Below are 144,179 nucleotides of genomic sequence, written 5' to 3' on the forward strand. Positions count from 1 at the left end.
CCATCTACAAACAAACACCATAACATGGGTTATTGGGAAACACGAAAGCCCTAATTTTGTAACCCTAAATGCAATATTCAAGTAATGCAAAAATAAACTAATCCATATCAAGTATGAAGTATCAATAGACAACGGTGCATGTCTATAACAAAATCATCAGATCTGGTCATTTCTAGAATATACAAAATATCAACAGTGCATGTGCTCAGAGAGATACAGTGACTGGTGAGTGAGTCGGTGAGTTTCGACAAATTTGTCAAAAATATACTAATATACGAAATTACTCAAATTAGTAACAAAAGTGAAAAGCCCTAATTTCTTGTTACTAATTTCAGAAATTAGCAATAAAAACCCTAATTACGTAACCCTAATTTTAAAAATTAGTAACAAAAGTGAAAAGTCCTAATTTCTTGTTACTAATTTCAGAAATTAGCAAGAAAAACCCTTATTTCGTAATTCTAATTTCAGAAATTCGTAACAATAGTGAAAAATCCTAACTTCTTGTTACTAATTTCAAAAATTAGCAACAAAAGCCCTAATTTCGTAACCCTAATTTCAAAAATTAGTAACAATTAACAAAAACCCTAATTTTATAACCCTAATTTCAGAAATTAGTAACAATTAACAAAAACGTTAATTTCAAAAACCAGGTTAAAATTCTATTTTCAGAAACCCTATTTACAATAGATAAGTGGAGACTGGAGAGGGAAGTGAGAGAGGTACCTGTGCTCAGAGAGATACGGTGACTGGTGAGTGAGTCGGTGAGCTGAGTACCTGAGGTGATGAGAGAGTCGGAGAGATAGACATTGAAAGATTGATGGTCACCGTCGCACCGACTCACCCTTTGAGAATTGAGACTTGCGTTGCCAGAAAGTCGAAAACGGAGAGAGAGAGAGAGAGAGAGAGAGAGAGAGAGAGAGAGAGAGAGAGGTGTCAGGTGAGCAGCGAGACAGAGAGAGTGTGTGTGAGAGTCTGAGTCTCTGAGAGAGTGAGAGAGGTGAATGACTCGGTGAATGAATCCAAAGAAATAAGGCATGCCAGAATCCAAACGTTGAGGCTCGTCGTCAGAGATGAGAGGACAGAGAGACGTTGAGAGAGACAGAGAGACGTTGAGAACTTGAGAGGAGTCTGAGAGAGTGAGAGATTGAGAGATTGGAGAATGATTGAATGAGATGTCTGCTAGGGCAGCATCTCATTCCTTTTATATGATCTTTGTGATCATGTGCATACGATACACCATAATCCATATGCATCAACTTATCGAAAATTCTCGTAGAGTCCTATAAGGCATCACTCGAGGGCCGCTCGAGCTGTTTATTGAAAATTCGAACCGTCTACTTTTTTATGTGGGAGTGACTATATCATTCATGCAAAAAATGAAGCAAATTGGTTATCGTTATATACTACATTGCACATTACAAAAAATTCCTATTAATGAATCTATGTTCCGATGAAAGGGCTTCCAAAACCCGATAGACCCGAAAATTTGCGAGAGTGATTAAAACACCAAAAACAACGAAATGAACGGTATGAATCGTCATACTTATGTCGCAATCGTGTGGCTAGCGTACATTGGACTATAGCGGAATACATTGGTTTAGAACCAAATAAGTTAAATGTATAGATTTAAACGGTAGCTGCAGACTTATTTTTTCAAATATTCGATCTAAACCGTTACGATTTAAGATCTTATCAAATTTATCATCCTTTCCAAAATAGGTGATAATCGGATATCGGAAACCATGTGATCAGGACACGTTTGGTGCTTCCAAAGACGTAAAAGTCCTATAATGCACCACTTTAGGGCCGCCCGAGTTGTTTTTTGAAAATCGGAACCGTCTACCTTTTATGTGGGACTATTTATATCATTTGTGCAAAAAATAAAGTAAATTGGTTATCGTTATATACTTGATCGCACATAAAAAAAAAATTCCCTATCAATAAATCTACGTCCCGATAAAAGGGTTTCAAAAACCCGATAGACCCGAAAATGTGCGAGAGTGATTAAAACACCAAAAATAACGAAATGAACGGTATGGATCGTCATACATGTATTGCAATCGTGTGGCTAGCGTACAAGAAGCCCGTTTTTTAAAAATAGAATTATGTAATATATATTACTTGTTCTAATTATAAGCACAAAAAGATTGATGGCCTTGGTGGTTTGAGATGTGTGTCAATTGTCAAGTCCCCAAGGACTTGAGTTCGAACCCCATAGAGATTATTTTTTTAAAACCAATTTTTTTAAAAAAATTAGTTTTTTTCTTATTTATTTTCTATATATATATATATATATATATATATAAATCTGTATTAGATAAAACGCAATATATATCAATATATGTGTAGTAATTGGTATGTTATCATGTTTGAATTTGATTCAAAAAATTTTAATCATATAAAATATTTTAAAAGCTTATTTTACTTAAATAAGATTAATAAATTATTGGATTATCAAAAAATACACACAAATAAAGTAAACTATAATCTTAAAACTCTTATTTATTTAATAACAATTTTTTTTGGTTTTTCCATGCCTCGTGACTCGTGCCGTGCCCGCAGGGCCCACCCTAAGGTGCAGCCGCTTTAGGCCTTCAAAATTCGGGCGAAAACTGGGCCTCGTTTTTCAAAAGACGAAAATATATTATATATAAGTTATTCCGAATTCTAGCACAAGTAGAGTTCCAGGCTTCCAACATCAGTGGTTTGTCCATATTGCTTAAATCGAGAGATCCTTGTTTCGAGTCCCACGAGGCTCATTTGCTAGATTTTTCTTGTATTAGTTGTGCTTCAGTTATTTTAAATGTTACTCACTCCAAGGGTTCAAATCTTTTGCAAACTACTATAAATGTTTGGACAAGTTTTCTTTTTAATTTAAATTTTTAACTTTTAATATCTAGTTCACAGAAGAAAAAAACAAAAAAACAAACACTTTTGACTATATAAAAGCATAATAATTACTTCGAACTCAACAAAATTTGATAAAAGTTGTTTAAAATAATTAATTCTCTTATTATTAAAAATAACATTCTTACAATTAAAGTTCATAATATAATTAGTCAAAAAAAGACACAATGTATGAGCGATACCGATATGTTTGATTCATTTTTTTCTAATGGTATAAATTGTTTTAAAATTTTATTTTAGTTAAATTATGAAGCTAAAAGTTTAATCTCTTAACCTTATATTAGACACATACTGACATACATTGATTTTTTTTGTTAAAAATATAGGGCCTCATTTTTAAAATTTGCTTTAAGCCTCCAAAATCTCAAGATCGGCCCTGCGTGCCCGTGTCGTGCCGTGCCGTGACTTGTGCCCCATCCCACTTCCGTGCTGTGCCCGTCTAAGACCGTGTCGTGCCATCCCGTGCCAAGCCAACTTCCGTGCCGTGCCCGTGTCGTTCCCCCTCACTTCCGTGCCTGTGCCCGTGCTGTGCCCGTGTCTGGCTAGAACTGTGTCGTGCCGTGTCGTGACTTGTGCCCCATCCCACTTCCGTGCCGTGCCAGTGTCGTGCCCATCTAAGACCGTGTCGTGCCAAGTCAACTTTTCGTGCCCGTGCCGTGTCTGGCTAGAACCATGTCGTGCCGTGTCATGACTCGTGCCCCATCCCACTTTCGTGCCGTGCTAGTGTCGTGCCCGTCTAAGAGCATGTCGTGCCGTGCCGTGCCAAGTCAACTTTCCGTGCCCGTGCCGTGTCGTGCCGTGTCTGGCTAGAACCGTGTCGTGCCGTGTCATGACTCGTGCCCCATCCCACTTCCGTGCCGTGCCAGTGTCGTGCCCGTCTAAGACCGTGCCGTGCCAAGTCAACTTCCGTGTCGTGCCCATGTCGTTCCTGCTCACTTCTGTGCCCGTGTCGTGCCGCGTGCCCACTAAGACCGTGCCGTTCCCGTGCCGTGCCAGGATTATTCCGTGCCCGTGCCCGTGTCGTGCTGCCTTCAAACGTGCCGTGCCGTGCCCGTGCCGACCCGGCCCATTTTACATCTCTAGCTGTGGCTGTGGAGAAGAAAACAATCGTTCTCTAGGGAGAGAAATAATTGGGATGGGTTTTGGACTTTGGCCCCCCAAAATTTCAAGGCTTGCCCTGAATCCATTGGGTGTCCGTGTCTAAAATGCTGCTACTTTTTTTGTTGTATACTCTAAAATGCTGCTACTGATCGTTCTACTTCTATGCATGTGTTCCTATTAGTGGTCCGGACATAGATTCGTACATTTTCGATTTTGTCCATGGATTAATAGTTCGGATAAGGATTCGAAAATTAAAAAATTGTGAGATTGATTGGAATTTCATTTGAAAACTGTGGATTATCCGAATCGGACAACTGTGAGATATTTAAAAAAATATAATGTGTGTGTGTAACATATAGTAAATAATTATAATTTAACACATATTTTTATATACATGGACTGTAATGTAATGACTTGATGTGCCTACCGTAATGTGTTTACTGTAATGTAATGACTTAATGTTTTTTTTTTTCTTTTTTGAGCAATGATGTAATGTATTTAGTTGACTGAGAACTATTGAATTACACGAAAAAAATTGAAAATCCAAGTTTCTTTCTTCTATGGAAGATGGCAGATTGAAATGTTTGAGGAACTTGCAAAAACTAGGGGTGAACATGGTTCGGATTGGTTCGGTTTTGTAGTAAACTAAGAACCAAATCAATATCTACGGATTATAAATTTTGAGAACCAAACCAATCTATAAAATTCATAAAACCTAACCAATCCAGAGCTTTAAGATACGGATCGGTTTCGGTTTTGAACCATGGTTTGCTTGAAGTTAAAATATCAATTTTATACACTATTTAAAGTACTCAAAATGACATAGATAAATAAAACCAAAACTTATATTTAAACTTAAAATTCTATTAAAATCACCAAAACTCGTGAACTAATAAAAATTTAAGACAATTACTATTCGCATTAAAGGAATGTAGCGGTGAAGTGGAGTACTAAATTAGGAAGTTTAATTCACTATGGCCTAGCCTATGTTTATTGGTGTATCTATATTAAACTAAAATATATACTTCCTCCGTCCCCTTTTTAAAGTCAAGTATTCTATTTTGGGTTGTCCCTTAATAAGTGTCCATTTTGTAAAGTTAGTGGGTAAAAGTTGGTACATTTTTCATTTTGCCCCTAAAAGTAGATTTTATTTTGAAAAGTTAGTGAGTAAAAGTATAATGATGATGTTTCCATAGAAGGTAAATAGAGAAAGTCGAGGTAAAAGTTGATGTGAAAGGTATAATGACGATGTTTTCTTAATAAGTTAGAGTTACAAAGCGGGATATTTAAAAAGGGACGGAGGGAGTATAAACTAGTGCTTGCCCGTGCCTACGGCACTACTCACCCCGATTGGATTTGAAATACAATACCCTTAGAATCTTGATAGTAGCTCAAAATATTATTTCGATTTTTAGGTAGCTACAAATTGCTGAAAATTAACCTCTTTTTTTTTTGAATGGCGAAGAAATTTTTTTTTTAATTGATATGAAGTAAGTGAATACGCAAACAGTGTAGTGTAGTGAAGAAATTAGCAACTCACGAAATTATGCAAAACGCCGTTCAAGGGAAGGGGGGGGGGGGGGGGGGGGACCCCACAAAGTCTCTACAGTTTTACGAAACAGAAAAGAACATTTAACAAACACATGGTGGGTAACAGAAAATACTTTTCTAGATTTTGGAGGAAGTGTATACAAAATAGAAAAGAGCATTTTAACAAACACATGGTGGGCAACAAAAAATACCTCTCCCGATTTGATTTCTCCTGAGGGAGTTGACTGTCGAGGAGGAGTGGACAGTGGATGATCCCAGTGCTCGGCAGTCCAAGGGGGGGAACCCCTTCCTCGAAGATAGACAACCTGTAGGGGAGGAAAGGTCTCGTAGAAAGGAAGCAATGAGAATTGTTTTCCCCCCTTCTTTGTTCAGAGAGAGAGAGAGAGAGAGAGAGAGAGAGAGAGAGCTAGCTGTGAAATTTGAATTCCGATTCTTTTTTCCTCTTAGACAATAGATGGTATTTATGTAATATGATGGGCATATGTGGATACTTTCATAAAATGTGAAAAAATGCATCTCAACCCTTGGATCAAATAAATCCGAGCCATTGCAACAATTTGTCTCTACACTCTTCTGTTTTATAATAGAGAGATGTATGTATATATATGGTCCGGATCGGTCTGGAACCGCAACCCTTAATGTAAATCCACAAAGCAAACCATATAACTCGGTTTTGAATTTTTTTTAAACCAAGACCAAACCACACTACTTAAAACCAAACAAAATAATTAGGTTTGGATTGGTTTGGACTGGATTCACGATTTAACGGATTATTTGCTCACCCCTAGCAAAAACTGAAATTTGTATTCTTGCTAAGTGCTTGCTTGGTTGTTGTTTAATGCAATCCGTGGACAAAATCGGGATTGAACCGTGACTCTCTGTTCGGATTAAAACCGAACTGTGAGACTTTTGGTCCAGACATGGATTTCATTTTCAAAAAACCATGACTCACGAATTAGGATTGGATTTATAGAAATCCGATCCGATCTAGACCGTGCACAACCCTAATTCCTAAGCCATTTAATGATGAATCAGATATCCAAACAAAGTTAATCAAACCGATCTGCGACACTTCGGAACCATTGTCAGATGTCTGCGAAATGATCGGAGACATTCGGATTCGAATTCATGGCAACTCATCCACAGTTTTTGTGATCACTTCAAACAACCCAAAAAATTTACCCAAAAATAGTTCATGGAGCATAAGGCCTTATGCCAGGAAAGGAGACAGAATTGCAATGGGGACAGTTCAAGAATTCATAATTAGGTTTGTTGCAACCTCCAACCAAGAAATCCCAACTTGCACCCACAACCACAGTGGTTCCAGGACTTGTTTTTTCCACAAGTGGATACACCGGAAACCTATTTCATGATTTCACAGAGGTTGTGATTCCGTTGTTTCTCACCTCACGAGAATTCGATGGACGAGTGAAGTTTCTTGTGACTAACAAACGGTCATGGTGGATAAGCAAGTATAAAGAAGTTTTGAGAAAATTGTCCAAGGTGGTCGATATTGATAGAGAACCTGGAGTTCATTGCTTTCCAAGAATGGTTGTTGGACTTAAACATCATAAGGAGTTCAGTATTGAACCTTCGAGATCTCCATATTCTATGACAAATTTCAGGGAGTTCTTGGGAGGCGCTTACTCGTTAGAGCAAGAAAGAGCTATTGAAGTAACTAGAGATGGGGGAGGAAAAAGGCCAAGGCTTCTGATCATATCCAGAAAGAGTACCAGGTTATTGATGAATGAAGGTAACGTTGGAAATCTAGTATAAATGTAATTCATCTGAATATTTGGAGTAAGGTTTATTTCATTTACGATTTTCTTTTTTCCGAGTTTGGATTTTCAAGATTTTGAAAATATCTTTGACGACTTTCACAAATAAATCAACACAAACAAGTTTTAAATTCGTCAACCAAATGGGAAATGGCTATCTTAAAATTCGTTGTACAATAGTATCAGTATAGCAGTAGTCAGTTTTCAAAATTGCATAAAGGGAGACAAATATGGTTCTCAAAATGTCATAGGCTAGACTACAGTCATTTTTGCGCTCCCCTTCATTAAACCTAATATGACTCTATTTCTCATATCTACGTGATATTACGAAAGAAATTGCATTCAATTTTTGAACCTCTATTGCTTCAGTTTCTGTATTTGGATATCCATCCTTCATCTCCTCCAAATTGCTACTACAGTGTAAATAGGGATGGAGTTGGTGTTTTCTCTCGTGAAATCTTAAAGGAAACACCCATGGGTTTCTACAGGACCTTATAATTTAACATCGGTGACTAAATCCTCCAACAGGTGAAATAGTTACAATGGCAACAGGCTTGGGATTTGAAGTGGTGGTGACAGAGGCAGACTCAAACTCGGCAAGATTTGCAAACCTGGTGAACTCTTGTGATGTGCTGATGGGAGAACATGGAGCTGGGCTTACAAACATGGTTTTTCTTCCCAAAATGCCACTGTGATCGAAATACTCCCCTTGGGAGGATTGGAATGGCTGGGCAGAACTGACTTTGGTGACCCTGCTAAAGACATGAACCTTAGATTCCTTGAATACTAGATTGGCAAAGAAGAGAGCTCCTGAAGACAAGAATACCCTCCCGACCATCAAGTTTTTAAGGACCCTTATTCGATATTGAAACAGGGCTGGCTGGCTTTTCGGGCAGTGTATTTGGATAAACAAAATGTGACACTTGATGTGGGTAGGTTTCAGGCAACTTCGTTAGAAGCTCTAAACCTTCTGCACTAGAAGAAGATGCATTTTGCAGGAAAGGGAGTTCAGATTGTATCTAGTCATTAATTTTTGCTAAGAAATATACCTTAACGGCCAACTCATTTCACACCTAAACAACCACCATTATTCTTTGCAATCCACTTTCTGAAGAGGTTTCACGTTGCACGCTGCATGAGTTTAAGGGGACAAGTGATTTGACAGTTATAGTGAACATCACAGATAGTAATACAAGTGGTAAGGAGAACTATAAAGCGAAAGACCAGGCTTTTTTTGGGTAAATGAAAGACGAGGCTTTCCCCTTGGTGTGATTTCTTATCTTGAAGAAATAACTAGATTTTCCAGAATATTATGTAGTTGTGCACCCCCCTAATACTAAGAGCTCATGTCAAATGTGCCTACCTTGTCAGGTGAAAAATGGACAAGGTGGACATATAATCTACCACGTCTCCTACTACCGGGCAAGAACACGATCACTGCTTAGTACTACCTACCTTCAAGGGGAAAGCTCCAGCTTGATTTATTTGCTCGAGCATACTTTATGTTTGGTAGTAAGATTCATCAAAACTTAGAACATAGCAAGAAAAAAAACCAAATTTAGAAGCCCATAAAGAGCCATCCAACAGCATCTCCTTTGACTAGCCAGCACAGCTCAAATAGGCAAAAACTTTGTTTCCGCCACATGGTGTACCTAACACCACATAAGCAGTTCCACATTCCAACATTACTGTAATTTCATAGCAATCTTAAAATTGTACACCTGATTCAAGTGGATAGCTTAACATGAATAGGCGATTCCATTTCATGATTTTCACAGCAATCTCCACAAAAAGGAGTAACAAAGAGTGAAACCCTACACTAGCCCTCCAAAGTCTATCAATTTGATGTATTAAAGTTATCAATACTGCCCAAACGGCAGAAACTTTAAGCACTATTCAAGATAAAGAGTTGCACCAAGAAACACTAATGGTGCAATTTACATATATACATTTTGTGAAATACATAGATGACGACTGCAGAAATGCCTGCTATCTTCTAATTCTTCAAGGTAATTTTACCTGAAGTGGTAATGCCGGCTGAAGCTGATCCACGAGCTTAAATAGATACCGCCAACATCAAAACATTGACTTCTGTTTCCACAATTGGGCTTGCTGAAAATCTCTGGTTTCCACTGTTAAATGTCCTCGTCTGCCCCACTTGATGAACAAGAATTCAAAAGCAAGGGACCCATGTTACATCTGATCCACTAGCTCCATTCTATATTCTGGCCCCCAAAACACAAAGCGAAGGAGGAACCGAGGAACTTTTCTTCCTTTGTCAGTAATAACTATTCTATAATGTCAAGGCCATTTTGTTTATCAGCAATAACTACCTCCAGTTAAAAAAACAACTACCTCCACTTTGTAGATTGAACTGGCTGTTTCTTTTTGCTCTTCTTTAAAAGCATCGACATATGGTCAACAGCTTTCTCAGACGATTGAGTTTCGCCCATCAACCATTCGAGAGCCTGAGCCGCTGCATCCTTTTCCGCAAGTTTCTTATTGTTGCAAGACTGACCCACAAAATTCAGCCCATTGAAGATGACAGTGGAACGAAACTTGTTGTTTTTAAGTTGTGTTGTCTTGTATGAGGGTGTTCCATGTCCAGCCCTGGCAAGCAATGTTTGAAGCTGGTTCTTGGAATTATCACCTCCCACACCATCACTACTTTTTGAGCGTGGGCCTGGAAGTAGTGTCTCTTTTGTTGCCTTTTTTGATGGTGTTGGCAACTGCCGACCAAAAACAAATTTACCTTCACTTCTGTCCTCTGATACCAACAGTCTTATTGTCAAAAGCAGCTCATTGTGGTCTTTCAAGTCCAACTTGGGATTCAAAAGCTGCCACGAAAAACAGAAACAGTAAATTTCAAATTGATGATCCTTTCAAACTTGGCAGTTATGCCATGGCAAAAGCAAGGAAGGCCATTCTCAAGACAAATGTGTACAGAAAGTTGGGACAATTTATTCATAACCGGTCTCAGTACTATGACGTGTTGACGTTGAAAACACTACCCAGTCCCCGTTTGCATGGATATCCTGAAATGGACAAATCAGTACGAAATGTGAAATGGACGAACATATGGCCTTGTCGATGTCGAAGGCCAAAGGGATTCGTGGTGGTACATCTTCCGGGTCCCGAGGCAAGCCAAAATCTGAAGAGGTTGACAGTTATGCCATTGCAAAAGCAGAGAAGGCCTTCTCGAGACAAACGTGTACGGAAAGTTGGGATAATTTATTGATAACTGGTCTCAGTAATATGAACGTGTTGACGTCGAAAACATTACCCAGTCGTTTGCATGGATATCCTGAAACAATATAAAGGCTGCGTTGATCCTGGTCAATACACTAAGGCTGCTAAAAAATTCGCAGAGGGGTTACAATGGAGGCAAGTCTGGATGTCTTTGGATCCTGAAATGAGGGTGTCTTTGGCTTGCAGGCCATTAGTGAATGGGTTCAGATTAAGGCAGTTGAATATCAGCAAGGGTTGACAGTTTTAAGGGAGTGTGGATATAATTAACGTCTGTACTAGTATTATGTTTCAGTATCTTTTACAATGTATTGTCATGTGGAATGCCATCTAACATTACGTTACATTCTTTCGTATTTAGGCTATCGATTAGTATCTTTTCTTTTATTTCAGAATGCTATGATGTCTTTGTGAAGGATTTTCGTTTGGACTTGATATTGTCATGTTGTCCAAGTTCAGTTTCTGCAATGACCTAGTAATGTATTCTGTTCTTTTACACTGCTATCGGCTTCTGGGTTTTCCAAAGGAATTCATACTGCTATATGGAGCCCCATATATATTTATGTTATTAGCATGGAATTCAAGTCTTGGGGTGGTATCAATTATAATTTATAGAACAAGGAATTAGAATCTAGATCAGATTAGGTTTGCCTATTTCCATTAGAAGTCTAATCTTAATCTATTCCAAAAAAAAGAACTTTTAACAGATGTCATAATTTCGTAAAGAGAGAGCAACAGTTCACGTTTTCTAGGCCACACTCAGTACGTGATCAGGCATAGAACGGAAAACGGAAGAAGATGCGCTCGTGAATATTCTGCTTCAAATCTTCAGTTCATGATTTAAGAGAAGCCGGAGAGATTTTGGAGGTATGAACCTTATTCCCTTCTTGTAGGGTTGTATAGATCATGGTTTTATTTCTTCTAGTCTCATCTGCATGCACCATCTTTGGATCCTGGGATTCGGTTCCCAACACCAACTAGGAGAATACCCAAAATCCATTACCTATGGAATGCTTCTTAGATCCCAACTCACCCACATCTTCCCATCCATGGTGGCAAAATTTAAAGTACAACAAAATCATTACCTTCTTTTGAATTAGTTCTTCAAGCTCTTTCTTCAATCTTAGATATGTATCTGCTAAGGCAGGATTCATGAAAAATTCCAAGTATCCTCCCAACATTTTCAAGTGTCCATCCTATGAAAAGCAGAAAATGATTGAAGTTAAAATAAGGCCACAATAAAATATCTAAACTATTCTTTTGAAGGAACTGGAATTACTGATAACATGGAGAACCAATGGAATAAGAAACCTACCAGGCCCCCTCTAGAAATGACAGTAAGAAACTTACAATATTGCTGATGACATAGAGAACCAATGGAATTCGAAACTTACCAGGTCCCCTCTAGAAAAGTTTCCTCCGAATAAGAGAACCACAGAATCGGATACAGCTGTTGAATCCCGAAGAAATACAGAATTCACTTTAACCTTCTCATTGAAAACAAGCCAAGGATGTGGAATTTTGAGTTCCTGGCCGTTCACAGAACTCTGTGTGAAAGGAAAAGGAAATGCATTCCACATTAAAGCACAACACATAAACAGAATTCCAAGATGCAATTATAGCTACAATAATATACCCAGCTCCTGAACAAATGCCTCACCAAACACCGTAGCAGCAAAAGATGAGAAACTTACCGAGTACAGAAGTACCTGTCCATCCTCCATTGTTTTCAATGAGATAGACTTCTCTTTGTTCTGTAAATTAAAACTCAATAGTGTTGGTAGATTTTTAACGACCATAGCAAAGAAAAAGACAACTAATATATAATCCCAACATTTGGATGGCACTCTGGAACAAAAAAATTATTCCACCCAAAAGGAATACCAAGTCCCAAGAGTAATAGTAAATTGTTTATGACAGAAATTAAAGGAACTAGGAAGAAATGAAAGATTACAAGGGGTAAAAGAACTGTTCCATGAAAATCGATAGAGTGTTCTACGAATGCCAATAGACATTAAGTAACAAATTGCAGCAAACAGAACAAATAACAAGAATACCATGTCCCCAGAAAGAAAAGCCAACTTATAACTCACCACAACAGAGCATATGCCAGGAAACAGACCCGCACAAATAATGGCGCGGATCAAATGCTCATCATGGCTCCACGTGTTGCAAATTTCTGTGTTGTCCAGAAGACCAGTGTCCTTAAGCAAATAAAAGAATTGCTTCCGAAGGGAATCAATGGCTTTCAGAGTTTGTGCAGACAGGAAATTCTTCCAACAATACTCATAACCCGATTGATGCCTTTCAGCATCTTTCCAACCATCATATGCCCGGACAAGGGCAAGATGGTCGCTGTAATCACGCGAAGAGAACTGGGCCTTTGCAGACTCTGCAAGCTGCAAAAAGTGAACAGATCACCCAAGGCAATTTGAAAAAGTATAATGGATGAGAACCACCAAAAGTTTAGAGGTTCTAAAAAGACTGAGAAGGACAAGGAGAATATTAGATCTAAATCTGGTGAGATTTCAAAAGATTGAGAAGGACAAGGAGAATGAGGTAGGGGATATTTTTTTTATTTTCTATTCTACTTTTGGACAGAAATGAGGTGGTGAGTACAATTTTTTATTAGAAACAAGATGCATGTGGCCAAGGCCCAAAGTTGAATTTCAATGCCACATATACTTCAACCAAGCAGTGCCAACAAAATGCCACCAACAATCACAAAATAGATAAGAAAAACCGACTAGAAACAAGGAGCCATCCACTCTGTCGCTGGTTTGTCAACTTTCTAAAGACACAAATATTTCCTTCCCCAAATTGCTCTATCTTGAGGGCAATAGCACTGGTGTGACATGTGCCTCCAATAAACGTTAGAACTCCATAGATTCTAAAACTGCATCCACATTAAGCATGCTTCTATAGAAAATGACCCATTAGTCATTGCCGCATTGCTGCACGCTGCAAATATAGCACTGAGCTTTGATGCAGTTTCATGTTGCATACCCCACCTTAGGCATGCAATGTTTGACCAATATGCAGGGGAGTGATTGAAGTTTGATGATACTAAATTCACTTGTCCACGTAAGAACAAGAGATAAATCAATGCTCCAACTTACTTAGATCAGAAAAAGCTGATAAAAGGGCGATGATCTCTAAAGTAGAGATAAATAAACTTACAGCCAAAAACCACCAGTAGATACATCAACAACAGACAAATAAACAAAAGCAAAACGTACAAGCAAACTCAATACAGTATGCTTTATCTGCAACTATTAGACAACTTACATCCTTCTTGTCGAATGGCATTAGGAATGGATCTCTGGCACTTAGACCAGCAACAACAGTCATTATTGGATCCAGGCAGTTGAAAATAGCTCCAAACAAGAGCATTTTCCCCAGTTTAGGCTCAACTGGAAGCATTGACAAGTTGCATCCTGTGAATTGAAGAATGTAACTTAGGAGTGCTCCTCAAGGAATACTTCCACAAATATACTTGGAAAGCAGCTGAGAAAGACAACTACATGTGCAGAGAATCAACGAAATGATACATAGCATCATGTACCTAGCACCGTCAGATTTTCATTCGCATCCAAAGCTCCAATGACCATCAAATATTCAATAGCATTTTGAACCTGCAGAGACACGGTTATCCAAAGAAACTACAAAGAGTTTGAAAATAGATGGTGCTAATGAGACGAGGAGAGGCACATTGAACCCAGAATATAAAAAGTACACAGAGTGTAGTACGCATAAATGGGTGGCTGGGATGGGCAGATTGGTTACAAACCTAACCTCTCGCAATTAAATGCACAAAGTGTTTCCCTCGTACTTGAACCCACAACTTTAAGGTTAGATCTCTGAGTTTTAACCACTGAATAAGACTGGAAATTATGAAGTGATCTAATCTAACTCAAAACCCCATATACATGTCTTCTGCTTAGGTTCTAGTAACATGGTCTGAGGATCACATATGCACATAGCATCTGAAACTTACAGATAAAGGCTCCGGTGGTTGCAAAGCCCTTGATAGGAACTCTGAAATACTCCCAAGTTGCAAGCTTTTTATTTGCAAGCATAGAGACTGCAAAGGTGTCCTTAGAAGTTCGGGAAGTTGATAATCAGCAAAAGCATCATATACACATCGCGGATACAGATGGTAACATTCGCCTGGTTGAACACGACCAGCTCTACCTCTTCTCTGCAGAATGGAGGGAATTAGTATTACAAATCCATAAAGCCATATAAGTGGTCTGCATTGACAACTAAAGCATTGTCTCGTTGGTGTTTTCAAAAGTACTTTTGAGAAAAAAAATTTGGAAAAAAAATCATCATTTCACTATCTTACCAATTCTTTTGGAGGAATTGGTTTTCTAGACTTGAACAATATTTTTACTCTCCTAGAAAATGGATTTTTCAAACAGAAAAACTGAAAGTACCAAACAAATTTCCTAAGTGACAACCAATTAACACCGTGGCCTGTCCTCTCTTATGCCTTCCGGCTTTGATTTAGGAGAATGCATAACATCGCTTGAGTTTCTCAATATTTGGACTTTGGAGGTATAGGAGGGCCGTTATTTCAGCGTTAAACTTTCTCAGAGCAGGCATTTTGTGCATATAGTGCCAAAAGTTAGGCGTGTCTCCATTCTTCCCCGTCGCATACCCCCATTTATTGGGAATTACATGGGTACTCCTGTTGTTGTCACACCAATTAATACCATTTAAACAGTCAAAATCCCAACAAAGTATCATCGCATAAGCCATTTCAAAAACATATGCACATCAAAATAAATTACCTCAGGAAACTAACCTTAAACCATTCAGTGGTTTTCCTACCGAAAGATAATCCCATAAGCTATCTATGAAATCAAATCAAATCCAGATCATAAGAATTTACCTGACGAGCAGAAGCCTTGGAGATCCATGAAGGAAGCAAACATGGAGTGTTATTCAGAGCATCATATGATGTCTCTTTGGCCTTTCCACAGTCAACCACAAAGACTACGTCGTTAATCGTGATGCTTGTCTCAGCCATGTTAGTGGCCAGAACTATTTTCCTAACTCCATCTTCTGGTTTATCAAATATTAACCTCTGAAACCAGCAAAAAGAGAGTGAGGACAATAAAAAGCATTAAGAAAGCAGAAATTTAAATTATTTCTTACTATTTATGCCAACAAAATGCCAAGTACATAATGAACAGAAACGAAACCATGGTCATGTTTCTTCCCAGTGATTATCACCAATAATAATAAAACACAAACTTAAACAACAACAATAACAATAACAAAACCCATCAAGTCCCCAATCACTAGGGGTGGGAGAGGATTGGAGATAGACCTAACCTGGGCAATATATGCACAAAATGGCTACTCTCAAAATACCATTGGAACAGTGGCCCCCTATACCTCAAAGAACTGAGGAGTTAAAGGGACGTTTTGCTGCAGAACTATCAACCATGCCCCCAAATCAAAGCTAAAAGGCATCCAAAAGGGCAGGCCTAGAGACCCAAATCAATTTCTGTGCACATTACCATGCTTCCTTCATTCATAGTCCAGAGCAAAATAACCGAAACAAGATCAAAATAATTGAGCGTCTCTAAATTTTAAAGTACAGTTTCACAGCCCCAAAAGTACGAACTTTACAACTTTCTCCTTCAAAATATCTCCCCTTGGTCACGGTTCCTCAGTTATCCTAGTTTTCTCCCTGTGGTCAAACTGGCAAGTTGGGGGCCTAACTTTTTGTTTCTAAGAGATTAATTATATTTGTCGCCACTGGGAAGGGGTTTGATAATTCGTTTGAGCTGCATAATCCAAACTTAAAAAATACCGACCTACTTCATTCCACCCACTAGACACTGTCTCAATGATGTAGTATGTAGTAAGGGTATTTATGTCTTTTTGTATTGGGTCTATATATAAGTGTTGGAGTCCTTTCTTTTGGTAGCTTCTATCATTCTGAACGAATATTATAAAGAGCTAGTCTCTTTTGTATCCCATTTGGAAGTTTCTCTCTCTACATTATCTATGGGTATCTTTGGTTGCATCATTTGGTATCAGTATATAACAAGAGGAGCACCAATAGGATGCAAAGGATCCATAGAAAGATCAAGGGTGCAAAAAGATTTAACGAGAAGATCTTCTCCATGTACAATTGAGAGGATAGTCTACTCTTCAATCTAAGAGTAGGCTGTTCCCGCATTAAAAGCTTCCATTGCATACTACCCAAACCAACCATGTCAAGGAGTAGGAGACCGTATGCAATGGTTTCCACCTTCTCCTCCCACCCATCCCCCCTCTCCACAAAGAAGAAGATACTCTACTCTCTGAGGAAAACCTCACTTCAAACCAAAACCACATAAGAATGAAAAACCACATAGCTTGCGCCCCTCCATGATGGACGAGAAGTTCAGGGACACCCAATCATGCTTGCACATACAAAACCAGTTCACACAAATTTGTCATCTAGGAATCAAAATAACAAAGTGCCGAAATCATCCAATGTCGTCTACACGCAGATACGCACGCACACATATGCGCACAAGCACACGTGCGTGCATATGCCACACGGAGAGAGGGATTTGAAGGATCCTCATGCCACCTATGCTTTTCCAATGGAAAGAAGCTCTCCCTTTGCCCAGCAAAGCCTCAAAGTAAGACCGAACTTCAAGAAACCTAAACTTCAATTTCACCTACCAAATAATTTCTCCCCCATCACAGATTCACAGGTGTATCATGTATGGGACCGCAAGGAGACAACCCAAGATCTCTCTAGACTACCCAATCTCCCAATCGTTCAATCCCCAAGGAAAGCAATATTGCAAAAGATAATATCATCATCCTCCAGAAGATAAAATCCAATTGGTCCACCTGTATTTACCACAAAATGAGGAATTGGGCCGATAAAACACACCTATCTTTTGTTGAATATCCTTTAAGGAGTGCCAACCACTACAAATGCTTTTCTATACTCCCAAACCACGACATAATGGAACCTTTTAAAAGTTCACCTCCCAACTACCTGTATACTTAACAGGCCAAAACAAAAGGGACAGGGCTGAGGTTAAAAGGTAAAGAACTCCATACTACCATATACATTGACAATTATCTGTATAATGAACATCTTTAATCTTCAACCATAATGAGAGAGCGGGGGGGGAGGAGGACCGAATTAGAATGACAGACCAACATGAGACAAGAGGAAGTGCAACAGCACAAATTATTGGTCAGTTCTCTTCAAAGGTAGAATTCCTATTGTCCCAAACACCTAAGCTCTAGCAAAACGCTCTACAGTGTATACAAGCCATCAAACACTCTCCTTAATGTGCAACCCCATATTGCAGGGTAGATATTCAAACATCCATAAATAAAAGGAATCATAATGCAAAGGAGAGAAGTATGATAAAAATGAGGACCATGGTTCTAAAAGTTACTAGGCACTAGTCGGGTCGCCTGGCGCCTAGGCCGACTAGTCGTCAATTAGTCGGCAGCTAGAGATTAGTCAGGCATTTTTTTACAAAAAATTCCCCCCTCCCCAAAGTCTGAGTAAGTAGACCAACATAAGTAAAACAAAACATCAACTATCATCCAAAATGAAAACATCAAACATTCATCCATCTATCCATCCATCAAAACCAAATGTTTTAATGTTTAGTTTCACACCCATAAACTATTTTTCAGTCCTCAACTCTTCATGATCGAACATTTCGTCAAAGTGAACATTCATTTGTTGCGCCACTTCATTCTTTTGAGTCGTAATTTTTACTTTACCAGAGGCTTGCGTTGCTGCGATTTTAAGTTTGTGTTTGTGTTTCTTGCGACTGAGGGATGTTGATTATCGGGAGAACTCAAAAGTCACCACATTTTTGGTAAAATAACAATTGACACCCTATACTTTATTCTATTACATATTTAAACCCCCAATTCAAAAAAATTACAAAATATACCCCCCAACTAGTCCCCACCTAGCCGACTAATCCACCGCCTAATGTAATGCCTAGGACCCTAGTCAAGACGGTCAACCACCGCCTAGACCGACTTCTAGAACACTAATGGGGACAAATGCAAACTGGGAGCCCTAACCGAAGAGCTCCTAGAAACAAGAGCACTGATACCACGTCAGAGCCATAATAAATGAGAAGATAAACAACTCAATTCCAAGATAATTACTTTGATAAAGTTCACCCATTTAGGTGATTGGGTACGGAATATTTTTTTTAATCTTAAATTAAATAAGTGAAATAGAGAAACCTTTATATAGTTCGACTGGATCTTACGGAGCCTGCTCATATACGACATGATTCGGATATGATCAAAGAAAAGATTCTCTTCAAGTGAACCAGCCTATCCTTTGTATGGGATAACCAATTATACCATGTTAGACAATCAATTATGCCAACAAAATTAAGCTCGTAGAAAATGACCCAATGTGTATAAAGCTATCAAACACAAATAACCCTAGGATAGGAAAGATAAGAAGTGCAGCATGCTATCGAAGTGTTGTCCTCAATTGCAGATTGATAGAGTGTTGCACTCCTTGGTGGTTTATGAAAGAAGATAGAATGTGCATAAGCGAAACTAGTTTCTTTACATCAAAATAGGGGTATTTTCCTATTTTAAATCTTAAACACGGTAGGTTCGGGCTGTGAACCTCACTGAACCCCTACCCTGTCGCAAACGCATGTCAAGAGTCGAGATGTATAGCCTGCCCCAACGCTGGTTATTTACTCCCAGACCTTGTCTTATTAGTAATAGTAGGTTGATGGGGTTACCCAATCCATCCCATTGTCCTCACCGAATCTCAACCCATCCCCCACCCTTTCTAAGAGGAAATAATGTTCTTCTCCAACCTTTTGGCAACAAAGAAACAAATAAAGGACAGGGCATACAATAAAAGGCCAAGCTTGATAAAGTAATCTGTTAAAGTCAGACTCCTGCTATGTTTTTTTTTTTAACGCCAGTCTCCTGCTATGTAGAACCAACACAGACACGGCAGACGATATTAACACACTGACAGGATTTCCAAAAAAAATAGAGGACACGACACGTTGGGAGACACGTTAGTGTGTTAATATATCTTTTTGCAGCTATCTATAAGTGTTTTAATAAGACCAATGAAGAAAAACACATGCAGAAAAAAAATATGAAAAACTAAAAGAGGAAAGAAGTTTAATTTTTCGTGACATACAAATTCCACATTTTGACCATTGTTTCACATTACACATTTCCACCATTATATACCACATGCAAAAATTACATCTGTTAACATATTTTCTCGATAAAATAAGAGAATGAAAGAGAGAGAGAGAGAGAGAGAGAGAGAGAGAGAGAGAGAGAGAGAGAGAGAGAGACCTTTTTATGTTTTGGGTGTTCCAATAATTATAGTTTCACCGCGCTTAAAACTTCTGGTTTTTATAATTTCAACCCACTTCAAATGTTTTTATAACATCATTTTTGCCCCAAAAGTGTCGGGAAAGTGTCTTAGCATTTCCTTGAGGCCAATATTCTAAAAATCACTAGGTGCTAGTTGGGCAAAAAAGGGGAGTCGGCCGCCTAGGCGCCGACTATTTGGTTGCCTAATCTAGGGCCTCTAGGCGTTGGACCACCGTCTAACGCCTAGGTGGGGACTAGGCGGCTGACTTTTAGAACACTACTTGCAGCGTCTAAGCATGTTCGGAGGGTGTCAAACTGCAAAAAATTAAAAAAAAAAAAATTCTTTTCTATGAAATTGAGTTAGACACGTGTCCAAAATGTGTCCGGAGTGTCTCTGCATATCAAAAGAATGAACCACTGAAAATAATGCCAAAAAATTGGACACTTAGGGTGTCGGACACATGTCTGAGCATGTTTGTGTCTAGAGTGTCCGACACCGGTACGTTGCCTTCAACGATGTGTTCATGCTACATAGGTCTCTTGCCTTTTGAACCGCCCTGAAGTCTTTCAATAACAATGCCCACATGGCCTTTGCCTTGAAATCTCTCAATTGCAGGTTTACATGTTTCTCAAACATAAGGCAAGCCTTAGTGCAACAATTAACTGGTCAAACTTTCTAATACATACGCATAAAGTGATGCAACCAAATCAAAGGATAGATAGAATAAGAGAGTGAGTCTCAAAATGGGATACAACGAGCAAAGCTCTCTAATACTCTTCCTTTAAAATGATAAAAACTGCCCACTAAGAACTTTGGACACCTATTTATAGACTCAAGGGCCCTACTATCGCTAATGAAACAACTACCCAAAATTCTACTGCATCAGGACTCCCCTTCTAAAGAAAACTACTTGTCCTTAAGGTGGACAACAAGACTCAAACAACTAAATAAAGAAACCATAAAAGCATTTATTATGCAGCTTCGGATTAGGCATGTGGCTGCATTTCCTTGATTATCATCTCCCTCCTGCAACAACCAATCTTCAATATAAGCTTTCTTTTGTATATATCCCCTGCATCCATACTTTTCTATCCAAATAAACCACCCACTTGGCATGCCTCTTCTGTAACAACTTATCATCAAATAGGCCATCACGTTTGTTTCCAACACACACCAGGAAAATTCCAACTTCTCATCATGCCCAATACTTTTTAGAGTAAAGACCAAACCCAACGGTTCTTCATGTTGACCGGAATGGTCTCTACCCTCTTTTGGAAACTTTGGAGCTAGTTAGGTTCCATAGAAACACAAACTCAAACAGCTTTGACCATAGACAATTCAAGAGGCATCTCATGGAAGCAACTATCAAGCTTCGGCCCTATGGAATCCTCTAAAACTAGCGGGACATCAAAAACAACCTATTTCGGCTTTGGTAATGCACCAACTCCATTCTGTTCTTCTTGTGCTTCCTTGATTTCTTGCCTAGCCATAAGGAAGCTTTCCTTGATCATATTAACAAGTCTTCCATCTTCATTGTCAACTCTAAACTTTTCTTCAAACTCGAAACAGATAGGAACATTTTCTAATTCACCACAAGTCTTAAAGACGGGATCGTCTTCAAAGTTAACTTTTAAATATCATCCTTCAGATCTTCACCGATCTCCAAGATGGAGCCACCTTCAAAATCATTTTGCAAGTTCCTCATTTGGGAACTCATCAATGACGGAGAGGCCTTGGAAACCACCATCTTTAAAATTATCTCCAAGCTCTTCACGTGATCAAAGATAGGAATATCATGTGAGAACTCACCAAAATAACATTGCTCCTTGTCCTTCTCAAATGCATACGGATCGAGGCTCGTCTCTTCCTCAAGCACATACGGTTTGAGGTTTTCGTAGGACTCGGAATCATAGTAACCATCACTATTCTTGAATGAAGTGGACAAATTCTTCCAATGTAGCAACTTCTCTTTTCAACAACAATAGTTGCACCATGTCATGCAAGGTAGCAACTTGTCACTCAACTCTTTAATCTCATTCCCTTAGAGATTTGAATTGCTGTTACTCCTAACCGCAGGATTAGCTTGAAACCCTCATCATGGTTTGCCACGAATCATCTACCCCTAGCTCATCTCTTTCTTCTACCTCCATGAACCATTTAAATGGCAAACTCAACCCCAAAACAATCAATTCAACCCATAAAACCAACACCCATCATCTCGGACAGGTCAAAGACCCAGTCAACTCAGTGATTTCAGCCCAATTCCTAATAACTTAGTAAGTTCAGCCCAAACCCGATCACAAAATCAACCAAAAACTACCATTCTTGAACAAATCGAGCCAAAATCAAAGGAATCAAGCAGAAATCGGCCCAACCTAGCAAAATCACCTGAATTTAAGGTTCGCGAAAGGCTGGTTCAAGCTTGAAACTCATAGACGAATGTAGATCTGGCTAGACTGAGCCTCGAAATATGCTCAATCGTGATCGAAATGGTTGAACTGACTTCGAAAAAGACTGAATCGTGTTTGAAATTGCTGAATTGTGTTCGAAATGACTGAATCGAGTTTGTACGATCTTCCAATTAACACAAAATCAGTCATAACAAGTGAAAATCGAAGGAAAATGAAAGGACTAAGGATTTAAAACTGGTTCGAACAGCACTCGAAACACTCTGTAAGGTTTCAAAATTCGGTTTTCAACAAGGGTTTCAAGATCTGGATTGACTGGGGTTCGTATTTCAGAAAACCCAGAAATAAACTCGAAATAGCTCGATGAAAGTTCGAAACAGCAGTTTAGGTTTGAATGACGCTGATCCATGGGTTTAAGGTATGAAATCTGTTGGTTTCGCAAATGCAGCTTAATCTGATCAATTTGAGCTCGGATATTGGTAGAAAAGGGGAACAAGAGCTGGAACAGATCTGAAAGAGTTTTCAGTGAGTCTAGGGTTCTGGTGAGATTTCTCATTTCTGGGCGAAGTTTTGGGTTCCAGCAAAGTCTGTAGGCTTCCGGTGAGATATTTTCGACTACACCTCAACTCTGATACCAAAATGATGCAACCAAATCAAAGGGTAGATTAATTAAGAGAGAAATTCCCAAAATGGGATACAATGAGCAAAGCTGTCAAATATTCTTTCTTTAAAATGAAAAAAAAAAAACTGCATAATGAGGACTCTAGACACCTGTTTATAGACTCAAGGACCCTACTAACACTAATGACACAACTGCACTCAATGCGACAACATCATAAAGCCTCAAGTTGGCTTCTTCAAGCCAAGCCTCATAAGGCTCAAAGGCCTATGAAAACCACCATTACCATTTCAATGCAAGGAAAATAGAAATGAAATGTACATTCTTAGGGCATTCTTCCTTTAACAGTCTCAAAAATGAAACACAGAATAAATAGTTGGTGCTAAGGTTACCTGCTCCGAGCTAGCCATGGAACCATGGCATGCAAGCAGTAAAACTCTGCTTGGATCTCCCAGGAGTGGATGAGCTTGGAGCTGATCTTTTAAAGAATTTATGTCATCCCAACCAGTCATAAATACTAAAACAGCACCAGGTCTCTCCTTTTTGATAATATGGCACAGCATGTGTTCAATAAGATTAAAGCCGATTGAATCAGGATTCCAACAAGATAAAGACTCCCTAGTTCGTGGGCCATAATCCATGAAATCGGCAGCTTCAATTGCATCCTATTCAATGTGTAAGGTTGATTATTAACAGAAAACCAGAACTTTGTAAATAAGGAAAATATTACTTCATAAGATTCTTATACCTCTACAGCTGAAGCAATCTGGCTCTTCCTCTTTCTGAGAGATTGTTTCTGCATTTTCCACATCTTCTCTTGACCATAATTATCAATTTGGTTATACGAAGTTAGCCTATACCCAGTTGTTTCCAAAATGTTCTCCAGAAAAAGACTTCGAACTGGGTATGTAAAGCCCTAAGAAGAATGAAAATATATTTTACACAAGTACTGGACATGGGTTTCATCACTAAGAATCAACACATAAGAGAACATTCGCATACATAGTGTAAATGTGTTTCCCCTTCAATAATAGTCCCCAGATATTTTATCTGTCTTGGGGAAAAATGCATACTAAGGGAAAGAAACAATGACACAAGTCAATGCAGTGGATAAAATTTGGCTTTTGAGCAGAAGAATGCAAGTTCAAAAATAAAAGCAGCTTGATTCCAAAGATTACGACTCTAGTTCACCCCACTTGAGGTCCAGTTTGCATCTTTTTTTTCTTTTTTTCTTTTCTAACGTTGCAGTGCAATGAAAAGCAGGTTTGAGTCTTATACAACCACCTCATGTATTAAATGTAAAACTTAAGTCTAAATGCCCTGCAACCCTCCCAGAGCCCTATTGCTGGAAGCCTCCAACCAACAATGGGTGATGAGCTTTAAGTTTAGGTCAATCCCAAGTTCACCCAATCAAGCATCCTGCATTGCCGAGACCAACGCTATTTGGTTGTCTACCTACTCTAACCAACAGAGTGTTTTGTCATCCTTTCTTGCCAAGAAAATTAATCAAAAGAGAACATCAAATGAAATACTCTATAAGGTCATTCACAGAATCAATCTAAAGAAAATTGTGGAGCACTTTCAGCAAAACTCAGTTTCCATCCAAAGTATATGCACTGCAGCGGGCCAATTGTTAAACGACAAAGAAGCTACATACAACAAGAAGAAGAAGAAGAAGAAGAGAACGCATGTAGTCTACATAGAAAGGCATAAATAGATCAAAAGAAAAGTTCAACAAGATATGACAAATAAGTATCAGAAAACTGCTATATATGCCATAAACCTTCTATTTATGCCACAACATCGTAGGAAAATGTAACCATTATCATAACAGATGTATTTGGTACTATCCCTGTAGGTCGAATATGGTAAATTGTATGCTAAACTTACAGGAATATGGATCATAGGAGCACCACCGAAGTATGAGGAGAAAAGCTCAGCATTCAGGGTTGCGCTCATCAAAATCAACCTCAATTCTGGACGTCGAGGAAGGAGTTCCTTTAGGACAATTAATAGAAAATCTGCCATAAAATGCACTGTCAGCAACTCAGCAATTATACCCACAACACAGAAACAGATGCTTAATCAATTCCAGAATTACCCTCATTCATCCCACGTTCATGAATCTCATCAACAACAACATGAGATACACCTTTCAAGCTTCGGTCAACAAGCAATCTCCTTAACAAAATGCCAGTGGTGCAAAAGAGAAGGCGAGTATCCCTCCCTTTCATTCCCTCCAACCGCACTTTATATCCAACCTTTGAAATGAAAGGAAAAACAAATGCAAACATTATTTCAGCTCCATTTTCAAAGGCAATGTAACTATTGACAGACATAAGGCAGTGCATCAAGTGTTCAATATGCTGAGGCAGAAACATACAGATTCTCCAAGATTTTCACCTCGCTCTGCAGCAACTCTTTCAGCAACTGACATAGCAGATATTCGTCTAGGTTGAGTACAAATAATACTACATGCAGCTCCACGACCGGCTTCAATTTCAGACTCCAAGATATATTGAGGAAGTTGTGTGGTCTTACCACACCCAGTTTCACCCGACACAACCACCACCTGCAAATTCATTACCAATGCAGAGATATTTGACGACAAAACGAAATAGAATATGACTACCACATATACTATTGCCAGAGTCCCAAATAATAGCCAGCTTGTGGGATTATCAAGATCTGCTTGAACATAATTTTATCTCCATTGCACTAGATAGCCAAGAACGGAGCAGCATAAAGATTGAAAAGCGACACCAGTGATTTTCAAAAAAATAAGATGCAGAACATGGCACGCCTATGAGATATGAAAAATTATACTTGCATAAATTCACAATCTAATACATACAATTTTGTTATTCAAACATAACAAAAAATAGAAACATAATACTACTTAAAATTAAAGCTGCTACTCCATCGTTAAGATATTCACGTACCAAATGCATTGCAAAGAATTCATAACAATTGCAGAAGATTGTTATAGATAATGACATTTTCATCATTCAAATGTTAAAAAACATATTTAGGGTGAATATTTGCAGAAATCCTATTGGTACCGACGGTACCATAGGGAAAATGCACCGACGGCCACCGGACGGCCGATCCGAGCGGTCCAAAAATTTTAAAAAATAAAACCGAGTGGGCCTACGCGAGAATCAATGGCATCCGAGGTGTGTAGGGTACTTGATCCGAGCACCCATTTTTCGTGTATATACACGTATATACAAATATACACGAAAAATGGGTGCTCGGATCAAGTACCCTACACACCTCGGATGCCATTGATTCTCGCGCAGGCCCACTCGGTTTTATTTTTTAAAATTTTTGGACGGCTCGGATCGGCCGTCCGGTAGCCGGAGACGGCCGTCGGTGCATTTTCCCTACGGTACCATCGGTACCAATAGCAATACTCGAATATTTGCATCCAAAAAAATGCAGAAGAAGGCAAAGCATTGGACACGCTTTTAGGAATGTCCGGGGGCATCGGTATCTGATATGGGTATGTGGCACAACACACCTCCTGAGTAGAAGTGTCCACGCCTTTTGGGCTTCACATAATAGAAAATAAAAAAATAAAAAATTGGTCTTAGGTCCATTATGTGAATTTCATAATCTCACAAGTCCACCTATTAGTTTTGTAAGGTGTCAAGTGCATTTTAAAAAGTTCATAATAGGGTAGGGTACCCTAGTATTTAGGCACTTTCATAGGGTTTTGAGGTGCACTTTCCTATTATAGGGTAGGGTAACCCTAGGGTTTAGGTACTTTCATGGGGTTTTAGGGTGCACTTTCCTATTATAAGGTTTTAGTGGTTTAGGCACTTTCATAGGGTTTAGGCACTTTCATAGGCCAAATACCTTAGGGTTTAGGTTACGCATGTGGACTTGTGGGCTTACAAAATGTTGGGCTGGACTTATGGGCTTATGAAATCTCTATAGTGGACCTATCACCAAAATCTCCCATAAAAAAAGCTACACTGAAGTTAAGAAAAATCCATATGAGATATATGCTAGTGCACACAGACACTTGCCCAAGGGCCAAAAACAACCAAATCGATTGCATACTAAATAGAGTTTTTTTTCCTTTTTATCCCCTAAACTACCAATTTGATGATTTCATCCCCTCAACTATCAAAACATTATCTACTTAGTCCAACAGATAACAGAAATTAGGAATTTGGACGGAAAATGCCACGTAAGACCCTATAGGGCAGATACTTGATTATGAAAGTCCTAGAGATAAATATTATTATGACCATTTAGGATAAAATGATCAGAAAAATAAGATCTTTTCACCGGTTCAAGTGGATTGAAAATGGGAGCACTTTTTTAAACAATTTTTTTTTTAAAAATAAACCTTCTCAAAAAATTAAGTGCTCCAATTTTCAATCCGTTTGAACTGGTGCGAAGATCTTATTTTTCTGATCATATTATTCTAAAGGGTCAGAATTCATTTTTAATTTTTTATCTCTTGGGCTATCATAATTAAGTATCTTCCTTTTATTTGGAACCCTGTAGAGCATATACTTGATTATGAGAGCTCTGGAAACAAAAATTAACTATGATCCCTTAGGATAAAATGATCAAAAAAATAAGATCTTCGCACCGGTTCAAACAAATTGAAAATTGGAGCACTTAATTTTTTAATCATATTTTTAATATATAAATAGTCTAAATTCTATATAAGGAGCCTAGTCTTTTTTTAAAAATATGTATGTCTCAGTCTCTATAAAATGCCACGTAAGGCCCTGATATATTAATTTTGAGAGCCCTAGAAATAAAAATTAACTATGACCCTTCAGGATAATATGTATGATAAGAAAAATAAGATCTTCGCACTGGTTCAAATGGATTGAAAATTCGAATACTTAAGTAATAAGAGCTCCAATTTTCAATCCGTTTGAACAGGTGCGAAGGTCTTGTTTTTTTGATCATTATATCCTAAAGGGTCATAATTAATTTTTATCTCTAAAGTTCTCATAATCAAGTTTCTGCTCTACAGGGTCCCAAACAAGGTCTTACGTAACATTTTCTGTCCAAATTCCTAATTTCCGTTCTCGATTGGACTAAGTAGGTAACGGTATGATAGTTGCGAGGATGAAATTGTCAAATTGGTAGCTTAGGGACTAAGTAGAAAAAATGAGCATAGTTCAGGGGATACAAAAAAAAAAAAAAAAACTCTACTAAATAATGCTTGCTAATCATGTAGATCCTGCAGGTATTAATACTGAAAGAGAAATCCAAATAAGTTCAATTAAACATTTACAGGCAATAATTACCCCATTAAATTTTAAAAAAAGCCTGCCACTATAATTCCTCATGGTGAACCCAAATTTATAAATATAAATGAAGAAAGTGTAAAATTAGCAACCAAAATGGAGATAGACAAACAAGCAAGTCATAAAGTACCTGATTTTGTGTAATGAAGTTTAATAATGCATCTTTCTCTTTATGCGCCGGGAGACTTCTTCGGAATTCTAGCATCTTTTGGCCTTCTGGAGATTCCTATAAAACAGGCATTCATCAATATAACTCTGGAGGCACTATCTTTAACATATATAACCAAGGGCATTGAATGTAATGCATTGAAATGATTCAAGAGGTACATATGATACAAAACCAAAACCTATGAAAATTAACATAAATTAATAATTCCAATAATAAAAAGATCAGTGGTAGGATTCTGCTTAAATTTCAAGCTTATGAGGGAAAGGAAATGGTATTCCATAATAGAATAGAAGACAACTCCAAACAATATCAAGTTAGACAGCTAGAACTGTAATTCATCAGACATTTTTTTTCCGGTGTAATTCAACAACCAGGTTTCTTTATAATGCAAGATAGCCAAGAATTTCGATACTGCCCATAAACCAAAAAATATTGCTCTCTCTGGGTAAAGAACACAGCAATAAAGCACTAGGAGGAAGTACCAAGAAGGGGGAAAACATATGCATAAAAGCTAAATGACATATGCGACTCAGCAATTTTTAGGGTCGACAACATGGACTCATTACCTCAAATGATCTCTGAGTAAAGTAAGGAATGTATTGATTAGAAACTTCATAGTACTCACTTTCATAAGGTTTGGCTACAATTTTTAGGAGGCAAAGGATATGAAAAGGGAATTTCTGAAATTTCACATATCTCAGCTTTATATAAAATGAGTGGGGTTCTTATTGAAAAAGTAATAATGTTGAAGAAAGTTACTTGTCTCCCTTTTGGAAACCTTATCTCTACAATTTTTTCTCATCAAAATCCCGACACAAATCTACCACAGGCTAGCCAAAGTTTCTTGAAATTGCACTTCATCAATTTTCGTACATTGTCTAACTACCATACCCTCCTTTTGGGGGCTAAAGGAAGGCTAAATAGAAATTAGGGTAATAAGAAAAACCTATGCGAAGTGGAAACCAATACAAAATAAAGAAATCCTTGTGTCCCAATCAGTTGGGGAAGGCTGCATAATCCTTTCTTTCACCCTGCTCTGCCAAGGGCTATACTACCAATTAAGTCTAAAAAGGCAAAAAAGAAGTATTGTTGGATGGATAGCTTCATCCACACTATTGGCCCATATCCTAGTACCAAAGTCTTTATGTTGAATGTTTATTTGACATGGTATCAGAGCTTTGGATATTAAGAGGGGGCCAGTTCCAGGGACACAAGTTTTAACACTCCATCTCAGCCATTTTTCAACTGAGATTAAAACTAAAAGTTGCACACTCCCTCTCTCTTTTCTCCACCTCACCTGATCTCCCCCACCCAACCCCACCTCCCCCCCCCCCCACCTTCACATCCCCTGGTATTCCATCCCACCCTAGCAACTCAATCTCCGGCCCATCTTTCCAGTCATTACTTCTTTTGCCCACTCGACATAGAAAACCTGAATATGAGAAAATTAGAAACTAAGTTAAACAAATAAAAACATATAAACACACTTTAATTTTCCCCAGTTTCACTACAGCCACTTGCAGTAGTGGATGGTTGTGTGTGAGGTCACTAGAAGAACAAAGCACCCTGTTTTTGTTTCCTCTTCCCTCCCTCCCAATGGTTAAAAAGGTAAAACCTTAGTTGGCTTCGTTCAAATCATGTAGATCTGGAAAGGAAAAGACAACGCACAATCAAGTAGTTGGATTTCTCCATCGATTCCCCCGAAACACATCCCAATCTCTCTATTGGCTCTTCCATCGGATTTTCCATCATTTTTTTTTTTTTGAATTCGATTGGCACCTCAAATCAGAATGGGTTTCTTTGGAAGAGATAACAGATTGCTTTGGGGGGATCGGAATGTGTTTCTTTCAAAGAGAGAACAGATTGTTGTCATCGGAGCCGTGGGGCCTGCCATAAGGTTGGGGTTTGGAGAGAGAGAAGAGAGGATCGCTGGAGATGGAGTTGCCGGAGTGGGAGGGAATTCCAGGGGTGTGGCGGTGAGGATAGAGAGAGAAAGAGATCCGGTGAAATGGAGAAAGGAGAGAGGACGTGTGCAACATTAAGTTTTAATCTCAGCCATTCATTTCAATGGCTAAGATGCAGTGTCAAAACTTGTGTTTAAGTTTGTGTCCCCGGAACCGGCTTGTATTCAAGTCCCTCAAACTAAGCAATCTACTCCTCCCCATGTCGGGATGTTTCCATCTGCATATGTAAGATGAGATGGCAAAACTATGTGTTTGTATGCATTCCTGCACTCATTTAGCTTAAGGCATAAGTGGTGTTTAATAGAAATATATGTAATCTCCACATAGGGTGGTTGTTTCACAGAAAGAACAACCAAACATCAAAACCGTATGAATACATATCCGACCAATGCACCAGATCAACATATTCTTGGGAAAAAGTAACCCCTTAGATTGCTAACCACACAACCTATTTTGAGCAAGGTCTCTTAAAGTCCTTTTACCCATCCAGTGATTTTTTAGCAAGGTCTCTTAATCACCACATTACAGTCAATCATTTTACCCATTCAAACAAAACAAAAAACACATTCCGTCAATGATTTTTCATGATTTTAACCCTCAGCATAGTTCTGCTAAAGAGAACCAAGATAAACAAGTTCGGAATAAAAATCATATTGCCAAAAACCTCCAATGCACCCTTTTTGAGGTCTAGAGAAGCCAATAACTTTCTCTTCCAAAGCAGAGTTAAAAATCTGTCTGGTTGTCACGAGCTTTTCAAGTTTTAACAAGATTAATTCTCCCACAAACTTGAGCTTTCTTCCTATCCTCCTCATGCTCAAGATGAGTTTAAAAATAAAAGTAAATAAAGAAGAACAGCGGGGTCTCCTCTGCTGCATTATATAAGCAAGATTTTCAACTTTCAGCTTATAGACTTCGCAACGATCATTGCAAAGAAACGTAACAGCAAGAGATTAACCTATCTTTGTCCTATACAAACCAAGAGAAAAGCCAGACCTTTTCTTCTTCTTTTATTTATTGTCATACACAAGAATATTGGTTTATAATTGACCAAGGCATAGCCATACAGGGAGAGCCATCTTCCCCAAGACATTGACAGTAAGGTAATGCGCTAAAATAGTACTTGATATCATTAGCAAAACAAATCAAGTACTATACTCACCTCTATTACATCCCTGTCTGAATAATGATGACCTCATAACTAAGTTATGTCATGCTATTTGACCAAACTCACAAAGTTTGCCTAAAGGCTTAAAATAAGCTCTGAAAATTCACGTATCAAGCAAGTGAAACTGAACAAGAGCCATATGTCCGCATTACAATGTGACCTGGATTCTACCAAGACAAGCACCAAACGCAAAGCAAGGCTCTGATTAGCAAGACAAAAGAATTCCTCCACAAGATGCTATGCAAAAAGAGTTATCTCTAAAACATTTCAGGCTCAAATAACCTGCCAATCTTGTTGCTTATTGCGAATTTGCAAGCTCTTGCGCTGAAGGATCTTCTCAGCTACAATGCTCTTCCGTATCAAGGGCTCCTCTTGCTCATGAACTCCACCACCAGTATAAATACTGTTGTCACTGCCAGATCTTAAAGAGGTATTATCTGAGAAGTTTTCCTCATTCACAGACTTGATAGAAATGTATCCTTTAAGACGCGCGTCTACTTCTCTTTGCAACCCAAAAGGTAAAATAACCTAAAATATTTGTACAGTACTTGAAATCAGAAGAGATGAACTAGCAAGAGAAATTAGGATTAGAAGGTTTATGAAATAGAATCAAAATTTTCTACAGTCTTTGCAAGCAACACTCATACTCAAGTAGCTCAACTCTTTAAGATAATTATGCTCCGTAGAAACCAAAAACAACTCATCCTTCGTTCAAGGTACTATAACTACAAATCTACAAGTCAAAAAAAGCAAGAAAGTACCTCCCTCTGTGGACGCTTATGATCCAGATCAGACCTGTAATTCGGCAGCGGGGCCTTACTAATAACAACTACTTTTGCATACTGATGGCTGCCAAAGAGAAACGGATCTCAGAACACAAAATGAATCACAAGAAAAGGCGAGACAATGCAAATGTCCTAGTGGGGATAAGTTACCTATATAAACCCATTCGGGTTGCAAGTGCTGAAAGTTGATCAAAATCGCGTCTATCTTTTCTCTCCCGCGACACCACTTCTTGTTCATCTTTGTTGCGCATAAGCATGGTTAACTTCCATTTCCAGTCTTCAATGTTATCAAGTGTTGAAGCACACTGGTGATCACAAGTCAGCAACAGAAAGTACAGCCATGGCATGAACACTTAAAAGAGTAATTTTAGAGGGTTTTGGATTTTTTGGATATGAAGCACGGACACCTTGCCGAAGGTCACCTGCCGGTGTCGGGCACTGACACTCTCTCGACATGTGTCCAATACCCGAGTTTGAAGAGTCCTAATTTTTTCAATTTGTTCACCTGGACACTCTAACAACCACCTCCAACACACAAGGAAACTACCAGGACACTCGTAGGCCCAAATAAAAAATTTAAGGAGAAACGATGATAGATAGAAGAGTATGACAGGTCGAATGATGAAACAGCGTCAGTTCAAACACAATAGTGATTGATGTAAGAACAAATTTAAATGATGCAAAATCAATATTTAATAAAAATAAAGAAATACACCATTTTAGCGTGTCACGTCCTCCATTTTCTCAAAATTTGTGCGTCCGAGTGTTGGTGTAGTGATTGTGTCGTGTTGTGCTTCGCGTATGCGGTAATTAGTATACAGCTATTTTAAATGGGCAGCCCCCAAGTCGCATCTTTTTCAAGTCATTACAATTTTGCTCACATACCAAATACGTACAAAACTAAGATTTTATACATTTCCTTCTATGTACCATGGATACGACATAGACAATGCAAAAAATTCTTAAAGAACAGGAGGTATGTATGAAGAGACATGTATATTGTAGCTTTCAGAATTTCTAGAATTGTATTACGGTAAATCAAGAATGATGAGAACCCAATTAAAGACCTAGGAATCAGTTTAAGAAGTAGTACACAGTATGAAGTATGGATACATGCACACGAGACCTTATGCAAATTAATCCAGATTCGCCAAATCCGACAAATGCTCAAAAAGTAGGATGTTCACCTAATCTCACTAATTTGGATTCCTCTCTAAGAAAACCAAAGTACTAAGTATTGGTTTCATACTCATTTATCTCTCAAAACATTTTACCGTAACACTATGCAAGAAATGTCAGAAAATCAAATTCATGAAACTTGGATACGTGACCTAGAGCTTTCCGAAAGTATCCAATACTTTATAAATTAAACACTTTATAAATTAAAGAAACAAAATTGCATTGAACATCCCAAATTAAGCTGCATCATTGTAGAGAAGAACACAACCCTATAAATTCAAAATGCTGCTATTTTTTTTTAAATACAAAACTCCTTTATCCCCAAACAACAATAGAACACACACATTTACATTATCAAAAAAAAAAAACAATAAACAAACAAACAAACAATAGAACACACTAACATCCTACTGACCAAATTCAAATAGTTGAATTTGAAGACTCACCAATTGGCCGGACTCGACTTCCCTATCGGAATCCTCCTGATCAGAACCATACTCATCGTATGCCAGGCGACCATACCGTGAATTCCGTTGATTTAGAAAAGGGATACTGTCATCCTTAAAACGCAGAGAAGAGAAAAGACCCGCGGAGCTTTTGGCAGCAAAAGCTGATGATCTCCGGTGATAGATGGCAAAGGAATTAAGGGTAGGACAACGAGGGAGTGGCGGGCAGCGTAGGGGTGTACTACTAGGGCGGAAATGGGAGCGGCGACGGAGGTGGAGAGAGGCTGTGGTAGTGGCGGCTAGTGTTGTTCTAGGTTGTCTGAGAGAAGTGGTGAGGTAGTTGTGAATGAAGATTGAAGAGTAAGTCATGGTGGTGGTGGTGGTGGTGGTTAGAGTTGTGGGGGTTTGGTTGGTGTCAGTTCAGACTGAGTACTGAGAGATTGGGCGACATTTTTGGGGGCACGGAAGGAAGGAGGCTAGGAAACTGTGTGTGTACTGTGTAGCGTAGCCTAGCGTAGCGTAGTGTAGGAGTTTGGTTTGGGAGGGGGAAGTGGTGGGTGGCGTTTTTCTGGTGGCTGTTTCCACCTTTCACCGGTGTATTGTATTGTGTGGTGTCAGGAACAACACATTTCAGTAGTACTAGCCTCCGGCGGTGCACGGTCCGGATCGGAACGGATTCTATGAATTCAATCCTAATTTGTATCTCATGATTTTTAGAAAATAGCCATGAAACTGTGAATTCAGTCCAAACCAATCCAAACCAAATAGTTTGGTTTGGTTTTTTTAATGATGTGGTTAGGTGTCGGTTTAAAAAAAATAGAAACCGTGTTAAATGGTTTGGTTTATGGATTTATGTTAATGGTTCTGATTCCAAACCGATTCGAACCGTGTGATATATATATACATATATATATATATATATATAATTTGTTTAGATATACTTAATAAACTTATTTTCTTTATCTATTACTCTATTCCACCACCCTATTCTTTTCTTTCACTTTCAATATTAATTTCCTAAACTTTGTATTTCTACAATTTCATTACGTTAAACATACACAATTTGGGCTCAGTAAAGTGATTTCCTACTCTTTTTTCTTGATAACTTATTTTCTAATATATTTTATTCTTATTTAGTTGGTTGATGTTAGTGACTTTTGATGATTTTAATATATTAATTTCAATATAACTTTTAGTTTAAGTTATCTATGCAATTTTAAGTACTTAAAATAGTTTATAGTGATGATATTTCAATTTTAAGCGAACTGTAGTTCAAAACCGAAACCAAACCGCCTTTGAATGGTTTGGATTGGTTTGGTTTTATGAATTTGATGGGTTGGTTTGGCTCTTTAAATTCATAATCTGTAAATAGTGGTTTGGTTATTGGATTATTATAAAACCAAACCAATCTGGTCTATGCTCACCCTTAGAAAAATGCAATCTAATCTTAATCCAAAAGTCTCAGGGTTCGGTTCGAATTTTGAACCGTGAGTTACGGTTCGGTCCCGATTTTATCCACGAATTTCTTTCCATAAACACTAAAAAATGCAAAATTACTTCAATTACTGTATTACATATTATTCCAAATTTCTAGTTCAAGTGATGAGCAATAAAAGAAACATTACAGTCCAGATTGGCAAATTTTCAGTTCAAGTGACCAGCAATAAGAGAAACATTATATTGCAATAAGCTACAAACTGCAACATTACAGTTATAGCCATTGTGTTACATCATTCCAGTCCAAATTTCAATCCAGGTTTCATTATTCCAGCAACCAGATTCCATCAGTCTTGAATTGGATTAAGAGAAACATTTTGTAGAGCTACAATGATATGAATGAAGCTAAGTTAGATCATAATAAAATGAAACTCTTGCACAAAAATTAACTAAGCTAGTGAAATACAATTAGCACAATAAAATTAAATATTACGTAATTCAAGCTCTTGCATTTCTTCAATGTTCTCTTCCACTACAAAATGGCAATGGAGTAGCACGCAACCAATCTTGCATACAAATTAAGCACTCAATATAAAATTGTTAAAAAAATTTATAACAAGTAGTAGAATTTATAATTATTTATAAATATTACACACACACATATATATTTTTTATTTTTTAAATATCTCATAGTTCAGTTCAGTTCGGTTCGGTTAATCCACGGTTTTGAAATAAAAATTCAATCATAATCTGTATCTTATGGTTTTTTAATTTTCAAATCCGTATCCGAACTATTAATCCACGGACAAAATCCAAAAGGTACGAATCGATTCGGTCCGGACCGGTTTCACGGTTTTCAATTTTTCTTGGATAACCCTAGTACTAGGGTAAAGGCACGTGCTTCGCACGAAATTGTTGTGTCCGTAAGTTAGACCTATTTTAGACCAAATAAAATAGGTCTAATTTTGTTTTTGTTTTTTACTTAGCCTTTTTTTTAAAGTTAAATAAGTTTGTTTCTTTTTATTGGAATTGCATATTTTTCGTTAAATTGAAAGAGTTTAGATGAATTATTGAAATCTTGACAATATGAAAACTAGTCTTATTCTAAAATATAAATCAAGTAAATTAATAATATGTATTTACTATTGAAAAAGATGTTATTATGAAACTGATGGATGACAGAATATTTGAAATGATTGGAACCATAAATTCTTCTGCGAATTAAGTTTACCAATAGGAAACGCAGTTGTAATAGTAGTGTATTAATTATACGTTTGATATTTCATCCCTATAAAGATATAAGGGAAATTGCAATGAAAAGTAAGAAGCAGAAGTATTGGATTGATCCTATTGATCAATTGTGTTTCTGATAGTTCCAGAAGAACTACACTTAACATATATCTTGTTCTTTATTGTCTTTACTTTCTGCAATATTCTTTTGCTATTACCTTAGTTTTATATCAGTAGTACATATTTTTAGTTTGAAGTATGATGGGACTTGTATTCTCTGAATTATAGATTGGAGCTAGGGGTGAGTATGGATCGAATTGGTCTGGTTTTATAGTAAATCAATAACCAACCCACTACCTATTGATTAAGAATTTGAAGAACCAAACCAACCTATAAAATTCATGTAACCAAACCAATTCAAACCATTAAAAGACGGTTTGGTTTCGGTTTTGAACCACGGTTCACTCGAAATGGAGATATCATCCCCATAGCTATTTGAAGTATTTAAAATTGAATACCAAAACTTATATTAAAACTAGCTAGTTATATAAAAATTACCAAAACTCACTAACATCAGATAACTAAGTAAGAGTAGAAGACAAGTAATTAGCGACAGAATAGAGCCATTGTATTAGATTAGAAAATTAGTAGCCAAGCGAAGAGAGTGAGAAATTATTTGACTTAGTCGAACCTATGTTAGTGTATTGAAATTGTGGGAATAGGTTATCGCATATAGAAGTTTAGGGAATTAATTTGGAAGTAAAATAATAGGGTGGTGGAATAGAGAATTAGATTAGAAAAATAATTTTATTTAATGTATCTAAACATACAGTATCATAGTATACATGTGTATTATACGGTTCAGATCGATTTGGAACCAAAACTGTTAACGTAAATTCACAGACCAAACCATTTAACACGGTTTCTAGATTTTTAAAATCAAAACCAAATCACATCACTACAAAACCAAATCAAACTTGTCGGTTTGGATTGGTTTGGACTGGATTCACATTTTAACGGTTATTTTGCTTACCCCTAATTTGAGCAATGATTGCCTAAGAGTAGAGCTTTGACTATAGCATTAGTAATTTACGTAATCAAGCATGCATTTAGTCCTTAAGTAATTTAGTTGAATGTTATCCATCTCCATCCTCTCCTAAATAATAAGAACCGGTTTGAGGGATGCCAATTTTTGGCTAATTTTTCCAATTGTACCCTTCAATTGCAACCCATTCAGTTTCCTTGGTTGCCCATAATTGTAATTTCACCATGAGGGCCACATATGAACCGCATGCTGCCACGTAGCCAGATTATTTCCCCACCCCCTCTCTCTCACACAACTCACCGGAGCGATCGCCGACCACCACCGACCGACCCACCGGAGCGACAACCACCACCACTACCAGTAGCGCCCACCACCACCTCCAGCGATCACCGACGCACCCCTTCCCTTTCGCCCACGTCTCTATTTTTTGCCCCCCCCCCCCCCCCCCCCCACAGCACAGACGAACAGAGGCAGTGAAAGATGAACAGGTTTAGAGATCGAAAGAGGGAGAGGTAGATACGAAATCTTGGCGTCTTTCACTGTATATCTGGAGTTTTCTTTCGCGTAATATCTCTTACTCTCTCAGTCCTTGCTATCTTCTAGGGTTTTGTTTGAAATTTGTTTGTGTTTTCTGAATTGCCGGCTTTCCATGTCTTTGTTATTAGCATGCTTTTTCTGGAGTTTCCCCTATATAATACCTTCCTTTCCCCGTCTCTCTTGCTCTTTTATGGGGTTTCCTTTGAATTTTTTTACTTTTATCTGATTTGCCGGCTCCACAAGTGTTTGTTAGTGCTAATTTCTCGGGGTTGGATGTATGCTGCTGCGATTTTCGCCCAGAATTTGTCTTAGGATGTAAATAGCTGCGTTTTCCGTTCAGAATTTGTCTTTGGATGTATGTACCTGTAATTTTCGTTTGGAATTTGCCTTTGAATAAAGTTTAGATGACTTGAGGGATTTGTAGTTAAAATGTGTTTTCCTTCTTCCCCAGAATTTGCCTTTGAATAAAGCAATAGAATTTGCTTGTTTTGTCAATGTATTGCGATCGATTGTCAATTTTATAAATTGATTACTTGTTCAGAGTTTTATATTCCATATGGAAAATTTTCCATAGTTGTCAGATCATCGAGACTAGGGAAAATTTTCAGAAATAAGATGACTTTATTATCCAATGGCTTATTTGAGAGGGCTGTAGGAACAGAGTATTGGGGGATCCAATATACAAAGCGTTAGTAGGGCTCTATTGCTGAAGGTGATATACTTCTAGCTAACTTTGAGTTTAGGCTCATCAATTTAATCCGGATCATCATCTGTGAACCAGAGGATCCATGGCCGAAAAAAGGCGGCAAGGTATCACATAAAACTCTTGTAGTCTTGTACTTGTTACGATGAAGCAATTCAGAGCAATGAACAAGCTAAAAAAGCTTGCTCTAAAGGTCCGAGTTCTCAGAATTCACAAAATTAGATACCAGCTACTGATGTGGCTGAGCTTGTCCTTGTTTCAATGATATTATGAATTACTTTATGTCACTCATACTGAGGATTGTGATTTCATTGTGGATTTTAATTTGACCTAATCAAGTTTGCATATAGCACAAATCTATGGAACCAATTCTGTTGAAGCCCAAGACATGAGGTTGGCCTATTTTGCATATTTAGGTTGAGTTTATTTATCATGTTGAGTGAAGACTGATAGAAAACAGTTCCCTTTTGATGTCCTAAGATATGGGTTTAGGCAATGAAAAAAGTGATAAAGAAAGGCATGCAACCTACCTTTTTGAGGCCAACAAAGCAAGATTGGACTCACTAGGCATCCTTGGTATAGTAGTATATGTTTTCTATAGCTGACATTTTTGGGTTGCTTGAAGGTTATTGCACAAAATGTTTCAGAAGAAGAAATTAAGGGCTTGAAACAAACGTTCAAAAGCATGGATACCGATGGGAGTGGCTCAATCACATACGATGAACTCAAAGTTGGATTGACTAAGCTGGGCTCAAAGCTTACTAAATCAGAAATAACAGCGCTTATGGATTCTATTACGGATTGACTAGGCTGAGGAGGGAAAGATTTTAACTTTGTTGCGCTTATGGATTAGGAGTGAAAGATTTATCCTGTAAAGGAAGTTAGGCCTCCACAAATCTCTGAGGATCCTAATCCTGTTATTAAGAGTGCAAAAGTCCGATCGCCAACTCATATTATCTCTACAATTTCCGGTGTCAAAGGTATGATATGGACCTTTATATTTGTTTCGTCAAGGTTACTTGAAGGAACCAGACTTGAATTTCACTTTTAACTGGAAATAGGTCTATTATATTTGTCTTTTTCTCTCTATTTGCTGGTGAAAAGTCATGATACACTGGTATCCCTATGCCTTCCATCGTTGAACAGGAGTATGGGGTGGGTGATGTTATTTTCCTGTTGTGTTCAAAACTTCAAACGCAGCCTCCCCCGTTACTGCACAAAGTTTATTGGGAACTAATTTTTCTCCTAATAAAATGTGCTATAAAAAATTCCTTCCAATTTCTTTTTTAATTTTTGAATTAGGTCGTGGGCTTGTAAAAGAGATTTTGTAGACTACTATTTCTCACTCTCGCATGTAACCTTACCAGATCTGCATAATGTCATGTGCCGACCATGGTCCCTGTGTTTGGTGCTCATAACACCATAGTAAGTAACTACAAGGATAGGAAAGGATCTTCTGTCCAGTGGGCCGACCAAGGGATTTTTAGTACCCAAGGCCTAATAAAAAAACTGTGCTCTTTTAGAGTTAATACCTAACAATTTTTACTGCAACAATTACAATACAAGAAAGCCCAACCAATATAAAGTTATACTAATTATTACATACGAACAGAAAATACAAAGTCTCCAAATAGGCAAATACATATTATCTCAAGAATGCATAAGTATCCCTACGTCATGGAAAATCCATTTACGCTCAGCTACCAAGATAAGGTCGTGTTACCTAAAGGCATAAGCAACTGGATCCCGAAACAAAGACACATTTGATTGTTAATTTCAATGTGGCAGATAAATAGAGGCATATATTTCAAGTCCCGGTGACGTTTGGACCTTCCTTGTTACAGTTACGTGGGAAAATTGGTTTTATGGGAAAAGTGATTTTCAATGGCTATGTGCGATCGAAGAGCCCATTATATATGCATAGAGGTTCCACAATCAAGCTGTCCATGAACACTGTCGAGGTATTTTTAAGACATTACTCATAGATGAAAGAGGTTATGGTAGTGAATCATAATAGAACCAAATTTTTCATAGAATTTTTAATGTCAAGTGTTTCCAACAGAACTAAGAAACATAAGTATAATTTAAAAACTCCGTATTCATTTTGGTATAAACCTATTCTGATGGGTTACAAAGAGATTTCATTTGGACTGTTCAGACCAATACAAAATAGGTGCATGGAACGTGTTTGACGAAATGCTGCAAAGGGGAAAAAAGAGTTCCTCCATCAGATGATACAAATTTCCATCTTTGTTGTAATATTGGGTTGAGTAGGATTTCCCATGTACTCTGTTGAAATTTTTCACTTCCCGTTCACCGAAGAACATAAAACTTTAGACCTCCTCTTTTGACCAAGACGGTTTCGATCAAGTATATTCTTATTCAATGTGTTTGTGTGTATTTATTGATTACTACGTGATTTTTAGTTGAGGAACAAATTTTGGCCGGACAGCGGCTGGTCTCTTCATTTCTGGTGCGAACTCTTATGATCTTGGCGTTTAAGATGGTGAAAAATTGATTGTATTGAAGGATTACGAAGGGAACCAGAGTGGGGACATTTGAGAGGTTTGCATAAAGCAATCAAGCCAAGTGAACCAGCTTTAGTTTCCATGTATTCCACGATGACTTGGCCTGGAAAAAATCTGGAGGTAGATTCAATCATTCACTGTATCTATGCCCATTAATAGAAATGTACTCATCACTCTTTTGACATACCTAGCATTATCTCGAATTGTTTGTTATTTCTAGGTTCATGTGTTCCAGTCAAAGGCTTTTTGTGCTGCATTCTGTGCAAACTATGACACCAATTCTGCTGCAAAAATCACCTCTCAGAATACGCAATATGATCTGCCTCGTCGGTCCATCAGAGACTAGGTGTTCTCCCTATTCTCGCGGTAATGTCAGCTGGTCACTTTTTTAGCATTCCTCACATAATGGAAAAAAAGCACTTCCATAGAATATGCTTTACTTTTTTATCCTGATTTAAGAACTTCTTACGAGGCACTAGAAAATCCAAAACTGACATTTAGCAACAATGTGAAGTTGAGAGCTGGAATTAACAAGATTTCTTTGTTTAGCGTTGTTGTTGGTCTTCTTGTTGGTTCTCACTTTCTAACAAAAGTTCGTGTTCTTTGGATGGCAATCATGGTATTGGACTCATTATCATACCATTCATTTTCAGAATGTTGGTGTGCATTATGCGACATAGAATACTCCGGTTCTTGGTCCGGTTACATTGGAGGGTCACAATGACAGGACAAGAGACTTAAGAAATCTAATGTGGTCCAACAAGGTTTGTTTTCACTTTTTATGATATTTTTATGCTCCACCTTTCTTTTGCTAGACTGCATAAGCAATTATGGAACTTACAAAATCTCTTTTGTGTTTCTCGATCTTGGATTTGTGGAATCATTTGTGACCCGAAAAAAACACAACAGACTCTACTTCATTTTCTTTTTCCTATACAGTGAAGACAACCCCCAGTTTTTGCTTTCCCTCCACGAATTCCTTGACAAATCTGATAGTCAAGCCCAACCTCAAGGTAGATTGGCAAAGCCAACAATAGTGAGATATCATAAAGCCTAATATGGAGATATCATAAAGCCTAATATGGAGACATCATAAAGCCAGATAGAAATCGTTTCTAGATGCTGATATTTTATCATTAGATCACATTCTGATGACCAGTTTGTGCGTGTCTGAGCCTTTATTTCTTTCACTTTATATTTTGGCACTTGTTTTGGTTTTCTCCCTTCAGATTTGAAATTTTTTGATATGAGAATTTTATGGTTTGGGTTTGGCATAAAAGACTCTTCTTCTATACACCCATAGAATCTGAGCATTGCCCAACCCAATTGATGTTTTTAGGTTTTCATGGGTTTATATTAAATTCCAATCAAGAAAATGTGAGCTAGAAGAAATGAAACTACCGCTACTTGCTTGACATACTTTTTAGTTTTTTGTGAATGCTTCCTTATTTATGGAATATCAGCATATAAAATTCCTTCCTTTTGAAGTACAAAAAGTTGAACAGTTAATATTCCTGTATGGTACTGGAGTTTATGTTGTTTAATAAATGTTCTTTCCTTATAAGAATGCAAAAGTGATTGGCCTTTTATTTTCTCTTTTCTTTTAAATGCATAGCCGAGCTTTTTATGACAACAGCTTCTCACAAGAGGTTAGCGGAGATGCTCTTGGAGAGGTATGCACTTGCCCTCCTACATCTGTCTGTGAATTATACTCTGAGAATTAATAATTACCTCAAGGCCTTTTCTTTGGTTTAATAGGAGTTTAAGGGCTATGTTTTCAAGATTATGGGAGGATGTGACAAGCAAGGATTCCCCATGAAACAAGGAGTGTTAACAACTTGTCGGCCCTGTCTCTTGCTCCAAAGAGGTGGGATTAATATTCTGTTGAGTGTATCTTCAAGCTGGTCACAGTTGTTTTGGTGCGCTATGATCTTTTTCAAAGGATATTTTGCATTTGCTACAGGATACTAATCTGGAACATCTTACTTTGATTGGACAGGGACTCCATGCTTTCGTGGACATGGAAGGCGCACCGGAGAGAGGAGGAGGAAGTCTGTTCGTGGGTGCATTGTGAGCCCAGACCTTTCTGTTTAGAACTTGGTTATTGTGAAGAAAGGTGAGAGCAAACTTTAACACTAACAAAGCAAAGTTGAGGGGTCCTAAGAGGGCATCAAAAATCTGTAAACTCTTCAACCTCTCCGAGGAAGACGATGTTCGAAACTACGTGAACACGTACCGCTGGACGTTCACGAACAAAGCTGGTAGGTTTTAATGTTTTTTATAATGTTAGAAGTTCGAAGTGATTCATTTGGCAATAGAGTTCGTTTTTCCTCTATTTTCAAGAACCAAACTGTGGTGTTGTGATGTTTTGTTGTTTTTACCCACATTTTTCAGATGCACCTTTACTGTGGTTTTAGACCAGATGGATCAACATGTGCCGTGGGCTAGATTATTTTCTATTTTGCTATGAAAAGTTCTGTTTCCAAGTACTTTTCAATCCAGCAAACTATCTACTCTATATGCAAAGTATCATCACTAATCAGGTTGTGCACTCTGTACTTTTCCTAAGTACTTTTGCTATCTATCACCACTGCAAACTCTACAACTCTTATGCTCCTTCACCATCTATGGATAAAGTACAGACTATGTAGAACGTATGTAAATTATCTAAACTTTTGCTACTTTGATGAATCTATGTAATATATCTTCCTACCTATTTTCATGTTCTATTGCTTCTAGCTCTGAAATTACAAATAGGACATATCTAGCTTATATAAAAACTTGTTCCCTTCAACGGGCTCTGCATTTGTGCTGTGCACGAAGGTGCACCTAGTAATTTCATAAACCCTCGAAGTCGATTGTAACATTTTCTCGCCCGGTTTGCATCAGAATATTAGTAGTAAACAAATTAAATCAATCTAATCAACTGGTTCAAGGTAAATAAGAGGAACTACTAGACAAAGTAGTGGTTCTAGATTTGAATGTGCCTTTGCTACTAACAGAGTTGCATCCTACTTAATCATATCATGACCACTGCATCCTACTTAATCATATGACCAGAATATGTTTTTCTATTGAGTACAACTGTACAATACATGCATATGATGCCCCCCGCGTTAAAACTACTACTTTATCCTAGGGAACTTGAAAAGGAGAATGGGTGCTTACGGGAGTTGAGAAGGAGAATGAGTGTTTACAGGAATCGAACCCTGCTCCTGTGCATGGGAGTATAAGAGAGGCACCAACTGCACTCCACTCCACTTGCCATGCATATGATTAGTAGACATGTGTACTGCATGTCTAATAATTAATTATGACTGTGTTTTTCATTTATAATAATAATCTGTCAACTGCAGTACTGATATATATGATCGCTTTTGGGCTTTATCTAAAGGTCCATTTTGGTCTGTTAGACTTGATAATTGAAATATGCTATGGGAGACATGCAAGGTAGAGGAATAGCACGTTGGCCAGGTAGTAATTGAAGAATGGCCCGGCCACCTCTTTCTTTTCATTGATCACTATCTTATTCTGCTTTACTTGCGCGCACGATTATGATTAATGCTTATTTCTCTTAATTTCTCCCCACTCGTTGGTGCATCATGTTTTCCTGACGTAATACGGTGACACGTACATTATTCCCAAAAAATTAAGTCTCTGTTTCTTAGCAACAAACATGCGAGCTAGGGTTGTGAGGTTACCATAGAAGAAAACACTGTTGGTTGGGTAGGGGCACTGGGGCATGCATCCTTGTGGGTGGGTTGGGTCCCTTCACGAGAAAATTTTGTCTAACTCAACACAATTGAGCGTACGTTCAATTCCACATCGGGGTAGCCTCCACGGCAGGATTACTTCTCGACCATTATGGAAGATGGCTGGCTAGGTGGTTAATTTTCACAGAAACATGCATGCCAACTCGAGTCTTATGGCCCAACTCTCGGCGCTGTGTGATGGCCTTATCCTCCCTAGGGAAGAAAACGTCAAGAAGCGAGAAGCATAAGTCCATACTTTTTTTTTCGACCAACCAGAAAATGCAGTTAATATATATATATATAAGAAAACATTACAATACAAGCGGACACTATCGGTCCGAAAATACAGAGAAAACAAAGAACAAAATACAACAAAATACAAACAAAACAAAACAAAACAAACCAAAAAGCGCTTGAAGCCAAGACGTCAGAGTCGGACCCGTCAATCACACTCGTGAAGGGGGGGTTAGAGTGGCCAAGACTGGAGTGGTTAGGTTTGGACACAGAGCAAACTCTCTTGGATTGACCCGCCGCACCAACTTGAGCTCATTCTCCCGCAGACTAAAGGCTGAAGCCGCTGAAAACGCCGCCACCGTCACCGTTGAATTGGTTCCAAAAAACCATCTAGAATCCTACATTTGGCTCCTGACTCCAAAAATGATGGGGAGAGTGGGAGGTCTGATCTCCCTAAGGAGAGAGTCTTAACCACCTCACAACCATGGGCCTAGAAAGAAAACAGGAGGATATGAGAAGTTTGGAGATGGGGGAACCATCCATTTGGTAATGTTTTGTTTGATTGCAAGTCCCTTATGGAGGAGTTTGAAGCTATGACTATTAAGCATGTCTATCGTGATGCAAATCAGTGTGGGAATGCATTGGCAAATGATGCTCTAATCTCGGTGGAGAATTTATATATAGCCTAAATTTTGAAGCAAAGTTAGATGATTCGTAAACACCCTTCCCGATATCGCATTGAGGTGATTTTTTACAAAGACCCTAAACGAAGTATTTTGAACAAAATGAGCAGCTCCGATCATCTTTGCGAAACCCGAGACAGGCGCAAAATGGTCTGTGTGCGGCTACTGTACACCACCTGCTATACCTGTAGTAGCTTTCATTGTTAATTTACTTTATGCATATTTTGTACAGGCTGCGTACCCCACTCTTAATTTCTTAATGCACCGTTTATTTACAGAGGGGGTAAAAAAAAAAAAAAAAAAAGTACTTTTGGGGGCCAAAAAAAAGCACCTACTATGAGAATACAATCATTTGGACAGAACATGGGGCTGTCTCCAAACTATGATTTTCTTTGGTAAACCACAAATATAGAGTTCTCTCATCTGGTCAAGTCCTTAATCAGAGATTGACAACAAAGATACTAAGACACAATCAGGAGCAGTTAATAAGATATTCCAGCCATCAGTTGGACCGAATTCAATTGATATGGCACTGATACATGCAGATGGACCTAATTTATAGGTGTACTTGATGCATACATATTCTAGAGGCTGGTTCTGTGAGGGCTCCATCTTCATTGCTTGGGAGTAACACCCATAAACTAGTCTAGTAGGGTTTATCCAGTTCCCCGAAACATACAACTTTCATATGGCAGGTTTTAGGTTTGAATCTCAATAGATAGATAGTAGACTGCTAATGAAATTGCATTAAGCCATTAACTTCCCCGAGCTTGCAGGGTCGGCTATGAGATTTTGTGGGCCTAAGACGATCTTAAAAAATAGGCCTTTAATAAATGTATACAAAAAAAAAGAGTCGATAAATGAATTTTTTAAAACTAAATACATGTATTCAACGCGAAAAATCCCACAAAAAATCGCAATATTTCAGAAGCATCATTATCGTTACTTAAACATCACTCTTTTTCTTCTTGGTATTTTTTTTTCCTCTGGCCGGTCTGTTCTTCCTTTCTTGCGTTTGTTCGCAATGGGATAGTGTTTGTGTAAAAGGGGAAAAGATGATGGTAATAATGCACGGTGTACCCACCACACGGTCCACACTGAATAAATTTCAAGGGCCCCAGAGATCAGCAATCCCCGTGATTCCTTTTATTCCAGCTTTTTTTTTTGTTTTGTTTATTCCTCGGTTCCGTGTTCTTTTTAACTGGGCCTTGTTCGCAATAGCCAGTGGGCGAGGAGAACATTGGGCCTTGGGTTTAAAAATAGGCCCTATAACAAACATATACACTTAGGTACTTAAAACAAATGGGAGCCCTAGTTTTTGGGCTTTTTTTGGGGGCTGAAGGCTCAGGCCTCTTGGGCCTTAGCCTAGAGCCGGCACTGCGAGCTTGAAATGTAAGGGACGGATAGTGCATGTACTTGGAAATTAATGGGACCAAGCCAAGGAACCGTCGTTACCCAAAATTAGAAAAAAAAAAAGAAGAGCATATGATATCGGTTTTTATTTTTGGTACATCCTTCATCTGCCATGGAAGATTATCCACGCTTCAACAAAATGCTACGGGCCGAGACGGAAGGACACAAAACCCCGTCCAATGGTTATGGATCCCTCACACGTCGTGTGGAGCCCACATATATCGGAAGCTCCAAACACCTATGTATCTGTATCTGCATCTGTATCCCTACATGTGTTTGTAGAATTACTCACGCTTAAACCTACACTTATCCTTTCCAACAAAAACAAACCCTACATTTACAACCAGTTAATTGAACTTAAGGATGGCAACCCCGCCCGAACCGTTGTTTAACCTTACCGTATGAACCGTTTAGTTGGGTTTTTAACCAAAATTTTACATATCTACCCTACATATATACACCTCTGCATACTGATACCGTTGTTAGGGTTTCTGTCTAAAATAATCCGCCTCACTCTTTCCATCTCTCTCTCTCTCTCTCTCTGGACTCACAGTAGCAGAAGACAACAAACGACTCACAAAATGAAAGAGGTTAATTAGTATCGGTTAAGAGACTGTAGGGCTCGAATTTTATCAAGTGCCAAGAAGCCTTTCATGGTTCCAAAATTTCAACTTATGAATTCGATTTTGTGATTCGAACAGTGAGTCAGAAAATGGTTTGTCGACTAAGAATTTGTGGGCTTTGTTTTTTCATCAAAAGTATATGGTACCTCCAAACACTGAGATGTTTGACTTGTAAATAGATTAGCTGGACCAAACGGAAGGGTATTAGTTAAAAGTGTGAAGTGCTAAATGTGCATTGTTTGCCATTTGAGTCCTGTACTGGTCATCAATTTGAACTGAAAACGCATTCATGGTTGCTAGGTTTCGGTGAAAACAGTACCAAACTGAAAACCGTAATTTTGGTTGTCATTAGATAAAATGAAAACCACCGGTCTTGGTTATGGTTTTAGGTATTTGTTTCGGTTTTGGTTTTGCCAATAACTGGAACCGCACCGTTGCCATCTCTAATTGAACTATGAGTGGTCGTGACCAGCTGTTACGACATTGGCCATCGGCCCCAGTGCTGAGTCGATTCAAGTCATTACAATTAGCCTTCCAGTATTGAGAGGTTACAATTCTAGACTCCACCTCTCGTACATTATGCAAGCCTTGGCACTGGGTTCAGTCATTTTTGTTCAGTGACGAAAGACCCTTGGAAACAACAAAAAAGGGACACATCATGTTTAAGTGTTCTACGAACCCATACAACAGATTAGATTTGCGCAATAAGCTACGACGACAACACCGTGTATCTTTCTTCCACACTGCCCAAAAACAAAAGAACAACATAACAACGACGGCAACAAAACCACGTAACTAAGCTGGCAAAGAGCACGAAACTGAACACCACGACAGAATTTGAGCACCTTCTAACTACTTGCGCTTGAAAGCAATAACAATAGCAGTGCAGTTATCTTTGCACAGGCGCTCCCGGACAGCTTCCCTAACAAGGCGTCGGCTCACAGCTGCAACTGCCAAGCCCTCCTGCCAGACAATTGTAAAGGTTGAGAACTTGAGATAGCTTCTCTTAAAGTTCTTTCAAGTATCATTAAGCAATAAGCATGGCCAACTGCAAAGAGACACCCCTCACATAACCCAACTACATATAGGCAAAACATAGAGTGTCTCCTTTAGGAAACTGAAAAGGGGGGGAGATGAAAACAGAACAGGGGAAGATTTTCCCTCTCCATCTTGTACTTCTAGCAAAATCATTCATTTGCTTAAAACCTCACAAACCGAATCCGATATGGTAAGTGACTGTTTCACACTACAGTGGAGAACAATTAGATGCATTATCGGAATCTTACTAGTCATATTGCTTTTACTCCTCGAAAGCAGAATTTGAAGGACAATGATATCAGTAACTGCATGAATGGGATGACCCACCAGTTATTAACCCAGTAACCTATCAAAGTGGTGGGCCTATGAACATCTGCCCAAAGGCTTCAGTTTAAGTTACTTGGTATACTAGTCTGGTAGTTCAATATCAACACTTAAAAGTCTCATACCCACCCAGTGTGGGATGAAAGGGATATTGCAATCAATGCAGTTGGTCTGACCAAACACCACAATACTCCTATGAGAATGGAAAAAAAGTAGGAAACTCAAAGATGCATTCAAACCTTTAAGACTGATGCATTAAAAAAATGGGAAGATCAAAGATAAATCAAAACCTTTAGCAGCTTGTGAACAAACTCAACAGCATCAGATGGTCCAAATACCTGAAACCCAGAAGCATCAACTTTAAATTAATAATAAAACTTGAAAAATGCCCCGACAGAATAGATTAAGAATTAAGGCAAAAGAGACAGTCAGAGAAGATATACCCCCCACAGGCCATCGCAGCCAAGAATAATGAAGTGGTCTCGCTCTGTAAGGTTAAAAGAATGAATATCTGGTGTTGCGATGACACCCACCTGCAGTTCACTTACTCAGTTCGGCATGAGTGCATCTTAAATTCTGAAGGATTCAAAGATCAAGAACAATGAAGCAACTTGCAGAGACATGGAGCAAAGGCGGTAAGCATAATTCTCATCACCAGAAGAAAAGGGACTCAATGTAGAAAAGTCTGGGTACCTGTGTTATTGTTCTTTCCTTCACGGCCTTTTCCTAAGCAATAAATAAGTGACATTTTCTTCATATCTCATGTTCTTCCACATTTCTTTAACCTTAATTTACTAGATCTCAAGTCATCCCCAGGTTGTTATTTTTTTGTGCACATAACCCCTAATTTTCCAGCCAAATTCCAAATTTGAAATGTTATCCGCTAACAATTTCTATTTGATGACGTATAAGAAAAACGAAGAGGGTTAGGGAGATAAGCCAACTTTCGACACATCTTAAAAGTTCTGAAGTGCTCCAGCCTTTCTAGTAAGAGCAAAGACTGAAGTAACAGATCCGAGCCATCTGAAAGTATAATTTTCTGCAAAGTTATCCTCAAAGCACATCAGGTGGTGATAGTACACTAGATCAATATCAATGAAGGAAATATGAAATAGAAAACAAAGAACGAAAAATGGATGCCATCACTATGCTTACACATTGGAACAAACTACAGGCAAAAATACACATGCGCGCATGCGCGCGCGCACACACAGAGAGACACACATACATACATAGATCAGGAAACCAAAGTACACATTAGGATAGGAATGAAAGGCCAGATTCCATGTTGAGAACTAAAAGATTCGCCTAACAAATATTATTACGAACCTTTTTCTTTTTTTCTCTTTGCCTTCAAAAATTGTCTAAATGCGAGAACAAACATACCTTTTTGAATTGCCGATCACCAAAGGCCCTGGAAACTTCGAGCCGGCCTAGAAGTCGTCCATTAGAACTTACAGAGCCACCAGCCTGAAAATTGAGCGCTTATTAAAATTGAGCACTTATTAACAAAATGTATAATAACGTTCAAGGTAACTGAATTAACGAATTAAAAACTCCATAGAAGAATTACATACGCAAGGAGCGAACAATGACTGCTTCCATAATAGAACTCTTATCTCTGAAGATATTTTGAATTACCAAATGCAATTTTTGGACCTACGCATCATCCTTTTATTTAGTCAACACTGACAACTGACAAGCTTGTCAATATTCTACTTCGACCTTCTATCTATAATAGGAGAGAGAATATCATCTGAAAAGTCTCACTTAGCCACTATGGGGCAGCAACGGGCGTCATTTTATACCGAGGTTTTAAACTAGCTTTGACTTATCACTTAAAATCTCATCGCTAAGGAGCAGGGACCGCCACTTTTTCAGTTAAACAGATCCAGATTTTTAAGCATAAAAAGATTAAAGGTACATGCTCAGCATAAAAAGATTAAAGGTTCATGGTCCATTCCGCATAATATAGGATTTGAGCTTTATTTAAGCATATAAAGAATCAAATGTTTTAAAGTAACTGATATATTAGAATTTTTATGTTTCTCTCTATGTGTCCTTTTTTTTTTCAAACAGAAGTTTTAAGCATCGTTCGAAGCTTTTAGTTACCATTCGAAGTTATGTAAATTATTTTTTCCCATCAAAATTACCCACATCATTGATAACTCAACTGATAGGGTGAACACGTCAAAATGAGCCCTTTATTCAGTTACAAAACGAAATCCACATTTCCTGAAATACTCTGAACATCACACTCCTTATCTTCCTACAATTTCCTTAACTATATGAATGAAACCCCACTGACTGCAATATTCTGAACCTATATGCATACGCAGCCCTCCTCGTTGCATCACATGCGTGCCCTTATCTTTTCTCTACGTCAGAAACAAAAATGTGCAGATATGACATTCTCTCTCTGCTTATTGTCAATTCTGATTATCATAATTTTTTTCTTCATTTCGAAACTCTGGAAGTATGTTTTTTACTTTTTCTTCTCAAAGTAAAAGGACCTGTAGTTGAGGTGGTTGAAATTTGTGTGTGTGCGCGAGTTTAAGAGAGAGGGAGAGGGAGAACATCCTAACAAAGAGAGATTGACAGTAGAAATTTTGTGAATGATAATCAATTTCTTTCAGGTTATGTTTTACCATGAACTAATCCACTGCTTAAAGAGGAAAGAAATGGTGGAAAGGTGAAAAACAAATTTGAGTCTGAGTGTCTGACTCATCGAATCATAGTCTACGAATAATCTACATACGTTAGACTTGATTTTGGGAAAACAATACATTTGACAATTTCCTATAGCAGAAATAGAATATTTGCAAACGTGACATTGTGTTTGTAACAGTAGAGTAAAAAAGCAGCCTCTAGTTTCATATTTTGTTCTTCAATCTTACTGGAACACTCAAAATTTTTATTGTGATTCATCCCCATTTCATGCCACGGCTTTCTTTGTAATTTATTCTATTAAATTGCACAAGGTTCTATACTGCAGTCACTGCAATGATAATCACACTTCACTCGCCTCCTTGGATATTAAGGAAAAATTAATCTCCAGAATCAGTTTCCCTATCAATGTTATTATCATCTGAGAATAACTGCAGAGGCAGACTTGAATTATGAAATTTTAAACAAAAGGCATCTAGGTAGTAATAGTAAACATCTAGTTAGATACAACAACATTCGATATTCGCTTTCTGGAATAAATGCCATCCATCCCAGAGTGCTCAAGAATATTGTAACCTATAAATCTGCAATGGATTTAATAACGTCGGACTCATGGAATACATGACGAGAATGCGTTATGTTGCTCTCCACAATTCCCATTGACATAGACCTTACCTTCTGAATTCGTGCACGTTCCTGTGGGTAGATGGCTTTGTGTTCCCTTGTCAAAACAATAGCCTTCAATGGAGTTACTCCATCTAAAGTATTCTTGAAACCATCAGCAGCAGATGACCGCGCTACAACTGCTTTTGCATCCCCAATATTAGCAACAAACACCTAGAGAACATGGAGCAGAAGAAATATAATAACTTTCCCACGCATCCTTCAAAAAAAGAATATAAGAACACTGCAACAACACACACCAATATTTGCAAAGCAAATTGAAAATTTTGTGCATATATTTGTCCTACATTGACATACCTCAGTTAAAAGTAAGAGAGCGCATATATTTGTCTTAAATTGACATCTCAGTTATCAGTAAGATAGCTCTTTCATTAGCCAAGAGTCAATCACACTTACTAAGTGTTCAGTTTTAGGGTAATCGTAATAGAGAGAAAACCCATTAGGGTTAATTTCATTCAACGTAAAATATATATGTACAAGCTGTATAATAATTACACTACGGTCCTAGATACTTAAACTAATTACATGATAAGACACATAATTACACTAGATACAAATAGATCCATCATCTAACACTCCCCCTCAAGTTGGTGCGAAGATATCAATCAAACCCAACTTGAACACAATAGGATGAAAACTCTTGCTACCCAGCCCTTTTTTGAATATATCAGCTAACTGATCTCCAGATCTCACAAACGGCATACATATCAAACCCTCATTCAACTTTTCCTTGATGAAGTGTCGATCAATCTCTATGTGCTTCGTTCTGTCATGCTGAACGGGATTATGAGCAATGTTAATGGCAGCTTTATTGTCGCAGTAGAGTTTCATCGGAACACTGTCAGCAAACCCCAAATCAAGTAACAAAGTTTGGAGCCACAAGAGCTCGCAAACACCATGAGCCATAGCTCTATATTCAGCTCCTGCGCTAGACCTAGCGACTACCGATTGCTTCTTACTTCGCCAGGTAATCAGATTACCCCCAAGGAAAGTGCAATACCCAGAAGTAGAGCGCCTATCATCCACAGAACCAGCCCAGTCAGCATCAGTGAATGCCTCCAATCGCAAATGGCCATGATTAGAGAATAGAATTCCTTTTCCTAGAGCTGATTTCAGATACCTCAAAATACGATAAACTGCATCTAGATGTGATGTACGAGGATCATGCATAAACTGACTAACAACACCTACTGCATAAGTAATATCGGGTCGAGTGTGGGCCAAGTATATTAGTCGACCCACAAGTCGCTATACCTTTCCTTATCAGTACGCTCCCCCACATCTCCACTAAGATGATGATTCGCCTCAATAGGAGAATCTGCAGGTCTACAGCCCAACATACCTGTTTCTTCCAAAAAATCAAGTATATACTTGCGTTGGGAAATAAAAATACCTCTATCAGACCTCGCTACTTCCATTCCAAGAAAGTATTTCAATGATCCCAAGTCCTTAATCTCGAACTCCTGAGCTAGACGAGACTTAAGGTTATGAATCTCACTCACATCATTGCCTGTCATTATTATGTCATCAACATAAACAATAAGGACAACAATCTTACCATTACTTCGCCGGATGAACATCGTATGATCTGCATGGCTTTGCTTGTAACCAAAACTTAACATAGCTTTACAAAACCTGCCAAACCAAGCTCTACGTGACTGTTTCAGCCCATAAAGTGCCTTCTTCAATCTACACACCTTTCCTTCACTTGCAGGAGAAGAGAAACCTGGTAGAATATCCATATAAACTTCCTCCTCTAAATCACCATGGAGGAATGCATTTTTCACATCAAACTGTTGAAGAGGCCAATTCAAGTGGGCAGCACACGAGAGGAGAGCTCGCACAGAATTCATCTTCGCTACCTGAGCAAACATCTCCTCATAGTCAATACCATAAGTTTGAGTAAAACCTCTGGCAACCAGCCTTGCCTTGTATCTCTCAACTGTACCATCAGCCTTCATAGAATTAAACAACCAGGTCATGGCTAAAGATCGACGAGACTTAAACGTCTTGAGTTCAACATCAGTAGTAGGCTCAGTAACAGGGCCTTCAATGAACTCAGACATCCCTTTAGCTTCAATAGCTAATGTAAAAGTACGAGACCAAAGTAAATAATTTGTGCCATCCAGTTTGATGGGACAAATATCCAGTGAAGAGTTATCTAGAGTCCCTACACGACTCAACTCATCCTTGCCACTAGCGGAAGCCTGTTTTTTCTCTTCTGACATCTTGAAAGCAGAACAATAATGCCAAATAAACAATAAACAATGTTCCCGGCAACTTTAGAACTCCAAAAATAATAAATAAAGGTTCCAAAAGCCTTAGAACCTCAAAAAAATCAACTGAATACCTTCGAATCTGACTGAAACAATGTTGAAACTTCGTGAGAGAAGAAAAAATAATCCGATCGGCGAGAAAAAAAACGGCGACAGTAGCAGATCTAATCGAAGCACTGTTCACGAGCACTGTTCACGCGAGTACTGTTCACGAGCACTGTTCACGCGAGTACTGTTCCCGCGAAGTACTGTTCATGCAGCAACAAGAAGAACGTCGTAGGTCGCCCAGGTTCTATCGCTCTGATACCATGTTCAGTTTTAGGGTAATCGTAATAGAGAGAAAACCCATTAGGGTTAATTTCATTCAACGTAAAATATATATGTACAAGCTGTATAATAATTACACTACAGTCCTAGATACTTAAACTAATTACATGATAAGACACATAATTACACTAGATACAAATAGATCCATCATCTAACACTAAGGGATTCGGTTCAGCACTAGTCCATTGAACATCTAGAGGAGCAACTTATGTCACCACAATTCATGTCCTTTTCAATGCTTTTGTTATCCAAATTTTTTTCTTCTATTGATCCAAGGATATTTATGAATCATGAAATCATGGAGAGAATGAAATTGAAGATAAACAGTAACATCCTGAAGAAATGATTAACTAACCAAGACAAATTCATAACCTTCCACGATTGGAAAATGGGCACACCCAGAAAGGCCACCGGAACATCAGTTCCCAATACCACCAATAAACAACATGCCACATAGAAAATGCAGAACAATGGGGGAAGAATAGAATCAAAGCGGTACAAAAAACCAATAACAAAAAACTTTAGATGCACTCCATCCTAGAGAGAGAAACAGAACGTGTAAAAGGGAAGCAAAGCCAGATCTAGGTTCGGGGGGGGGGGGGGGGGGGGGGTGTGGAGGAGAGGAGGCGGCAGCCCGCCCCCCCCCCCACCAAACAAAATAAGCATCCCTCCAGTCCCCCTCCGTGTGGAAGCCACAGAGCTCCAGTCCTCGGCCGCCGAGCGGCTTCCCTTCCCTCTTCCCACTGCCGGTCGGCTCTCCGATCTACCCCCTCCCCGTCCGATCAGGATTCTTTTTCTTTTTTCCTTTTCTCTGGTCGGATCCCATTCCCCTCTCTGTTATTCCCTTCCCCGTTCGATCCGATCGAGTTTCTTATTTCTGCATACTGTTATATGCATGCTTGTCTGCTGTTGTTTGTTTTGGGGGTTTTCGATGATGCAGGCTTGTTGGGATTGTATCTGCTTTTGCGTTGCTTGCTGCTGACGGATTAGACTTACCACGGTTTTGATTCTCTTGAGATGCATTAGTTTAAGTTTATTATGGTTTATTATAAGTTTTCAGTTGTAATTTTCTGCATTGGGGTGGGTAGGTGAGAATTTGCGGTGGTGGTTTCTTCACTTTTAGTAGTTCATTGTTCAATAATCATGGTTGCGCTTGTTTTTCTGCATTTTCTCCACTAATTTCTGCACTGTAGTTGGTCTATCTGCCATCTAGTTGCATGATGTCTCTTTCCATGCACGCAGTGCTCTCTACCATAAGTGCAAAAAAAATCACTTGGTTGGTATCGGTCAGTCTATGTGGGAAGCCCCCGTCAATTGTGGAACTACTGTGACAGTTGTACATCGACAAGTCGCATGCGCTACTCCGACATTTAGCCATCTCATCAATTTATCGCTGGTTTAACTTCATATGATTTGTATGTGTTATTTGTCTCACTCATTTGTGTTAGGTCTTTTTATCAATTGTATTAGATGCACATGGTAGATTGTAATACTTCATATTAATGAATCTCTTGCCGTTCCATCCTTATACACTTCCAAAAAAAAAAAAAAACTTAAGACAAAGCATGACACTTCTTTATCTAGTGATTGTGCTTGGGGTTCATAGCTAACATTTGCAACTCAAAACTAATTTGGGGACCGCAGGTTTCCTACCTTTTCCTTATTCCGCATCCCCCTCCCACAAGGTCCAACTAATGCGACAGTAAGGGACAAGGCCGAAATATCACCAAAATACAACTTACGTTTAAAGATCCTTACACACTACAATAAAGAGAAAAAGATTCATGATGATTTCGGTTCTCTATCGAGTGAACCTTTGGTGGACTTGGAAAACAAAAATAAAACTCAAAAGAAAAGAAAAAGAAAAAGAAATAACTTTCCAACTGAAGCTCATAGGTAGAAATACACATCGACTGACAAGTAACAGCTGATCATTATCACAACCAAATGATTAACTAGTAACAAAAATTTTGAGCGATGCGTCGGATAGAACCTTGACCATACTTAATCAGACGATACCCTGAGAAAATACCATCTATTGTGAAAATAACTTTGCGATTGGGCAGTAGAAATCGTTAAGTATCACATGAGAATAAAAGTAAACTTACTGTTTGGCCTAATACCCAAACACATACAGCTGTAGCACCTTCCTGCCAACCACCTGAGAAGAATATATAACAATTGTCAGAAAGAAGAAATTCTACTTCACCAGGATCTATCAAATGAATGCAAGATGACATAAAGTACAGAAACCATAGTAGAAAGATGTCTCTGTATATTTAGGCCAGGGATATTTTTTTACTAATTCTGTTCAACAAGGAAGCATCAAGCGATGCGTTTTAGCTTTTAATTTCCTGTAGACAAGTGCACGCCAAGGTTTCGAGGATTAAACTTAGAAGAAGTAAACTTCTGTTATTAACATGTGTAATATAACTTGTCAAAAAAATTTGTGGCGGTTGCATGTGTGCATGTCCAAGACACAAAGATCAAAGCAAAAGGGGAGGGTGCTCCACAGGAGGAGAGCTATTTTTTAAACCCTGAATGCAGTTTTTCTGCATTCTCAAAGCATGTCTAAGTAACACAATGTAAACTCTGATAACGACTATGAAGACCCAACATTCCCTCAAAGTTTCAAACTAAAACAACCATCATCCTGTCCAGAAACAGAAAAAACAACCAAATTTATCCGTCATAGATGGCAACAATGGGCTGGAAAGTAAACAAAAGATGAAGAAACCACGCGAAAAACATTGCATAAGCTAAATGTCTCATGAGGGAGCACGAGAGTGACGAAGAATGTTTTTAACTTCTCAGCAAAGAAGATTAAGGGAAAGGAAAGGAGGCCTTCACCTTCCCTCTGGCCTTGCCATTTCCTTTCTGTCAACATGTGAGTAGAGACAAGGAGAACAAAAGGGTCTCACTTCTTTATTACCCTTTAAACTACACAATTTCCTTAACCTTAAGCTGCGGCGCTGCTATGTGCAAAAGGGTGGGGTCGGTTGTTATCATTGGTTTTTTTGTTCATGAATGACCCGATGGTCGTAATTCGTGGAGTCGCCACTGACCTTAAGGCTGTAATAATAAATTCAAGAACCAACCTGCATCCTTTTCTTCCATGCTCAACCAAAAAACAAGGGGTAAAAAACACAATTTAGTTTCCCTAGAAGAAAGTTCTGCCATCTCCTACCTATGCCTGTACTAAGAGGACCGTGAAAGAGGTCTAAAAGAGAAAACTCATCAGTTATTTGAGATTTCACTCTTATCAAAGATAAGATGAGAAATTCATAACCATTGCACTCCAAATCATAAACTGCTAATGTTTGACACTTTTACCAATACCGGATACAAACATTACCTGGCCAAATTAAAACCCTAAACGACTCAACTCAGTATTAAGCATCCACATCCAAAACTATGAGTTGCAGTGTCTAAATCAAGAAGTAGATCCTCGTACAAAGCACTAAAATCTCTTGCAAAAAGTTATTATTGTCTTAAACATGAAGCTCTACAATCAAGCAACAGAAATAACATCATCTAATCAGTGAACCATTTATTAACACGATCAAAGAGCGTATTTAAGGAAGACAATTTACTGGAATGCTTATTGTGTAGAAAGCAACTTAACAATACCTGCAGCACTTTCTTGAATGAGGGTCTCGTCAGTTCGTCGAAAGCCTTTGTTGTAAAGGAAACAGCAAATTAAATCTCTATTAACGACAAAAAGAAACGTAAACAAAAAACCAAAAGACATTCCACTTATCCACAATGAATAAAGAAGAGCACAAACTAACATACCATCAAGTATAGCTCTCTTGGCCGCTTTTACATCCAACTGCAATTTCATAGAGCATGATGAGTAAAACTTTGATTAGAGAAACCAAAGTAACATGAAGCCATGGAAACAAATTTAAAAGCGTTTCAATTATTATGGATTTGGGAGGATAAAATACATTTAAAAATGAGTCAGAGATTTCTAAGTGCTCACTAATAATTCAAATTCACAAGAAAAAGCAGAGAAACAATGTAGAAATTAACCAACCAACAGAGAGGAAAATCAGAAGAAAACAAAAGAAGAAGAAAGGGGTACTGGTTTTTTAACTACTTCACAATTCTGTGGCGGCGGCAGCGGGGGTGGATTATTTTGGGTGAGAAGAGAGTGTGGAAAGGAGATGGGTGGGTGTGTGCTAATGGGGAAAGGGGCAAAATGGTCTCTCATAATTTAATGAATTCCATGTCATTAAAATTAGTTTGCAGCTCATGATAGTAAAATAAACTATCCAATACCGTTATGGGAGGAGAAATTAATCGGCATCAATGGGCACGAAGTTAAGACTAGCCATCATTAAACAAGTAAAACAATAGTCCGTGACACGTGACATTCCTACGAGCAGGAAAGACATCAGCAATACAGAGTTGCCAAACTTGGGATCAGAAAATCGATCACCCGAAGATGGTGTCAAGTGGAGAGCTAGGCACTGGGCACAAAGAGTGTCCAACCAAAAGAATTGTTGGCACAAAGAGTGCCCAGCCAAAGGGGTAGTCAGCAGAAAGAATAGCCAAGAAGATACGAACCTTCTCGGATAAGCAAGCAAAATGCAAACAAGATACAAGTAGCCACCTGTCAAAGAATGCTCATATCATTTATTATGATTGGGAGCCTCTGACGGCGTCTTGTTTTGCAGGCTCAAGAAGAGGGATGAAGGAAATTAGCATGGTCTCAGGGCTAACCAAAATTTAACTCCAACACTTAGCGTAACAAACATAAGCCCACCACAATATATATTTGAAATTCCCTCAGGATTAGACACACACTGATTGATAAATTCATAAACATGTGTTTGTAAATTATTTATGAATTACAGAGTAATTTTGTACTAGATCCCCAACAGAGTCTGTCGAGCAGATAATAGTTCGCTGAAATTTATGTACTTGATTTTCCTATCGGAAGATCTCTAAGAGAACCGTTGGTACTTTGATAGTTAGCTTGTGCTTCATGTCCATATAAGAACCATACGATTCACAATTTGGTTCACAATTCGATTCATGATTTGAGAAAAAACAACATGAATCTGTAGGTGAATCGAGATTGGGATGAAGTCGGACGTCAGTGATGAACCATACGATTCACAATTCGAGTCAGAATGTACGATCCATTCGATTCTTGAAACTATCCCATCCAACGAATTCGGAGCATTATTTACATCTTTGGTTTTTATTGGAAAAACAGGAGTATAATAACTTAATAGCGTTTAGTTCGGCTATATACAATAGCCATGGAAAATATGTTGATCCTTAGGTGATTTTAGTATTTAGTACGATCCTGTTGCAATATAAGCTTCTACTCTATTAAATTAACTGGTAACCATTAAAAACAACTTTTAATATACATAACCTACCTTTATTACTGGGAATGAATAGATGTCTATTCTATATGCTTTGAAAATTTTAACTGAATCATAAGGATTATTCGGAAAAGGATCAATTTTATTCATGATTTGACAACCTTCACTACAGGGATCTTTGATGGATATTCGACCAAAGGTGAGAATATATTCGAGCTTTTCAAGTCCAAAATAATTTTGTTGGAAGATGGCGCGCTTATGATTGGCTGACTTCACAAAGTCCAAAGGGTAGTGTGTTTAAAGTTCACCAACTAAGCATCTTAATAGCAAATTCCTATGTAAGCGTTCATCGACCAACCATTACTGCAATAATTTACACCATGTAAGCGATTAAGGTCTGTCGACTGAGCAATAACTAAGCAGATCACATAATTTGAGTACACTGACTAAGCAATCATCAAATGAATCATGTGCTTTGAGGGTGCCCAGGGTTTCACCCTAACTAATTACCTTGTATATGTGGAATGAGGGGACTACACTACCCTGGACACCTTAACTAATGACCTTGTATTGGGGAATGAGGGGACTACACTACCTAAGGGGTAAGCCATGATGAAGCTTTGAACACCCACAAAATGCAGGATTACCTCACTTGATCGGTAGACTCAAAATGCAAGATAAACTAAGAATTGCTCAGTCAATGGACCCAAATCGGGAAACATAAGTAGCACCTACATGAAATATGCGCCGTGACGCCGTCGATGGACCCTATCGCGGAACTGGTATAAAGATACTTAAACAGCGAACTTTAAACATGCTACCCATTGAACTTTGCGAGGTGGACAAATCATAAATTCATTATCGCACCAATTTCCAACAAGGTCATTTTGCACTTGAAACCTTCGAAAATCATAAAATCCAAAATTCATTCTTACCATCAAATGTATCAGGTAAATCCATTAGAGATTCATGCAGCCAATATGAGCATGAACCTCCTATCATCTTTTACTGCTCCTTCATTATGAAAATCGAATATGTAAAATGTCGGTATATGAAAATCAAATACGTATAATGTCTGTGAACTCATATCTTCTTGAAGACCAAGATAGGGATTAGCATTAAAATATTCAAAAACTTCACAAATAGAATGTAAATACATACACATAAGATATGGGATCCCATACGTGGCATTTGGAGTACATAAATTTACTATCGTGATCTCACATTCTAGAACTACGAAAACATTAATCAAAACAAAACAATTTCAAGGACATTTAATCCATAAATTTGTGAGACAAATTCCCGTTTTCTCTACCAACAAACCACCACACCTTCCCCTGGCCTATCACTTTCTCTATCTCATCTCACCCAACAAACACCAACCCACGTATTTGTGAGCCCTCTATATTGCATTCATATACTATTTCCTTGTCGTTTGTTTTGTCAACATCAACATATATCTCAACCCCCTCTGTTTTTCCCGGTCCATTTTGTCGGCCACCCACCTCTACAGCTCTACCAGAGTCATGCTAATAGGAAATAATCTGATGAACTAGCCTAGTTGGCCACTCTTGTACCCTATCTACTTAGAGGCCAAGGGATCAAATCTTGCCGAAGGCAAGAATTGATTACTATTGCTCCTATACAGGACAGTTTCATTGTTAGTTTATTTCTTCCCCAGGGCTGTTTCTTGGATTGTTATGTATTGGACTTGACTTAGTTGTTTCGGACCTCACATGATTGATGCATCGTCCCATTATTGCAACTCTTGGAATGTAATTCTCATACCACTTGACAAAAGAAAAAGAAAAAGAGGAATAATCTGATGGAACGAGTCCATGGCAGAAATAAGAGAAATCAGCACAGTTTCTTTAGTTCAGGGTCAAATGACATCCATGACCCACCAAATGCTTAAACATGCACCAAATAAGACCAAGCAAACACACCAACTCACGTGGTAAGCCTGCTGAAAGAACATCTTTATGTAAATGCTTCTGTGCATACTCAGCGGCTAGTCGACCTCCATGCCCATCATAAATTGCATAATGCGCACATCTGTCAGGAAGGACAAAACCGAACAAAGTTGGATCTTGGTTTTCAAGTTTAGACAGTGAATATTTTACAGAAAAACAGAAGCAGGACACCTCTGAGATACGGATGGGGAAGCATGGATCTAGAACTCATATTGTTTGATCAATATAATTTTGAAGAGGACATTATTATGAACGTGATAATGACTTCATATTGAGCAAAGCGATTGATATAATTTTGGTCTTCCCTCCCCCCAGCATTTCCATTAATACTAGTCTTATCAATTGACTTTGTGGTGGCATCTATTGGTCTTCATTGTAAGTGACAGTGACCAAATCACAGTCTATTTTCCCTCAGCTTATCTTAAATTGGTGCTATCCCTACCAAATTCACTAATGTTTTTCATCTTCCCATGCATCAACTGTAACATCGTCATGTCAGCTAGACTCGTAAGTACATTATGTCCCATTAAGCGTGGCTGACTGGTAGATCTGTTTTAACTTTAACCCTTTCAATTTTGTACCGCCCCTCCGCCAGAAGCATGCTGACATGGTTACAAATTCACAACCTCTCCATTCGTGTTGTTACATAACATAAATAACCAAAAGGTTCACTTTGTTTGGAGGGAAGTTTTGTAGCCCAAGCATTAGGGCTCTAATTATAGTCGCACTACGAGTTGTGTATATAGGCACGGAAAATATCAAAATAATAATTAGAAGAAGATGCATTATTCAAAAGGTAACTATGAATAAGTGATGAAACTGAAGCAATTAAAGCAAAGCGAATGTTATAGTTACATGGTTGTTACCTCAGTTTTCCAGGAAAGTCCAAGCTGGCGTCAGGAAGCACAACCCAAGCATCCTCCATGGTGTGTCTCGAACCCTTGTCTTCCGCCGCCTCTGCTTCAATTTGAAAACCCACTTCGTTCACACTTGGATTTTCCTCTTTACGTTCCGACGAACCATGTAAATAACTGTTCCTTTCGGTTCCTTCTTTTGAAGCTTCCGATCCTTGATCTTGTTGGCTGTCAAATGCATCATCAGTTCTCGGCTTCTTAGTGACCGAGCCAGAGTCACCAAACTCGCCCTCTTGCTTATCCTTGGACTCAACGCTCAGGTTCTCGTTGTTTGCAGGTGAATCGGACTCATCAGACATCGTGCCAACTCAAGTGTCTGAAACAATTAACACACCAACTGTTATGGCAAATACACGGTCTCTGTTTGCTAGCTGAGAAAACGGAAGATATAGTTTGACATTTGCGGAGGATTTTACCGAAGTGAAGAAATAGGACGTGTTTTCTTTCTCGTCAAGAGAGCGAGCAAACTGAAGGTCTGAAACCCTAGTGTGTATGATTAATAATCACCCATTTTATTTTTTACTCCCTTTATCTATCACTGGACACTGTTTCAATTTTTTTTTTTTTTTTTTGGGAATTGCATTTTCAGTGGTAGAATGGGCATAAAACTCCCAACTCATCGACCACTTTTTAGAAAATTCATCTGGATATGAAAAAGAAAAAAAAGTAATTTCCAATACATGGAAAGGACCGCGTAAAATTACTATTACACCACTCATGTCCACACTTCCTCCCTCGCTGTCCCCTATAGCCTCCGTCCACCATATTAGTTGTTTCTCCTCGGAACAAAACTCCCCTACCGCTTGAAAACTTGGCCCACACACGCCTCCCCAAATGCCGCCCTACTCAATAGCCCTACGTTGAAACACCATTACCGCTCCTCAACCCCACTGCTGAAACAACCTCCTAAATCCACCTCATAACCCCCCGAAATACCCTAAAAACAGACACCTCAAATAAAAAAAAAACCCCAACAACGACCTAAAATCGAAAACCCCCAACATTGGAACCCCCAACAACCTCCTGAAACACTTTCGACCAAAAAGCCCCCAAGATCGGACTCCCAAACTCTTGTCGCCACAAATTCAACCCCAAACATTCCAGTGCTCCATCGCACACCAAAACATCCCTAGACTCGCACCTTTCTTTCGCCGCACCTAATCACCGGCGTCTATGGCCCCTTTTCGCCTAAGTTGTCCCGTGTATGAACCTAAGTTGCCCTGTGTATGAATCTTAAGTTGTCCCGTGTATGAACCTAAGTTGCTCTCTAAATTCAAGACAAGAGGGGTATTTTTGTCTTCAACACCATGTCTTGGGAATTATTGTTTCCTTTCCCATGAAGGGCTAATTCCGAAAAAGTACTCCATGACTTGGGAATAATTTGCCCCAAGGGCCACTGGACACCAATTATTTTTTACTCTCTTGATCTATCATTGGACACTGTTGCCCCTTTCTTATTACTCCCTTCATGTATCACCACTAGGGCTGTAAATGAATTGAACCATTCGTGAACGGTTCGAGGCTCGGCTCGGTAAAGGCTCATTCGAATTCGACTCGTCTACTAAACGAACTAAACCTGAACCTCAATTTTAAGCTCGTTCCATAAATGAGCCGAACCTGAGCCCAATAGTATTCGACTCGGTTGGGCTCGCGAACTTGAGGTTAAAATGTAATTAATAAGACCTTAGGGGTCTATCTATAAATATTATATATTTTAGGGGTGTATGTATTATCTAATTTAACTTTTACTACTCATACCGTTAATATTTTAGGGGTTTATATAGGAATATTTTTATTTTTATTTTTACTACTCATCGATACAAACAATGAATCCACTTTAAAAACGTAGGGTTCTTACCCACTCACTGCTCTCACCGCCGCTCCTCTACATCGCCTGTCTCTGCCTGCTCCACAGCCTCTCCCCTCCTCCTCCACCGCCTCTCTCTGCCACCTCCTCCTCTCTCTCTCTCTCCCCCCTACCAAGTATTCATTTTGATATTACACTCTCTAATAGTCTTATTGTTTGTTTCCAGTTCATACTCCTCCTCTTCATCTTTGAACTCTATTGGTATGCTTTTATTTTATGCTTATTTCAGATCGATTTTTTGTAAGGAAAGAATTTGAGAAGGGTTTGTATCTATGTTTTTAGGGTGTCTTGATTTCTGTTTGAGCCTGAATTGTATTGGAAAAGGAGTTGTATTCGAGCTTGCATTCAGCTCGGTTCAGCTCGCCTAACGAGCCCTAACAAGTCGAGCCCGAGCTTTGAAAATTTTTAATGAGCTGAACTCAAACTCTTTTTAATGAGCTCGAGCTGAACTCGAGCCTTGCCTGCACCTTAACGAACTGATCCTGAATATCACCAGGTTTGGCTCATTTACAGCCCTAATCACCACTGTGTTTCAATTGAACCCCGAATCTATAAAACGAGACACATTATCGCCTTGATCAAGGACTTCTTGTGAGGGATTGTCCCTAATTCATGGGTCAACGAACAAAAAGGGTGTGATTGAATTATGGTAGGTATTAATAGGTGCGAATAATCCATCATATGAGTTCCTATTATGTTTATATCCATTTTTTGCACTAAACCTTAGGCCAGCGCTGGAGGATAATTCAATTAACTATGGGAAAATGACCGGTCGGTCCTAGTTTTCTGTTTTATGGCTGAGCGGATACTTCTCCAAATAAGTGCATGTCTCACTAGATCTTCCAAAAAATCCTCCACTAGCCCATTTACGTGCATTGGTGGTGTTAGAGCAATAATCCACACCATTAAAAATTTTCCGCTTCGCAATTTGTCTTCCAAAACAACATGGATTCCGCAGTGTCAACCAATCACCTAATAATTGGAGCATCATCATTACCATGGAATATTTTGTCTCCTCTCTCTCCTCTATTCACTTCACATGACTATCATTTACAAAACACACACTCTCTTCTTCGGACTCTCTCTCTCTCTCTCCTCTTCCGCCACACACACACACACACACTCTCTCTCTCTCTCTCTCCTCTCTTCATCTCTCCCCATTTTTATTTTTATTCTTAACTTGTTTATAACTTTTGTTTTACATATCCATTTTTTATGCTTGCACTAACACCTAAATTTAAGCCATATTGGCTCTGATACCAAAGATGAAGCCTTTACTTTAAATAAAATGTTTTATAATCATTTTGTAAAAACTTAAATGTGAGATAGCATTCAAGGTAGTGGGACGTCACCCAAGTCGCGTTCGGATTTGTCCGGCCATGAGGACCCGGGAAGGGTGATTTGGCCTATTGCTCCGGTAAATCGTTGACAGACGTGCTATCAGGAATGTTTCCTTTCATTTAAAAAAAAAAAAAAAGGGGGCTGAATTATGTTATAATGGATTATGTAAGCACTAACACACCCATCTCAATATGAGAAGGCTATTTCGTTCTGACAATGATAGAATTAAAAATTCTGAATTATTAGAATATGCTAATGTGCAAGAACAATTGAATCACTGGACTATTCCTCCAGTTCGTCATTCTGTTATATACCGTCATGGTATGTTTGAATTGAAAAGTAGCATGGCAATTAAAACTGTTGAAAGAACAGAAAGCCTAGAATTGAATGATAAGATAATTAATCTTATGGATCGCACTGATCTGCTTGCACACATGCAAAATTATAAGTATGTTCATATAGGTTTAGTGCAAATTGCCCTTAAACCTTTAACATTGCTAGGAATGGACACCTGTTTACAAGTCACTTTGCGTGATGGAAGGTGTAATAATTGGAGATCCTCAATTATTGGGGCAATTGAGACCAGCTTAAGTCATGGTCCTGTTTATTTTAATGCTTTCCCTGATTTATCTCTATCTCTTACTGATAGGAATATAGGAGAAGCTTTGAATTGTAGAATCCAGACTAGAGGTTATGATTTCTTGCCTGGATCCGAAGTAATTGCTGTAATTTATAGAATTTATTACAAAGTTATGAATACTATGAATCCCAGGGTACGAATGATGCGACCCACAGATAGAACTACCTTAGTTGAATCTAATATGTTAACATCAAATGTTGCAACTAATAGGTTGATTAATTGGGAAGAAATTACCTTCCCTGATAACTGGACTATGCCTAATGCGGTCCCACCTAGACCCATTAGCAATACGATTGAACAAATTGTTCAAGATAATGATGGCACTGTTTTCTTAAATTTTAGAAACTCACAGGCTGGAAGTTATGCGAGAAGTTTGAGTTCTCGAAATAATCAAACTCCTTATAGAGTTAGCATACCAGCTACTAGTCGACATTCGACATCTGAGATTCCAGAATCTCATCATCCCGTGGAGGATGAGAATTTGATTGGGATAAGGTTGTCCCAAAACCAAATACCTCATGGTGTTTATACTCACCAAAATAACACAGTAGAATCACCTACTGCTAGTGAAATGGCGTTTAGTCTTAATAATGAAAATAGGACCTGAGCTCAGAAAAGAAATTAATGCAGAATTTCAACTCCCAAAATATCAAGAGTTTAGGAGTTGGTATTTCAATAAATATAATTCTAGTCAATTACAAAAATTCAAGAGTGAATTTTATGATTGCCTGGAGAGCCAACAAAAAATTATACCTTTCACACGATGGTTTTATGGAAGGTATTGGCTTGAATGTGATAGATCCATAAATGTTATACAGGATTATCATAGGAATTGGAGGTCTATGGCAGGAACTGTGATTCGCGCAGTTCATCCTCCAACTATACCTTTGTCTATTGAAGGCAATTCTGAGTCAGATCCACCTTTGGAAACTGCTGCTTTTGTTAGACCTACTAACACAGATCCAAATGGTAAAATTTATAAGCAGAATAATCATACTAATGCTTGTCTTAATACCATTGGAGACCAATTAGTCAGAATGGAAGAGCAAATAGCTCAAACTAGAGAAGATGTTAGATTGATAAGTCCTAAGACCGGAAATAAAGAGGATGAGATTTCACCATCTAATATCCGGCCACCTTTACCAATAACTGGGTTTAATCTTACAAACCCTAATAAAAATTCTGATTTACTAAAAGAATTACAAACGAGATTTAAAGGTTTAACCCTTAATGCTATCTCGGATGACCACGACCAGGAGATATCTCCTCAGGATGTGGTAGATTTAGAAAATTCTTTTCTCCAGTCTCAACATGAGACTATTAATAAAATTCAATATCCCAAAAACTTTCCTTATGGTGGAGCTGATAGGTACTATTATCCTAGGCCGACTCCACAGGATATGCTTTATGAAGAATCTGGTTTTCAAAAACAGATGTCTTATAGTGGCAGGACTATCTATGAATGGAACATAGATGGTATGACTGAATATCAAATTTTTAGTGTTGCACATCAAATGATGATGTATAGCACAATTTGTACTAATAATAATAATAAAGATAAGGAAGTCGCCGGTTGGATCACAGTTGGATTCACTGGTATGCTTAAAGGTTGGTGGGATAATATTTTAACCACAGACCAAAGACAAGAAATTTTAAATGCTATAAAAACGACTGAGACTGGCGAAATAAAGCAAGATGCTGTTTACACTCTTGTCCAGTCGATAATTTTACATTTTGTTGGTCATTGGGATAACCAACGAGAGAGGAGTAGAGAGCTACTTCAAAATTTAAAATGTCCAACGTTAACTCATTTTCGTTGGTATAAAGATGTGTTTCTAGCTAAAGTTATGCAGAGAATTGATGCTAATAGTGAGCATTGGAAGTCAAAATTTGTTGATGGTTTACCTTATTTCTTTGCGGAGAAAATTAGGAAGAAATTACGGGACCAAAATAATGGTCTACCTATTGATTATAATAGATACACTTATGGCCAGCTTATAGCCATAATTATCCAGGAAGGATTGACTTTATGTAATGACATAAAGTTGCATAATCAATTAAAAAAGCAAAACCTAACAGGTAAACAGGAGTTAGGACAATTTTGTGACCAATTTGGTTATGATCTTCCCCAGTATTCTAAACCTCATAAAAATAAGAGTAGTAATAAGGCTACTCGAAAGTATTCCAAAAAGAAATATGGAAAAAAGAAACATAAGGATAGGGATGAGCCATCAAGCTCAAAAAATCCTAAAAAGGCTGCTAGAAAGCAGAAAAATGAGGGGAAAAAGAAGGTCTCTGCCAAATGTTATAAATGTGGCAAAATGGGTCATTATGCAAACAAATGCAAGACCAAAAAGAAATTAGAAGAACTTCAATTGGATGAAGGGTTAAAGCAGACCCTTTACAAAATTCTAATTGACTCTAGTGATTCTGATTCTGAAGATCAAATTAATGATCTGTCTGAGAATGAAGATACCTCTTCCACTTCAGAAGAGGAGGAAATCACTGATAATTGCAATTGCAATGGTATTGAATGTTCTACTTCTGATGATTATTGGAAGGCTGTAGTAGAAATGAATGGTCTCAGTGTGAATGTTCTAACTGAGAAACAGCAGGGTCTTCTAGAAGTTATCGATCAAATTGATGATCCCCAGCTTAAGATGAAAGTAATAGAAACTTGTATATCTTCAATGAAGGAAGAAGAGGAAGAAAAACCCCAGCTTACTAATGAAAATTATAGTTTAAAAATTATTCTTGATCGTTTAGAACAGGTAGATAATTTTAAACCTGTTACAATTCCTGATCTTAAGAGTGAAATTAATACTCTGAAGGCCGAGATTCGGTCATTAAAAACTTTTCAGAGCAAAGCTGCTCAAGAATTTTATGATATCAAGACAAGATTGGTTGTCTTGGAAAATAAAGGCGAATCAAGCAAGGTTGATGATTTGGCCTATTTAAATACCATAAACAAAGTGGTTTACCAAAAATGGCATATTAAGGTAAATTTGGTAATCCATAAAGAATACACTATCAACAATATTATTGCTTTGGTTGACAGTGGTGCGGATATGAATTGTATCCAAGAAGGGATAATTCCAACCCAATATTTTGAGAAAACTTCTCAAAGTCTCACTAATGCTAGTGGAGAAAAAATGATAATTAAATACAAACTCAATAATGTTTACATTTGTAATAAGGGAGTTTGTTTAGAAACAACTTTTTTATGTATTCGGAATCTTCAACAGGAGTTAATCCTTGGAACTCCTTTTTTATCAATGTTGCTTCCCATGAAGACTAGCACAGCTGGAATATCTGCTCATATAGATGGTCATGAGATATTTTTTAAATTTGTATCTCCACCTGTTTACAAAGAAATCAATGATATAATGAGAAAAATTTCTCATAAAGATAAACAAATAAATTTTCTCAAAAAAGAGATTCAAATAATGAATATTGAAGAGGTTCTTCAAAAACCCTTTTTAAAAGAGAAAATTTCTCAAATAGAAGAGAGTTTTAAAAAAGAAATTTGTAGTGATATCCCAAATGCTTTCTGGGATAGGAAACAGCATGTTGTTTCATTACCTTATGAGAAGGATTTTAATGAAAAAAGAATTCCTACAAAGGCTAGACCTTCTCAAATGAAACAAGAATATTTGAAATTATGTCAAAATGAGATTGACAGTTTATTTCAAAAGCAATTAATTAGAAAAAGCTATTCTCCTTGGAGTTGTACAGCTTTTTACGTTAATAAAAACGCTGAAAAGGAACGAGGTGTTCCTAGATTAGTTATTAATTATAAACCATTAAATGAAGTCTTAATGTGGATTAGGTATCCTATTCCTAATAAAAAAGACTTGCTGGATCGACTGAATAAAGCAGTCATTTTTTCTAAATTTGATTTAAAATCAGGTTATTGGCAGGTTCAAATACAGGAATCTGATCGGTATAAGACTGCATTTGCTGTTCCATTTGGTCATTTCGAATGGAATGTTATGCCTTTTGGTCTGAAGAATGCACCTTCAGAATTTCAAAATATTATGAATGATATTTTTTATCCCCATGCTGATTTTGCAATATGTTACATTGATGATGTTCTAATATTTTCAGAGAACATAGATCAACATGTTAAGCATCTTAGAATTTTTAAAGATGTGATTAAAAGAAATGGTTTGGTAGTTTCTGCTCCTAAGATGAAATTATTCCAGACTAAGGTCAGGTTCTTAGGACACAATATTCACCAGGGAAAAATTATTCCCATTGATAGAAGTATAGAATTCGCTTCTAAATTCCCAGATGAAATTAGGGATAAAACCCAATTGCAAAGATTTTTAGGAAGTCTCAATTATATAGGAGACTATTATAAAGAATTGGCTCAGGATTCTGCACCATTATATGATAGACTAAAGAAGAATCCTCCTCCTTGGTCTGAACAGCATACTAGAGCTGTTCGAAAAATTAAATTAAAAGCAAAGCAATTGCCTTGTCTAGCAATAGCTAATCCTGATTGGAAGAAAATTGTAGAGACAGATGCCTCGAATTTAGGATACGGAGGTATCCTGAAACAATATAATACTAATTCTAATAAAGATGAATTAGTAAGATTTACTTCTGGTTTGTTTAAAAATGCTCAAACCAATTATAATACAATAAAGAAAGAAATTCTTTCTATTGTTAAATGCATAAATAAATTTCAAGATGATTTGCTCAATCAACAATTTTTAATTAGAGTTGATTGCAGTGCTGCTAAACAAGTATTGAAACAGGATATTAAAAATCTTGCTTCAAAGCAAATTTTTGCTCGTTGGCAGTCTGAATTATCTGCCTTTGATTTTGAAATTGAATACATTAAGGGAGAAAATAATTCTCTACCTGATTTTCTTACACGTGAATTTTTGCAGGGATGAATCATAATAATTTTGTTTTACAAAGAACAATATTATTGCAATATCTGAAATTGCAAAGAGCTGTTTTCAACTCCCATGTTGAAATGACAATTTTAAAATGGCCTCATACTCGTAGTAATGTCCTACGATGGGTTCATACCAGAGAGGCATTATTGAGACATTATCAAAAATATGGAACTGATGATGATGAAGACTGGGATACGGAATTTCTCCAGTTGACAATTGACAGGCTTCAATCGGAGCTAATATTATTATCTACTGCTTAATTTTGCAGAATGAACAGACCACCGGATAGAGGGCGTGGTCGAGGAAATTCTCCTCGTGGCAGGGGTCGTCCAAAGGTGACCCAAGCAGAAGTAGAAGCCTACTTGAAGGCTCAGAGATTGCAATATCCATCTCTGCAAGAGGCCAATTTCGCCTCACCATCATCACCTTCAATGGCGGAGGTAGTTCAAACTGAAGAAATCTTCAGAACCTCAGAATTAACTGAGACAATTATGATCCTGGAATCTCAGGATGAGCAATTCAATGATCCTTGGGAAATTAAGTCCCGATACATGGATATAATGGGATATCCAGTTCCTGAAGGGAAATATCGTCCTTGCTATGAACAAATGCTAATTCAAACAGGATCAGTGGAATTTAGCCACACCTTCGAAAAAGTGGATCAAAAGAATGGTCCAATCAGTTATAGCAAAGCCATAATAAAGATGGTTATTCCAGTCCACAGATGGGGAATTCACCCACAAAAGTCAAGAATTCTGACTATGAAAAAGGACAATATAACATCCACAATTCAATATAATTATTGGGATTATATTGAAGCTTGGACCAAAGCTTTTTATTATCAAAATCCCAAGAAGAAACATTCTTGGTTTTTCAAGATATGTCCAAAATCTGTTGGACAAAATGATTTTCCAAATTGGTTCATATCTTGGTGGAATAAATTTGGACCTCATCCGGATTATCTTCCACAAGATTTACAAGAGGAAATAGAGTCCTTCATGAAATTTCAGTCTCAATTATGGGGACCCAATATTCCAAAAGGAAAATTATTCCTTCAAGCTATGGCATGCTGCGGAATTCCATGGATCTGGAGATGGGATATTCAAGTTGCCAAAGACAATTTTGGCTTTCCAATTCTAGAAAGATTCTACCAGCATAAATGGTGGAAAGGGCTCCAAATTGAAGAGCAACTAGCAATAATAAAATTGAAAAATCAAGAGTTAGCCAAGCAGGTTCAGCAGAGGGAAAAACCCTCAATCAAGAATCCGTTCTTGGAAATTTCGGCTCAAATAAGGGCTAAAAATCCATCTCTTTCTGATGAAGAAATTGTAATTAAGACAATGGATTATATGAAAGATCAATTTTTGCAATCGGTCAATCAAGCTTCCGATGATGCATCCATGACATCAGCCACCAGCAATGAGGCTGACAGTAATCCTTTTACTTGTCTTGCTAGCGAATCTCAAGACCCTTATGAAGAAGATCAGCATGAGCCCACATTGGGTGACTTTTGGGACAGCATGGTGGAAATTGTGACCACCCAAACCCGTAAAGGAAAAGAAAAGCGGGACCAATAATGGTTGCTTAGCTTAAAAGCAAATTTTTGCTTTTGTACATTTAACACTTTTAATTGTGAATTTACACCAAAATTAACACTATTTATAGTGAATTCGACGCTAGTAATTGTGGCTTATTAACAACATTAAAATTAATAATTAACATCTAATTATTATGTTGATTATTAATATTTATACAATTAATATTTGAATAAACATTGTTAATTGTTGTATTTAAACTATTAATTATATATTTAGACTGATAATTGTAAATTTAGACAATAAAACTAGGAAAATGATTTTGACACTCCTGTTTTTGTTAACGCCACTCCCCTGCAAGTGTATTTTTGCACCAAAAATACACTTAGGGAAGTTACTTTAACAAAAAAAAGAATGGCAAAATTAGTAGCCTAAAACTAATGTTAAAAACTAAATTTAACTTTTTCATAATTTTATATCCAATATTGCTCTCATTAATTAGATCTCTAAGAGTAGATTCCAAAAATATAAATTTTATAAGTAAATGTGTAAAAAAAAGTTATAAGGTTTATAAGATTTTAAGCTTTAAAATAAGAAGAGAGAGAGAGAGAGAGAGAGAGAGAGAGAGAGAGAGAGAGAGAGAGAGAGAGAGAGAGAGAGAGAGAGAGAGAGAGAGAGAGAGAGCATGTGGTAAAGAAACAAAAGCTTCAACATGTCCACATTATTCGAACCAATTCCATGTCTCAGTAGGATGCACATGGAGTACAGCGAGAGGGGAGACATAAAAGAGAAATAATATGCACACGTGTAATAAATTTTGTGAGAAAACAGTTGTGCACATTTTGTGCGTAATGACCAAATAGGGGTGAGTATGGACCGGATTGGTTCGGTTTTATAGTAAATTAAGAACCAAACCACTGCCTACAGATTATAAATTTAGGGAACCAAACCAACCCACAAAAAGTATAGGACCAAATCAATCCAAACCATTAGTCTATGGTTCGGTTTCTGTTTCAAACCACGGTTTACTTAAAACTTTTTAATGTCATATTTTTTTTCAACAACATTAAAATATCGTCTTCGTAAACTATTTAAAGTACTCAAAATTGCGGAGATAACTAAGAATTGACTTTCATTTATAGAATTAAAATATTGTCTTCGTAAACTATTTAAAGTATTCAAAATTGCGGAGATAACTAAGAATTGACTTTCATATATAGAAATATTGGAAAATTTAGGAATTAATTAAACCGTGGAACCACTATTCACTAAATGAAGCATTATATGTTTATATACTATGTACTTTTGGTGTACCAAAATTATAGGAATAAGTTTTTTTTGGATAACGTCACTGGATTACAACAAGCAAAATTAGGAAAAGTCCTTAATCAAAACTAGGAAAAGTCCTTAATCAAAATAGAATTAAAAGTGGGCGGAATACAACTCGTAAAATGGAGAATTTAATTCTACGAGTAAGTTGTGATATATAGGTGTTGTGAATAGGACGGTGGATTGAATAGATTATTAATTTAGAAAATTAGTTGACTATATATAACTCTTATGTATACATGGTGTATCTAAATTAAATGAGATAGTATATAAATGTACGGTTTGTATCAGTTTGGAACCAAAACCATTAACGTAAACCGCGGTTTTTAATTTTTTTTAAATCGGAATCAAACCATCCTACTAAAAATCCAAACCAAATCATTCGGCTTGGATTGGTTTGGATTGGTTCTCACTCCTACCTAATGGGGTATGATCCGCTCACATAAGACCTGCTAGGAAAATGCCCATTAATTGTTGATTAAATTCAGCCAATATTTATGAGATTCTTGGGCTAAAAATTAATGGGCCACATTAATTTTGTAATTTAGAGCAAAATCCAATTAATCAAAATCAAAGTGGAGCAAGATGCACCGAATAATTCGCCAAGTGAAGTGCCGCGAGATGCACTATACATATATATACATCTATGTGTATATATAGACCATGTTTTGTACAAAAGAAAAATGGTTAGTTTTATTTTTTAGTGGACACACAAATAAAGGACACAGTTCATGGAGAAGCAATTAGCCCATGAACAGTACATGGGAAAAGTAATATCCTTTTTATGGCGCAGAGGAATAGGGGAATTTGGGAATCTAGGCAACCGGCTGTCACCAAAAGTTTTTCTTCGCGGACTTTTGGAAGCCAAGGGAGGAAAAGGCCAAGAGAATCATCTTCGGCACTCAGAGCCAACCGAGTGTTAGGGCGTCGACCTTTTCTTCTGGGCTTTAAGGAGCTCTTTCTAGGCCATCGACTACATGTCATAGTTGTGGTCAGGCGGGCCACTTTCGTGCAAATTGCCAACCAAAAGCTTGTTTTGTGTGTGGCGAGTTTAGCCATCTTGCTAGGAATTGTCCTTGGGGAGGAGGAAGAGGTCGTAGTGAGTTGGGTTTCATGCAGCAGCCAGGGTCAGGGCATGGGTTTGGCCAACAGTCATTTAGGGGTACACAGAGGCAGCAACAAACCGCATTTCCATCAGACCACTATTGTGGGCTATCAAAGCCCGAGGCTAGGTCCCTCGGGTTTTTGTAAAATGGTTTGTCGCTCGAGAAACCTTGGACTTGAAAATGATATTTGAGTTTGAAAAATAAATTAGAGATTTTGAGCTCGGGAGCTGAGTTACGAAAATGAAAGGCTTTTGTTCGGCACCCTTCTCGCCCGATACAGAGATTGGTCTCTACTAAATATTTGTGGGATTTTTAGAAAATGCTTATATTCTTAACCTTTAAAAAAACGTAGCAAGTAATATGTGTGGTGTAGGCATATGCCAAGTGTACAATATATAAAAGAGTAAAATGGAATTGAAAGTTACATGTGACAAATGAAAAGAGAGCAAACTGTCAAAAATTGCAGAAAATGGAGACAACTCCTTTGCTCTGGGGTCCCTATGCCCAGCCAAAGTACTTGTCCCGATCAGTTTCCAAAAGGGTATTTTTTTAAATCCAAACAGTGGATTAATTAGTAAAATGCATGAATAATAGCTTTTTAAGGTATTTCTAGATGAAACAATAAAAAGGCGATATTGAACAACATTGAAAATGAGTAATGAACGCTAATAATAGACGTAAAAGGCCCTGGACCCCACTGATATTTGAAATAATAAGTGAGCCCAGAAGGAGGTGCTCCTCCTAGGGAGTGAATGCCCAGCACAAAGCACTAATCAGTGAGCGTAGGGGGAGGTGCTTTGTGTTGGGGAGTGAATGCCCAATACAAAGCACTCGCAATCACATTTTTTTCCGTAATAAGAGCCCACGATCCTGTTAGCTTTCCCGTATCTCCACTTTAGGTTTCTGGTTTCCTCAGATGAATAGAAACCAGAAAAGTAGGTAGCTTACTACCTTTCGAGTGCTTGATCAAGACTTTGAGCTTCGGTTTGAATGATTTGATGATCATTTTGAGTTGAGAAATGACGAAGGGATTTTTTTTTTTATAGTGGAGTATTGAAGAAATAGAGATTTTTGGGATGGAAGTGGGGTTTTTCTCTTCAAATATAAGACATTTCAGATTTTTCTTCAAGTATATATGAAGAAAACCCAAAATATGTATATTCTAGAGAGAGAAAGGAGCTTTAAACTTGAAAGAGAGTTTCCAGAATGAGGGAGGTGTATTGTGTTGTGTGTCTTCAAAGTTGCTCTAAACGCCTCTATTTATATGGAAAAATGGAGGAGGAACGTCTATGTGGACTTAGAGTCAGCTAGATGCTTTGTAGGGGTTATGATGAGATTCCTGCAGCAGTCAAAGCTGTCAGTGATAGAAAAAGATTCCCAATGCTGGGCAGTTGGTGTCCAGCGCTGGGGAGTCTGTTGGAGTACTGTCTTTTGTTGGGCAGTTGTGTGGGCACACGCCCCGAAAAATCGCTTGCACGACAAGCGGGTGCGCCCCTTTTTAGAGCGCGGCAAAATGCTCAATTCAGAGTCGTCACTTGAGTTTGATAGTCCGCCACCCAAGGAACTGAACTTAAAATGTTTGCTACGTTGTTTGATTTGAAAAAGACTTGTAGACTGGTCCGTCGTCACCTTGATATCTGAGGTTCGGGAGCCAGATTACAAGAGGAGAAGAGTTTTAAGGCACCCCTCTTACCCAATCCGGAGATCGGTCTCTACGCGGTCATTTGTAAAACATTTACAATTCTATCTCATTAATCAATTTTAGCAGTTAGGGCGGGGAACAGTTTATGGGGATTAAAACTGTAACAAGTTTGCAGGATGTGACAGATGGCATGCTCGCTTATTGAAACAGTTAGTGTAGGATGAAAACATACTTTTGTGGGAGTTTAAACAGACTGGAAGGTTGTTGTTTTGGAGTGTCATGTGCATGAAGAAATCAACATGCACTGATCGAGTCACTGCATGTTGATCTGACTTGAGCGCGCTACACCAAGACATGCACACTTCAGTAGGTTCAAACCCATAGTTCTTATTTTCAACCCTCTGGGCTCTGAAAATGACTAGTGCACACCCATGACAAACCACACAATTCATATGGCAATTAATATATAGTTATAGGCAATTTGAATGGGCTTAGAAACCATCAAAAGAATAAACACCCCATAGATAACGTGGGGATAAATCAGAGGCCAAGGCCTAGTTACCCAAGCAAAGGCCAGCCACTCGTAGAGAATGGACTTGCGCATGTAGGTCATCCACAGTCGCGCACAGGTTTAACCCTTTAAACTAGTGCTTGGTTTTGCATGTTTCTAGATTCTGGGACATGTCCAAAAAGACCCTAGGGGTATCCCATTGCAGCAGGTGATAAGCACCCAATAATGTATATTCTTGGTGCTTAAGTCCTCTAGTATGTTGTGTTTGTACATATATGTTATCATTTTTATGCGATATTGTACGTAAGGTAGGTTTTTGTGTATTTCAGGTAATTCGTATAAATAAAGTGCGTTTGAATGCCAAGGAATGCTCCGATTGCAACCAAGTACTCAAGGCCACATGCCACCCTATTGTGGTGCTCAAAAGATGGTTTGGAGGTTGCTTGGATCGCCCAAGGGTCAAGGGAATTGAAGGAGAAGTGAAGATTTTACCAAAGCAATTCATCTTCCGACCAGCTGAGGGTAGAATTGTCATAAATTTTTATGTGCAAATTAGTTTTGATCCAAATAGCTTGGGTTAGAAAGTAGACTCGACAAGCTTTCCAACGGTCCAAAGAACACCCAAATTCGAGTTCGGGAGTGTCTAGAGTGAGCCTGCGAAATTTGCCCAAAAAATCTGTCAAGTGGGTACCGGTACTGGCCAACTCCCAGTACCGGTATTGGGTGTCTAGAGATCAATTTTTCCAGCCTTGTATCGGTACTGAGGCATTTCCAGTACCGGTACTGCCTGGAAAAATCTGCAGATTTTTGTAACTTTTTCAACTTTCCATTTATGGAAAGTTTCCACCTGTGGAATGTTTTTGGGATATTTTGGGGGACTTTTTGGTCCTTTGTAACTTAACTTTAGATCCCTATAAATAGGCTTATATGCCATTTATGGAAATGATGGCCAATAGTTAGATTTAGGCCTATGGTTTAAGTCTTTCATCTTTTTAGGAACTCCATAGCTAGCAAGCTTTCTCTCTTGTAATTTCCTTCAAGAACTCAAGTAAGTTTAGTTCGTTTATTATTTTCTCGTTTATTAATGTTGTAGCTACGGACTAGATTCTCCTTAATATCAAGTTTATTTTAGTTTCTATCGGTTAATCATGATTCAACTCTTAGCATAATTTCTAGTCTTTTCAATATGTGTGAGTAGTTCATAGGCTTGGTCATGGGGTGATCTCTCTCCCATGGCTTAGTTGTTTTAATGATTTTTTTTCTATAACTTGATCATGGCCTTAGTAAGGAGAAGGCTTAATCTCTATTTTTCGGCCAAACCAAAGGGGCTAATACCTTCGTTGACCGTGTGTTGCCCGGAGTTTTAACCTTCGGTTTTCACACTGGGCTTGGGGCTTTTAACGCTCCCGGCGTTTGATTTAAATGTCTTCCAAAATGAGATTAAGTCCTTTCCGAGCTAAAACTGTGATTATGCTCGGCTTTTAACGTTGAGTGCTTTGGTTTCAAGATTGTCTATGTCTTGAACTTGAGTTGTTAGGAAGAACGGTTAAATCGGCTAAGCTATCGGGCGATTTAATCCCCTAGACCTTGCCGCTTGTTTTATCTAAGTACAAACCATTTTTTCTAGTCTTTTTACTTACAAATTCACCATTTAAAGTAAAACCAAGTTGACCGTCTTAAACGCCGAATCCCACCATATAAAACCTACAATTCAATTAAGCTATCTCTGATTCCTTGTGGTACGATCCCGGTCTTACCACTTTATTATGCTACTGATGATTTAACCCTACGCTTGGGGTTTTTCAACCTTATATTTGAAGGCGAGGTTGTGGTGTTAAGCAGCAGGAATGAATATTGAACTAAAAACTAACAGTTTTAACTAAGGGAAGCAGTAAACTGGTTGTAATCATGCTTGCAGTGGCCTATATACAGTTGAAAGGATAAAACACAGGATTTCCAGTCCCTGCACAAGATTTGCGCGTGCTACCATAGAGTGGCGCGCGTGTACGTTACACCGGCACTCGCTGGTCACCTATAGAGACGGTTTTGAAACCTTGCCAGCTTGAGGATTAGGGCTTGGTATTGATTACCAGCCTTGACCTTGCCACCCCCCCCCCCCCCCCTCAGGGATCATAACAGAATGCAGTTCAAAGGTGTTATACCTTTGGTTCTAGGGTATGAATGGTGATTGAGCTTTGAGTTAAGGTTTGAATGATGGATGGATGTGTATTGGTAGGTAGGAAACTAGGTGTGTTGTTTGTTAATGTATTTCTTTGGTAAAGAAGAGATGAATAAGAGGCTAGGGTTAGGACTTTGTGCTTGGAGTTTTTGTAACTTGGTAACCCCTTGCTTGTTCATGTAAAGGGGGTATATATAGGAGGAAATGGAATGAAGGAGGGGTGCAACCAGCCAAGCAATGGCTGGTTGGCTTGAAGGGAAAGTCTCCCTGAAAAGTGATAAAAGAGGTGTGAGAGAGGGGAACATCCCTCTGCCCGTATCTACTGCTCAGACGAATAAACAGGGTAAAAAAATGCCCCAAAAGTCATGTGATCATGGCAAATGTAGGCTGGGAAAAGGTGATATGATGGGGGTTTGACCAGCGTGCGCAGGTGTATGACCTGCGCGCGTGGGTGCAAGCAACATCATGCTAGTTAACGAACAAACTTTGACTGTTGACCAACATGTGGCACTTTGACTAGTGCTCGCTGGGTTTTGACAAATGCGTACAGGTATGTTCTACCTTTTCGAAATTGGCTGGGTTTAACAGGACATCAAATACTCAAAGTTCAACCACACTAACATTCCCGAGGTGTTCTTGATCTGTTTCATCATTGGGGAATCAAATACCGTAAGTAAACTAATTTGGAAACTCATATTGGGGTGTCTATAGTAGCCCATCTTTGACGGAACTTGGACCACCATCGTCTTGGTGCAAGTAATGTCAAAGATTCTAGACACCCCGCAAAGGCTATCCGGAACAGACTTGCAAAATAGACACGTAAGCTTAGGAAACCTGATTGAGGAGTCGACGGGGAAGAATGGACTGTCATTGTAGATTGAATAGATAGGGATGGGTGGACAGTTGTTGCTAGGGATCAAACTATCCACGGCCCAAATAATTCCAACAATTAAGGGTAGGTCGTGTCAGGTAGGTTAAATTCCATCTGTTGGGAATCAGAGCCAATCTCCTTATCAAAGACCATTCGAGACAAAGCAATAAGGCTGCTGGAAGATGCGCTAATAGTTAGAGCGATATGGACCAGGATAGGCGGACGGTCGTTGTGGATTTTGGAAGGGACAGGCCACCATTGTGGATTGATTGGACGGGATAGGCCATCATTGCAGATTGATTGGCCGGGTGGACCATCGTTGAATTGGACAGGATAGGCTATTGTTGCAAACTTGGATGGGACAGGCCATCATTGAATTGGACATGACAGGCTATCGTTGCAAACTTGGATGGGACAAGCCATCGTTTATTTGGACAGGACATGCTGTCGTAGCAGATTTGGACAGGACAAGCCGTCATTGACTTGGATAGGACATGCTATCGTTGTGGATTTGGACAAGACAGGTCGTCGTTGATTCGGACAGGACAGGCTGTCGTTGTGGATTGGACGGGACAAGCCGTCATTGAATTGGACAGGATCGGTTGTCGTGGTGGATTTGTACAGGACAGGCCGTTGTTGAATTGGACAAGACTGGCTGTCGCGGTGGATTTGGACGAGACAGGTCGTCTTTGAATTGGATAGGACCGGCTATCGTGGTGGATTTGGACAGGACAGGTCATCGTTGATTTGGACAGGATAGGCTGTCGTTGTGGATTTGAACGGGACAGGTCGTCGTTGATTTGGATAAGTAACCCAATGAGTGATTACCCTTGAAAATAGCATGGATAGTAGCAATATGGACTGCGGCTGGGGACAATTTGGTAGAAACTATTGATTGGGCCTTAGGCCCAAAGGGACCTACGCGCGTGGGTGATAAAGCTGTGCGCGCTGGTAATGGGCCTTAGTTCAAACTGGCCCAAACCCTACCCAAACTCCTTCTTTCTCCAGAATGATAGAGAAAATAGCCATTGGATCGTTTTCGAAAATCTCTCGACTCCCTCCCACGATGTCTCTCTCCTTCCTCCTTCCAACACTTTTTCTCCCTTATCTTCCCTGAAACACACAGCCCATGCACACACATGGTAGGAACAGAGGTAGTGATCGGACTCGAGACGAGGGCGTGGCCATAGAGTCGCGATTGGATGACCAGACAACGGAGGAGATGGTGGAGGCTGTAAACGAGCCGAATATTAAAATGTTCATATTCGTTCATTAAGTTTTTTAGCGAACTCGAGTTCAAGCCGAACTCAATGAAAATTATGACGACCTGAACTCGAACCGAACTTGCCTAGGTGTGGGTCGAACTTGAGCTTGTTCATGAGCCTTAACGATCCAATAATATCATATATTTATGCACTCATACAGATCTAAAGCTGCAAATAAAAATTTTAATATGTACATAAATATGTTCATATACATCTAAAATGATAAAACATATAGACATAAGTAAGGTTTTAGAAATTGTAAACATTTAGATTTGTACAAGTTTTAAAATTTCACTATATAACTATATAAAATCCCCATGATAGACATACACTCCAGGTTTGCGAGCTTAATCGAGCTTAATACTGCAACGTTCATGTTTGACTCATTTATGAAATGAGCCTAAAATTGAGGTTCAAGTTCAGTTCATTTAGTAGACGAATCGAACTCGAATGAGCCTTTACCGAATCGAGCCTTGAATAGTTTACGAACGGCTCAGTTCATTTATAGCCTTATGGAGGAGGCAATGACGATCACAGGGGTACACGACGGCGGCAATGAGCAAGGCTGTATTGTAGAGACCGGTGCTGTCAAAGATCCTCGCGCGTCGGTGAGAGGCATGCGCGCGTCAATTAGGCCCGAGGCTGTGGGCCCACAGGTTCATCCATTAGACCTGGGCACCGCGGTGGAGGGGTTTGTGATCACCGAAGGTGGTTTTGGCGGTGCCTTTGGCAGTGGCAGTGGAGGTAGTGATGTTGCTCGCGACGGGCCTCCGCCGGGGGATTCGGCGAGAGGCAAGGGCTTGGCAACCGAGGTAGAGACGTCCGAAAAGGTGCTGCCGAAGTAGGTTGAATTCAGACTAGTCGTGGGGTCCTCGGGGCACAGGCCCATTACACGAGGCAACTTTGCGGAGTTCCTCAATGAGGCGGTGCTTGATCATTTGCTCTGGGATAACTCGGCGGTAGTTGAGGTTGTCCTGACTACTCGAGAGGAGAGGCAGATGGTGATAGCACTAGCCCAAGAGGAGGAGCAGTTGAGAGCCGATGCCGAGAGGGCGAGGGTCAATGAGTAGGAGTTTGCAAGGGAGGCCGAGGTGGAGGAGAGGGCTCAGTTTGACATGGCATGGGTGCAGGAGATAGTCGTGGCATTGGCCAAGGCAAGGGCACAAGAGAAGCGTGCAGAGTTTGTAGCAGAGGCCTACACACCACTGGCGCCGCACGTGTTCGTTCCGTCAGGTTTTGTGCACTACATGCCACAACGGGACGACTATGACTCCGAGCTAGTGCTGAGGGACCCCGAGGTGCACCTTTTGACGACTTGGACTCAGGTATACTTTCAAACATGCTTTAGCTTCCATTTGAACTTGAATCAACTTAGAATGCCTTGTCGTTGAACTTTGAATTGAAACCGGCTTATTTTGAAACTTAAAGCTTGCATTTCCATTGACTATATCAACCTAAACTTGATTTGCCCATGTACTGATGCATTTCCCTTGTTTTTGCCTCACACAGAGGACGAGAGCAACCAAGCGCGGGCATGGAGGAGCGACAAACTCGCTTGCACTATACAGAGGGCTGCCCGAGCCGGTCAGGTTGTTGGTCTACGAGGCTGGGTTTGGTCAGTTTATCCAAACACTAACGTAGGTAAAGAACGACCATGCTGTCTTGGTTGCTCTTGCGGAGAGGTGACACGATACAACCAACACCTTCCACTTTTCGGTGGGAGAGATGATTGTGATCCCATTGGACTTCGCGGCCATTATAGCCTAAGGGTTGGAGGAGAGCTAATCCCATTTGACACGGGAATTTACAAAGATGAGATGGCCTTGAGGTGGTTCTTGGGCAGGGTGCTTGACCGGGATGAGGAGATGGCGAAGTACAACCAGTTCAAAGAGTACCTGAAGAAGACACCAGAGACCGAGGAGGAGGCACAGATGGCAAGAGCTTACCTACTGTACCTCTTTGGGTGTCCTTGTACCCGAACAGGCGCAGCCGGGTGCACTTGTCGTACCTACCAGCTCTGAGGGACCTTAGCACGACCTCACATTTTGACTAGGGCGGAGCTACTTTAGGGGCGTGCTACGGTTTCCTTAGAGATGTTACGAGGACCAAGAAAGCAGTTGGCGGCTACTGGAGGGTGTGGGAGGAATGATTTCAAACTTGCATAGTTCAATTTCAATACGCATTTGTACCCTTGACTCATAGAGCTCTGACTTGTATAGATCATATATGATGCTTTGCATATTTAAAACCTTGCAGCTGTGGGCCTACGAGGTGTTGAAGATGTACCCACCAGAGAATAAGTGTCCTGACTTGAGGACTCTCCCTCGTGCGCTATTCTAGGGCCCTTCGCGAAGAGGCCAGAAGAAGTCGAAAGCAAGCCTCCTAACTTTTAGAGTTTACTTCGATGAGCTGTCGAGCACTCAGGTAACCCGAAAACTCTGTTAGTAGATTTCATTTTGAATTGCTTTAATGCTATTGTTGATTTCTTTTGTCTTGGATTTTTGATTGTGTTGCAGGTAGAGTGTGTAGACACCTCCCAAACGGGGCATCGCCATACAGATGATCATCTTTGTTTGCTTCCACTTCATAGACCAAGATTGTGGATATTCCCATGGTTAGAAACATCACCACACGATAGCGGTCATCATCAAAATAGAGTCGCCACCTAGTTTATAAAACTAGGAAAAAAAGGTAGAGATTCCAGGTACGGAAGCCAAAAGTATGATAAGGGGAAGGTGTTAGGCACCCCTCTTCACCCAGTCGTGAGACTGGCCCATAATCATTCGACATACAACTAATGCTTGCTTTATTTAATTCTAAACACATAATCTGATTATTAGCCTTTAACAATTAATAAGGTGAGCCAGATCGCTAAACAGAACATGCATCAAAATAAACAGGAAAGGCAGATTGTCCCAGAGAATGGATCCCATGGCAGGTGAATAGATGTCACGGCCGAGGGATCCTTCTGGATTAATATATTGGCTGTGGGAATAATGTTCCAGCCGATGTTCATCCTCACACCAGAATACAAACAGTTTAACAGGAAATCAAATAATTAAAGTATGCTACAAAATTGAAAATACAAACAAACCACAAGCCCCTAGGCCTCACCACCTTGATCCCTTAATAGCTTTGACTACTTTGGATTGAGGGTGATTGACTGATTTGCTTCTCAAAAACCATAGGGTTAAGGTTTTGTACTTTGGGGTTTGATCGTTAGATTGCGGCTGCTTAAGAGAGTTTAAGGCTTTTATAGAGAGAATATAAGAGAGTATTTTTGTAGGGTTTCGTGGTTAGAGAGGGTGAATTGTCATATCAATTTTGGAACCTTAAGGCCCCTTTATATAGGCACTGGATGACTCACTTCAACCAATCATAATACATGGTTCAAATTGGAAGTGTAGGGCAACTCTAACTTTGCATGGCAATCCCTTTACGTAGCCCGTAAGAATCGAAAAATGGCTACTAGAGTTTTTAGCATCAATCAAACGATTGACAGAACATTCCAGAATTCTGAAAAAAGACGATCTGGCGGCCGAGGAATGGTTCTCATGGGCGAGGAATCAATCTCTCAAGGAGATTTTCAAGCAACATGTTTCACGGGTGAAAGAATGAAGTGGACGCCGTGAGATGCGGCCGACAGATGTATTTTTCTAGGATGCTGTATTTCTGTCTAAAAGGCTATTTGTCTTTGAATTGGTCCTCTAAGTGACTAAAAGTACTCACCAAAAGTCCTTAGGTTTACGAGAAGTCAATCAGCAATCACTGTATCCACTCATCATCGGGATGGTCCCCAAGGTAGGACTTGAAATAATCGTTAGGCCAAATTGGGGTGTCTACAGAGTGAAACCCGTGGGGCGGAGCGGTGCCAGAGCCAGAGTACATAGCGAGGAGCAAAATGGTGACAGCAAGCAGGGTGCTGTTGGAGTTGGCCTTTGGGTGGCAGTGGTACTTGGGCGACCGTGTGACGCGACAGTCACTTGGTTTGCCCGAGTTCCAGGTTCTGGGGCCACTTTTGCCCCGTGCTTCTGATACAGATAGGTACATGCTTGCTGAGCTACAAAGATTCACGACGCCAGCGATTGACCTCTCGGCTTTCTTGAGGCTTGAGCGTGACTACGCCATTTACCAGTGGCAGCACTTGGTTGGACCACTTGGGGTGTTGACTTATAAAGCTACAAGCTTTAATGACGGGTGTAGAGAGGTGAGAAGCGACTGATAGGCCAAGAGGAGAGGCAGCTCGCCTTAGGTAGAGGAAAGGTGGTGCAGCGCTAGGAGGGCTGCCTCAGCTTTCTTGGACCTTGGTGGTGCGCGACGCACAGGGAGAGGCTGCCACTGTTCAGTTTACGCCGTCCAGGACAGAGCCTGCGCGAGTCATGGGCCGGGTAAGACATAGTTTCTATTTATACCATTTCATTCCTTTGCACTATACTTGCACTGTATTCTAAATTCCCCAAATTGTATTGTAGGTGCCAACGGAGTGGGCAAAGGAGGCCATACGTTTGATACATGCGATGGAGAAGGAGTTCCATAAAATAGTAGGTGGCACTCCCTTGCCGTTGCATTACCCTCCGGCGGTAGCCCCAGCTCCTACGCCAGTGACAACGGGACTTCAGGTATAATCCTAGAAACTTGTTCAACTCTTGCTTTCGATACTAAATAGACTTGCTTTTGATACACGATATGCTTGATAGACCTGCTTTTGACACTTGATAGATAGTTCTTGTTTTCAATATTTGAAAATATACAATATGAACAATGTATACTAAATGATTGAATCAATTGACAATACAGGCACAGGGTAGGGCGGCTCTTAGGAGGAAGACGACACGGGCGCCACCTAAGAAGACTACACTGAGAACTTTTGTCATTCCAACCATAGCTCAGAGACAGACAAGCACTACACGACCAGCGACTAAAAGCGTGCAGAAAGCTGCAGAAAATGCGACGTGTGTAGAGGAAAGGTACCAAATGAAACTACCAGAGAGACAGCGCCAGCCGGAGCCGGCTCAAAAGAAAAAAAAGGTGTCAACGCCTTAGATCTTTGAGAGTGAGAGTGAGGAGGGAGAGGGGGATGAGGACGAGGAACGCTCGTCCACTAGCAGCGGCTCTTACGACTTTGCCGATGACCCTAAGTATAAGAACGACCCGTGAGAGTCGCAAGATGACGACGACGATGAGTTTGATGACTGAGGACTACCACTAAGTCTCATTTACTTTACTGTATTTTGATTCGGGCCTATGCGCCTAAGTAGATAGACTTTTGAGCAGGCCACCGTGCCTTAGTTGACATTAGTAGGAGTAGCATTGAGCCTGCGCGCCCCCTTTTTGACTTTTGGACGGATGTGCCCCATAGATATGCCTTTGCTTGGGCCATTGTGCCTTGACGTACATGATATTCCACCGTTTGTTTCATGGATATTGATTAGTAGTATATAAAAGTTACATTTTTCGGTTTATTAGTTCTTTTTGAGGAAAATTGATAAAAGAAAGTATAAACCAACCACCAATATCCACCTTGCATTGACAAAATATCTAAGTCAACAAATAGATGCATGTACATGTATAGACTTGCCTAGCTCGAATGAAAAAGGAAGAATAGTCCCAAGATACGACACGAACCCTTAGACACATGTAAAATAATGAAATTTTGGGCATTAATGGGCCAAAACTCGAAATTTCCCTAGACAAGCAAAACCAACACTTGTGCAAGGTTGAATAGATGTACAATGACTTGTACTAGCTGACAAAACCAAAAAAAAAAATCCCAAAATGAGGAAAAGACTGAAAAACTCAAAAAATGTCGCAAAAACGGACATAAGACGCAAAACATGACTTGTATAAGGCCCGGACTGAAACCGACACCCCTGCACAGTCACATTAAGTCCATATGATGTGTATGACATGACAAAACTTGACAAAAGTCCTGAGAACAATTTCGAGCCGTCAAAGTCTCGATTTGAACTTGAAACGGGCCGCAGGAGGTCCAAAATCTTCGTTGAGCATGACATTTTGAATCCGATGCTTCAACACAGGCCCATATACCCTTTGTGGCTTGCTTGAGCCGCCAAATGTGTAAAACAAGCCTTGGAATGGAAAACGAAACTTCAGAGGCAGTAGCTGTTGGCTACTGTTTCTGCTGGAACTGGACTCGCGCGCTTGTGTCCAAGACCAGTGCGCAAGGAATCGGACATGCGCTCGAGGGTCAAGGACCAGTGCGCGCAGTTGCAGTTTTGCTGCAGGTGCCTTTGTTTGACAAGTCTCCTTTTTGATGGAAGAAAACCTTGTCACCACTTCACACGGCTTGAACGCGTTTTTGGTTTGTTGGGCGGAGTGTCCTTGCAATGCAAGGTGATAAGACACCAAGGCGTGAACTTTAACTCTGGCACACGAATCGAGGTTGATATTTTGAGGATTTACCCTATAAATTTGAAGTGCTAGCAACAATGCAATCACATTCCATACTCCAGAACCAGAGCTCTTCTAGCTTTCTCGATGGATATCACTCTGCCAGACTTGCTAGAACCTTGGTTGACGCGGTTTGGGGCCATCGATTGGGCGAACTCTCGATCATATGGTCTGGCTTCAATTCGAGACCTTTGACATGTGGGGCTGCGCCCTAAACTCCTCAAAGCCGCTCTCCGATTCTGGGATCCTGCCATGCATGTCTTTTAGTTTGGTTACGACGAGTTGTGCCCAACCATTGAAGAATTTTAAGCCTATCTTTGAGGCTTTGCCTCCCAAGTACTCGCTGTTCCTCCACTTTAAGAGAGGATGGCGAGTCTTTTGCTGACCATGCTTAACATTTCTTCTAATGAGCTAACGACAGCTTTAGTCCATGACGGCGAACTCTACATTGTGCGCCCATCAAGTTATACAGCCCAGACGGAGACCTGAAGAACCGTGCTGCGCAGGCTCACTAATAGTTTGCCCTTTGAATTTGTGCATTGGCTGCCTATATGCTAGTCTCTGTCGATGGGAGGATTAGTTCCAGCATGGTGAGCAACCTCTCAAATGGGGGCTCACAAGAACATAATACCCCTAGTCCTTGCAAAGACGATAATGGGGTTGAATTTGGTCTATACTGGCCAAACAAACACATTCAACGGCAGTCTACTTCTTCTGCAGGTAAACTCACTCAACTCAACTTTTTTTGGCTTTCGCACTTTCTTATTTTACCTCGACACTCGGATAAGGCTCCCCTAGATCCTTACTTGTTTTTCCGCTCAAGTTTTATCTGGCTTCTTACTTGTTTTTTCGCACATATAGCTATGGCTTTCAGACAAGATTGGATTGCTCGAGGCGCCTCAAGCGGGTTGGGACCACTTCCCCATACAGCTTCGTCAGAGGCCAATGCGGTATCTTGAAATGGAGCTAAAGGTTTGGCATGAGTTTCTGACCTAACTTCAACCTGAGGAGGTTGTTTGGAGATGCCCTTGGCTATACTTGCCCGACATGGCCGTTCATTCTGCAGGCTTTGAAAGAATGGTGATTGTCGGCTTGACAAGCTTCACCTTCTACATTCCCAGTTGCATACTCCGCCAACTAGGCCTTGGTTAATGACAGAACCGTGCTGGAACCGAGGACTTCTGCATTCCCAACTTTAATTCCCAAATGCTACAAACATATCGGAGTGGTTGGAGTAGCAGAGAGCTAGAAGGACCCAACCCGAATTTCAGCACAAGTCTAGAGAGCTACTACAGAAAGTGGCTAAGTGGAGAAATTAGAGCAAGACAAAGCAACGACTGACTTCTCATAGACCTCGCTGTACTTAGAATAAGCTGTGAGCCATTAGGCCTCGCAAGCATTTTGTTCTGTTTTTCATGCTTAAAATATTTTAAGGCTTTTATGCTCAGCTTGTGTAATAGAAGTAGCAGTTTGCAATAACGTTGAAAGACGGAGGGTTTCCCCCTTCTGATTCTCCAATAAAGCTTATCTTATTCTCGACCTTTCCCGACCTTTGATGTGGATCAAAATGTCGAACATGGATCAAATTGATAGATTATGACCAATCCTTAAGGAGAGATTGCCCACGTATCCCTTTTCAAGGAATCAGGTCTAACTTTTGCCTAGTACCGCCTTCTTAGGTTTTCGGTCTAGTGAGCTTTTGACTGTTGCCTATTTACTTTTGCCTAGACCGCCGTCATAAGTTTCTGGTCTAATAGGCTGCTCTAACTTTTGCTTGGAACTGCCCACTTTTGATGTTTTCAACCCAACGAGCTTCTCTTAGGGAAAAGTAGCACTTGTATTATTGATCCATGTTGACCAAGGTATATTCATTACCGTCGAGATCGATGAGTTTGGCTGCACCCCTAGATAGAATGGCTTTGATAACGTAGGGTCCAGAGTGCTTCGGTTGGAAATGCCTCGCTTCGGGCCATTTTTACACTTTCTAATTTGTGCTCGGTGGAACGCTGTTGCTACTGCCTTGAACATGGTATGAAGCCCAAAGCCTTATGAGCTTCTGCTTTATAGGATTCAGCATCCGGTATCAAAGGGATTCGATGCTCCATTACCTTAGGATCAACGCCAGACACATCCTTGTGAGACCATGCAAAGACATCAATGAACTCCTTAAGTAAGTTTGACTGGGCGCGATGCTCCTCTAGGGACAACGTTGAACCAATTTGAACCATTCAGGGGTCTACCTCATCTTTCAAGTTTATTGAAACTGTTTCTTCTTTTAATAGGCTGAGCATGCCTTTAGTCTTCCTTTTCGACAAGGGAACACATTCCCTTGGGGATGTTCCCATTGAAATCTGTCCCTTCGTTGTTAGGGTTGACAAAGTTTATATAAAAGCCAGCGAAGTACTTGAAGCAGGATAATGCATTTCATAAAAGAACCTTTGGGTACGTTAAATAAACATTTTATTGATAAAACCAAATGGAGTCTGGCTCGTTATTACAACAAACTCCCACAAGAGTTCAATATTTACACAAATGAAGGGGGTTCTAGGGTTCCTAACTACAGCTCCTCCTGCTCCTCCATCCTAGCCAGCTCCTCAGCTCCAAAAGCCTCCAAGGTGTACATCATACCCTGTTCATTTATGAAGTCTGACACATTATATCGGCGTCGCCACCCATATAATATGTCAGGGTCACCAAAAGGTAACACCGTGAGCTACAACAGCTCAGCAGGACAATCCCATACCCCCTAACCCATAACTTATAAACAACAGGTTATAATAAAACATCTATTTCCACATGATACATATATACGCAGCTAACAATGACACATCCACATTCGTTAATCAACTATCGTTGGTGTCCAAGATTTTCCGTGTTTCTCCTACGCAACTCATCGTAGACCGTGTCTCCATTTTCATAAACAAATCAACCTTTCCAAAAACCACTTTGTTTAACACACACAATTGCATTGGCTCCGTACCGCGGATAACCAAGCCATACACCCAACCTCGGTTCCGCCGTTCCGGGTTCCCGAGTATCCTCACAATGGTTCCGCTATCCCGGGTTTCCATTGGCACACAATTGCATTGGCTCCGTACCGCGGATAACCAAGCCACAATTCAAAACCCTCGGTTCTGCCGCTCCGGGTTCCCGAGTCTCCCATAATGGTTCCGCCGCTCCGGGTTCCCATTTCGGGTTTTCGAAAAACTAAACCCTCGGTTCCGCCGCTCCGGGTTCCCGAGTATCCCCACAATGATTCCGCCGCTCCGGGTTCTCATTGGGTTTTTCACAAATCTTACTTTTACATACACACACACACAACTCACATAATGCCACCCAAAAGCGGTTATTATGTAGTCTAAAAATATTTTCTTCCTCGGAAAACATTTCCTTTCATTAATCACACCCTAGGTGCCATGTTTCTAGTTTCTCGATTCTCGTGTCTCGTTACATGCAAAGACTCCGTGGTAGGACAAAAATAAGCATAAATCATTCTAACAAGATCATCCAATTCTATATTACTTATCACGCTCAATCTCTACTTATAGCATAACGCCACATGTACGGACGCCCTTGGAGTGTATCACTTATGCTTATTCAAAGCACAACGCCACATGTACGGACGCCTTTGGAGTGAAATCACTTATGCTTTATCACACCACAAGTAATACAAGCAACTCATATATGCATACTCATAACCATCTTAAATATCAAAAATACGAATACTTCAAGATAAGTAAGTAATGATGCACTACATATAATTAGGAGTAGTAGATAGGGAGAATCTACCGTTCTTCTTGGCAGTAGTGAGGACTATGGAAGGTACATCGGTGGTTGGACGGAGTAACTTCCTACGGTATGCCTTCGGGAGCTTCGAAAGAGAATGGTTTCTCTCGAAACTTCTTCTTGGCTAACACTACTCTACTTTATGGATTGAAGGGCGGTCGGGTGGCGGTTTAGTGGCGGCTTTGGATGAGTTTCTTGAAGAACACAAGAAGAACTCAAGAACATGAAGAACAAAAGAAAGAACAAAGAAAGAACAAGATTTTTCTAGAGAGAGAAGTTGCTAGGTGAAGGTGTGAGTTGAATGGCATGGAGGTGGCTCTATTTATAGCCAAAACTTGAGCTCCCTCTCTCTCTCTCTAAGGCCGGCCCCCCCCTCTCTCACCATATCTCAAATTTTGACACTTGTCAAGCACTCATGGAAGGTCAAAGTCTAACCCTAGACTTGCATGGCTAAGACTTGTTCTAAGGATGATTAAGGAAGATTTGTTTGGAAAGAAGGAGACAATGGTACAAGATTTCGGTATAAAACAATCCTAGAAGTACAATGGGGAGTTAAGTTTGGCTAGGAAAAAGATACACCCAAAGATTTGAAAGAATAAGGAAGATCAAGGATGGTACAACAAAATCTCTCTCTCTCTCTCTCTCCTTCTCTTGCAAAAGTACACACACACACACACACACACACATATATATACTTATGTACTACAATGCAAGAATACAAATAAAATATAGGTACTTTTGTACAAAAGATCAAAGTAGTCTTAAAGATCAAGATTTTCTCAAAATCCAATAACTATTAAACAAATCCTAATTTAGACACATGTCCCATTAAATAAATAAACTAGTGTACTAATGTACTCTAGGAAGATCAACTCCCCAATAAACTAATCCAATTGGGTACAAAACTCCAATACAAAATAATAAAAGAGTACTTTAAGAATCTTAGACCTTAAAGGCTACTAAGTACTTTACATAATAAAATATTATGTACTTTATCACATGGGGTTTAAGAAAAAGACTAGTTTATTAAAACCCTTGTACTTGATTGAAAGATTAAACCTTTTACCCAATGGATAATAAATCCCCTAACTTTTATTATCCATTGAACAATAGTTACTAGGGAAACTTTTCTAATAAAATAATCCAAAACGTCCTTTTAAGCAATTATAATAGTACTTTGTTCAAATCTTTCATTAAATCTTTTTAATATAAAGAATTGAGTTTGTAGGGAGGTATTCCCGAGCACATACATTTAGTTGCCGAACACGTGATATTTGGGAGCACGTGATAAGTACGATAGGACTTATCGCCGAGCAGTATGGTAAACAAAGATATGGACCAATGATATGGGAAGTCATTGATCCATGCAGTCTGTTCGGCTAATTAAAGGCCAATAACATGAAAAGTCAGTGATGTAAACTAAATTGTTCAGCAGATAGAGACATACCGATTACATTGGTCCAAATACCTAAACAAGGACCAAGTTACATGTGAAGTAGCTGGTCCAGGCAGTCTGTTCGGCTATGATACAGCCGAACAAGGAAAGAGGTCCAATCAAGAGCAAGAGCAGAGGGAGTACTCTGGAAGATTCCAGAGTAGTCATGTCCCGTAAGGAAAGAGATCCCAAGAATATAGGATCTGAGAAATATACCCAACGAGAATGGGGTGTTCGGTCATTAATGGAAAAGAATCCTAAAAGGACTCTTTTCTAATGAACAGATAAAGGAAACGAGAATCCTTGATATCCTGGTTTTCCTATACGAGTTAGGAATCCTAGGGCAACAGGGATGCTTGGCCAGCAAGCATACGAAAATCTATAAATATGAGGTAAACCTAGAGGAAAGAGGTACGCAATACATTGCTTTCTGATTGCTTTCCTACTGATAATTAGGGTTTTGTAACGACCCTGAATTTTGGTCTGTAAAAAAATTTCGTTAAATATTTGAATTTTATTTGAATTACTTATTTATTTCTTTTTATTAATTTGGTTTTATTCTTTGTCCATTGGACAATAAAAGTTAGGGGAACTATTATCCATTGGATAATAGAAACCCAATTCTTTATATTAAAGGGGTTTTGAGCAAAGTACTTGAATAGACTTTTATAATTATTTTGAAAAGTACTTTTGATTATTTTTTCCAATAAAAGTACCCTAGTAACTATTGTCCATTGGACAATGATTGTTAGGGTAATCTTTACCCATTAGACAAAAGCCTTTCCTTTATTTTATTTGGTAAGTACATTTATATACAAGCATGTGTAATAATAAAAAGGACATGTAGTCTTTTTCAAAGACTTAGTTTAATATTTAAAGTACTCTTACCTTATTATCCTTTGGTTATTAACCGTTAGGGATTTTATTATCCATTGGGTAATAGCCTTATACTTTCAACCAAGTACATTAATTTATTAAACTAGTCTTTTTCTTAAAAACCCATGTGATGAAGTATTTTTATTTTAGTACAAAAGTACTTAGTAGCCTTGTAGCCTTTAAAGCCTAATATTCTCCTAAGTACTTTGTTATTATTTTGTATTGGGGTTTTGTACCCAATTGGATTTATTTATTGGGGAGTTGATCTTCCTAGATTACAAAGTACCCTAGTTTATTTATTTTTTGTGGCATGTGCCTAATTGGATTTCTTTATTGGGTATTTGATTTTGAGAATCTTTGTACTTTGTACTTCCTTATTCTTTCTTGTTATATATCTATATATATGTGTGTGTGTGTATGTACTAGGGAGAGAGAGAGAGAGAGAGAGAGAGAAAGAGAGAGAGAGAGAGAGAGAGAGAGAGAGAGAGAGAGAGAGATTGCCGAGAGAGAGAGGGAGAGAGAGAGAGAGAGAGAGAGAGAGAGAGAGAGAGAGAGAGAGAGAGGAAGGAGAGAAGAAGATGGGTTGTACCTTGACTTGACTTTCCTACATCTTTCAAATCCTTGGTGAATCTTCCTTCCTAGCTAAGGAACTAGCCCTCCATTAACCTCCATTGTACTTCTATATTTGTTTAGCACAAAATCTTGTACTCTTGTCTCCAAATCTCCAAACAAATCTTCCATAAATCCCATCCTTGGTACAATCTAGCCATGCAAGCCTACCTTTTAACCTAACCTAGCCATGCAAACCTAGGGTTTAGACTTTGACCTTCCATGAGTGCTTGACAAGTGTCAAAGTGTGAGGTATGGTGAGAGAGAGGGGGGCCGGCCTTGAGAGAGGAGAGGGAGCCAAGATTTTTCCTATAAATAGGACCCCATTCCAAGCATTGAACACACACCTCCCATTCTACAACTTCTCTCTCTAGAATTTCCTTGTTCTTTCTTTGTTCTTCCTTTTGTTCTTCTTGTTCTTGAGTCCTTCTTGAGTTCTTCAAGAAACTCAACCTAGGCCGCCACTCGACCACCCTCTCGATCCAAAAGTAGTAGTAGTAATAGTCAAGTAGAAGTTTCGAGAGAAACCTTTCTCTTTCGAAGCTACCGGAGGCCTACCGTAGGAAGTTACTCCGCCCGACCACCGACGTACTTTCCGTAGCCGACTACCACCAAGAAGAACGGTAGATTATCCCTATCTACTACTCCTAATTATATGTAGTTCATCCTTACGTACTTATCGTTTGATTAGAAGTAATCGTATTTTGATCTTTAAGATAGTTATGAACATGCGTATATGAGTTGCTTGTATTACTTGTGGTATGTGATAAAGCATAAGTGATTTCACTCCAAAGACGTCCGTACATGTGGCGTTGTGCTTTGAATAAAGCATAAGTGATACACTCCAAAGGCGTCCGTATATGTGGCGTTATGCTATAAGTAGTGATTGAGCGTGTTAAAGTAATATAGAATTGGATGATCTTGTTAGAAAGATACGTGTCCTACCGCGGAGTCTTTGAATGTAAACGAGACACGAGAACCGAGAATGTAGAAACATGACACATAGGGTGTGATTAATGAAAGGAAATGTTTTCCGAGGAAGGAAATATTTTGAAACAACATAATGACCGGTTTTGGGTGGCATTATGTGAGTTGTGTGCGTGCGTAAAAGAAACATTTGAAAAGGTTGAAATGTTTTGGAAACCGCGATGTGGCCGGACGTGGTAGCCCATCGTGTGGATTTTGAAAACCGCAACGTGGCCGGACTTGGTAGCCCGTTGTGTGTATGAAAACTCGTAATGTGGCCGGACTTGGTAGCCCATTGCGTGGATTGTGAAAACCACAATGTGGCCGGACGTGGTAGCCCATTGTGTGGTGTGTGTTTTGTGTGCGTTCCAATGGGAATCCGGGAAAAGCGGAACCATTGTGAGGTTGTGTGTGTTCCAATGGAGATCCGGAATAGCGGAACCATTGTGAGGTTGTGTGTGTTCCAATGGAGATCCGAAATAGCGGAACCATTGTGAGGTTGTGTGCGTTCCCATGGGAACCCGGACCGGCGGAACCATGGTGAGGTATGGCTTGGTTATCCGCGGAGAGGAACCAATGCAATTGTGTGCCAATGGGAACCCGGCGCGGCGGAACCATTGTGAGGATACTCGGGAGACCGGCGCGGCGGAACCGAGGTTGGGTGTGTTAAAAACAAATTTTGGAAACCACAATGTGGCCGGACGTGGTAGCCCATTGTGTGGTGTGTGTTCCAATGGGAATCCGGGAAAAGCGGAACCATTGTGAGGTTGTGTGTGTTCCAATGGGAATCCGGGAAAAGCGGAACCATTGTGAGGTTGTGTGTGTTCCAATGGAGATCCGAAATAGCGGAACCATTGTGAGGTTGTGTGCGTTCCCATGGGAACCCGGACCGGCGGAACCATGGTGAGGTATGGCTTGGTTATCCGCGGAGAGGAGCCAATGCAATTGTGTGCCAATGGGAACCCGGCGCGGCGGAACCATTGTGAGGATACTCGGGAGACCGGCGCGGCGGAACCGAGGTTGGGTGTGTTAAAAACAAATTTTGGAAACCGCAATGTGGCCGGACGTGGTAGCCCATTGTGTGGAGTGTGTTTTGTGTGTGTTCCAATGGGATTCGGGAAAAAACGGAACCATTGTGAGGTTGGGTGTGTAGCTTGGTTATCCGCGGTATGGAGCCAATGCAAATATTTTTGTGTGCCAATGGGAACCCGGCGCGGCGGAACCATTGTGAGGATACTTGGGAACCCGGCGCGGCGGAACCAAGGTTGGGTGTGTAGCTTGGTTATCCGCGGTACGGAGCCAATGCAAACGATTTTAAAAAGATTGGGTGTGTAGCTTGGTTATCCGCGGTACGGAGCCAATGCAATATTGTGTGAGTTAAACAAATGATTTTTTAAAGATTGTTTTGTAAGTAAAAATGTTGACACGGTCTACGAGGAGTTGCGTAGGAGAAAACTCTGAAATCTTGGACACCAACGATAGATGATTAATGAATGTGGATGTGTAAATGATTAACTGCGTATATATGTATCATGTGGAAATCAATGTGTTATTATTTCCTGTTGTTTTAAGTTATGGGTTAGTGGGTAAGGATTACTCTGCTGAGCTTTGTAGCTCACGGTGTTGCCTTTTTGGTGACCCTGACATATTATATGGGTGGCGACGCCGGTATAATGTGTCAGATTTCGTAGATGATCAGGGTAAGCAGATCACCGTGGAGACTTTTGGAGCTGAGGAGCTGGCTAGGATGGAGAAGAAGGAGGAGCTGTAGATAGGAATCTTAGAACCCCCTTCATTTGTGTAAATATTGAACTCTTGTGAGAGTATTTGTTGTAAGAAGAGCCAGACTCCATTTGATTGTATCAATAAATTGTCTTCTTAACGTACCCAAAATTCAGGGCGTTATAGATTTTTATCAATAAATTGTCTTCTTAACGTACCCAAAATTCGGGGCGTTACAGGTTTGATTGCTAGTACGTGATACTAACTTTGGCATCGGAGGGCCTTTGCCACGAGAGGCAAATGTGCGCTCACCCCCTGTCTATTTTGCAGATTAGGGTTCCGACGACGAATTAGGGTTCCGGTGAAGAGGCACGAATAAGCCGTTGCAATCTAGCTGTTTCCGAAGCATCAATTGTTTTCATCCCCCTACAATTGGCGCCGTCTGTGGGAAGACGAACAAATTTCTTTGAGAAAATAATCATGATGGAAGAAGATCCACTCACTCCGTTTAGTCCAAAGGACCAGTTGGGTGGGGGAAGAGATAAATCCCGACCAGGCGCTCCGAGAAAGCCCACTGGTAGACATGACAGAGATAACTCCAGAGAAAAAAGAGACAAAATTGCTACTGGCTCCACGAGAAGGAGTAGGTCTCATCGAAGGGATGAGTCAGTCACCCGTTCAAGAAGTATACACTATGATAACGATCTTTTAGATAAAAAGAGAAGGGAAATCGAGGAGTATGCTCGTCTAATTAAGAAACGAGAGTACGAGATACAGGAGTTACAGCGGATACGAGATCACCCAGAAGATTCTGGGCTTTCTCGAAGAAATTCCCAGAGGGATGGACGGACTATGGTAGTCCATAAGCAGACCCATTCACGAAGAAGAAGGAGCAGAAGTCCTGTCATAGGGCGTTATGAGGCTTCTCCACGAAAAAGGGGAAGAAGAAGTAAAAGCCAAACACCCGAGAGAAAGGCTTCTTCACGAAAAGGGAGGAGCAGAGACAGAAGTTCCACCCCCGAAGAGGAAGGAACAAGGAAACATCATCGAGACAGGTACGAGAGACCTGATGCTGATTGGGCCAAAGCAACGGCTCACAAGTCAAAGGAGTTCGAGGATGGGACAGCGACTGCACGAGAAGCAGCACGCAAGGCATTAAGTAATATTGCGGCCTCCCCTTTTACAAAGAGGCTACAAGAGGTTAGGTTGCCGAGCAGAGTGAAGCACGGTGCGTTCATACTTTACGAGACAAATACGGATCCCGTGGCTCACATACAGCATTATCAACAGGCTATGTTTATGCATGAAGGGGATGATTCCATCTTGTGCAAGATGTTCCCCTCCAGTCTTGGAAAGGTGGCTTTATCCTGGTTTCATAAACTAGCCCCACGATCCATTCGAGGATAGAGGCAGTTGGCCGAGGAATTCACTGCTCGGTTCTTGACAAGCAGAAAAGCCCCAAAGACCTTTGAAAGTCTTTTCACCATGAAACAGGAGGAGAACGAGCAGATCAGGGATTATGCAAAGAAGTACTGAGAGACTTTCAACGAGATTGAAAGTTGCAGTGAGGAGTATGCAATTGCCACTTTCAAGGCTGGTTTGCCTGTTCGGGGAGAGCTGCGTCGCTCGTTGAATAAACATTCGGTAGCCACACTGGCCAAATTGATGGAACGGATAGAGCAACATGCCCGAATGGAGGATGACATACTCCGAGAGGATGGCAGAACTATTGCCGAGCAGCCAAAGGCACCTGCCAAAAAGGTGGATAAGCCAGAGCCCAAGACTTATAGAGAGAGAAGGGAGTATAGGCAGGCTAAGAAAGAGCCATACAAGGATAAGCAAGCTCCTGACCCTAAGTCCTTCTTTTCTATCACTACAGTTTGGAAGGAGCCAATTTATAGGATTCTTTATCGAATAAAGAATCAACCATATTTTAAATGGCCACCAAGTCTAGGCGGAGACAAAGATGCAAAACGTGCTACGAATCAGCACTGCAGTTACCATAAAGATTGGGGCCACATGACCGAGGATTGTGAGATGTACAAGAGGCACCTTGATGATTTGGTCTCTCGGGGCTATCTCAAGGAGTTTATCCAGGAGGATCCAAAGGAGAAAGGGAAAGCTATGGAGCTGGGTTACGAACAAAACCCTAAAGGCGTAATCCATATGATACATGGGTTGCCCACACCTTATACGAGGAATGAGGTTAGGTTGCTGCAAAGGCAAGTTAAGCACGATCAGCATGTGATGCGATTGGGAAACAAGAGAGGGCGAGAGAATGATGTGTGCAATGAGAGCATAGCATTCACTGATGATGACTTGGGAGAGGTCCAAATACCCCACAACGATGCATTGGTCATAACCCTACGAGTTGGGGAATATGACATCGAGAGAATTCTAGTGGACTCAGGGAGTTGTACAGAGGTGTTGTACTACAATGCATTCAAGAAGCTTGGACTGGCCCAAACAGACTTAGAGCAGTCTACAACACCTCTCATTGGGTTCGGTGCAGGAGCAATCTGGCCTCTTGGAAAGGTAACGTTACCTGTTCGGGCTGGATCAGTGGTGTTGAGGACAGATTTCCTAGTAGTCGATGTCCCTTCTTCCTATAACGCGATTATAGGGAGGATATGGTTGCACAAGATGAGAGCAGTCTCCTCGACTTATCACCAGATGGTGAAGTTCCCAGGATCGAATGAGACTGAGGTACTCAGAGGCAACCAGAAAGTGGCCCAACAGTGTTTGATTTCCATCATCAAAACAGCCTCAAAGGTCCACCATGTTCATACTTTAGAAGTACCAGATCAACCAACTATCGAGGATGTTGGAAGAACTCCGGCTGAAAAAGTGGTTGAAGGCTTGGAGAAGATTCAGATCAACGAGACTGATCCTGAAAGATATTTCTTAATTGGAGAATCATTACTAGCAGATGAAAAGGCTGAATCAATAAGATTTCTAAAGGAATATATTGATGTATTTGCATGGGTGCCAGAGGAAATGCCCGGGGTGGATGCAGGTGTGATCTGTCACCATTTAAACATTGATCCTCAGCACAAGCCGATCATTCAAAAAAAATGGAAGGCAGCCGTGCAGCATGTGGATGCAGTAATTGAGGAGGTCGATCGTTTACTAGAGGCTAAAGCAATACGTGAAGTCTACTACCCAGAGTGGTTATCCAACACCGTTGTGGTGAAGAAAAAAGAATGGGAAGTGACGTGTCTGTGTAGACTTCACAGACCTAAACAAAGCGTGCCCTAAGGATAGTTTTCCTCTGCCCAGGATTGACCAATTGGTTGACGCAACCGCTGGTTACGAGCGAATGAGTTTTCTCGATGCATATCGAGGATATCATCAGATTGCTATGTTTGGACCTGATCAAGAGAAGACTTCGTTTATTACACCACGAGGGTTTACTGCTATAGTGTTATGCCGTTTGGGCTGAAGAATGCAGGGGCAACATACCAAAGACTTGCAACCATCATGTTCAAGAAGCTTCTTGGAAAGACTATGGAAGTCTACATAGATGATATGGTGGTAAAGAGTCAAGAGAAACGGGGGCATATAGCTGATTTGAAGGAAGTTTTTGAAATCTTGAGGAAATACAAACTGAAACTCAACGCTTCAAAATGTGCGTTTGGAGTTGGATCAGGAAAGTTCCTGGGTCACTTGGTAACTATGAGAGGGATTGAGGCTAACCCCGACCAAATTGCTGCTCTACAAAGGCTTCAGAGTCCCAAAACCACTAAGGAAGTCCAAAGGTTGACTGGAATGGCTGCAGCACTTAATAGATTCATCAGCATGTCAAGCGACAAGTGCAGACCCTTTTTTCAGTTATTGAAAAAGAGGGAGGGATTTGAATGGGGAGCAGAATGTGAGCAAGCCTTCCAGGACCTGAAAAAGTACCTGGCCGAACCCCCACTTTTGTCAAATCCACAGCCAGGTGAGTCTTTAATTTTGTACTTAGCTATTTCCGAGCATGCAGTAAGTGCAGTCTTGTTAAGGGATTTGGAGATCGAACAAATCCCTATTTATTATGTTAGCAAGACATTGCTGGATGCAGAGACGAGATATCTGCCCTTAGAAAAACTTGTCCTAGCACTTAGGACAGCCACAAGGAAACTGCCACACTATTTCCAAAGCCACAAAGTTGTGGTTTACACTGAGTTTCCGTTGAAATCACTGCTACGAAAAGCAGACTTCTCGGGAAGGATCTCGACGTGGTCCGTGGAGTTAAGTCAATACGATCTCGATTATCAGCCACGCACAGCAATCAAAGGCCAAGTGTTGGCTGATTTTGTGGCAGAGTTTTCTCCCACTGTGGCTCCCCAACCTCCTACGAGAAAGGAACAGGTGACTAAGACATCATCCATGAAGGATCAACCCGCAGCCGAACAGGATCCCATGGAATGGAAGCTATTCGCTGATGGATCAGCATGTAATACTAGTGCAGGAATTGGGATTGTCCTTTTTCCTCCTGAAGGAGTTCTGATTGAACTATCTGTTCGGCTCGGATTCAGTGCAACGAATAATGTGGCTGAGTATGAGGCACTTTTAGCTGGATTGAGAAGTGCAAAGACCCTGAAAGCAGAACGGGTTAGGGTGTATTGTGATTCACAGATTGTGGTCAATCAGCTGTCCGGCGAATATGAAACTCGAAATGAAAAGATGGTGGCCTACGTGCAGGCAGCCAAGGACTTGCTTGATACCTTCGAAAGGGTATATATTGAACAAATAAGTTCTGGACAGAATGCTCATGCAGACTCACTTGCTTGGTTGGCTGCAGCTGTACCAACTGAGTTCAAAAGGAAGGTGGCAGTAGAGTATCTGAATGAGCCGAGCATTGGGAGGAGTGTAGACTTGGTCTTGGACGTGAACCAAGGACCAAGTTGGATGGACCCAATCATGGAGTTCTTACGAGACGAGATACTCCCTTCTGATAAAAAGGAGGCTCATAAGATAAGGATTAAATCTGCTAGGTTCTGGCTGTCCCTAGAGGGTAAGTTGTACAGAAAATCTTTTACAGGACCATATTTACTATGCGTGCATCCCGAGATGGTGCAGAAGTTCCTTCATGAAATCCACGAGGGAACATGTGGGAGCCATGCTGGAGGGAGATCCATTGCCCACCGAGCAATTACTCAAGGTTACTGGTGGCCACTCATGCAAGAAGATGCAAAGGTGTATGTGAAGATTTGTGAGAAGTGTCAAAAATTCTCACCAATGATTCGAACACCTGCCGAGGATCTGGTGCCTTTAACAAGTCCCTGGCCGTTTGCTCAATGGGGAATGGACATCGTGGTCCATTACACAAAGCAACTGGGAATCGTAAATTCCTGCTTGTGGCAACTGACTATTTTACTAAGTGGATTGAGGCAGAACCACTGGCTAAAATCACTGAACCCATGATAGAAAGGTTCGTATGGAAGAGCATCATCACTCGCTTTGGGGTCCCTTACTCATTGATCACAGACAATGGATCCCAATTTCAGAAGAAATTCAAGGCTTTTTATGCTCAGTATGGAATACGGAATTTTTATTCCACCCCAGCCTACCCTCAGAGTAATTGGCAAGCAGAGGCGTCTAACAAAACTATCCTTGATGGGATCAAGAAAAGGCTGGACAAAGCCAAGGGGAAATGGCCTGATGAGTTACTGTTAGTTTTGTGGGCTCACCGAACAACACCTATGAGGTCTACGGGAGAGACCCCCTACTCATTGGCATATGGAACAGAGGCTGTCATACCTCTGGAAGTAGGTCTGCCGACCAACAGGACCGTTTTGGTTGAAACCGGAGGCAATGACAGAGCCCTCGAGATTGAGCTTGATCTTGCCGAAGAAAGAAGGGAAATGGCCCTGGTGCATTTGGCTTCTTACCAGGAACTGCTGATGAAAAGCTATAATAAACACGTTCACCCAGGAGAGTTTAGTGTTGGGGACCTCGTACTACGAAAAGTGCTTGGCAACACCAAGGTGGCCAACGAGGGCAAGCTGGGGGCCAATTGGGAAGGCCCGTATCGAGTAACTGAGATTGCAGGCATAGGGGCCTATAAATTGGCAGATTTAGATGGTAATCCAGTTCCGAGGCATTGGAATGTCCATAATCTACGAAATTTTTTTGTTTAGAAGCATTAAAATTCTGTCTTAGATTGCACTACGTGGTTGTATGGGAATTACGAATATAATTCTCTTATTCTAGGTTTATTGTTTTAGTTGCAAAGGGTACGAGTAATGCCCTCTTGAGTTTTATGGATTGTGAATAAAATCACTTTTTGCAAATATTGTGTTCTTGGTATTTGTTTGAAAAATACGAACTACGAGATTAGTTTCCCTCATTCGTATTGGGAAGCAGGGTATATATTTAAGTACGTAAAACTTAAACACTTGTATGCCTTGTTTAAGTACGTGAAACTTAAACACTTGTATGCCTTGTTTAAGTACGTGAAACTTAAACGCAAGTATGATTCTTTAAGTACGTGAAACTTAACGAATACAAGTATGAAAACACTTGTATGGAATTTAAAGTACGAGACACTTGTAAAAGTTTATTGGCTTGGCTTAAAGCATAACGAGTATATGTTAAGCCACACTTATTCAGGTACGTGAAACTTAAATTTGGTTGAGTACGTGAAACTTAAATTTGGTTGAGTACGTGAAACTTAACACCTGTAAGATTGTTTGTAAACAGTCTGTTGCAACATTTTTAAGTACGTGACACTTAACATATTTTCAGTACGAGACACTTAACAAGTATGAATACACTTGTATGTATTTACAAGTATGAAATAACTTGTCAACAGTACGAGAAACTGAGAAGCAAATGATTTTAAGTACGAGAAACTTAGATTCAATACAAGTAATCATGTTTGTAGGATTTGCTAAAAGTACGAAATACTTATGCAAACAAGCAACATATATGATTAAAATGATCAAAGCACGAAATACTTAGATTAAACTGATTTGCATCCGAACAGATGCTCCAAAACGAGGGGAGCCGAGCAACTATATAAAGTTATGCCACAAGGGGCCGAATACCTGTCTTACCACAAAAGTATTACCATACTAAAAAGAAAGTACTGGTACCACGCAGGGTAAATAAGCTATGGTTTTCAGGACCAGCCAGATGATTTAAATCAAAACAACAAATTACCTGCTTGCTATTTCAATCCAGGTTCTGAATCTCTGGAGGGACATCAGCCCCAGCAAAAATAGCAGCAGCAGCAGTAGTATGTACCTCTGGGACGACAATCTCAGTGGTCACTTCCCGAAAGATGATTGCTCAACATCATTTTGTGATTCTACTTGTATTTCTTCATCGACGTCTGCAAAGTCGTCAATCTGTTGATCAACATCATCAGTTGGCGCTGTAACTTGGTGACTTGGTAGATCATTCTCAACCCATAGGGGAGAATCCTCAGCAACTCCTACCTTTGTAAGGCACGCCTCCCAGCAAGCAGCCCAGATCTCATCTTGAATGATCGGCATCTGCTTTACATAGCTAGCCGTTGTAGCGTCGAAGCCTTTCTGATAGCCATCTTCAAATGCAGCCTTTTTGGTCTGCTCTATCTCAACCAAAGCATGGTTGAGGCTGTCTTCAGCAGTTCCAAGCTTGTCTTTTGCTTCTTCGAAGTCAGCTTTGGCTTTATCTCTCTCTCTCTCTCTAGTCTAGTGATGGTACGGAGCAGCCTTGTGTTGTTATTCAAAAGCGAGATCCTTTCATTATCAGCATCCTGGAACTTTTGGCCCAGTGTGACCATTTTTTGAATGAACTGGCAAAACATCGAACAATAAGTGATGGGTGTAGCAATACATGATATGTGATATACGAAATATACATAAAAATTGATATGGAAAGATCAAGTTACATTACCTTAATTCCACTGACGAGTCCAGTGGAAACAAGCCGATCAAGAGCGGCCTCAGACTCCTTCTGCATGTCAACAGGAAGCAGCAGACCTTGTGCAAGGGCGAGTGCTATTTCCGAAGAGTTGGCACTGTCCCCAATGTGAACAGGCCGATCACCCCTAATGAGATTGGGGGTCCAGCTTTGAGGAAGCACTTGAGTGCTCGATGAAAGGGGTTGCTGGACTAAGGTAGTGGCTTGGGAGGGGGCGTCTCCAGTTTCTTCGCTCCTGGGACGTTTGTCCCGATGAGCATCAGCAGCCTTGAGGGAACTATTTTGTCCCTGAGGAGAAGAAGAGGATCGTGTTGATCCCCCACTGGTTCGACGAGATTGAGGGGGAGGGGCGCCAGTCGAGGCCACCCGGCCAGTTCCACGTCCCCGAGATGAGACGGTTAGAAGGGAGCTGAGGTTCAGTGGTTGACGAGTCATAGTACTAGAGTTTGGAGGAGATAGAGAATAACCTGAAGAGGAGGATTGGCTGGTAATACGGCTGGGAGCTGGCTGTTCGGACTGCGGTTGAGGGGCAACCTGTCTCAGTAAGGGTCTTCAAACTCTTACTCGGGGTAACGGAACTCCCTCTGAAATAGGGATTTCACCCAATTGACCGGCTACTGTCACTTCAGCTCCAGCTCTTGTGCTCCTCGGCTGGGGAGCAGTTGATGTAGAGGCAGCACTCGTGCTGGGATGGGCAAGTCTTCTGTCAATGACCCCTCTGTACGAAGGGTCGTATCCCAGCCAGACGTCAGCATTCCGGCCCCGACCTGCTGTTCGGGTACCAGGCTCGCCTGTATACTCTAGGACCTTGTTAATGGCCTCTGTTCGGATGTTGCTCGGTACACGTCTGGGACGATGGTTAGCGTTTTCAGCTACAAGATCCGAATTGCAAAACCAAAGTTAGAACATAAAAAAGCTATGAGAAAGTAGTAAACGAAATATTGCAAAGATCAAACAAATGAGGAGCATACGTGGGTATCCCCATATGTGGGGGCAGTGGAGGCCAACCACCTGACCATCCTCTCCTAGTGGCTCGAATGCTCCAGTTACATAGAGGAAGTCGATCTCGTGGTCACGAGCAGAATCTGGCAGATTAAGTACAAAACGTTTGTCTGCCCTCCTAACCTTGAAGTAGTAAGTATTGTACTCGGGGTTTAGTACTATACTGTACCACCATTGGATGTCCCAGATTCCTAATTGGGTCCCTAGAATCCCATTTAGGGCTATAGTCCCCATTATCAGTCTGAAAACGTTGGTAGAAACTTGCATGGGTGTAAGACGATACCAGTTTAAAATCTGGCGGAGTAATGGACGTAGGGGAAATCGGACTCCACCTTCAACAATTGCCACGATAGGGATACACATTCTATCCCATGAGCCACTATCCCTATCTGCCCCTAGAGGGGCAAGTTCGAGTCCTACGTTATCAGGAACGTTATACTCAGACCTAAATGCCGCCATGGCAGTTGGGGTTTCACAGAGTTTCCTAAACTTACTGGGTCTAGGAGGGTTATCATCCGCCATGGATATATTCGAAGAGAAAGTAAACCTGGAAATGGGTGCGACTGGAACCCTAGAAACGACCCACAAATCCGAGAATAAAGATCTCAGATGCAAACCTAAGTAGAAGAAATGGAGTAAGAACGAGGATCTTACAAGAATACTGTGACGATTCCCTGGAATGCAATCGAATTTGCAGACGGCGGCGATGGCGGAAAGCTTAGAGAGAGAAACGACTGAAAGTTCGAGTTTTTTGGGTAAAAAACCCAAAAAGAAGTGCTTTTAGGGGTTTAAAGGCAAGAGACGGAGACGAAAAGTCTCCTCTTACGCCGTTACAGGTTAAAGTAACGGAAAGCAAGAACCGTTCTGACGTCGTTTCATAGAACGCCAGTTCGAAATTAATGATAGGCATACGAAACATGCCACGTGGAAGTCATTACCCCGAAATGGTATAATAAAAGAGGCGCCAAAAGGCATTAATGAAATATTGAAATTATGACTGCACGGGATCAGAAGAGTCTGATCTACATAAAATTTTGTTTCTGAGCTTCATATATTGCCCCCGAATAGTGGTAAATAGATGAAGCTGGGGAGCAATTGTAGGGAGGTATTCCCGAGCACATACATTTAGTTGCCGAACACGTGATATTTGGGAGCACGTGATAAGTACGATAGGACTTATCGCCGAGCAGTATGGTAAACAGAGATATGGACCAATGATATGGGAAGTCATTGATCCATGCAGTCTGTTCGGCTAATTAAAGGCCAATAACATGAAAAGTCAGTGATGTAAACTAAACTGTTCGGCAAATAGAGACATACCGATTACATTGGTCCAAATACCTAAACAAGGACCAAGTTACATGTGAAGTAGCTGGTCCAGGCAGTCTGTTCGGCTATGATACAGCCGAACAAGGAAAGAGCTCCAATCAAGAGCAAGAGTAGAGGGAGTACTCTGGAAGATTCCAGAGTAGTCATGTCCCGTAAGGAAAGAGATCCCAAGAATATAGGATCTGAGAAAGATACCCAACGAGAATGGGGTGTTCGGTCATTAATGGAAAAGAATCCTAAAAGGACTCTTTTCTAATGAACAGATAAAGGAAACGAGAATCCTTGATATCCTGGTTTTCCTATACGAGTTAGGAATCCTAGGGCAACAGGGATGCTTAGCCAGCAAGCATACGAAAATCTATAAATATGAGGTAAACCTAGAGGAAAGAGGTACGCAATACATTGCTTTCTGATTGCTTTCCTACTGATAATTAGGGTTTGATTGCTAGTACGTGATACTAACTTTGGCATCGGAGGGCCTTTGCCACGAGAGGCAAAGGTGCGCTCACCCCCTGTCTATTTTGCAGATTAGGGTTCCGACGACGAATTAGGGTTCCGGTGAAGAGGCACGAATAAGCCGTTGCAATCTAGCTGTTTCCGAAGCATCAATTGTTTTCATCCCCCTACAGGGTTTCTATTATCCAATGGATAATAATTCCCCTAACTTTTATTGTCCAATAGACAAAAGTTAAAAGGAAACTTTTATATTAAAATAATCAAAGTTGTCCTTTAAAGCATGTGACAAAAGCCCTATATTTAAATATAGGTGTGGTACCAAGCACCCCAATTAAATAAAAAGGCTAGGATTCTTCCCATTAGATTATAATAGAGTACAAGTACTAGTTTAATCAATAAAGTACTTTGGAAAATCTAGGGTTTAGATACACCACAATATTTTAATGCATAAGGTACATGGGAAATCAACCCTTGAATATAAAATAGGATCCTTGTACTTAGTAGGAAGATTTGGGCTATTACCCAATGGATAATAATTTCCCTAGCAGGTAAAGACCAATGGATAAAAGAAGTACAAGTACTTTTATACTTAAAATAAGATTTTGAAAAGACTACATGTACTTTTAGTCAAATATAATAATGAAAAGCTTATTATCCAATGGACAAAAATTACCCTAACCATTATGGACCAATGGATAAAGAATAAAGGTTCAAAAGGTCCAAAAGGTTCATCTAGTAACTAGGTGAGTTGGTTGCTCGGTTCCTCCAACTAGTTGGTTAGAAACTAACTAAATTGGTCAAGTAGGGTTTCTAGTCGAGAGTTAACCAATGACCAAAATCTAACTACGACAAGAAATCATATAGCCACTCAAGAGAAAAATAAGTAATTCAATAAAATTCAAATATTTAATAAAATTTTTACTGACCAAAATTCAGGGCTGTTACAAATAGGGAGAACTTTGGGTGGTGGAGTTGGGGTTAGAGGTTTGATGAAGCCAGCTTCGAGGAGCTTCTCATAAACTGAGGACAAAGGTGTAGGGAAGCACAAGAAAGTCCTTGGTTGGGTTTTGCAACTGGATTGAAGGTTCATGATGGAGCCTTTGTTTGCTTTGCAACTGCATAACGTTGCGCCATCAAAAGAGTACCCTCTTTTACCTTTGGGATTGATCTCATCACTATGCATGTCCCTCCTTTCAGCATTAGTTTCGGACAAGATTCGACTGGACATATCGTTTGAGCATAGCTTGATTCCAACTGCAGGAGCGTGGTAGGCTTGTGGAGGTTCTTCGATCCTAGCATCATTAGCATTTAGCCCCAAATTCGGTTACGGGATTGTGGAGGTGAAGAGATCTACCAGTCTCTGCAATAGAGTTAGCATCTGAGTCATTTGCTTGTCCATTTTCTGACCCATTTCCTATACAGACTTCTTTAGGTGAAACAACTCTGTTTGCCCCTGCCCTTTTGAATTGATCGAAGAAAGTGGTACGGCCTTGGAAGTAACGATGAATCTGTTGGTGATGCTGCCGTATCTGACTGAGTGACAAGCCTTTCAAGCCTTTGAAATAGCCCCAGAAGACATTCCCAAGCAGGTTTGGCTCTTTAGCTCTCTCCTTCTCGGTAAAATGGCCTAGAGCTTTGGACAACAAAGTAAGTAAGAGCTCAGTGGCATTCCTGCAGCAAGTAGAATGCAATGCACATGTCGTCGTCATCGGTGTCTACCTAAACTCTACAACTAAAAGATGAGTCTGTCTCATGATGTTCGGACGCTGCCAGAATCCTCAAAATTCTTTTCCACGGTGTATCCTTGTTTGAATCGACTAACACTAAAAGATGTCAAAATAGTCTAAGCCTTCGACTATTCCGTTTTCGAAGTTTCAACTTTGGGGGTCAGAAAAACTCGGTGTAGATGACGTGATACCGAAATTGGGGCGGCGTAGGCGGCACAATGCCATTAACCTAAGTGGTGTAAGTGACTTCGCACTATAACCAGGGTGGTGTAGGTATCACGGCATTCTCTTCGTTGTTCCTTGCTTTCTATTTGAAACCTTGATTGGGCGTTAGACAAGGACTTTAGAAAGTCTTGATTTCCAAAAGTCTTATTGATCTAAGGACTTTGAAATTCGACAACATGCACCATCAAGATGCACGACCCTTCATCGGGTCATAGCAGCGTCCTAATAAGCATAAGACATACTCGAAAGAAAGACAACCTAGAAGCCGCTCTAAACATGCTCCTACGCAGAACGGTATGTATGTACAGTGCGATAGGAAAAACGGTAACACATAGACAGTATATGAGGGTTAGATGCAAATAATCTTACCCTACGGGTACCTGTCTTGGTTTGGAGAGTTCTAATGCTTTGCATATGCAAAGGTCAGTTTTGGTTTGAGGGGGCTCTTCAGACTAAAGCCAAGATATACCTCCTATTGCAACGCGTATTAAAGAGCAATGATCGAACGGTAGAATGACTTATCATCGTCCAAGGTTGTTGGACATTTGAGGACCCCGGGCTTCAGTAAACTGTGCCGGTTACCCAAAACACCTCAACGCAGCAAGCGAACATCGATGCATATGAAGATGCCAAAAGTTTGATAAATGAGAAAGAATTGTAATGTGTGCAAAATGTCCTTTAAAATGTGGCCCTCTTGTATTAATCTATACTTGGAGAAAACTACTCAAGGGAACAATTGAAAAAGTCCCAGTAAGGATTGGTTGGATGCGACGATCCTATTCAATAACCATTTCGTTCTTCAGCAGCGCGAAGCTAACTATTTTGACAGACCTTTACAAGATTGTTCTCAAGTGTATTAAACTCGAAGTATAGACTAATGAAGAAAGTCCCCAGCAGGGTCGCCACTGTGGGCACATGCCCCGAAAAATTGCTTGCACGACAAGCGGGTGCGCGCCATTTTAGAGCACGAGAAAACGCTCAATTAAGAGTCGCTACTTGGGTTTGAAGGTCCACCACCCAAGAAACCGAACTTGAAATGTTTGCTACGTTGTTTGATTTGAAAAAGGCTTATAGACTGGTCCGTTGTCACCTTGATATCTGAGGTTCGGGAGCCAGGTTACGAGAGGGGAAGGGTTTTAAGGCACCCTTCTCGCCCAATCTGGAGATCGGTCACTACTCGAGCATTTGTAAAACGTTTACGATTCTGTCTCATTAATAAATTTTAGCCAGTTAGGGCAGGGGAACAGTTTAAGGGGATTAAAACTGTAATAAGTTTGCAGGATATGACAGATGGCATGCTCCCTTATTGAAACAGTTAGTGTGGGATGAAAACAGACTCATATAGAGGTTTAAATAGATTAGAAGGTTGTTGTTTTGGAGTGTCGTGAGCAGGAAGAAACCAGCATGCACTGATTGAGTCACTGCATATTGATCTGACCTGCACGCGCTACAGTTGTTCAACCTTATGGGCTCTGAAAATGACCAGTGCACACCCAGAACAAACCACACAGTTCATTTGACAGTTAATATACAGTTATAGGCAGTTTGAATGGGCTCAGAAACCATCGAAAGAATAAACACCCCATAAATAGTGTGGGGATAAAATAGAGGCCAAGGCCTAGTTACCCATGTAAAGGCCAGCCACTGGTCGAGAATGGATCTACGCACGCGGTTCATCCATAGTTGCGCGCAGGTTTAACCCTTTAAACCAGTGCTTGGTTTTGCATGTTTTTGGGTTCTAGGATATGTCCAGAAAGACTCCAGGGGTATCCCATTGTAGCAGGTATGAATGTTGAACTAAAAACTAACAGTTTTAACTAAGGGAAGCAGTAAATTGGTTGTTATCATGCTTGTAGTGGCCTATATGCAGCTGTAAGCATATAACATAGGATTTTCAGTCCCCGTGCAAGATCTGCGCGCGTTGCCATAGAGTGGCGCGCGTGCATGACGGACCGGCGCGCGCTGGTCATCTGAAGAGACAATTTTGAAATCTTGCCAGCTTTAGGACCACGGCTTGGTATTGATTACCAGCTTTGACCCTGCCAGCCCCCCTCAAGGATCAGAATAGAATGTAGTTGAAAGGTGTTATACCTTTGGTTCTAGGGTCTGAATGGTAATTGAGCTTTGAGTTGAGGTTGGGATGATGGATGGATGTGTGTTGCTAGGTAGGAAACTAGGTGTGTTGCTTGCTAATGTCTTTCTTCAGTAAAGAAGAGATGAATAAGAGGCTAGAGTTAGGACTTTGTGCTTGGAGTTTTTGTAACTTGGTAACCCCTTACTTGTTCATGCAAGAGGGGTATATATAGGACGAGATTGAGTGAATGAGGGGTGTAACCAGCCAAGCAATGGCTAGTTGGCTTGGAAGGAAAGTCTTCCTCTCATTGAATGAGAGGGAAAGGTGATAGAAGAGATGCGAGAGAGGGGAACATCCCTCTGCCTGTATTTGCTGCTTAAACGAATAAACAGGGTCAAAAATGCCCAAAAACTCTTGTGATCATGGCAAATGCAGGCTTGGAAGAGGTGATGGGATGAGGTTTGACCAGCGCGAGCGGGTCCAAGAACCACCATGCTAGTCAATGGTCAAACTTTGACTGTTGACCAACACGTGGCACTTTGATCAGCGCGTGTTGGGTTTGGACCAACGCGTGAAGGTAGGTTCTGGATTTTTGAAATTGGTTGGGTTTAACAGAGCATCGAACACTCAAAGCTCAAGCACACTAACATTCTAGGGGTGTTCTTGATCTGTTTTATCATTGAGGAGTCAAATACCATAAGTAAACTAATCTGAAAACCCAGATTGGGGTGTCTACAAGTTGATGCTTTGCACTGGGCAATTGATGCCTTATGCTGGGCAGTTTCAATTGCCTTATGCTGGGCAGTTTTTGAATTCAGGTTCTGGGATGCTCAAAAATCATTGATCAAGCCTTCAAATTCATAGTTATGTCTCGTATCATCATTGGAGATCTAAGGTAGTTTGAGGAGTCTCAAATTGTGATGTCTACAACTACCGTGCATGGCTTTCAGAATGAAAGGGGCACAAGTTATTTGCTCCTACTCAGGCTTTAGGGCAGATGGAGGATTTGTTCAGAATTAGACTACTCATGGTAGGGCTTTTACTATCACTTTTGCTATTCCACCACCTCCTGTCACTTCTCAGGCTTTAGAGGTTTCGGTTGTGAGGGGTACATTTCTTTTGTTCAACTCCTTTGCAAAAGTTTTTTTTTCCAATTATGGAGCATTGCATTCATTCATTGCTGCATCTTTTGCTTGTACTTTGGAATTGGAAACTGAGAATCTTAGTCCTCCGTTGTTTGTTGAGATACCATTAGGGAGTAGAACATATTTGGATCGTATTTGTCGGGATTGTGAGCTTGTCATTCGAGATCGACGCTTTATCTTTGATTTCATTATTTTGAATATCTAGGGCTTTAATCTTATTTTGGGAATGGATTAGTTGTCCATGTTTCACGCCACTATCGATTGTTTCAAGCACATAGTTCATAACTGTCCGACTGAGGGTGCTTGTTTTGAGTTCTTCGGGGAACGTCGGGAACCGTTAAAATCGTATCTGTGTAGGTCTCGAGAGCAGGAGTCCGTCTATTCATTATTGGCAAGTTTGACTCTAGATGAGGATATGTTTTTCGAGGAGTTACCAAGTTTACCTCCCGAGAGAGAAGTTGAGTTTACTATTGAGTTACTTTCTAGTACCGCTCAAATCTCTATACCTCCTTATTGTTTCGCTCTCGCTGAACTTGGGGAATTGAAAACCCAGTTGCAGGAGTTGAAAAGTTTGAGGTTTATTCGTCCGAGCACATATCCGTGGGGAGCACTGACACTTTTTGCGCAAAAGAAGGATGACTCGCTATGTTTGTGTATCGATTATCATAAGTTCAACCATGTCACCGTCAAGAATAAGTATCCCATGCCTAGAATCGAAGACTTGATTGATCAACTCCGAGGTGCGACTTATTTTTCTAAAATTGATCTGAGGTCCGGTTATTAACAGTTGAGAGTTCGAAGGGAGGATATTCCAAAAACAACTTTTCTTACTCATTATGGTCATTATGAATTCGTTGTGAAGCCCTTTGGATTGACTAATGCACCGACAACTTTCATGGATTTAATGAATCGTATCTTTCGTGCGTATCTTGATCACTTCGTGGTTGTTTTAATTTTATAGACGACATTCTTATCTATTCGTCTAAGGAGGAGGAACGCCAATCTCACCTGACTATTGTTCTTAAACTCTTGAGAGAGCATCACTTGCATGCTAAGCTCAGTAAATGCGAGTTTTAGTTATCCGAAGTCAAATTCTTGGGCCACGTGATTTTGAAGGGTGGAGTGTCCATTGATCTAGAGAAGATAGAGTCCGTTATGAATTGGCAATGACCAAAGAATGTGTTTGAGATTCATAGTTTCTCTGGTTTTGCAGGATATTATTGCCATTTTGTCCAAGACTTTTTGCATCTAGCGGCACCTATGACTAGGTTGACACAAAAGGGGACACATTTTGTTTGGAGCGACGCGTGTGAGATGGCTTTCGAGGAGTTGAAGAAGCAATTGAATATCGCGCCGGTATTGATTGTGCTCAAACGTGCGGTTGGCTACTCAGTTTATTGTGATGCTTCGAAAGAAGGCCTTGGGTGCGTTTTGATGCAATCGGGGTGAGTGGTAGCATATGGGTCATGGCAATTGAAAACTCACGAGCGAAACTACCCCACACATGATTTAGAAATTGGAGCCGTCATTTTTGCTTTGAAGAGTTGGTGTCATTACTTGTATGGCGAGAGGTTCGAGGTCTTTTTCCGATTATAAGAGCTTGAAATACCTTTTCTCCCAAAAAGAACTTAACTTGCGACAACGATGTTGGATGGAACACTAAGAGGACTACGATTTTGATTTGCAATATTACCCAGGGAAGGCGAACGTGGTTGCAAATGTGTTGAGTAGAAAGCCGACACACTTTGCAAGTCTAGCTATTTACGAGTGGAAAATGATGAACGATTTGGGATTCTACACGTTGCACTTTGAGGAAGTCAAGGACGGGGTTACCTTATGTAATTTGACCGTTCAATCTTCTTTATCGAATCAAGTCATTGGAGCACAACAACATGACAAGGAAGCGGAGGAACTACGTACCAAATTCCTTAGCGAAAATGCTCAAGAAGGGTGGATGATCCACGCTGATTGTGGCTTGCATTATCAAGTAAAGTTGTTTGTGCCCGTTTTGTGTTGGGAGAAAATCTTGTGAGAGTTTCACCATTCTCCGTTAGCCGTTCACCCGGGAAGGACAAAAATGTATCACGATTTGCATAGGCAATTTTGGTGGTCCGGGATGAAGAGCGACATCATTATTTTCGTGTCTTAAGTGTCTTACGTGCCAACAAGTGAAAGCCGAACAACAACAACCTACAGGAGAGTTACAACCATTGCCATTGGCCGAGTGGAAATGGGAGAATGTGACTATGGATTTTGTTACAAATTTACCGAAGTCGCCGAGGGGACATGATGCTATCTAGGTAATCGTGGATCACTTGACCAAAACCGCTCACTTCTTACCAATTCAATTTATCGATTCGATAGATACGCTTAGCTGTTTGTACATTCGAGAGATTATTCGACTTCATGGGATTCCCGTTTCTATCGTATCCATTCGAGACCTGAGTTTACCGCGCGCTTTTGGCAAAGTTTGCAGTCTGCTTGTGGCACCAATTTTTTTATTTAACACTGCGTATCATCCTTAAACGAATGGGCAATCCGAGAGAACGATCCAAATTTTGGAAGATATGCTTCGGGCTTCTGTTATAGATTTTTGGGGAGTTGGGAAGATCACTTATTGTTAGTCAAATTTGCATAAAAACAATAGCTACTAGTCTAGTATCGAGATGGCACCGTATGAGGCTTTGCATGAGAGACCATGTAGATCACCCGTGTGTTGGACCAAATTAGGTGAGGCTACTTTAGTGGGGCCGGATATGATCAAAGAGACCTCTGGAAGCATAAAAAAAAATCTGCCAACGCCTTTTGGAAGGTCAAGAAAGAACGACCGAACAAATCAAGGTGATTCGTTAAAGATTGTTGACCGCGCAAAGTAGACAAAAGAATTATGCCGATCGTAGTCGTTGGCTGTTATCGTTTGAGGAGGGGGGGTCACACTTTTCTTAAAGTATCACCGCCTAGGGGTTTGTCTCGATTTGGGAAAAAAGGAAAGCTTTTGCCACGTTATATCGGGCCGTTCGACATCATTGAGAAGATTAGGGAAGTCGCGTATCGTCTACCTTTGCCATCAAAGCTATCGGGAGTGCATGATGTGTTCCACGTGTCTATGTTGTGGAAATATGAACCAAATCTGTCTTACATTCTAGAATGGTTCGAACTAGAGCTAGAAGCCGATGCATCTTATGGGGAGGAATCGATATATATCCTAGATTCATGTGATCAAGTGTTGAGGGGTAAGATGATACCGTTAGTGCGAGTCTTGTGGAGTAAACAAGGTAAGGAAGAGTCGACTTGGAAACGTGAAGATGAGATTAGGGAGAAGCATTCACACTTGTTTCCGGCGTAAACGTCAATGTGAGTATTACATTCTAGATCATATGGTTATTGAATTGTTGCATAGTATTGGTTGTTGTGGTTTTTGCATACCTATGTGATGCATATTTTGTTGGTTATGGTTATAATTTTCGAGGACAGAATTTCTTTAAGGAGGATAGGGTGTAAGGACCCGTATTTTTGGAAATTATTTAAAGATTATGTTGATGCAAGGAATTGAGAAAAAAATGTGAAATGTTATAAGTTTATATAAATTGGGGATTGGGGTTAATGTGTTAGGATTGCAAATTGAGGAAGTGCAAGTGTGATTTGTGTATATGCTAGTATAAAATGGGGTGTCTGTGTGTACGTGTAGGGAGGTATTCCCGGACAGGTAAAAATAATACCCGAATACGTGGTACGTGGGACCATGGTTTGATTAAGACAGGATAAGTCGCCGTGCAATACAGTGGTCGGCAATGATGACCGGCGACATGAGAAGTTGTTGGATCAAGAGATTGATATAGGTGCAGTGACATGTGGAGTCAATGGTCCAAAGTAGTCCGTTTGGCAACGAGAGGGCCGAACAGAAGGAGAGCTCCTGAGGAGACATGGGTCCAAATAGTTGATAAAGGACTAGTTACATATGAAGTGACTGGTCCAAGCAGTCTGTTCGGCGATGAGATAGCCAAACAAGGAAAGAACTCTACTCAAGTGTTGGAGCAGAGGGAAAACTCTACGAGATTCTAGGACAGTGGTGTTCCGTAAAGGAATGGGATCCCGAGAATATAGGATCTAGGGAAGATACCCAACGGGAATGGCATGTTCGGCCTATTATGGAAAAGAGTCCTAAAAGGACTGAGGTAATAAACTGATAAGGGAACGAAAATCCAAGATATCTTGGGTTTTCCATACGAGATAGAAAACCTAAGGCAATAAGGATACTTGGGCAGCAAGCCTCTATGAATCTATAAATACAAGGGAAATCTAGAGGTAAAAGGTACGCAATTTATTGCATTCATACGATACTTCCTATTGATATTTAGGGTTTTCTGCTAGTACGTGATACTAACTTAGTCATCGGAGGGCCTTTGCCACGAGAGGCAAAGGTGCGCTCACCCCTCGTTTGTTTTGCAGATTAGGATTCCAACGATGAACTAGGGTTACAGTGAAGAGGCATGTGTAGCAGTTGCAATCTGGTGCTGTTCTAAGCGCCAATAATTGTCATCCCCCTATAGTAGGAGATCAAAATCTCCCATCTCTCTCTCCCTCTCTATGGCATCTCTCTCACACCAAACCTCACTCCAACACTCAAAAACCCACACATCTCGACCTTCAATCCATCTCTTCCGCTTGATTTGAGTCTTGAATTGCGTGGGTTTGTGCTTGAGCTCGTTCTTGGTGGATTTTGGAGCTTGAGAAGCTAGGGCTTGCTTGTTTGATCTCTTATTTGAAGCTTCTAACCTCGAGGTAGGGATTTCTTGCTCATTCTATGTTTTTATGAGTGATTTTGTGCCTTAATCGAGCCTTGGATCGTTGGGTTTCGTTGTTGTGTTTGCCCTTGATTTTTTTGCAAAATTGCTGCTCGTAACGGTGTAGTATTGATACAACATTAAGACTTGTATCGATACTATAAAGTTAAATTCGAGACAGAGGCTACTGTATCGATACAACACTTAAGTTATATCGATACCAGGACCCTTAGGGACAGTTTTGCTCCTGTTGATCACCCTTTAATTATTTTGACCCCCGATCACTTCAAACACTCTCTAAACACCTTCAAACCACTTCTAAACTTGATTGTTCGTACCTCAAATGATTCATTAATCACTTTATCTCCTTTGGTTCTCGTTGTAAGAAAGAAACGTGTTGAATCCAATGAATATGGTACACCCTTTCGTCATCATTGCTTTTGAATGATTATGTGGACTTTGTGGCATATTATGATGGATGATATGAACTTGTTATATGCGGAGCATGATGTTATTAAGAAATGTGAAATGGATAACCTAAGTGAGAATGATACAATAGTGCGAAGAAAGCCACAGATCTACCATAAGGTGAGATGCCGAAAATGGGACACACATGATCCCTAATGCTCGAAAGTGCACAAGAAAGCCATGGATCTACCTTAAGGAATGATGCCAGAATGAATATGGGACACATGGAGTCCCAAATGCTCAGAAATAAAATCAAAACACGTGAACTAATGAAAATGGAGAACTTTTGAGATTAATTATTGAACTACGTGCTTGTAGATTGTGGTGGTAGTCAAGTCGTAAGTTTTTGCTCATTTGAGAAACTCCATTATTGTCTATGTTCTTTCTGGTGCATTGATCATCCTATTGCATATAGCATGGGCATAGTAATCTCTACTGGGCTAGTGTAGCTCATCCTATTATAATTTTTAGGTACATCTGAAGGTCATTGACATGGAGTGCATGTTTGACTTCATCATTTTGAAAGCTAATATGGAAGAACTACTTCGACATCTTTATAAAACTCTTTTGGGAGATGTAATTGTAATTTTCGATAGAATCCTTTTGACATTTGAAATCATGTAAACACTAAACTCACCTTCTTTTGACTAGTCTTTGGAAATTTGGGGCCAAACTGCCATAACTATAATCTTTTGAACTTGATCGTACTCTTTTGATGGATGATGGGAAGTCTTTTAGGGTATTGATGTATATATTGCGGTGAATATTTATTTAAAGGTATTATTATTATTATGTTGAAAATCGTGGATGTGACACATTACCCGAGAGCGAGAGTGATTAACATAAAGTTTGGTCCAAGCTTCATGCGAGGTGGTGGCAGAGGCAAGCAAAGGAGTCACTTATTCCGAAATAGAGACAAAAATTGCATGCAACAAGAGTTGATCTTCTACCGCCACAAAGTGTAGGCCGGGTTTGCAGCTTCTTCTACTATCCTCAGATTTATGAGAAGTCAATCAACAATCACTTTATCCTATTTGTAGGGAGGTATTCCCGAACAGGTGCAAAATGAGCCCGAGCACGGTCAAAAAAAGGGTCAAAGCACTGTGGACCAGTAATATGAGAAGTCAATGGTCCAGAGAGGTTGTACGATTCTCGGTGCAATAACATGAGACGTTATTAGGACCAAATACAAGGAAAATGACATGAGATGCCACTATTCATAGAAACTTGTTCGGCAAGAGAGAGCCGAACAGGAGGAGAGCTCCTTACAAAGGATATGGTTCAAATTGTTTCCTTAGGACCAGTAACACGTGGGGGAATTGGTCCAGGCCATCTGTTCGGCCATGAGATGGCCGAACAGAGAGAGAAGTACTATTTGAGGGAACATTCTGGAAGGTTCCAGAGTAGTCATGTCCCATAAAGGGATAAAGATCCTAAGAATATAGGATCTGAGAAAGATACCCAACGAATATGGGATGTTCGGCTCTTAAAGGAAAAGACTCCTAAAAGGACTCTTTTCCATAAACTGATAAAGGAAACGAGACTCCTTGATATCCTGGGTTTCCTATACGAGTTAGGAATCCTATGGCAACATGGATGCTTGGGCAGCAAGCATCCATAAATCTATAAATATGAGGTAAACCTAGAGGTGAAAGGTACGCAATACACTGCATTCTATTTGCTTTCTTACTGATAATTAGGGTTTGATTGCTAGTACGTGATACTAACAAAGGCATCGGAGGGCCTTTGCCACGAGAGGCAAAGGTGCACTCACTCCTTGTCTGTTTTGCAGGACAGGGGTTTCATTGACAAATTAAGGTTACGTTCAAGAGGCACGTGAAGCCGTAGCATTCCAGTGCTGTTCAAAGCACTACTTGAATTTGTCCACCTACAATTGGCGCCGTCTGTGGGAAACGAAAGAGTTCCCTTTGAAATACGACCATGGTGGAAGTAGAGCCAGCAACGCCACACGACCCAAAGGATGTGTTAATTGGAGGAGGGGATAAATCTCCACCCGGGGCTCCGAGAAAGCCCGAAGGAGGACACAAGAGGACCACGAGTAAGGGCCACCCCCTTACTATCCACGGCAACTCCAGAAATAGAGATGGAGAGACGGCATCGAAGTCCACGAGAAGGACTAAATCCCATCGAGGGGATGAATCGATTGCACACTCCAGAAGTGTATACCGTAGCGAAGACGTTCTTGATAAGAAGAGACAAGAAATTGAGGAGTATGCTCGTTTGATCAAAAAACGAGAACATGAAATCAGAGAACTAGAGAGAATCAGAGAACATCCGGAGGACTCTGGACTATCTCGAAAAAATTCTAGAAGCAGTGAATACGCTTTGGTACAGTACCAAAAGGCTCCTTCACGAGGAAGGAGGAGCAGAAGCAGAAGTCTGACCCCAAGGCGACATAAAGCTTCTCCACGAAAAGGAAGGAGCAAGATCCGAACACCCGAGCGAAGGAGGGTATCTCCGAGAAAAAGGAGAAGCAGAGGTCGAAGCTCCACCCCTGAGGAGGAAGGGAGTAGGAAACATCATAGGGACAGGTATGAGAGACCTGATTTCGATTGGGAAAGAATTAGATCCAAGAAAGGACCAGAGGATGAAGCCATGACTGCACGAGAAGCAGCACGGAAAGCACTTCAGAATATAGCATCCTCCCCTTTTGCCAAAAGGTTACAGGAGGCAAGATTGCCGACCAGGGTAAAACACGGAACATTCATCCTCTACGAGACAGATGCTGATCCTGTGGCCCATATACAGCATTACCAGCAAGCGATGTTTATGCATGAGGGAGATGATGCAATCATGTGCAAGATGTTCCCGTCGAGTTTAGGGAAGGTTGCTCTGTCCTGGTTCCACAAATTGGGCTCACGTTCCATCCGAACATGGGTGCAATTGGCCGAGGAATTTACTGCACGGTTTTTGACGAGCAGGAAAGCTCCCAAAACCTTTGAGAGTCTTTCTTTTATGAAAAAGGAGAGGACGAGCCGATCAGGACTTATGCAAAGAAGTACTGGGAAACCTTCAACGAAATTGAAGGATGTAGTGAGGAATACGCAATAGCCACGTTCAAAACAGGCTTACCTGTTCGGGGGGAACTGCGTAAGTCTCTAAACATGAGTCCCGTGCAAACATTGGCAAAATTGATGGAGAGAATTGAGCAGCACGCCAGGAACGAGGATGACATCCTACGAGAGGATGGTAAGTTGGCCGCCGAGCAAGTAAAGGGGCCTATAAAGAAAGCTGACAAGCCAGAGCCCAAAACTTATCGTGAAAGAAAAGATTATGGGCAGGCAAAGAAAGAGCAGTACAAAGATAAACAAGCCCCGGATCCCAAGTCGTTCTTTTCCATAAACACGGTTTGGAAAGAGCCCATTTACAGGATTCTTTATCGAATAAAGAATCAACCTTATTTTAAATGGCCCCCAACTCTTGGTGGGAATAAAGATGCAAAACGTGCTACGAATCAGCACTGCAGTTACCATAAGGATTGGGGTCACATGACTGAGGACTGTGAGATGTTTAAACGACATCTTGATGATTTGGTCTCACGAGGTTACCTCAAAGAATTTATCCAAGAAGATTCCAAGGATAAAGACAAGGCAATGGAGTTGGATTACGAACAGAATCCAAAAGGGGTAATCCATATGATACATGGATTAGCCGAACCTTATACGAGAAATGAGGTGAGATTGCTCCAGAGACAAGTGAAACATGACCAACATGTAATGCAGTTGGGGAAGAAAAGAGGGCGCAACGAAGGGGCAAGCAACGAGGGCATAGTTTTTACGGACGAAGATCTGGGAGGAGTCCAGGTACCTCACAATGATGCTTTGGTCATAACCCTACGAGTTGGGGAATATGATATGGAGAGAATCCTGGTGGATTCAGGGAGTTGCACCGAAGTGCTATACTATGATGCGTTCAAGAAACTAGGGCTCACACAAAGAAGATTTGGTACAATCAGTAACTCCATTGGTCGGATTTGGAGCAGGAGCAGTTTGGCCGTTAGGCAAGGTAACTCTGCCTGTTCGGGCTGGGACAGTGGTGCTACGAACCGACTTCTTGGTGGTAGATGTACCGTCTTCCTATAACGTGATTATAGGGAGGACATGGTTGCACAAGATGAGGGCAGTCTCTTCAACTTTCCATCAGATGGTGAAGTTCCCAGGGTCTAATGGGATTGAGCACATCAAAGGAAACCAAAAGATAGCTCAACAATGTTTGGTATCCATCATAAAAAGAGTCCATAATGCCCACCATGTTAATACTGTGGAAATTCTGGATCTGCCGACCATTGAGGATATTGGAAAAGACCCAACCGAGAGGGTAGTTGAGGATTTGAAGAAAACACTGATCAACGAGACTGATCCAGATAGGTATTTTCTAATTGGGGAATCACTGCCAGAAGAGGAAGAGAATGAACTGATTAGTTTTTGGAAAACTTATGTCGATGTATTTGCTTGGACACCAGAGGAGATGCCTGGGGTGAATGCAGATGTTATCTGCCATCATTTGAATATAGATCCACAGCATAAACCGGTCATTCAAAAGAAACGAAGGGCAGCCGTACAGCACGTTGACGCTGTAATTGAAGAGGTAGATCATTTGTTGGAAGCCAAGGCAATAAGGGAAGTTAATTATCCAGAATGGCTATCCAATACTGTTGTCGTCAAGAAAAAGAACGGAAAATGGCGCGTATGTGTTGACTTCACAGATTTAAACAAGGCGTGCCCTAAGGACAGTTTTCCTCTTCCAAGGATTGACCAGTTGGTTGATGCAACAGCGGGATATGGACGGATGAGTTTTCTCGATGCATATCGAGGATATCATCAAATTGCAATGTTTGGGCCAGATCAGGAGAAGACGTCTTTTATTACACCACGAGGGTTGTACTGTTATAATGTCATGCCTTTTGGATTGAAGAATGCAGGGGCAACGTATCAGAGACTGGCAACCATCATGTTCAGAAAATTGCTCGGCAAAACTATGGAGGTTTACATAGATGACATGGTGGTAAAAAGTAAATCTGGGCAAGGCCATATTGCAGATTTGAGAGAAGCTTTTGAGATTTTGAGGAAATATAAGTTGAAACTCAACGCCTCGAAGTGTGCGTTTGGAGTCGGCTCTGGAAAGTTTTTGGGCCATCTTGTAACTCTAAGGGGAATAGAGGCGAATCCCGACCAAATAAAGGCCTTACAAAATCTGGAAAGTCCTCGGACAACGAAAGAAGTCCAACGATTAACTGGGATGGCAGCGGCTCTTAATCGATTTATTAGCTGATCAAGTGACAAGTGCAGACCTTTCTTTCAGCTGTTGAAGAAAAGGGAAGGGTTTGAATAGGGAGCAGAATGTGAACAAGCCTTCCAGGATCTAAAGGGATATTTGGCCTCTCCTCCCCTTCTTTCGACTCCAGAAACAGGTGAGCCTCTAGTTTTATACTTAGCTGTTTCTGAGCATGCTGTAAGTGCAGTACTTCTAAGAAATAAGGGATCCGAGCAAATCCCAGTTTATTATGTGAGCAAAACATTGTTAGATGCCGAAACAAGGTATTTGCCCCTCGAGAAATTGGTCCTAGCGTTAAGGACAGCAACTAGAAAATTGCCACATTATTTCCAGAGCCATAAAGTTGTGGTTTACACTGAGTTCCCATTAAAATCATTGCTCCGAAAGGCAGATTTCTCGGGAAGGATCTCGACTTGGTCCGTTGAGTTGAGCCAATATGACATCGACTATCAGCCGCGCACAGCAATCAAAGGCCAGGTGTTGGCAGATTTTGTGGCAGAATTCTCACCGGCAGTTGCACCTTTGCCTCATACGAGAAAGGAGTATGAAGCAAAGCCTCCTGTAACGAAGAAACAGGCTTTAGCCGAACAAGATCCCTTAGAATGGAAGCTGTTTGTTGATGGGTCAGCTTGCAACACCGGTTCAGGAATTGGAGTTGTGCTTTTACCCCCTGAAGGGTCAATGTTGGAATTATCTGTTCGGCTAGGGTTCAATGCATCAAATAACGTGGCAGAGTATGAGGCACTCTTAGCTGGTTTGAGAAGTGCGAAAACCCTAAAAGCTGAACGTATTAGGGTGTATTCCGATTCACAGCTCGTAGTCCATCAACTGTCCGGGCAATATGAAACCCGGAGCGAGAAGATGGCGGCATATGTACAGGTGACCAGAGATCTGCTCGATACCTTCGAAAGGGTGTATATTGAGCAGATAAGTTCTGGAAAGAATGCTCATGCAGATTCATTGGCATGGTTAGCCGCAGCTGTGCCATCTGAGTTTAAAAGAAAAATAGCCGTGGAGTATCTGACTGAGCCGAGCATTGGGAGAAGTGTGGAGATGGTCTTGGACGTGAACCAAGGACCAAGTTGGATGGACCCAATAGTGGAGTTTTTACGAGATGAAATACTCCATTTGGACAAAAAGGAGGCACATAAAATCAGGACAAATCTGCTCGGTTCTGGTTATCCCCAGAGGGAAAACTATATAGGAAGTCTTTTACAGGACCCTACTTGCTTTGTGTGCATCCTGAGTTGGTGCAAAAGTTCCTCCACGAAATTCACGAGGGGACATGTGGAAGCCATGCTGGTGGTCGGTCCATAGCCCACCGAGCAATCACCCAAGGGTATTGGTGGCCGTACATGCAAGAAGATGCTAAGGTGTACGTAAAAATTTGTGAGAAGTGTCAGAAATTTTCACCAATGATTCGAACACCAGCCGAGGACCTGGTGCCACTGACAAGTCCCTGGCCGTTTGCTCAATGGGGAATGGACATAGTGGGTCCACTACACAAGGCAACTGGGAATCGAAAATTCCTATTAGTTGCAACAGATTACTTCACTAAGTGGATTGAGGCTGAGCCATTGGCCAAGATCACTGAACCTATGATAGAAAGGTTCGTGTGGAAAAGCATCATAACTCGCTTTGGGGTACCTTATTCGTTGATTACAGACAATGGGTCGCAATTTCAGAAGAAATTCAAAAAATTTTATGTGCCCAGTATGGGATAAGAAATTATTATTCGACTCGAGCTTACCCTCAAAGCAACGGACAAGCAGAGGCTTCAAACAAAACAATCCTTGATGGGATTAAGAAACGTTTGGATAAAGCAAAGGGGAAATGGCCCGATGAATTGCCATTGGTTCTATGGGCATACCGAACAACGCCTAGGAGGTCTACGGGAGAGACCCCCTATTCATTAGCATATGGAACAGAGGCTGTTATTCCATTAGAAATAGGTCTGCCGACCAACAGGACCACTTTGGTTGAAAGTGGAGGAAATGACAGAGCCTTGGAGATTGAGTTAGACTTAGCCGAGGAACGACGAGAACGGGCCTTGGTGCACTTGGCCTCATACCAAGAGCAGCTCATCAAAAGTTATAACAAGAATGTACACCCACGAGAGTTTGGTGTTGGAGACCTTGTGCTACGAAAAGTGCTCGGCAATACTAAAGTGGCTAATGAGGGAAAGCTAGGGGCAAATTGGGAAGGCCCATATCGAGTTACAGAAATCGCAGGCATTGGGGCTTATCGATTGGCAGACTTGGATGGGAACCCAGTGCCAAGACCTTGGAATGTCCATAATCTAAGAAAGTTTTTTATATAATTTTTCTTTACGCACATCGTGATTGTGTGGGAGTTACGAATAAAACTCTCTTGTGTTCTAGTTTTGTTATTTTTACAAGGGATACGAGTAACGCCCTCTTGGGTTTTACAGTTTATGAATGAAGTTACGTTTTTTGTCTAGACTGCTGTTTTCTTGGTATTTGTTTTAAATACGAATCACGACATTGGTTTCCCTCATTCGTATTGGGGAGCAGGGTATAGGATATCCATTTAAGTACGTGACACTTGAACACAAGTTCGAAACACTTGTGTGAACTTCAAACAAGTACGAAATACTTGAGAATTGTTCTAAGTACGTGATACTTAAAGTACGTGACACTTGTGAGAACGCAAGTACGAAATACTTGAGAATTGTTCTACAGACATGCATAAAAGCATACGAGTATATGCATCAACAGTCCACAGCATACGAAAATATGCACAAACTTGGAAGCATACGAATATATGCATAAAAGTACGTGAAACTTTAAACATTTAAACGATTTAAGTACGAAATACTTAAACATTTCAAAACACCCATGACAGAAACATGTGGAAAAGGTATCTTGACAGGAATAATTCAAAAACAGATGTAAAGAAAGACAGAGCTCATTCGTCTTCAGTGAGATCTTGCACAGTTGTAGGAGCAATTACAGGAGCTACTGGTGCAATCACATCATCTGTGGTATTTTCATCTCCAAGTTGACCATCACTGACTTCCTTTTGGCCAGGGTTGGTCATATCCAATTGAGGCTCCACTTCAGAAACAGGTTGCTCAGCAGACACGTTCACCACCTGCTCATCATTTATCTCCTCTGCAATATCCTCCTCTTGACTAGTAGCACTGGGTAGCTCAATGTTGGTCCAGAGAGGAGATGATTCAGGAATCTCAGCTTTGGCAAGGCAAGCTGTCCAAGAGGCCACCCAGACTTGGTCTTGTATCCCAGGCATTTGGCTTGTGTAGCTTTCCGTGGCAACCTTGATTCCTTCATTATATCCTTTCTCAAAAGCAGCTTTGGCTTCAGTCTGGGTCGTCTCAAGCTCCTTCAAAGTTTGAGCAAGACTGTCCTTCGCCCCCTTCAGTTGTCCCTTTAAACCATCTGCCACTCCCAAGGCTTGGTTCCTTTCTTTCTCGAGCCTGATGATGGTACGTTGGAGCTTGGTGTTCTCACTTACAAGCTTGACACGTTGAGGCTCAGACTGGCTAAGCTTTTGAGCCATGGCCACCATTTTTTGCATCACCTGGAACGTTCAAAACAGTTAAACATGGATACCAAACGCTCTGGAAAGCTATGGTTTACAAAGCGAGATTTTACCTTAGCATTGTGAGACATGAACGAGCTTAAAAGGTTGTCAGGCGAGCTTGCCACCTCCTTCTACATATCTCCTGGCAGCAGAAACGCTTGAGACAGGGCAAGGGCAGTGCCTTCTGACTCGACACTGTCCCGAGCAGTGATTGCTCGGCTCTCGTGCGAGAATGGAGGAGCCCAGATGGGAGCAGGTGATGAAGAGGATGTTGGGGGTCTTTCTTGAGTTTCCTCCACTCGTTGACGTTTTTCACGGTGAAGGGCTTCAATCTCTTCAAGGGAAAATCCTGGGGGAGCATCTGTTTGAGTCTGGGGGCGACGACCACGACCTTGAACACTTTGGCCCCGACCACGACCTCGACCAGGAATGGTGAGGAGGCTGCCCAAGTCAATTGGCCGGTTCATCTCTGAAGTTGAGAAGGTACGGCCGCTGGAAGACGAGTTGGATGTGGAACTGGAAGCTTCCTCAGCAAGAGGGATAGGTTCGTCAGAGATTGGAGGAGTCTGGGAACGCCTCTCTTCTTGTTCGGGGAATGGTCTTGAAGGACCAGCTATTGCAGGGATGTCAGCTGCTCGGGTTCTCCGATCAATAAACCCACCGTACGAAGCTTTGTAGCTGAGAAGTACTTGAGCTGCTCTTGCTCGGCCTGCAAGGTACGTTCCTTCGCCGTTGAATGCAAGTGCTCGTTTGATATCAGCTACGTGAACTTGTGGGGTTATGATGTTATAACCACGGTTAATATTTGATGCTGAAACAAAGCAAAGCATAAGCAATTAGAAGCACGAAAAAGCTTTTCCTATGAAAGAGGACAAAACAAATGAAATTAAGGGAGAGCACTAACGTGGGCTCCCGAATATGTGAGGGGCATGAAAACCAATCACTTGGTCGTCCTCGTCTCTGGGTTCGAAGTTGCCCGTAACGATCAGAAAGTCATCATCATCCCCTCGAGCAGAGTCAGGGAGTTCAAGGACTAGCTTTTTTCTAGAATCCCTACTTTTTAGATAATAAGTGAGGGCGTCCCCAGTTCTGGAAATACTGTATAAATGGTGAATATCGTACAGGCCTAGAGAAGTCCCTAACATTTGGTTTAGGGTATTTATGCCCATAACTACTCGGAAGAAATTAGCAGAAACCTGCATTGGCGAAAGCCTGTAATACGCAAAGACTTGGCGGAGCAGAGGGGCTAAGGGAAACCTAACTCCGCCTTCGACGACGGCTACTACCGGAATGTGAAGGGTGTCAAAATCAAAGCTTTCACGAATGGCATCCTCAGGAGCCAAAACAGTAGCTACGTTGTCAGGAATCCCATATCGAGATCTGAAACTAGCCATGGTTTGAGGAGTATTACAATGTCTACGAAATCTCCCCATTACCAGAAACGCTTTTGGGGTTCTTTGAAGTATAAAGAAAGGGGACGATGAAACCCTAACGAAAGATTGTGAACAATCCACCAAGAGAAATAGAGCAGTAAGGAGAGGAATGATGACTTACGAAAAATAGTCGATTGAATCCCTAAGAGCAGAGAGAAGGAGGTCTTGAAATGATGAACAGAGCTTCAATGGCGGGTAAACCTTGAAATCGCCTCTTTCTGCTAAGGGAATCTAAGAGAAAGATTGAGATTTTTGAAAATGGGACGAAAACCCAAAAATACCCTAAAGGTTGGTGATGTACGTGAAACGTCACCCCAGATGCCGTTTGAACATTCCGTTTTCCAATAAACACGTTCGTTCGCATTTAATGTAAAAGCAATACGATGATCGACACGTATAAAGATTAGGGCTAAAAAGCCTGTGACGGCCACAAGAAAAGATGAATTTTTTCTTAGCAACGTGATGAAACATTGCAGGAACAAAATGATTTCGCTCGGTAAAAGAGCTTTACTCGTCATCTGAGTAAAATATAAACGAGCAAAGCTGGGGAGCAATTGTAGGGAGGTATTCCCGAACAGGTGCAAAATGAGCCCGAGCACGGTCAAAAAAAGGGTCAAAGCACTGTGGACCAGTAATATGAGAAGTCAATGGTCCAGAGAGGTTGTACGATTCTCGGTGCAATAACATGAGACGTCATTAAGACCAAATACAAGGAAAATGACATGAGATGCCACTGTTCATAGAAACTTGTTCGGCAAGAGAGAGCCGAACAGGAGGAGAGCTCCTTACAAAGGATATGGTTCAAATTGTTTCCTTAGGACCAGTAACACGTGAGGTAATTGGTCCAGGCCATCTGTTCGGCCATGAGATGGCCGAACAGAGAGAGAAGTACTATTTGAGGGAACATTCTGGAAGGTTCCAGAGTAGTCATGTCCCATAAAGGGATAAAGATCCCAAGACTATAGGATCTGAGAAAGATACCCAACGAATATGGGATGTTCGGCTCTTAAAGGAAAAGACTCCTAAAAGGACTCTTTTCCATAAACTGATAAAGGAAACGAGACTCCTTGATATCCTGGGTTTCCTATACGAGTTAGGAATCCTATGGCAACATGGATGCTTGGGCAGCAAGCATCCATAAATCTATAAATATGAGGTAAACCTAGAGGTGAAAGGTACGCAATACACTGCATTCTATTTGCTTTCTTACTGATAATTAGGGTTTGATTGCTAGTACGTGATACTAACAAAGGCATCGGAGGGCCTTTGCCACGAGAGGCAAAGGTGCACTCACTCCTTGTCTGTTTTGCAGGACAGGGGTTTCATTGACAAATTAAGGTTACGTTCAAGAGGCACGTGAAGCCGTAGCATTCCAGTGCTGTTCAAAGCACTACTTGAATTTGTCCACCTACACTATTCATCATCGGGATGGTCTCCAAGGTGGGATTTGAAATACTCGTTAGGCCAAATGGGATATCTACAGCATTTGGTTACAAATTAAAGAAGTCAACTTTTGAATTTAAGTTTCCTGCTATTGGTTCTTTAACTTTGCCGACACCAAGGATAGTGGGAGTATGTTTACATTTCTGATTTATATGTTGACACTATTTTACTTGCAAGTAATAATCTTTTACAGTTTGCACAAAATTTTTTAGTTATCTCATGAATTTCAAAAAATTTAAAATTATATGCTCACACTTAAGATGTCTGATAATGTTAAGTTTATTAGCTACTCAGTTTTAGTTTTTTGTTGAATGCGTTGATAGTAGAAAGTCTACTTTTATTGTTCCTATTATGTGAAATAGCAAACAAAAGTTTTAAAGTAACTACCATTGCTTCATCAATTATGTTTCGTAGAATTGTGGTGTGCTTTGAGGCCATATTTTGTGAATAGCAGTTGAGAAATTTATCTTAGGACTTGGGGTTGTTGACACTATTACTAAGTTGTTAAGAGTTTATGATTCTGCATCTAATTTCTTCCCTAAGAAAAAATTTCAAAAACAAAAAGTGTCACTAAATGCATAAGCACATAGCTTATGATTACAGATTCACTCAAGAAAGGGTTAGTGCAAAGACATTTAGGAAAATGCTAATTGAATGAGTCTAGCATACCCCCAAATAACTATAACTTATATTTCTTGGACTGCATTAAGATAATGATGTCATTTGGCACTTTGAGAGATCTCTTTGACGTGTTTCTAATAATTTCCTGTTATGAACAATGTATGTACATCTATGTGACTAATGAATACTAATAGGAATAGTCTTTGATAAAAGACATTATTGCTGGACCTATATAGTATACTCCGTATTTATGACTATATTGAATGAGTTGCTAGTGTTGTGGTACATAGAAGGAACTATGTCATATATATCGATGAGGAACCGCTATGACTCACACTAGTAGTTTGTTTAATGATAGCAATATGATTGTGATCAAATTGAAGAAAAAGCTGTATATGGTTCTAATACGCGCCTAATGTTACCATAATAAGCTATAACGTAAGATCATCATATGAGCCAAGTGGGAGAATGTAAGAATAATTTATATTTGGCCCACATGATGAATGGCCATGTGCATGCTTTTATGACCAATAGATGATTGGTGCTTGATCGACATACACTTATTTTGGCAAAGGATTATGGATTATTGAGAGGATAGTTGTGTTGCATCTCCACCTTTTACTCTTATCTTGATGGGTAGATGAGTATAATTGCATATATAAGGGATTGGTCCTCTTCCCGCCTATGATAGTTATTTTGAGGCTTATCCCATCTGTGCAAGTTAGCCTGAAATCTAAAGTTTAAGGGTCAGGGTAGAGAAACCACTATCATTTACCAAAAAAAAAAAAAAACCACTTTCTCCGGAGAGCTTGCTTTGCTCTTGTATTACTGTTTGGATCTACTATCTCCTCTATTAAGGGCTTGGATCTTATAGCTTATCTTTGATATATATGTACATAGATTCAGGTTAGTAACTTCCTTGTGAATCTAATTATGTATTTCCGTAGTATGTATTTGATAGTGAAAATTCATGATGTTTTTGATTATGCAATTAAGTTTACACTTTGAGAGTCATTACCTGAGAGCTAGAGCGATTAACATAAAGTTTGGTGAGTTTGGTCCAAGCTTCATGCGAGGTGGTGGCAGAGGCAAGCAAATGAGTCACTTGTTCCGAAACAGAGGCAAAAATTGCATGCAACAAGAGCTGATCTTGTCGCCGCCACAAAGTGTAGGCTAGGTTTGAGGCTTCTTCTTTTGTCTTTGGTGGGCTTGGAAACGAGCCATCAACATAGCCCATGAGGTCATACCCAATGAGAAAAGGCATTGAACTACACACGCTATGAGAGATAGTTCAGCGATGTGAGTTTGAGAGGTAGTTGGGCAACCGTGTTGATGGAGACCAAAAGTTGGTTGGAAGCCGTGGATTAAATGAGGTGTTGAACTGACAAGAATTTCTCCCAAAGAAATTGGTTTTTGTTTGTCAGCCATGAAGAGAAAATCAAAGAGAGAGAAAAAGAAAAAGGAGAAGAAAATAGGATCGGTTTTACTCGTTGGAGAGTTTTTGATCTGATACCCTAAAGCTCTGATATTTCTTGTGGAAGAAATTGGTTTCTCGAAAACTTATTTTATTAGCCAAGTCCATAGGTATAAATAAGTTACAACAATGAGATAAGGACTATATTTGCAACCTTCAAAAACTAAATATATTCTATCCTAAGCTACAGCTAACAACTGGAAAGAGTGATAATTATCCTAAGTAACAACATGATCATTATCCTTTACAAAGAGAATGTACAAGTTTGGCATAAACTACAACGCTGAAAGGAGAAAATTTTGTCCCAAGTCAGGAAAAGCGATCCTCATTAAGGCGAGTTTCCCAAGTGGTGTCTGCGTATTGACCTCACAAAGACTTGGAAGTCCTTGATGGATAATTTTTTTTGGGGTAAAAAAAAAAAACATGGTGGAAGGAAGACGGATTTCGCAATAGGGGATACTCTTTATGGAAGGAATTTGGTCATGGGATGGGTTTAAAAACCAGCAGTCAAATAAAGCGATAATATTAGAGCTACGCCAATGAGAATATATATATATAGTTTTGTATCTTCATAGCTAGCAAAAAGCAAATTAACTAATATATTGACTTTTATAAACTACCAATCAAATAAAGCGATAATAGAGTTACATTTCAATATAAGTTCTTTATTTATGGAAGCCAACACACTGTAGAGCAAAGTTAGGCATTTAGTCTCAGAATTAAGTTCAAATGTATATGGTAAAACATCTACAATATGCTCACTATGTATATTTTGGTGACTTATAAGTTATAATTATGGGGGTTTTCTTGTTGGGTCACAAAAGTTGGCGTTGCGCCTTCACCTCCACTTGCATTTGCTTCTTATATTGGGTGCCCTTCATGCTGTCAAAAATAGTTATAGAGTCCGTCAAAGCCATATAATGACAATGCCTCCTAAACATAATCACTTTTGACTACGTTTTAATAATTCACTCGAAATCTAATAAGCAATAGTTCTTTTATGGAAGGTTTTTAAGAAAGGCTTAGTGAAATTTATTAAGACTTACCCGGTCAAAAAATATTGGTTCAACATCAAAGGCATTGTGAGTTTCTGGGATCGAGCCATAACTCATTGTTGTTGACCCTCCGAGATATTTGGAAAAGCCATGGGTCCCCTCTATTTCGGGGAGAAAATCGAAGAAGTCATCCGGAATAGGGGTCTGATTCGAGGCACTGCTATGAGAATCTGCTCCAAATGTAGCATTGCCAAAGTACGATGGTGTCGCTCGCAAATTCTGATTAGTTTTCTTTCCCAGCATCGAACCTGAGTTTTGATCCCTGGTATCATTTGATGTTGCATTTAGGTAAATACCATTATATGTAACATTGTTAATTCCATGGGTTCCTATTTGCCCATCATTGCTTTGGATGGAAGAATTGTGCGTGGGGATGTTATCCCCAACACAATTTGGTACCACATGAGCCTGAGCCTGGATCAATTGAACTGAGTACTCTCCTTCTCTATTGCCCATGAAACTGTTGCCTAGTGTTGAGTATATTCCAGGACCTGTTTGGTGAACCCAACTTTCTTCGAGGTAGGATGTCTCAGGGTAGCTAGATGAGTTTTTTTGCAAGCGAGGCATTGATCCAAATTTTCGTGAACCAAATTTGTACGGGGATCCGTTGTTTTGAGAACTCGAAGCATTTGATTTGCGGGTTTCTGGGGCACGCCAATTATCATTACGACATTTCTGAGTGAAAGAAAAGACCAAAGTAGAAAATATCATGAAATCAAGTCAGAGGAATATGGTAATAGACTATAAATCTTTCTCCCTCCCCTTAAAAAAAGCTAAATTTAGGGTTCGTTTGGAATTTATAGAAAAGGAAAGAAAGTTTCAAAAACTTTCCTCCCCTTTTTGGTTTGGTAAAGAAAAGAGGAGAAAATGGCAAAATAGAGTTCAATGCGCAATATAATTTTCCTCTAAGTTTTTTCCTATTTTCCTTCTTAATAACTTTTTTTTTCATGCCCTTTGTTCCACTTTCCACAAGTTCGAAACGGAGCTTTAGTGTATGCAATTCAGCAATGATTGGGAAAAGAATCACCACGGTATTGATTTTCTTCACTCGGATAACTATTAAGGCATTGATGCAATTGGTGAATTCTAACATGATATGCCTCATTATAATATTGTTAAACCATTTAGGAGATGTAATTACTATAGAGTATGATTTAATCATGGCAACAAAAGTTTGTTAACAATGTAATTACAACAAAAGTTTATTAATTACATGTTTTCCTATCATGTGGCGGTGTTGACTACATAGTGACGAATTTGAGTGCTTTTAGGTTACAAATTTTTACAGAGCTCAATATTTCGATTTTATTTCTGAAATTTTTACCATGTATAGAAGATACATGAAGAAAATCTCAGTAAAAATCTCATAAACTTCAGAGTTTTAGAAGTACCTCATCAAAAATCTCTAAAATCAGTTAAATGCAAGATTTCTATTCTATAGAATTTCAAAGCTAAGTAATTCCTATAAAAATTCACAAGATTCATCAAGGGTTTATTATGAGCTCTCTCAAAACTTAAGGAACAAGGGTTCCCATGGTTCTCTAAACTCCAAACCCTACCTTAAATTATGAACAAGGGTTTATCATGTTTGTTATATATGTTTCATGAATTGGTAATAAACTTTTGTTGTAATTAAATAATATATAGTAATTGCATCTCCTAAACGGTTTAACAATACTCTCTCCGCCCCATTTTAAATGCTCCCTATGTAAAATTGTGTCATTTTAACTTTCAAAAAAATTGTATTTTTCAAAATCTTTTTTGAAACTTTTTTTCCATTGTTTTAAAGTACTCATCGAGAACTTTTGAACGATGCAAAACAAAGTTAAAAATTAATTCCGAAAATACTTTATTTTTCAAGGTCAAAATTACATAGTCTCCTATAGGGAGCATTTAAATTGGGACAGATGGGTATTAATTTCACTTCCTTTCCCAAAGTGACTTCAAAATTCCACCAAAAAATATAAGTAAAAAATATATGTCACTGTAAAAAAAGCTCTGTGTGCACACACACACACACACACTGAGGATTAGGTCTGGACGCCCTGATTTAGTATTAGGCTCGGACTTTTGATCTCAGCCATTAGATTGTGTTTTTAATGGTCCGGATCTACGGAAGGTTTATGACCGGTCATAATTAACTTTTCCTCGGAAAAGTTTCATTAAAATCTGGACCATTGAAAACACGATTCAATGGCTGAGTAGTAGTTCGGACCTAAGCTCCGGTCAGGATGCCCTGATAGGAACTGGACTGTATACACACACACACACACACACACACACACACAGTCTGTTTCAAATGAGGTGGTCCTCATTTTAGTTAAAATGTGGACCTCCCAATTTCTCCCATTTTCTGATTGAATTTCGATGATCCGAGCTGCTCAATGTGATCATAACGTGATTTTAAGTGTACTCGTGTAAAATCAGCAAAAAAAAAAGATTGGAAATGGCTTTATCGGAACTGTTTTTTATTGAACGAATCAATAAAAAACTTCTTAAATCAAGCCTTTTCAAGTAATTTTTTTGGCCGATTTCTCGCGAGTACCCTTAAAATCACGTTCTGAACACATTGAGCGGCTTAAATCATTGAAATTCGATCGAAAAAGGGTAGTCCACATTTTAAGAGGTCCTCACTTGAAACTTTCCCATATGCATACATATACACGGTCCGTTTCTCCTAAAGACCTCCGCATTTCAAGCTAAAATACGGACTACTCAGCTGCTGTTGGATTGTGTTTTGAATGGTCAGAATTCACGGACAATCAATTCACGCGAATAGATATCTATTCGCATGAATAGATTGTCCGCGAATTCTGCGTGCGAATAGATTGTCCGCGAATCCTGGTCATTCAAAACACAATCCAACGACCAGAATGGTAGTCTGCATTTTAAGCTAAAATGCGGTGGTCCTCATGTGAAACGCTCCTTATTTATATATATATATACACACACACACACACACAAGCACACACCACAGATTCTATAAGGGATCCCTTAAATTGTTAAAATGTGGACCTACTATTTTTCGATCAAATTTTGATGATCCAAACCATTCAACATGTTCAAATTGTAATTTTAAGAATCCGCGTAAAAAATAAAAAAAGAAAGACCGAGAAGTGCTTAATTTGAGTAGTTTTCGTTGAATGGTTCAATGAAAAACTGCTTGAATGAAGCACTTTTTCAAAAAAAAAAAATTGCTTATTTTTTGCAAAGACTCTTAAAATCACGTTCTAAACACATTGAACGGTTCGTATTATTGAAATTTGACAGGGAAGCGAAGCTTCCACTAAGGGCGCTTTTAGTTAATTGCAGACCTCTCCTTTTTCGATCAAATATTGATGATCCGAACCATTCAATGTGATCAGAACGTGATTTTAAGGGGCCTCACCAGAAATCAGCAAAAAAATATGGCTGGAGAGTGCTTCATCCGAGTAGTTTTCATTGAACGGTTCAATAAAAACTATTCGGATGAAGCACTTACCGGTCATATCTTTTTCTTGACTTCTTGTGAGAATCTTTAAAATCACGTTCTGAACATATTGAATGGCTCGGATCATCAAAATTTGATTAGGACAATTGAAAACACGATCCAACGGCCCTTTGTAGAAGTCCTTACATAGCTTATGCAAATGAGTCCTCACAGGAAGTGGACTATATATACATACACATATATATAAACTAAAGACAACCATCTATAATGCATCTTTCTCTTTTATGTTCCATTTTGCTTGTATTGATTAATTTCTTAAAGAATTCTTGTGATAGATTTATCTCAAATTTACGTGTAATAAATATGTAATGTGTATTATAAATAAAATAGATGAAATAATTACAGATGATAGACAATTAAGAATGATAAGTTCATGGAAATTAGTAAAATACGATACTTTTGGTTGAAAAACACAACCTAATTTAATAGAACACGTAGTGTCTCCTAAGTGAATGATTACATATTTTTTCCCAATTAATCTTCATATATCAAATTAATTTATTTCCAACAAATGTGAAATCTTAATATTGCACTTGAAGGATTAAAAGATAACAAATAAACTAACTTGTCACACGTACAATTTATTTATTTTTTTGTGTTGGCTAATTAATTATGGACTACTTTAATCGATTATTATGATTTCAAAACAAAATCAAACTTCTTTCGAATTTAAAACTAACTTTTAGTATGTTTTTCTTTTTATACTTCTAGATTTGGTAGTTGATTTTCCAGAGAACAAAATGAGATAGGAGACCCGAGGAAAAGCCACTTGACATTAGAACCAATTTTAGTGAAAGGATAGAATAAATACATTTTGACATACTAAATAGAGATACAATATCACACATGAGAGAGAGAAAGAGATATAATTAGTTAAATTAGCTATTTATTTCAAAATGCTACATCCAAATATTTCGAATTGAATTTTTTTTTCATAATGTCTTATTCTATGTAGATCTGTAAAAGTCATTTAATGGTCACCGATAAAAGAAATTAATATAAAGTTATTATAGCCTCATTCTCGAATGAAAAATTGTCAACAACAACTATACCAAGATATTTGTAAATCGCCACAATAAACAGCCATAGAGCAAAATCATTATTTTGTTGTCAATCCAGTAAAACGAAATTAATATAGAGATACATGGGAGTGATTGTGACCTTTAATGAAGCAATTCATTAATATTGTGAGAATCCAAATTACTTGTGCAATTCATTAATGAAGCAACAAACCTGAAGATGACTCGCGACTTGCATTCGAGTGAGACCAGGGACGTTCATTAACTCAAGTATCTCCTTGGGGTAGCATCCTAGTTCAAAGAGTTAGTTGAACATTATTAATATTGTGAGAATCCAAATTAAACAACTACCAATCATTAGGAATTGGCAAAAAAATAAAAAATAAAAATCATTGAACAAAAATGTATTTACTTCCTTCCCCAAGATGATCCACTGCAGCCATGAATTTTCGATGGAGCTCGTCTGTCCATTCTGTACAAAACTTTTTAGCCGATTTTCTACTCCCCTTATCCGATTCACCTGCTTCATCATCTGCAATCGCTCCTATTCCAGTATGTCGAGCCTTTTTCTTACCACCGTCCTTGACCTTCTTAGAAATCGTATCACTATGATTCTTTCCTTCAAGATTGCTTTCCTCTGAATTCCAAATTTGAATTCCATTTTGGTTTGACATCTCGTGTTGATGAAGGTTTTCTTTCTTTCCATACATTTTTGCCTTATATAACCTTTCTTTAATGACATGCTGCCATAGGCTCTTTAGAACATTTGAACCGGTTGGCTTTTCAAGAAAGAAACATGCTCCGTTTTCTAGGGCTATCTTTGCCAGCATAGCGTCTTCATCGGCCGACATAACTTTAATTCGGAGCACAATGTGAGCAAGAAGAAACAAATCTATTAACCTTTGAGAATCAATATGTTGAACAATTATGTACCCCCAAAAACTGAATTAACAGTATACGTAACAAAAACAAACTAACCGAATTTTAGAGTATGTAACTTTCAAAAAATATAAAAGAACAAGGAGCAAAAAAGTAAATAATAACTGAACAACTCAATCTAGCTAAATACACTCACAAACTGTTGGCAATTCTCTATTAAGCGACTCTTGAAGAAGCATGAATGAATTGATGTCAGGTAAATGGATATCTGAGAGCACAAGATCAAACTGATTGTTTCCATCTAAAAGCAACGAAAGAGCAGTCGAGCCAGATTGAACTGCTGTAACTGAAAGATCAATCCAGGTAGAAACATGAAGATATATGAGTTAGATTTCTACTAAGAGTAAGAGAGCTACATATATAAAAGTATCAATTACTCATTTAAAGACATAACCGGGCCGCATGTGCTTGAAATGGTTAATTTGGTGAAGAAAACAACTTAGTTAAAAAAAGAATTATTAAACATTTCATGTACCTGTTACGATGATGCAAGAGACACTTAATTTCCTTGTAATAAAACATAAAAAAGAAAGCATGCAAATTCTAGCTGATATCACACTAAGAATTAAATCTGGTTGTTTAAAAGTAAAATCAATTAAGACGAAAACTAAAGTGATGATAAGCATTTCTCCGTTCACACAAGAAAGGATATATATATATATAACACTTTGCAACCGCTGAATTCTAAGAGATACACAATATCTAGGTTTTTTTTTTGTTTTGTTCGCGACAGTTGATTTTTTTTTATAGACAATAAAATTTTATTAGAAGCTCGACAAAGGATACATCGAAAGAAGGCCAATTACAGACTTCAAAGATTGAAATCCATAAAAGACCAAAAAGATAGAAGAAATACAAAAAAGATTACATTTAATGAAACTTGAATAAGTCCCCAATTAAAGGCCATTCAACCACCATCCCATATCAGTAGTGATGGCCTTGAGAGTCGCGACAATTGATTTTGGTAGAAAAGCAAATTTTAGGGTTGTTTTAAGAAAAAAATTTGTTGCATGCAAGATCTAATACTTGATATGACGACCTAGATTGGCCATATCTTATTAGATAACCATAAATCAGCGTAGAAATTGAATATTTCAAATGAGAGCTTTAGATAGGAAAATACCATTGACTGCTCTAAGGGGGGAAAAAGTTCTAAAGAATCATCTAGTTCTGAGAACTATCTAATTATCTTTGAAAAAGGAAGAAAATGAATGGCATTCATGTTGAGCAAGACCCCATAGACTTCTTAATTGAAACAAAAAAATCCCAGTAAAATTAGCAAACATATAATTTAAAGTCACATTCAACACCATCAAAACTATGGATGGAAAAGGAAAATCAAAATGAGAGAGAGAGAGAGAGAGAGAGAGAGAGAGAGAGAGAGAGAGGTTGTTGCATGGCTGCTTTAACTCAATAACAAGTAAAATTCAGCTTTCATCTTACCTTTGTATGCGTAAAATTCAAGCATTCTAGCCATGGAAACAAGTGTTTCCTTTTCGTGGTCCACCAACAACACATGAATCTCTTGTGTGAAGCTGTGACAAGAGCTTACTACACCCCTTGGATCCCCCATGGTCCAACAACTAGTACTACCACTTTCTTGTTCTCACATATAATAGCTGTAGAATGGAGTTACATGCACAATGCGCAGGAGCTAGAAAGAACCACAAAGGGGCTAATTGAGTAAGTGATGCACGTATATGTGGAGAGAGAGAGAGAGAGAGAGAGAGAGAGAGAGGAGTGGTTATGGTTATAGAATGTGGTTGTATATCTGGGAAGATATATAGGACTCCAAAAAGGTGCAACAAAAATTGAATATATAGTTCGATTCAAACTGATACAAGGATAACCACTTTCACAAATGAATATAAGTTTCACGATAATGTATTTAGAAATTTCTTACCATTTTCTATGTGAATGGAGCATTTTTTGATTGTGTATACATATACTACGCGGCATGAGTAAGTGTAAAACATAGCATGTCTTGAAATGACCTTACCATACATTGGTTAAGTCTTTCGCTTTTCTTCTCATACGTACTGCTTTTGAACCAAAACTTCTTGAGTAACGCATGTGCCTTTAATTTATTGTGTCATCTTGTCCCTGAATACCCTCATTTGAGACCTGTTTGTAGTTGACATTGTCATTGAGTCACAACCACCCTTATGGTCAAACTGATGAGCATTGGACCCACTTTTTTGACCACAGAATGTCTTATGTCAGATATATGAATATGACACCCTACATCAGACTAGAAGTTATGTTTCTTTTTCAGGTTTTCTATCGGACTGTCTTTTCATCCATGGGTTCCAACTTATAGTAATTCTTAAGGGTGCCCTAATTTTGGGACAACTTCACTTCCGAAAAATTTAGGAGGAGGAGAATAGCGAAACGCGACATTTCCTTCAAGGGGGGATCCGAAAATGTGAACGTCATTGAATTACTTGTTCGAATGGTTTTTGCGCAAAAGGTGAACCGCAATTCGCAACCCAATATGTTAATTGTTTCTCGGACTTGAATGACTAACGACACTTTGGTTCTGTACATTAATTGTCTTTGATTTTCTATTTTTACAAGAGCTAATAGGAGTGCCTTTCTTTAGAAAATTTAACTTTGACGCATCTGTGTTGTTTTTATTATCTGCAATTTTTTGCCAAGTCGAATTTTTTATTAAAATTAATTCATTTTTTTTTGTCGTCATTGACATATCGTATTGTTTACATTTTGTACCTAAGTAGGCAAGTCACCCGTTATTGTTAGAGAGACTTCACCGCCTTTCGATATTAGCAATAGAAATACCTAATACCATTAACATGTGTCTAATTATATTATGCATTTTTTATTCCCTGCTAGAGGAAATTATTTCTCTATATCAAACAGGGGTTTGGATAAGGTGAAATCAAACAATATTTTTCTCTTGTCAACATGTTATTTATTTATTTATTTTTAATATAACTGAGTACCCTGTCCAATGGACCAATTACTCCAGAAGACCAATATAGCATCGTCCATTATTGGGGGTCCGAATCAAAATGGCACAATTAAGCCTGTATAGATTGGCCAAAACATAAATAAACTAGTGCACCTTATTCTTTTTCCGAATAATTGAACAATATTTATTGTCTTTGACCAAAGAGAATGGCTGGTCGATAGGTTTTTTTTCTTTTTCTGTTTCGAATATATCTTCATACATAGGAAGACTTTAACTGCAGAGGGAAAATAAAATTACGTTAAAAGATGGACTTAATTAAAGTGAAAAATATATATGATAGCGCATGGGCTTGCTATTCGCTAAAATTTCAAAGAGGGTTGACCAAAAAGAAAAGTGGAATCGAACTTGCTTTTCATAAACGGGTAGAAATTACCAAATTAATTATTTGAAAATGTTGATTCCCCACTCACACCCAATTTACTCCTTCTAACATACAGTAGTAATTAATGGCACATAGGGGAACAATAAATATTGTACCCTTTTCATCTTTGTATAGAGGAGACCCCAACACGCCTAAATTTGAATATTTTCTCACTCCAATTGACGGTTAGAAGATGTATTCAACCAAACCAAGGGAACACAATAAATAGCTGAATAACTTCTTCCTTGTTTACATTACGAGATATCATATATAGAGATATAAGTAGTTCCTATTAATTTATGAATGCATTACTACAAGAAAAATCACAATAGTTGACAAAAAAAATGGTGACAAAATTTAATTGAATGCATCACAAGATTTTTGTCACCAAAAGGGACTTCCTCAACAACTTATAGGTGACGAAAGACGAAAACCTATAGGTTGTCTCCGAAAATCACTTTTTCGTCACCTATAACATGTTTTTGTCACCTATAGTAACTTTTGGCGATGAATTTTTCTTTTTTGGGTCTCTTTAGCTAATGTGAATTTTCTTGTAGTGATGACTTGGTTCCTCTGCAATGCTTTAAATTGGACTAAACTTTAAATTTCAACCGTGGGCTCTCGATGTATCTTGTTTTATTGATCCAGACTGCTCATGTTGTAGAACCTAATGTGCCAATCGCACATAT

General features: G+C 39.8%; 4 protein-coding genes and 2 pseudogenes across 8 annotated transcripts; 2 read left to right on the top strand and 4 right to left on the bottom strand.

The window, feature by feature from the left end:
• Positions 1 to 4,588: 4,588 nt before the first annotated feature.
• Positions 4,589 to 8,528, top strand: LOC131298602 (alpha-1,3-arabinosyltransferase XAT3-like). Its single transcript, XM_058324083.1, is given in 5 exon segments — positions 4,589 to 4,640; positions 6,595 to 6,878; positions 6,880 to 7,312; positions 7,866 to 8,015; positions 8,018 to 8,528. Coding segments are annotated over 5 exon segments (1,218 nt in total). The 3' UTR covers positions 8,317 to 8,528.
• A 486-nt stretch (positions 8,529 to 9,014) lies between these two features.
• On the bottom strand, positions 9,015 to 34,537 carry LOC131299024 (DExH-box ATP-dependent RNA helicase DExH3). The gene is made up of 19 exons (XM_058324555.1): positions 33,971 to 34,537; positions 32,496 to 32,650; positions 32,322 to 32,409; positions 31,843 to 32,088; positions 28,393 to 28,488; positions 25,364 to 25,552; positions 25,082 to 25,241; positions 24,871 to 25,001; positions 23,729 to 23,896; positions 23,373 to 23,645; positions 15,481 to 15,675; positions 14,581 to 14,784; positions 14,149 to 14,218; positions 13,872 to 14,020; positions 12,677 to 12,982; positions 12,278 to 12,337; positions 11,978 to 12,130; positions 11,669 to 11,779; positions 9,015 to 10,174 (listed from the first exon to the last, which is right to left on the bottom strand). Exons 1-19 carry the CDS (start codon positions 34,337 to 34,339, stop codon positions 9,689 to 9,691), a joined length of 3,609 nt encoding a protein of 1,202 aa, XP_058180538.1. The 5' UTR covers positions 34,340 to 34,537; the 3' UTR covers positions 9,015 to 9,688.
• On the bottom strand, positions 16,029 to 16,130 carry LOC131299292 (small nucleolar RNA snoR100; annotated as a pseudogene).
• Positions 34,538 to 43,057: 8,520 nt separating the features above from the next.
• On the top strand, positions 43,058 to 43,902 carry LOC131298604 (small ribosomal subunit protein eS6y-like; annotated as a pseudogene).
• Positions 43,903 to 48,709: 4,807 nt separating this feature from the next.
• LOC131299025 (probable protein phosphatase 2C 8) lies at positions 48,710 to 64,213 on the bottom strand. 5 transcript variants are annotated; one of them, XM_058324557.1, is made up of 11 exons: positions 63,653 to 64,213; positions 62,760 to 62,868; positions 59,267 to 59,333; positions 59,102 to 59,146; positions 57,580 to 57,632; positions 52,860 to 53,021; positions 50,904 to 50,987; positions 49,961 to 50,050; positions 49,808 to 49,855; positions 49,001 to 49,118; positions 48,710 to 48,898 (listed from the first exon to the last, which is right to left on the bottom strand). In XM_058324557.1, the coding sequence occupies exons 1-10, from the start codon at positions 63,997 to 63,999 to the stop codon at positions 49,008 to 49,010; spliced, it is 1,116 nt and encodes a 371-aa protein (XP_058180540.1). In that variant the 5' UTR covers positions 64,000 to 64,213; the 3' UTR covers positions 48,710 to 48,898; positions 49,001 to 49,007. The 5 variants fall into 5 exon arrangements, with proteins under 5 accessions (XP_058180540.1, XP_058180541.1, XP_058180543.1 ...); XM_058324558.1 differs by having other exon boundaries at positions 48,710 to 49,118; positions 63,653 to 64,016; positions 64,117 to 64,201; XM_058324560.1 differs by having other exon boundaries at positions 48,710 to 49,118; positions 59,267 to 59,303; positions 63,653 to 64,212.
• Positions 64,214 to 134,449: 70,236 nt separating this feature from the next.
• Positions 134,450 to 141,710, bottom strand: LOC131298605 (two-component response regulator ARR14-like). The gene is made up of 6 exons (XM_058324084.1): positions 141,581 to 141,710; positions 140,274 to 140,423; positions 139,611 to 140,090; positions 139,413 to 139,489; positions 134,681 to 135,364; positions 134,450 to 134,587 (listed from the first exon to the last, which is right to left on the bottom strand). Exons 1-6 carry the CDS (start codon positions 141,708 to 141,710, stop codon positions 134,450 to 134,452), a joined length of 1,659 nt encoding a protein of 552 aa, XP_058180067.1.
• Between the last annotated feature and the right edge of the window lie 2,469 nt (positions 141,711 to 144,179).

This window comes from Rhododendron vialii, chromosome 8a (assembly GCF_030253575.1).
Source record: "Rhododendron vialii isolate Sample 1 chromosome 8a, ASM3025357v1".
Taxonomy (NCBI): Eukaryota; Viridiplantae; Streptophyta; class Magnoliopsida; order Ericales; family Ericaceae; genus Rhododendron; species Rhododendron vialii.

Bases quoted from the DNA above. Each gene is read 5' to 3' on its own strand.
- LOC131298605 (XM_058324084.1), bottom strand. From the start codon at position 141,710: ATGGGGGATCCAAGGGGTGTAGTAAGCTCTTGTCACAGCTTCACACAA. The intron at 140,424-141,580 runs GTAAGATGAAAG...TTGATCTTTCAG, and splicing joins TGAATTTTACGCATACAAAG to TTACAGCAGTTCAATCTGGC. The intron at 135,365-139,412 runs GTTTGTTGCTTC...TCTTTCACTCAG, and splicing joins AAGTCGCGAGTCATCTTCAG to AAATGTCGTAATGATAATTG.
- LOC131299024 (XM_058324555.1), bottom strand. From the start codon at position 34,339: ATGACTTACTCTTCAATCTTCATTCACAACTACCTCACCACTTCTCTC. The intron at 23,897-24,870 runs GTAAGTTTAGCA...CATTCTTCTTAG, and splicing joins CTCCTATGATCCATATTCCT to GGCTTTACATACCCAGTTCG. The intron at 11,780-11,977 runs GTAAGTTTCGAA...TGCTTTTCATAG, and splicing joins ACTTTTCTAGAGGGGACCTG to GATGGACACTTGAAAATGTT.
- LOC131299025 (XM_058324557.1), bottom strand. From the start codon at position 63,999: ATGTCTGATGAGTCCGATTCACCTGCAAACAACGAGAACCTGAGCGTT. The intron at 62,869-63,652 runs GTAACAACCATG...CCTTCCTGACAG, and splicing joins GACTTTCCTGGAAAACTGAG to ATGTGCGCATTATGCAATTT. The intron at 57,633-59,101 runs GTATTGTTAAGT...TATTCTTCTCAG, and splicing joins CATTCAAGAAAGTGCTGCAG to GTGGTTGGCAGGAAGGTGCT.